Source organism: Rhea pennata, chromosome 3 (assembly GCF_028389875.1).
Source record: "Rhea pennata isolate bPtePen1 chromosome 3, bPtePen1.pri, whole genome shotgun sequence".
In the NCBI taxonomy this organism is placed as follows: Eukaryota; Metazoa; Chordata; class Aves; order Rheiformes; family Rheidae; genus Rhea; species Rhea pennata.
The window spans coordinates 64,131,799-64,260,018 of NC_084665.1; the positions used below are offsets into that span (position 1 = coordinate 64,131,799).

Consider the following 128,220-nt stretch of genomic DNA (forward strand, 5'->3'; position numbering starts at 1 on the left):
AACTGCTGTAGAAGCAGTCCCTATGTTGCACTTACGGACATGATTAATCCTCAGTGGTCCTTCAAAGTCATTACAAACTGCATCAGAGTTCCAGTGTTCTTAAACGGTTTCTGTACACTTCCCAATATAGTGTTAGCAAGAATTAAAACTATATATATACACTGCATACATATATACACACATATACATATGACAACATATATATGAACATACATATATATATATATATATATATATATATATATATATATATATGACAAAAGCTTGATTTTTTTTAATCTATCAACTGTCCAATATGTAGGACATTCCTCTTGGTAACCTCTCCTGTATTATGGAACAGCCTCCCATTTTAAATAGAAGTCAACCCAATTTACAAAATTGGATTGGAAAAAACACTAGAGGACATGTTACAGTGTGGGGAATCATCATGCATAGGCAGTGGAAATGCACTACTAAATGACCTAACTTGCCATTTTCATCTCTAATTCCTCTGATATAATCTCCGTTCCACACAGCAATTATTAGAGAAAGAAATTATTTTCTTGGTTACAAGGAAGCTAAGGGAGGAATAAAGGGGTGAAAAGGAGAAATCAAATTGTGTAGAACTATGACTCCAAAAATAATTCAGAAAAGAAAAATCCTATATGTGTAAGAAGAGGATAAGAGGTTATAGAAGAGACCTGCGGTACAGCATTCTGTTGAAGAAAAAGGTTTGCACTGCTGGAAGAGTGGCAACAAAGTCACTTCTTGTTTCTATTATATTTAAAATGTTTTGTTCTGTTCCATCATTCTTTGCTATTCGTTTTTATATTTACTGTTCCATATACCAATTAAGAATTCTTAGCAGGCCTTCCAAGCAGTAGAAATTTAAATTAGATTACAAAAAGAACCTCAAAAGCAGAGTGAGATTTTAAATGGATCATTGAAACCAACAGCAAAATTTTTTTATCACAGGGGGAGGGGATAATGCTTTTTAAGAGTGCCTTAAAATTAATCCAAAATGAGTATCACTTATTCTCAGTAAGTCAGATTTGGCAGGTCTAGTCTAAGGTTAATGTGAAAGTGAATGTAAAAATTGTTAAAGCTTTTTATTTGCCAAATTGGAAATCCATGAACTGAAAGCTTTGGGAAACCAAGGTGATATCAACAGTACCAGTCACAGAATATGCATAATGCCCCAAGGTATATGCTATTGAGGAAAGAGAATCAGCATATGAGTTGCTGCTTCTCCTCCTTGTGCTACCTAATGAAAAAGGAATCAGGATGTGCATTACTTGAAGGGACCTGCAGCTCTGCCGTGCAGTTGCTCCACGGTGTTTAAACCAGCAAAATAGGTGGTGCAACCTTCCCCTCCCCAGCCACCAGCTGCAAGCTCTGCCTCTTGCCCTGTGCAGGCAGAATGGTCATGTCTTGACCAGAATCGCAGCTGGTCTTGGATATTTAAACCTGATATTTTCTGCTAGCAGAAGCCAATAAGCAGTAAACAAAATAGCCTTCAAAAACTGCAATGTCTGCCGTTTGGGGCACAATGGCCTTGCCTGGAAAAGTGCTTTTTCTGAAGTCTCCCAGGACTGACAAGGCCAGTCTAACCCCATCAATATCAGCAATGCTTAAAGTACAGCTTTAGATGAAGCTCTCTGGCTGCGCGTATTTTAAACACTGCCATTGAGACTTCATAGCTTGACACTGCAGTGCTAAATTTGCTACAGACTGTTTTATCTCCATTAGTACTCTCAAAGTTTCTAACATGAGCTGAGCCCCCACTCCCTACCAGTGCTTAAAAACATGGAGGAGGAAAAAAAAAAAAACTCAAAACCTCAAAATCCCCTTAGAGAAAAAAGTTTGACTGCTAGAATAAAAGGCCCTAATTTTGGAGCAGCCTTCCTCTCCAGTTGCTGTGCTACTTCCAACTCATACTCACAAGTCTGTAATATTTTCTGCCATTATTTTTGATATCAGATGATCATTGGACTTCCATCTTCTTTTTCTAAAGTATTTTTTTTTATTCCTTATACCTACAGAGAAGAATTTGAAAAATGTGATCCACAGGCACCCAGAAAAAAACACCAGCAAAGAGCAAGGATCCTAAAATACCTGTATAAATCTCACCATTTGCCTTAGCCAAGCCAATCAGTTTAGTAGTTCTGACTTTTGAAAGCAAAAGGAGAAAACTGACTGGTGTGGACCACGTGTTTGGCCTGGAAGGCTCAGTCTGCGGGGAGCCTCTCCTGGGGACAAGGCAAAAACAGCTCTACTCCACTAGGGAGAAAGTCATAGCTGCTGACGGACGTGTATCAAAATCAACCCTATAATCCCAGACCAAAAGGCTAAAAGTGAACCCTCAGTCAGTCCCAAATTGGGGTGTGGGTACTTGGGCATGTGCTTGCTGAGAAAGCATAATTTATCAATTTTTTTTAATGCTTTCAAGTGGCTGAGATTGCTACTCACACAGAAGTGATAGCTTTTTGGATGTATTTAGTTTATAAAGTAGCTTGCCTCTGCAGCAGAGCTTCTGTAAAAGGGGCCTGAAGCTCACTTGCCTTTATGGGACACTGAAATAACAACATTCTCAGCAACGAAAGCTTCTGGGTCAACAAACAAGTTTGGAAAAAAGAACCAAAGGTTTCGGTGTTAGATCTCTGCAATTTAAGCAAAAGTGTGAGGTAATAGCAAAACGCAGGATAATGGGGAACCACTGGAACTTGAATTCAAGTCAAAAGGCTTTGGATAAGGATCTGTCACAAAGGGCTGCTAAGGAAAGCTGGTTACCAGCAGGAGAAGAGGTAACATCGTATCAGTTGTGGATTAAAATCCAGTCAAGAGATAGTAGGTAGAAACAGAGTAGAAATAATTGCTCAGTTCCCTTCACAAAATTAAAATAGTGGGGTGCCTCATGGATCAATACAAATGCCAGCAATGTTTAATGTACTTGCAGAGGACCTACTAGAAAGGTTGGCTAATGAGGCAGTGATGTTTCCTGGCTACGTAAGTGTGGCAGGCAAGGCAAGACTGGTGGACTGTGAGGCACCTCAGTCTTGACAAAACTAAGTAATTGAGTAATGCAGTGGCAGAGGGAGTGCAGCGCAGGTAAGTGCAGAGCAATGCACCTCGGGAGGCATGATTTAAGCTACTTGTGTACACAGATGGGCTCGAAGTAATTGGAAGCCTTCAGCAAAAAGATAGAAGCATCAGTGTGGACAGCTTAACGAAGGTGTCCGCTGCAGTGGTCAAAACCATAAAATAAAGCTGTGATAATAAAAAATGGAAGGCAAAGAATGCTGTAATATGATTATGCAATGCGCCAGTAGAAAGTTTCAGTTAACCAACCTTAAAAGGGATGCGGAAGAAAAACCTGCTTAGGGAATAAACTGAACGACCTTGCAGAGCTCAATCCTGCAAAGTGCTGAGTGATCTCCCCTGTTACCAACCACAGGGCATCTTCAGCTCCCAGCACCTTAAAGGAGCAGAACCATCATTTTCAAAGAAAGACTACGAGAAAGTTTATACAATGAAGGATAGCACAGAGAAGGCCATATGACACTCTTACTTATCTTGTTTTTTAATAGCAAGGGAAGAGGTACGGGAAAATATTTCAAAAGGACAGTTTATCTCTGCAATGTATAACAAATTTGTAGAAGCTGTTATTAAGGCAGATAGCTTAGTTTACCACCAAAATGGAGGGAGAATTGGACATATGTAAAAAACAAAGCAGGAAATCCAGTCTTTCAGCTGATGTAAATTGAGTCAGTCCATTAACTGCTGTAATCAGTATAACTGATTATACAAGCCAGGGAGGTATCATTTCATCTGTTATTGTACAAAAGATAAAAATGACAAGAGCCTTCACCTTCCAATGTTCAAGGCTCAGCAAGGTTAAGACAGAAATCCTGCAAACTTATGTCTCCATCAGTGACAATGTAACTGGCTAGTTGCTTTGTATTAGAGGTTTGTCTTCTCACATGTATGGCCACAAGGAAACCCTTCCCAAAGCATAGGATTGTTCAACGTCTGATGCATTACGAGTTCTTTAGAAGACGTCAGTGTTGGCAGTGCTGGTAGGCAGATACTGAACTTACTGTACCAGCAGCTTTCTCTGTGCTATGAATACCTATCTTCAGGCAAAATATGTGTGACTGAATTTCAGATGTCCTGTTAGCTATTTGTTCTTCCTGAAATAAAGTTCCCTTGTGCTGTGCTAACAAAAATTGAACCAGGGATAGCTAGCCATAATAAATGAGCAGTAATGAACCTAATATTGTGGTTAAAAACAGCATTAATCAGAGCTATACACTGAATTTAAGCCAACAGCAGTCACAGAGCTGTTTGTTTTATTCCACAAGCAACATAAATATTCTTGAGGAATCAACTAGCTTTTAGAATTTATACACTTAATATAATGAATAAAATGTTATTAAAACATTATAAACTGAATGGAGTATTATTCTCAAGTATGAAGACTACTAGAATATCTGCAAATGAAAATATTGAGCAGTGGGTATTTTTCAAACTCTTAGAGGATTAAAAGCTATATGTAAATGTTGATTAGTAGTAATAACCCTCCTTCCGCCCTGGCATGGGGTTGTGGGGAGGGGGAAGAGAAGGCAATCTCAGGAGGAAGAGGGGTAGGCCAGCCTCACACTTTGAGGAAGTATTTCACTAAAGTTCTTGAAGACAACTTCAGATAGAGGCAAGATCATTAATACACATTCTTGCTATCACTGCATACCAGAACAAGATATTTTATTCTTTTATGCATAAGTGTATAGTGAGAGGAGTTGTTGGATTTAACATTTGCTGCATAAATGGATGTTTGTTATTGAGGTGTCAGAGAGAGGCTGGAGAAAAGCAAGAGTATGGATGGGGTTATGCAGGGAAGTTGCTACTGAAGAGCATAACTTGCTGTGATGGGTAATATGTTGTTGGGCTACTACTGTTTGCTGGATTAGAAGTTTTATTTCTTGGTGGAGGAAGAGGGGAAGCGGTATGTGGCTGTAGGAAATGGGCTATTCAGAGGAAAATTGCAGTCATCTTATTGGGCAAGAGCTGTGAGGATTGAGAGTTTACAGAAATAATTCATCCTGGGGCAGAAAGGAAGCAAGAGCCTCCAAAAACTCATTGAAGGTGTAATTAGTAAGAGACACTGGGAATGCAGTATTTAGGACATACAGAAAACAGAGAGGGAAGAATTTTGTCCTATTGCTTGGGTGGAAGCGAGTGCTGTAAGGAACCATTGCCAAGAGGTTACTGAGAAAGACTTTTTGTGTGAGATGCAGTGTGCCATGGCAGACCTTGCCACTTGTCACTTTCTACTGACATTGAGGTGGCCAGGTTCCCCCTCATGATCTGAAATAAAAGCAAAAAACTGCTATAGTTTTAAAATTTGTTTTACGTCAAATATCTGTAGTCACAGGAATGATATTCAGATGTCACGCAGTCACCCAGAAAGCTTTCTCCTGGGCATTTTCTAGGAGGAGAGTATCAGTTATTCCATTTTAGAGAAACTGAGGTCTGTCTGAAACTATAGACGAGATTTTCAGAAGGAGAAAGGAATTTGGGTGCCCAAGTCCCACTTTCATTTCAATGGTACAATGGGGAGAGCAGGGAAAAAAGTAAGGGAGGAGAATAAACATCCTGGCTTCTGGCCTGTTGAAGGACAGAACAGCTACTAGGCTGTTAAAGGACATGTTTTCCTTTCTGATTACATATCACCATTTAAATCCATCAGCTTCTCCTTTAAAAAGAAAAGAGTGCATGCTCAGTTCTAGAGTAATTAGGTAATGTTGGTATTGTGCTGTGAAGCTGTAAAGTGCTAATTTATGTAAATGGTAAGTAGTAGTAATATTAGTGTTCAAGTATGGTATCATCAGGTTGATGCACAAGAAAAACAAAGTGTAAAAAATCACGTACAATCTGCTCTGCCTTCCTAAAAATAATTTTAAATTAAGTTAATAATTGAAAAAGAAAAACGATAATTTTGCAGAATTCGCTAAGACATGTCTGATAAGAAGACAAGGTTTATGTTTCCAAATAATGAGCTCCAAAAACTTGAGTTTTAACTAATTTTAGGAAATACAAACTATTTGGAACTATTTGTTTGTTTGTATTTCATTATTTTCCGGGGGCCCATATGACTTACTGTACACATTTCAAAACAAAAATTAAAACATACTGAAATCGAATCTGGTGCTTCTGAATCCTATGGCACACGGAAGAGCCACTTACGCAAGTGGAAACATCACTTGCTGGTGCCAACCAGAATGAAAGGATGAGGGAAAACAAGTAGTAATTCCACACAGAAAGTGTATAGCTAGCTAATCTGGAGAGGAACAGCAGCCAGCCTGGTGCGCAGCAAGCATTCAGGAAGGGAGAAGCATAGATAGGGATCTCCTACACTGAGAATGGCCTGTCTGCACGAGATTAACCCTTGCCACAGAGGACAAAGATAATATATCAATGTCCCAGAGAAAGATGATGCGGAGTAGTGGACTGAGGTGAGACCCAACCTGAAATATAAAACCTCAAAACAAAGGTTTGCAGTAAAAAGGGCTACAGGTGCTCAACTAAAGAAATACAGTGAAAATCTACTGAAAAGATGGGTCATACTGGAGTGATTCCTAGATCCTGCTTACTTGCAAAAGGAAACCAGACTAGAGAAGGTGTGTGTGTGGAAGAAGTTGCCTAAAAGGTCAAACAAGATGAGAGGGTTTATTGCTTATAAATTCTCCTGAACCACAGCATAAGCTTATAGGCCTGTAATGAATGCTGCTGCCAGTACCACATAGTACACACATTATAATTATTTAATTTAGGAGAATAAGATAATCACATTAAAGGAGAAAATGTAACTAAAACTGCAACTGTCTGCTGACAATGTGTGACACATGACCAACAGCACAGCTGCTTGTAACCCTTTATCATCATGGAGAGAATTAAACTACTATCTATTTAAATAAAATTCAAACTGTCAGGGAAGCTGAAGAAGCATTAATGACCACCATGATTATATTAAAGGACTTCTGTTTTATGTACTTTACTGATATTGCACATATTTGTTTGCTGTACACTGCATCCATGTAAATTCCCATGGAAGTCAATATTTTGAACATGATTTAGAAGAATTCTGCTGCATACAATGTCATTAGGTCCAATAAGCGTGTTCCAAGTATATGCTTACCCAAATCTAAACAGAAGCTCAGTTATATAACAGAAACTTAATATAATTAATATTAAATTGCTAATTTTACTGATATTTTTTCCTCTCAGAAATATTGGAATTGCAAAGGGAAAATGCTGACTTAACCAACAGAATAATATAATTACCTTTTAGATTGGATATTAGAAAAAAATCCAGGCCAGACACTCAGTGGACACAGATCATCGTCACACATGGACTATCATGCCTTAAAGATGCAACCACCTGGAAATCTCGTCCCAAATACAGAGCATTGATGGGTTTAAGTTGTGCTAATTTGTAGTACGAAAAATTTGTCATCCCTATTCATACTAAGAAGTATCTCATTTCCTGCATAGCCTCACTGATTTGAATTAGACTATTCATATGCAGATACAAGAGAATGGGGACTGTGTGAAATGATCAGCCTAAAAAGTATGACTGTTTAATCAAATGCATAAGTTTATAAATTTAGGCCCCAATCCAGGGTAATCATAAATCTTTTTATTTTCTTTTTTGGAGCATTCTAATTCATTCTAATAATAAGCTTCAATTATTTGGTGGACTTCAAATAAATTACTTGTCAACTACCAGCTCAATTAATTAAAGAATGTATGCAGTGAACACTTTGGGGGTAATCATCCAGGTCTAATACATACTTAGAAGTATGTAGTCTACTTTCTAATAATTTTTAATTAAATAAAACATTTCATTCTATCTGAAATAAAAAAAAGTCTTTTTTAACCCCAAACAGTATTACTATTACTTGGCTTGGTCACCAAAGTGAACAAAATTATTCATACAGTTTAGCTACTGACAACTTTTCATCTCTGTACAGAATTTGAACCTGGTGTTACTTGATTTACTACAGAAGCTACTACTGCTTTTCTAAAGGCCCATGAGCTTTTCCTTTTGTTATTTCCAGTTCCCACTAATACCCAAAAATGAAGAGCAGCAAAAAGGTCCATGTTGGCATTCTGTATGACAGAATACAAAGAGAGAGTTACTTGAGTAGTGATTTACTTATGTGTTTACTTTATTATAATTAAATCCTCTTGAAACTCAAGAAATAATGCTCTTAATAAGTATTTCCATTTTTACAGAACTATTTTTTTTTCAAAGAAAATACATTGCAATGAAATTGCACTTACGGAAGTATCTGTCAGTTGTGATTATACAGGCTTGAAGCACTGCACTGACAGGGCATAAAAGTAAAAAGATGTAGATTGCAACCCTTCCCAAGACTTTCTCACAGGAAGAAGACAATACAGACAAAAAGTGCAAAGGCACATTCATTATTACCAACATAAATACATTCTATCTTGAGCCATCTAAACAAACAGGAAAAGGTGGGTGGAGAGAGACTAGCACAATTTGCATAGCCCATGTTCCTTAATTTAGAAAACCCCTTTGATGTGTACATCTTTGGCTCCTGGCACACAAACAAGGGATGTAAGTTCATGAAAACCCTGTAACTTATCCCCAAGTGATCAGGAAGTTCATTGCTTTCAGTAGCGCTCTGCTCTTTATAAAGATTTGTTGCTAACAAATACACTGGTAACCACTGTTCTCAGCAGAGTAACCACTTCTAATCAGCAAAGAGATCAATTACCTTGTGAAACGCAGCAAAGAAAAAATGAGTCCCAGGCTGACTAGTGGAGATAGCACATGACCTGTCTGTCTCTAAATTTCCACCTACCCTCCCACACTGACCAACTGTAAGAAACACAGTACAGACTTTCTTTTGCTTGGACATCAATCCGTTAATTCCTTCTAACATATGCCACCACTGAAAAAATCCCTGTTAGGTCATCTCTTTCACACCTGGGCTGCCTAGTTATATGTCAGGCTACTCTCTCTCACTGAACAGTAGCTTTCCCATGTAGAGAAGATCATTGAAACAGGAGGACATGTTGTAAGCCTTGGGAAACACCTGGCTGGTGTCTGGAACCAGCAGAGGGGAGCTGTGACAATTTTAGCAGGCTTGTGCCTGGTGCTGAACTAATTGAACCAACTTGAAGTGAACCTCTCTCTTCTGATTCTATAATCTTGATTTTGATGCTATTCAAACTGAAAAACAAGCAAGGTTATTCTTGGATACTCTGAGGATCACATGGCTAGGCCCATCTCTAACCTTGTGCACACTGTACACTTCCCTTCACCAAAGCATGTAAGAATAATAGGTCTCTCAGGAAAACATGCCAAAAAATTGAACACTCTCCTAGTCAAAATATACATATATATATATATATATATATATATATATATGATTTCATCTTACAGGCCAAAAAAACTGTTCCTCTCAAAAAAGAGAATACCAAGGGGATAAAAAAATGCCTGGAATTAGGGCATAAATAGATTTCTATGCTTCTTAGATGCCCATCTGGAACTTACTTGTCAAGTTCATTGTTTTTCCTAGAGGCAGCAGATGAAACCAGCAGCAGACATCCAGCCTTACTGCTGGTAAAGCAAAGAGTGGGGGACCTCCTGCTCCCCAGTTCTCTCTTCTCTCCCAAGTGCCAGGTGTCCCTGGGAGGGGTTGGATTGAAAGAGGCTGTGAGCAAGTCAAAAGCAAGCATAGCCAGAACATCATGGCTTGCCTTCTAATCAACTTTTCAAGTTTAATCATTTTTATAGAAGGGGCATTTCTTCCAGAATATCATTCTAATATAAATTTTCTCATCAGATAACCCTAGCAGATGTCCTGAACTGAGTTTTCCTGACTACTTTGTGTCAGAGTGGAAGGGAACACATAGGAACTTGCCTCCAGGGTGATATGGGAGAAACAAGTCACAGAGAGTTACAGATTATATTTTCAGAGTTGCCACAAAGGACTCAGAGATCCAAGTCCTCCTGAAATTCATTCCCCTATATATCTAGTTCCTGTGATGTATCTCTAGAACTGCAGCCATTCAACTGACTTTAGCATTTCCAGCAAATACCTGGAAAAACACTATCTTGGATTCTCCTTATTGATTTTCCTTTCTCTTCTGCCACATTCTGTAGATGTTCCAGTCAGGAAGGATGAGCAGAGTAGCCTACAAACTTAATTCCTATATGACACTGAAAATGTTAGCACCCAACTGAGGATCCATCTTTTACTTTCCTTTCCATTGTTTTGTTTGATATTTCTCAGTGATTCTTCCTAGATGGGCACAGCAGTCACATTCTGCTTTCAATAATAGTCAGATTCTTCACTGCGGAGTGACTCGGTGAATGCCTCCACTTTCATCTCTGTCCCTGGCCATCTCCTGTGTTCTCCTGATATGCAGTGCCCCACTTTCTTACTATTTGACTGAAGAATGAATTCAGGTTTACAGAAGACTTTGAAGAATACCAATGAAAAGATTGCTTTAAATTATCGTGGCTCAGATTAGGAATAGCAAACAGATGAGATTCTTAGTTTCCTAGTAGCTCTACAGTGCTGGATTCGTGCTTTGTCCTGTATTCCCTTTGTTGCTTGTCACCAGTCTTCAAGCCGTTTCCTGGAGAGCAACCAATTGATTGTATTCTCATTTTGCTGTAGAATGCTGTGGCCATAAACCATCTAACAATGAAAAGCCTGGCTCATCTTGCACCACTCCATTGAACTTTATCTGGATCACACTGCACCTCCTGATGAAGAAAGGTGCATCCTGCTTACTTCTTTGCATTTGGGCTATAAATACCTGAAGTATTTTGTATGCGTCTGTCATGGAGGCTGCAGCACACCTACTATTTCTTCTGCCAGTCTAATGTCAGTTCTCTGTATCTTAGTTTAGGATGTGGTACGAGCCTCCAGCACCTGAAAATCAAAAATAGGAATGGGCATTTGCAGCACTGTGATATGACGTATGCTTGGCTTTAAAAAAAGGACCTCAAACTTAAGGCAATGGAGAGCAAAAAGGCAAACTAGTCTCACCATGGGTATGTGACATTAAACAAATGACTTGTCATGATATGCAGCTGAGTGATTGCCACATGGAACAGGACCTTCTTATTATTCACTGTTTTGCCCTATGAAAAAATCTCCAGGAAAGTCTTGCTTTTATGACCATCCCAGGACAGATAAGAGGCCTTGCTTCAACAGCACCTCCCAGAAGTGCACTTACTCACACACGTTAGAAGACCAAAATATGACATCATGGTAGGCACCCTACCTAATCCCTGCAAGAAATCCAGCTGCAAAATAAGGTCACTTCTTCAAGGTAATGCTAACACTCGTGACACTTCCCGATCTCCCAACACCCCAGTTCCATCCTCACTGCCCTTTACAGCTGGGCTTTCCGCAGTGCATTTTTCTAGTGCCTTGTATGTCCCCACCCTCTGTTGCCTGCCCGCAAGGCTGTGCTAGGATTGAACCAGCCACATAGGGAATTACCCTCTGCCACACCTTGCTGCACCTGGCAACCCAGCTCAGCCTGCATCAACTCTCCTTCCAGCTGGAGTTAACCCTCCTTTTGATTTCACCTTTGCAATTCTCTGCAGCCACATAAGGGCCTGGCCCATCCCTAGAGAGGGTAAGAGGATGGCCCTATGGACAGCCCTGCTTCTGAGGCCTGTTTGCTCTTGCCCATGCCTCTGCCCAGAAACCTGGTGCACTTTGTGCCCTTGGACAGTTCATGGAGAAGCAGCAGCTCCAGCTCAGCCCGCAGGGCTGCTGCTTTGACCTCAGAAGAGATGCCCAAAGTTCTTTGGTTCCTGGGGGACAGCTTGCCTAGAGCCACCCCCTCCACACTCAAGGGGGCAGTGGTCCTATGCCCCATCTTGGATGCAGAGAGGGGGCAAGCCAGGTGAAGACACCACAAAAAATAGGACACCATCCAGCTCTTCCCTGCAGCTGGCTTCCCCCTGCTTCCCGCTCGGCATTCATGTGCTGCTTCTGCACAGTCGCCCTTCAGAGAGGAGCTGCTGGATTTGAAGCAAGAAGTGCATTTTGCAAGCACGGGAGTGCTGATCTCGGGGGATTTGGTGCGCCCTTGTCCCTGCTGGGGCAGTGCAAGGCAAGTCATCGCCGCCGTACTGCGAGGCGGGGAACTGCCTGTAGCAAATAGGTGATAGGGGACGTGCCCAGCTGGGAGCAGTGCGCTTACAAAGCACGTACCCATGCTCTGCATTTTTTTTCTTTGCCCTTTCAAAAAAAAAAAAAAAAAAAAAGAGTAATAATACGAACAAAGCCCACCAAAACGACGGAGGCTCAACACTCGCCTTCCCACGAGGGACCGCCTGTAAATCGTGGGACAAACCCGGGGTGAGGGGAAAGTGTGCCGGTGCCCCCTTCTCCTCCACCTCCCGCATGCGGGGCACCGGCGGCGGCGCCCGTGTCTGTGGGAAAAGGTGGATCTCGGATGCCGCCACCGGGAGAGGGGCTGGCCCCGGAGATGCCCACGCGGGTCCAGGGGGGAGCCCACGCCGGCAGGGTCGGGCACCTGCGGCCGTGGCGCCGCCAGACGGGCGCGGGAGGACGTGCCTCGCCGTGCCGGGGACAGCGCTGCCGGAGCGCCGAGCCCCACGCGCGTCCGCGGCGGGCGGCTCCGCGCCGCGTCTTGCAGCGGCGCAGCGCCCCCGGCGTGGTAGCTGGGGGGAATGATCGGAGCCGGTCGACGAGCGAGAGCGGAGACGGCAGCTTTGGGCTGCGGGGTGCAGAGGAGCGCTCAGCCGTGAGCAGCCCGGGCGGCGGCGGCACAGCCCGCGAGTGCGGGAGCTGCGCTGCCCGCGCGCCCCCGGCGCGGAGCCCACGGCGCGCAGCGCTGCCGCGGGTGGGCGGCGCGGGCTGCTCCGGGCACGGGCACAAGTGATCAGCGAACACACGCGTGGCTCGGCCAGAAGAAACAGGATTCCTTGGATGCCTTCCAGATCCGCCTGGCTCTTTCTGCGTGTCCCTGCGTGTGTGTGTGCGTGTGTGTGTGTGTGCGCGCGCGCGCACTGTTGGGCTTTTTTTTTTTTGCCTTTTTTTTTTTTTTTTTTTCTCTCTCTTCCCTCGCTTGCTCCAGGTTTTACTTCTGGTTGCCTGTAAGGGTTTTGCTCCTCCCTTCTGAAATCCTATATTAGCTGTGGCCAAAGCTGGGTAAGAAACACAGCTCATTGTTGGCAAGTGCCGATGAGCCTCGCGGAGGAGTGAAAAACAGCTTTGGGTCTGCGGCAGCAATAGCAATAATATAATATCACCATCACGTAAGCACAGAGGAGAGAGCCAGGGAAGCCCTCTCTATGCTGGGTGTCTTTACTGACTGATCTCACCGACACCTTTGAAGCGAAAGAAGAAAAGCAGGGAGGTGAGTGTGGAGGTTCTGTGGCTGATGTTGTGTCCCTTTTGTGTGCAACAGGAAAAATGTGACTGCTTAAATAAATGCAAAAAGGTAGTCTTCAGCTCTGTGACTTAATCTCCTTATCTGTGCAGTTACTATATTAAAAAAAATCTTCGAACTTAATTCCTAAAGTTGCTGACAAGGGCTAGGTGGGATGTATTTGATTCTTTGCTTGTTCTCTGCAAGTTATGAAGAGTGTCTTTTAAAAATGTTCCCTCTCCTGGCAAATCCAGGGGGCTTGGGAGCCTTTTGAATGTGTTGGGGAGGAGGTGGTTGTTGCTGTATGCAACGCTTTCCGCTGATAGGTATGCAGAAGTTGAAGTGGGAAGGCGTGTTGCTCGTTGGTTTTGCAGAGGGGACTGAGATTTTTGTACTGCAGACTTGCCTTTTATTTTTCCCTTTGTACTCTACGGTAGAGTCGTGGTAGGAGGTTTTTTTTTTTTTTTTTTTTTTTTTTTTTTTTTTTTTTTTTTTTCCTTGCCTTTGAAAGAGAGGACGGCGGGACCAGCGAAGTCATTTCTCTCAGGGACAGATACATGCAGCGAGTTCCGAAGAGGGAGATCTGATGTCTGAGGGTGTTGTTTTTTGTTTCTTTTTAATATATTCCCCTGCTAACTTTCTAGGTGGGAAATGGCAGACCACATGATGGCCATGAATCACGGGCGATTCCCTGACGGATCCAGCGGGCTTCACCACCACCCTGCCCATCGGATGGGAATGGGTCCCTTTCCTACCCCCCATCACCACCACCAGCAGCAGCAGCAGCACGCCTTCAACGCCTTGATGGGCGACCATATACATTACGGAGCTGGAAATATGAACGCAAATAGCGGGATCAGACACGCCATGGGGCCCGGGAGCGTGAACGGAGGGCACCCTCCCAGCACCATGCCCCCCGCCGCACGATTTAGCGGCTCCCAGTTCATGGCCCCCCCCGTGGCCAGCCAAGGGGGGCAGCTCACCGCCAGCATGCAGCTCCAGAAGCTGAACAACCAGTATTTCAGCCACCACCCCTACCCTCACAGCCACTACATGCCGGACTTGCACCCGGCGAGCCACCAGCTGACGGGCAGCGGGCAGCATTTCAGGGACTGCAGAGACCCCAAGCACGGCGGCGGCGGCGGGCCGCCCGCCGGCCCCCACGGCCCCGCGGCAATGCTGCCCCCCAATGTCATAGACACTGACTTCATCGACGAGGAGGTCCTCATGTCCTTAGTCATCGAAATGGGCCTGGATCGCATCAAGGAGCTGCCCGAGCTGTGGTTGGGACAGAACGAGTTTGACTTCATGACAGACTTCGTTTGCAAACAGCAGCCCAGCAGGGTGAGCTGCTGATTCACTGAAAACAAACAAAGGACTTTCTATCGGTGTGAATGAAAACATTCCCTTAGACACAGTGTCTCACTTTTCAGTGCTTGAAAAGGTGAGAATCTGGAAAGCAGAGTAAACTATGCGCTTGTATAAATTCTTTTTTAATTGCTGCCACTTTTCTTTCTTTTTTTTTTTTTTTTTTTTTGTAGCTTTGACATTCACCTCCCCTCCCGTAGAAATAATTTCTAGCTAACTCTACCTTTTTATGTTGTCCCCCCTCCTCTCTCTTAATTTCCTCACAGTAACATGCCCATAATTTCCACAGTGCTGAACTGTTAGATATTAATCTTGGCAAATTGCTTGATCTTGTGGATTTTGTAAACGATGATTTCCAATGACTTGAACTGCATTCAAATTCTGAGTGAACAGGGAAAAAACTGCATTAGTTGGTTGCATGAACTTTGAAGGGCAGATACTACTGCACAAATGCTGCCATCTTGCTTAATTTTTAACTATGCATTGCAGTGCAGACTAATTTTTTTTTTTTTTTTTGAATATGCTAAACTGGAAGCTTAACAGATGTGGGCCAAACCTTTCCGGATCAGGAAAAGTAATACTGTTACTTAAAGTCTGCTACCCATTCCCCCTCCCCCATATGTACAGACAATAATATGGTGTGGATGGAATGTTGACTAGTGGCAAACATTTCACAGATTTTTCTTTTAATTATTATTTTGTTTCTGTCTTCAGCATTTTGACACTGTGCTAATATAGTTTATTCAGTACATGAAAAGATACTACTGTGTTGAAAGCTTTTCAGGAAATTTTGACAGTATTTTTGTACAAAACATTTTTTTGAGAAAATATTGTTAATTTATTCTATTTTAATTTGCCAATGTCAATAAAAAGTTAAGAAATGCTTTAGTTTTTCTAGAAGTCATTTACCAGTATTTTTCTTCAAAACTCTCCCCACTGTCCCTGGTAAGTAGAACATCTATGTGTACAACTGTGTCGGTGTTCAAAAAGACATTCCAAAATAGAAAGTACACTGCACCCATATATATGTCATGGTGAACTCAGTAGATGAGCAGGATTTAAACATACTTGCAGCATAAAGCCTCATACGTAACATTGTAATATGCCTGTCAGTGTGGTTTTATGAAAAATAAAGTTGCTAAGATGCAACTTTTTGTGACTTGCCAACATACTTGCTTTAAATGTAGTTGTCCAGAGTTATGATGCATAAAGTATTTATTATATTTATCTATTAAACTTGTAATTTTATAAATCCTCTTTCACTTATATAGTAGACTTTGTTCTTTTGTATGTTTATTATCTCACCTGGAAGAGCTATGTAAAAGACCAGCTGTTGAAGAAATAAGTATTTGTAACTTGGGGAAGGAGGGTGGTGGGTTTTGTCTTGTATCTCTTCCTTCTCATGGTTTACCCAGGAGATTGCTGCATCAGTCCAGATCTGCATCACATCAAAATCAACTACACTTCATTTCCAGTGACTTAGAAGAAGTCAATAACTAACACATATCCCTAAAATATTTCACTGTCAGATATCACTGTCAGATATCTCTAACCTCCTTCTTGCAGATATTACCGCCAACTAAAGCCACTGACACAAATCCATACAGATACTCCCTAAATATTTGAGAGAAAAAATTGCATTATTATAAGGCAATTGATACCTTGTTCATTCACTGCCAACTGTTGCAATCTTCTCTCTCCTCTCAGCCTTTGGCAAAGCTCCCATTTAAGTTATTACTTCAGTAAGGACTGCAGGATCAGGACCCTAATAATACATGTAATCCCACTTAGCCACGCTTCCGAAGTTTAACACAGGACTGACAGTACTGTGCTTTCTTTTTGCTTACTTTTTTCAGCTTTCTGTTCCGCATTTATTAGGAAGAAAAACAGTATGGTGGATGTAGTTAAATTTTAAACCTGGGCATGTAAACAGGGGAGGATATCGCCACACAATGGGAGTGTAAATAGCAGTGTTTTGAATTAAGCTGGGAAATTAAACTGATTACTATTGCTAAAATTGTCCCAGCTGATGATAAAAGTGGTACTTTGCCTTCTTTTCCTTACACAGACATAAAGTAGTCAATTTGTCTTATGAATGTAAAAAATAACACATGTATTGAAATATTAACAAAACTAGAAATAAGGAAGTGTATACACTTCTGGGGATACCTGATGATAAAATGATCTCTGCGGTTGGTAACAGCCCCTTCTTAGGACATTTTCAACACCCAAGAATTTAAACTGTCTTGTTTCAGCCAGTGATTGCTTATGTTTTACAACAGTAAATTTAACATCAAATGGCAGTGAAACATAATTTATCAACTTGCTAATAACTTAAAGAATGTTTAGAATACAGCTGCAGCTTTAAGAGCCATTGCCCAGCTCACCACTGTGTAAATCCTTTGCCCATTTTAAGGGTGTTTGATCAGCACATGTTGCATTGCCCTCTTCTGCTATAGTTTGGGAGGGTGATTTTGCTGATTTTAATCAACTTCCTATAAAACAGACTATCAAACTCTGCGTGTACCAAATTGCATAGATGTTTAAATCCTCCATCATCTCCTAAAACAAAAGGGAATATTCTTCCTTTAACGATAAGCACTTTTGCTTCATAAAGTTGGTTAAACAACAGATTTTTCACAGTTGAGCCACCACTACTTAAGTCTGTCAGCATTAAATCCTTGCATATAAGCTTTTCCAAGAATAGGCAGTTTTCATGGGCATGCTGGTAGAGTCTATTTGTGTACAACTCCTTGTAAGACTCCTAAGAGCCACTGCCTCTGAACAACAGCAGCTACTGAAAGCACTGGCTTTGAGCAGGGCATTGTCAAGGATTTTTATGATTTCTTAAAAGTATACTCCAGGGAAATTTGCAAAACAATCATATTGCCTACATTGTCACTTAATTTCTAATGAAGAGTCATATCCCAGTGGATATCACAACTACGTATTTCCTTATTCATAATATCATCTACCATGCAATATTGGGGTCCTGACCCTCATCTTCCTGAAGTGAACCCCCTGGCAACAGTCTCACTTGCTTCAGCTGAAGCAGTAATAGGCCTTCAAGTCTATCTAGCCTCTGTATTGTTTATAAATATGTTAAAGTAATTTATTATCTGAACTGAGTGATTAGTGAAAAATGCAGAATGACCTACTTTTCCGGCTACTGCCAGATACTCACAAACTACATTGCAGTCTTGTGTCCTATTAAGTTGCTCTTAGTACAGGAAACTTGACCTCTGTACTTTGGCTGTTTTTCAAAAAAACTTCTAACGCGGACCATGAGGTCTGCTCTTCTTTAAGCCACGTCCATAAATAGCCGCGCAGCTTTATTTGGCAGGCAGATCAGCGCTAAGCCGCCGCGCAAAACACGCGCGCAGGGAGATAGGTGCTGCCCGGGACACTCGCCCGGCGGCTCCGTGTGGGGGGAAAACCCACGGGTGGGAACATCCCACAGGGGAGAGGGGCGGTGGCCCCGCACCCTTCCCCCTGCGCGGGCCTGCACCGCGGCCCCGCGGCCGCCGCTCGGGCCGCGCCGCCGGCTCCGCGGGCACCTGCGCGGCGCGGCGCCACGGCGCCCCCGTGTGGCGCCTCCGCGCGCCGCTACCGCCGCCGCCCGCCCGCTCCCCGCGCCCGCCGCGGGGTGCGTGCGGCTGCTGCGGGCCCGCCGCGCCTGCCCAAGGGTCTCGTGAGGGTTTGGGGGAGCGGACCTCGCGAGAACACTTCTGCTGGTCTCCGGTTTTATTTAAAAAAATGTTATATAAACTGGGATTATCCCCTGCTTATCTTGTTTTGCTAGAGGAATTGGAAAATTCCAACATCTGGATTTGCAAAAGTTCCCTTTTTTTGTTTGTTTCTTTTTTGTTCCTTTTTTTTCCCGGGAGATGTTTTCCACAAGGCAGATCTGTAAGGGAATCTGGATGCTGAAGCCCTGTGGATCATCGGTGGTTGGCCGAGGGCGATGTATGACATATGTCAGTGGATTCACGTCATGATACATAATAAGTCTTCAGGGCATGGTTAGCTTCTCTGGCAACATCTTGCTGCAGGAGCCATCCTGTCTCTGCTGGTCTCCAGCCGCCACTCTCTCCTGGCTGTGCTGCTCAGTGGGAGTTAATGGGTAAGCTGGTACCAAAAGGACCGATACCCCTTTTGCATTAGAAACCTCTGCATATCTGAGGTATGGAGGGGAGGAAAATGATGTTAAAAAATTAGTTCTTATCCATGACCTTACACTGTCTTTTCTGAAGCCTTCATTTCCTCCAATATATTCACTGAGGGACCACCACAGGCAGGAGTAAGAAATGTCTGTGTTACGGATCTAGGCTAACACACACCAACCTTAACCTGATCTATTTCTGTATCATCACTCATAGGGATAGGCATGTGAGCAAGGACTAAGTAACATTGACAAGGGTCATTTAAATGACAAGACAAAGTATTTATTTAGATATTCAGGTAGATATATTTGTCAGATAAGACTCCCTGTGCAATAAAACTTAGATTAGGAATCAAAGGAATTTGGAAGCCAAGGCAGCAGCATTTTCTCCGGTGTTCATGTATTCCGAGTGCATCATTTTGTCAGTACAGAGGAGGTGTTTTACATAGTTCCTGAAAATGTATTTGCACATTTCAATATGGTGCCGTTATTGTGCTCACGCACGAGATAAAGCTGAGTCTCAGTAGCTGTAACAATAGCAAAATACATCAAATGACTGAACAGACGAGACACTGTATGGTCTCTGCTATTCTCTTTGCTTCATTTTAGGAAGACGTTTGCAGCACCAGGCTTTTAATAGAGATGGATCAGGTATTTCAGTCCCAGTCCATCTGCTATGTCTTTCCCCCCTTAAAAAATTAAAGATGGACAATTTGATCACAAGCCTGAAAGAGATTTAAGAAGACAGATATTTACCATATTAAAAATAAGCAAAAGGATTTCCAGATAATCAGACTTTCTAAAATGCTAATCACTTTTCTCATCTTTTCCTTTTACCAGGATGTTTTGTTAACTTTGTCTCTTTGAGCATTCTTTTGGCAATATAGTCCCTATTTTATCATTAATAAATTAAAATTAAAGTAACTTTCAGAACTGTTAAGATCATAAAACTGTGGCTTAAGTTAGGAGTCTGAGTACACAGCATTTTTTCAAAATGGAATCTAAATATTTAACAAATACTTGTCACTATAAGATTCTGAAGGTGCACCTATTTATGTGCAGTTTTGACAAAGAGCCCCAAAATTCCACAATGAAATTTATATTGCAGCCTGCTTAGCTAATATTAGCATTGCACAGGAGAGTGTGAAGTTTATGGATGTCTATAAAAAGTCTTATCTGCTGCTATACAAAAGAAGGTAACACAGAGAACTGCAGCTTGTCCAGATATGTGTTTAAGGGTTTGTTGCTCAAAATCTTCTCTGTTTTTTTTCCAACTTCATTAGCTGGTCTAATAACTGATGTTATCTCTGTCTACAAAGCTTGTACAGTTATATGTCGTCCATCAACTCTGTACAAAGTTTAATATATATACTTGAAGGCAGGAATGAATTCCTGGAATTTTCTGAAGACGGAAAATTAAACCAAGCCTCTGAACACAGTTGCTATGATAGAGAAGTTAAATAGTTATATTTTGTATTACTTCTTATAGGTAGTATGTTGGGTTGCTTATCAGCAGGCTGCATTAAAGCTAGCATGTGATCTGATGAGATGAAAAGCAAGGTACAGACACAGGTATGGAGATGGATATGAAGTATTTCTAAGTGGTAGGCAGATTTGCAGGAAAAAATATTTGCAATCATCACAGGGAGAATTTTAGGGAGAGTTTTAGGGGATAGGTGTGAAAAATAGTCAGACCTAATGCACAAAATATAAGCAAGTGGCCACTTGTGGAATGATGAGGACTACCTTTTGATTTTGCATTTCTGAACGGACATAACATTGTAGGCCAGAGAAATGCAGAAATCAAGAAAATATGACATGTTAACCTTCTTCACAGACTATTATTTACAACATAGAGCTACATTTTCTCTGGCTGAAGTCAGTGGCAAAACTGCCGCTGAATGGAGCAGACCAAGCCTATAATCAGGTATCCCATCGGCTCTGCTCTGGAGGATGAATGGAGGGGGATCCAGGTCCTTGCTGCCACAAGCCAACTAGGGAATGTTCCCATTCTCAGTCAGTCACCATACTAAAAGCTGGTTTAGCCAAAACATGGACTTGAAGTCTTTACTCAGTCCTCCTTATAAAAACCACCTTCTCTCTCTTAAATCCCCTTTAATCCACTATTTCTGTCTCATCTGGCAAGGTTCTTTTTCAGTAGCCAAGAAGCCTCAGAGACCTTGTGTTTTCTCTTGTCCTCACTTGAGTTTAATCAGGATGAAAATAAGCCGTTTCAAGTGTTTTGAGACGGTAGTGTGTTTGCCTTTGGGATGTACACTCAGTCTGCGCGGTGGTGGATTGCAGACATGCCCTAGCATTGTAGGGGAGGGCAACAGCTGATCTATCACAAGGCACCTTGTGCGTGACTTTGCCCTATAAGGACAAGAGCAACCTCTGACGGGCACCTCGCCCCGTCTCCTCGTCCGCTTATACGCACCCGCTGCAGAAGAGCCTGGCGCGCTGTGCTGCAAGCCAGCAGAGCACTTCACATGCCTTCTTCCTCTTTTTCTTACACTTTTGCCTTTTGAGAAGAGATCCTCTGTCCAGACCTTTTAATTCAACATTTTACATTAAAGACAGTAATGCACAGACAGCTACGTGGATTCTGTTAAAGAGCTCTTTGAATTGTGAAACTTACTTGAAGGTGTTGCAATTCAATTTATATATTGAAACAGAGCTGGAGTAATTTAACATGACAGACAAAAACACATACATATGGCTGCAGAAAAGCTGTACTACTTCGAGTTTGTCCACTAGGTGTAGCTGAAACTCTGCATTTCTTATTGATTTGAGAAAAATCTTTAAAAGAGCAGCCTTTAAAATTGATTTATAATATACATTTTAACCAAATGAAAGGTAGTCAGAATGAACAGTGATAGATGTTTATGGACTGAAGCCTTTTCCTAATTTTTTGTGTTTCAAGCATTCCACAATACCATCACAAAAATTAGATTAATGTGCACAGAGGGACTCTTTACACAGTTTCCCAACCTCTAGCCAAGGATTCTTCTTGACTTGGTTTAGTTTACTTGTAAATACCACAAGCAATGAAGTCCTCCCCATAGAAAGTTATTACAAGATTTGAGGGACTGTCTTGGGTTTCTTTTTTCTGTTTTGTTTTATTTTGCCTCCCCCTAACCCCAGCAGTATTGCCAGGGGGTCTATTTAAAAGAGGAAACTGGCTCTACAGAAACCCATCAAATGAAGCACTTCTGAATTCCAGAGCTGAACTCTCCATTATTATTTCAGACTAAGGAAGTAAAGGAGAATATTTTGCCTCTTTGTTTCTCTTTTAGGTCTCTGTAGTTCCTGCTATATGTAACAGCTTTGCCGTAAATGCTGTCCTCATCTCTTGCTGAAGATAAGGGATGTCAAAAAAAAAAAAAAAATGTGTGTAAGGCACATCCAGGAAATGCATTCTCAGATTTTTTGGTTTCTTTTTTGGTTAGCTTTCAAAAGGCACTGATCTTGATTTACAAATTATGAATATTAATAGAAATTAAGATTATTTTGTCTGCTGTGATTTGCCCAGATAACCTTCATCACCAAAATCTAGATTGATGATGCTGCAGGTGAAGTTTTGACCCAGACAACTGCTTGGCTAGTGGTGTCTAAGGCAAAAAAATCAAGGCTTGACTGATAAATTACACAGATTGCTGTACCCTTGGAGATCCCCTTGAAATGCAAGCAGTACTCAGTGCTGAAACAGCATTGCATATTCTAGGTCTAACCCAGTTATTGCAATGTTCCCTCAAGCCACCCCAGTAGTGTCAAAGCGCCTAATAACGTATTATCCATTTTAACAGGACTGTTCATTGCTTAGCCAGCATACACAGATCTTGTAAATCCTTCCTGAGAATTTGGAAAGTCCCTAACTGAAAAAGTTAAAATACCATATGAGCATAGCACTACAGGTGCAGATAACAACCATCCTCTGTAACTCCTAACATTTGGGGTTATGATGATAATTTAACATGGGTCAGGATTCACAGTCACTATGATGACCAGGTGCCAATTCAAGATCCTTGGTAACTTCACTCACAGATAATAACATGTATTTGAGTATATTCTTAATATGGTAGTTGCATCAGGAATGGATTGCAATGTTTCCAGTCCAAGTTTTCCTCGGTCATTAGCATATTGTTATTTATTATTGTCATAATAATTCTAATAATGCTTTAGTGGGACTTTATGATGACCTCTTCCCTCAGCATCAGCTAAAATACCCTGAAAGTATCTTCTTTCCTGGCTTTCTTTTTTTGCATCACTATGGTAGAAAGTGACCTGTAATTACTGAAGAGGAAAGGAATGTAGCTGGAAAGCAGTTAGATATTTTCTGCTAGATTTGATTTTCCTAAAATGTTTATTCCCAAAAATGAAGAGCCTGAAAACTCCAAACTGCTTTTGGTCAGTGGCTTATGCAAGCCTCTTTCATTGTGAGAAGATTGCATGTTACTTTTTAAGGAAACTTAAGTATATGCAGGCTGAGTTCTCTTCACTCATGCATGTTACATCTTAGGGACATGGGTATTTTCCTTTTTGTGTTTATTCTACTTAAATAATGAAGAAATAGTAGTATATTATATTTCATCTTCCAACCAATTCAGACTGCCAGTAAAGCATCCACTATTAGCGGGGCAGGTTTCATACTTTCCTTTAGAAATGCAAGTTGCCAGCTTACACAAAGGCAGTTACTGGATTCATGACTCCTCAGCATTTGTTACCTGAGATGGATTATCATGCCAAAACGTTGCATTTCTCTCTTCTTCTACTTTTTGTTCAAGGTTCAAGATCCACAAAAAATCTAATGACCTATAGGTCTGTAAGAAAGAACAGAACGGCAGAATAGGACTTTGACATTGATAAAGCATTAGAAGGACCCAGCTAGTCAAACATTAGCTGATGACATAAAAGGAAAGAGAGCACAGGTCAGATTTAAAGGAATTGTATGTTCTCTTTGTTTGCTGTTGGTTGACACACAGGAAGTTTCTGGGGGACTCATTGCTCCGTATGCCCTCCAATGACTTTTTCCTTTTTATTTTTGTTTGGCAAATAGGTGAGGAAGAAGGATAAGACTAAGGATCTTTTTCTTTTTCCATGGTGGCTCTGGTTGGTAAAACAGCCTACAACCTTACAGTGACTATCCTGCTACTCTACCAGATGATCTCCCAGTGACTAAAGCTCACAACAAGCACTTTTTCCTCTACTCTGTACAGCCTGTGTAGGCAGAGAGAGAACTTTCAAGTTCCACAATTCATTCTCCAATACAAGGGAAATCCTTCACTTATTTCTGCTAGTCACTGGCAGGCTGCTTATATTGCATAAAAGAGGTCCTAAGGTTGGTGTGAAGCTTACCAGAGTAGAGGGATACTCTGCTGTAGTCTCTTTCCAACAGAAAAACTGTAAAAAAAATAGCTCTGGGTAAATGTCTTTCTTACCCTAAGGATATTCTTCAGTGTAGTGCTAAGGGTGACTGGCAGGTTAGTAAGAAATTTACTGAGCTAAAGATTCACTCTCTCACCCACTACAGCCAATTTTGTCTTTCTCAGTGCTCTGAAATGACTGAGACTTGAAGAAGAGGTGTTGCTAGAACGAGCAGAAAGCTAAATGCATTTATTAACCCCATTTATTAACCACCACCACCCCTTTTTTTTTCAAAATTTGCCTAGCTTTATGGTTTAAGAATTTTAAGAGAGTCTCTTCACTGAAAAACAGAGGCTAATAATATTAAAGAGGGTGAGTGGCTGGTTATTTTGTGTTGTTGTAACACAAAGTGGCCCAACCAGAGAATGGAAGTGTACAGTAAAAGCCTGCAACAGAGAGGTGGCCCTGGCCCTGGAAAACTTACACACTTACTATGTTATAAGGGAAGGAAGGTAGGAGGCCAAATGATAAGAAAAAAAGAAAAGAAAACATACTGAGTAATAATGTATTAATTACTGAAATGACAACATGACAGCCACAGGTTTTTCTTTTCATGGTCCTGTATGAGCTGTCATAATTACAACCCCTCAAATGGCTCTAGGTCCCATAGATTTCCTGTAAATTTCCAAGTTTGGTTTTCCATGGTCATGTTCTGTGGACAGTTCTTTTGAACAGGGAAGAGTATGTCATACTGGCTAACACTTAAGCCCTTAGTCCTATCATTTACCTAACTTAGCCCTCCTACTCTGTGCAAAACAATGCAGTTTTTAGAGTATTTTCAAGCAAACTGACTAGCTGAATCCTCAGAAATTCACAGCCCTTTGCAATAAAGGCTTTCCCCAACAATTCTGTGAGATAGAACTCCCCTTCTCTCTAAGTATGTTTCTATTTCCAGTCCTTGGGTCTAAAGCAAGCATGTCACAGTTAAAAGTAGAAAATAATCTGAACAAGTCTTGTTCCCAGCTGCATTACATTGAGCACTGCCTCAGTTTACCCTTGCAAATAATGAATATGGTGTGCTTTCTAGCTTGTTGCTGCCTGATGTTGAACTTGCTTAATAGATAAGGTTGGATCCTTGCATGCAAGCTACTACACAACTGGAAATCGCTGTTATAAACGTTTTTGCTGCATTTTTAATTCTAAAAGTTTGATGAAATATTTTAACCAGTAAACCATGATTTGTAGTAAAATACATTTTTGGCTTATAAAGTGTAACTAACCATCAAAGAAAAGGGGGAAATAATAAGGGAAACAGTAATTAGTAATGTGTCTTCCAATATTATAGGAATACAAACAATATTACAGATGGTTGCTGATGGTTTCAGAGTACCAGAGTGAAACAGAATTGTTCTCACTGATTCCAAGAGGGATACTAAATAGTTGATTTTTCCCTGCTGCAACAATTTCCCCTACTCAACTGGTTTGGGAGCGTTCAGTCTACATAACTGTTGCAAGTTTATTGAGAAAGTCTGCAATCTAAAGCATAGTCTCTTTTAGAGTGCTGCATTTAGAGGTGAAAAAAACTTTTTAAATTCGTAGCTGTAGAGTTTTGGAGGCGCATCTGAAGACATCCAAGACTACATCTTACATATACATCTGTAAACTCCCATTGAAGTCAATGATCTAAATTCTCATAATAAATATGACTTGCATAAGCTTTTATATAACAAAAATGAATATTTATTATATTCTAAGGAAAGTACTGACATTGGTGTCACCTTTATAATATTGGTCTTTCAATTCAATAAAGTAAGTCAGTCAGTCTGATTTTCTTTTCTTTATTCATCCCTTCACATTTTGGGTTTTATTTTCTTCCTCTGTCTTTACTCATTTCGCTCCCCAGATGTGGCATATTTGAGAAGGTGATTCTGCCTAGACAGCTAGAAAACCCTTAACTACATGTACCCTTAAAGCTGTTTCACAGTTTTGATCTGTTAGTCTGTTAATGCCAATATACTTTTTGCATCCTTTCACATTCTTCATGCAGTGATTCTCTTTCCATGCATATCTTTAAAAGGTCATTGGTGTTTACACCATCAGCAAGTTTAGACATTACACAGTTGTACTGGCTGGGTCTCAATTCATTGTTAGTTCTTCCGGAACTAACATTTCATCAGCCATCCTGCCCTGTAAAAAAAGGTTTTCATTATAACTTAATTCACCATCATTGCGTCTATTATTTTCCCTTTCTTTCTACATATCTTTGTCTTCCAGTACAAATGTCCCTATCATTTACACACTCTGTTCAAATATTATCTCAATGTATGTCATTCCCATTATATCAGTCTCTGTTCTTCTCTCCTATAGCCTTAGATAGGTTAGTCATAATGTTGGTGTTGCTCAGCACCCTCCACCCTCAGCTTACTTATCATTGTCACCAGAATTTAGACCTTGTCGTTTCTAGAGAAAGATGCTTGTTTCCAGTTATGAGGTGCTTTACAACCCATGTACAGCCCATACAGCTGAGAGAGCTGGCTTTCTATTCCTAATTTGCTTTATTCTCTGTTCTGCCCACTCGCAGGTGTTGCTTGTGCAATCAGTGGGAGTTCCACATATGGAGCAGCTGCAGGACTGAGCCTTTAATAGGTCTTTTCCATTTCTAATTTTTACAAGCTGGTTCTAGCAACAATCTAAAAAATGTTGCATGCTGATAATGAAGTCAATGCAAGTGAATATCATTAGTAAATGGAAGGGGCTAGAAAAAGGTGAGAGAAAGAAAAAATAGCTTTATATAAGCAAGTCAGTATACATTATCCTACTGGAATAGCTATTTTTTTTCTCTACAACTCCCCCTTGACCAATGTACCCTTGGCATTTAAATTACTTCCAAATTACATTTGATATGTAATTTACAGCATGATTACATCTGAACTGGGCCCAGAGATTTCCCCTGGCAGGAACACAAAACATCCAGGCTTGACTTGGCCCAACTCTCTTCACATAGTCTATTGATAGAAAGTTGTTCTTAGCTGGAGGGCCATCACTTTTAAATAAAATTGGACTAAAAGAGAAATTATCCTGGGATTCAGCAGCTTTTTGAATTTTCATACTGGATTTTACATTAGCTCATAAGGGTGTAAATCAGCAGTAATGTCACTGAAGCACCAGGTTAACTGAAAACAGGTAATACTGCTCTTTTTCTTCCCAATAAATTACCTATCTGCGTCAGAGAAGGACTGTTTCCAGGCTGCACAGAGATGCATTTAGGTGTGACTGCATGCCTCACCCCCGGGGATTCCTTTACCTTATGTGTGATTTTTCAAATGAAGCTATTCACCAGTTTGCCAAATTCTTCAAATAGCATATAGCATAAAGTATTTATAGAGAGTTTTTCTCCTGGGCAAGCTGAACTGGTGGAAATTGCCTGTAGAAAATTGAAACCCTGATAATTGATTTTGCTTGCTCTTAAGGTATCAAAAGACTTGAATCTTTCCAAGAATAAATCAAAAACTGTTCAGTAGCAAACCATGGGGAATTCCACCAGATTCTTAGAGTGGTTTCCTTGCTAAGATTCAGAAATTATATTCTTACTGATGTAGATTTACAATTAAATTATTTGCTTAAAATAGTTAAGTCTATTATCTATTGGGATTTTCTATGTCAGGTAATCTGACTGTGCTGTTAACTGCCATTTTTTAGCCAGGATCTATGAATTGTAGAAGAGAAAACCTGGCAAACCTTACGTATATGAGAAACCCCTGAGGTCATAAAAAACCCTTGAGGTCTTATTAGAAGGCAAATCATAACCTCCCTACACTGTTGAGACTGATTTAGAACTAGGAAATCTGTAGAAATTTGATGCAGTCTGTAACACCTTGTTTATGTATGCAAATAAATGCAAATATGTTATTTTTCACTTTCTTTTTTGACACAGGACTAAGCAAGAGAGAAATGATTCCTGAGTAGCTCACCATGCAAAATGTCTGATTGGTCCAGATGCTTACAGTATTTCTATAGAAGTAAATTAAACCCAGTGGAGATCAGTCTTGACAAGCTTAGCCACGGGACCTTGCAGGCTCTCCCAACACTTGTTCAGCTATAGCTGCACACAGCAGGCAAACACCACCAGACTCAGCAAGCTTCGGACTTCTAGACCGCTGCTTACATACCACTGTGCTCTTGCATCTTAAGACCTTTTTGAAGGCTATTTCTGGAAAAAAATATTCAGATATGTTATACTTTCATTATATATCTAATACACATAAGTTTATCATGGTATAAGTTAGTGTGGTATATTATAGAAGTGTATTATGGTATAACTATATTATGGTGTGTGTTTAAACAGAATGGACCAATTTTATTTGCAATACAATTAATAGAAGTAGAAATATTACAGCAATTGATTCTGCCTAGCTACAGTATAATTTGAAAGATTTATATCTTTACAAAAATAAATCAAAAACTGTTCAGTAGCAAAACCATGATGAACTCCTCCAGATTCTTAAAGAGGTTTCCTTGCTAGAATCCAAAAATTACTCTCATTGGTGCAAAATTGGCACTGAAATGCCAAGCCATGGGAGTCCCCTGCAGTCAATATTCAGGTGTATGATGTGATTAGGAATGGTTACTTCCAGATTTTCTTGTTCTTCAGGCCTCCTGGAGTAGAGCATCTATCGTTGTCTTCAGAAGGGTGCAGACTGCTCTTCTGGACAAATGCACAAGGCAGGAGACCCTCCATAGATTCTTCACCTCCTGTAAAGAGAGTGGAAACAGGCCAAAGTTGTCTGTGTGGCTTCCAAGAGATATTAGGTTTCTGCAGAAATTAAGCCTTCATTTAGGAGAAAAAAAGAAATGAAGACTTGTAATTGCTCATGGTGACAAAAAAAAGGTCAAAAGCTTTTTAATGGACTTTAACCAAAGCAATATTGTCTGCAGACAGAATTTGCATTTTTGTAAGCCCTTGATAGTCTTAGAGGGAGAAGGTAAACTTGAACTTGTAGGTCTTTCACTTAAACCTTCCCACGACACACACACACACACAAAAATCCCACAGATAATAGTTTCAGTGCCAATGACATTAGCAATGGGGTGGGTGTGGGGAGGCATCAGTAAGTGGGAGCTGAGTGTTGCAGTTGAGGGATGGCCTGGGGGAATAAAGGAAAAGATACATCAAAAAAAAAGACGAAAAAAACAAAAGCTGGAATAGTGATGACTTAATGAGGACCTTGTCCTTCCACATGGTAAGGCTGAATGCATTGAATATCATATAGAGCAAATGATAAATATAGGTAGAAAATTACAGGTTAAATGATTTTTTCCCTCAGGAAACCTGTTTCTTCAGTAGGTTTAGGTTGCTTTTATCCATGTGTAATCCAGAAACAGGTTAGAAGACAAGCAATTCCAATGCAACGTTCCAACTGACTGCACAAAGAAGCTTATATGGTTATGGATCTGTAATCCAGCTCATAGAACCCAGCTGGAAAAGAAATTCCACCTTCTAGCAGGAAACTCTAAAATAGTAGGTCTAACTTTAATCTGGGGAAGATACATTTCTTCTTTTTCCTGAGGATTAGAGAAAGATTTTCTTTCTCTTCCTCTAAAAAGGCACATAAAATGCCCAAAGCATTCCAAAACCAGAAACCTCAACAGCAATGCAGATTTCACAGTCAGCATTTTCAGTAAGCTCACTCCTCTGGTTTAGCTCATCAGGTGTAACCATCCCAGCAGGCAGATTCAGAATATCCAGTGTTTTCAGTATGTGAATTGACCGTACGACAGTTTCAACACATACTCTAAATTTCTCAGTTTCCATTTCCTATCCCATTCTTTAGATGATTGTTTCAATTCACGGGCTTCTCTTGGCCAAAATGAAGCAGATTCCACTTAATTTTCTGTAGCTACACATATATAGTACCTACATAATCAGGAACGCTGATTTTATCTGGCCCTTTCCTTATTGTATCAGAAACTGTTTTCTGTACTTGCATTTTTAGAAACTATTCAGAACATGTAGCTCTGGATTTCTTATGGCTAATTTTTCTAATGATGACCCCAACTAATTTCCTGTTTTCAGTACCCTCTGATGTCCCAAACTTATGACCACTCAGTGTATCATTGCATGCCATCTGAGCTGTGCTAACAGTCTGTGTGCAGGCTGTTAGCTTGTTGCAATGAGGAACGAACACATACAAGTTTCAACCAAAGTGAAAGAAGGTGAAGATGAATGTGCCTTACCTCGTGTTTGCCGAGGAGGGAGAATATCCTTCAGGTATCTACCACAGCTCAGCTGTTGCTTAGCTCCTTGGTAGATCACTTGTGTGTTTTGATCCCCCAAACCCTGGAGCTGATTTTATTTAGAAAGAAAAATCAACAAGGAACAAGAGCAGGAGAATTCTCCAGTCAAAATAGAAGAAGCACAAGGAGCCTGCACAAATACTCTTATCTTCTATTGTATTTTGTTCACTGAATCTGCCATATCACAGACAACCTCAGAGTTTTATCTCCTCTCAAAACATGTCCAGCAAGCTTCTAACCCCTTCCAAAAGATTCTCAGCAAGGTTTCCAACCTTGTAAGCTCCTTCGTTATTCTTAAATCTGTGACTTCTTCAGGAGCACTACTAAGCCACTCTGAGTGTCTAAAGATACGAAGATATGGAGATACGATTTTTCCTTAAGCCCGGATGCCCATGCATCCCCAGATAATATGAGCTGCCTTTTCCAAGTAGACAAATTACTAGAAATCGCAAATTATTAGTAAGAAACCATCCAAAGTCTTTCTGTGTGTGTTCTTTTCCCCACTCATACACTATCTCCACAAATATTGCAGGACTTTTAGTTCTCTCCAGGGAAAGTCTGGGATGCTAGTAATATATAGAGTATTTCTTGAGAGAGTACTCCTTGATGCTGAGGTATCCAGTATTGTTTTCTTTTATATCCCTCATAAATAAATTGCAAAGTGTTTCTGGAACCTCTAGAGCCATGTAACACTGGTGAGCATGAGGGTGTACTCCAAGTCATTATAGTACACACTTTCTTTTCTTCCTATTCCTGTTCTGAGCCTTACTGCCTTTTTTTTTTTTTTTTTTTTTTTTTTTTTTTTTTTTTTTTTTGTGGCAGGCAGCTAAAGTTCCATTTCTTCACTGGCCACCATTTCCAGTGCCTGCCTATCACTTCTCACTCATTTGCATATTTGACATTAAACTCTTCTGTACCTTCTCTCTAGGAAATGCACAGCAGAGGGTCTTTAGGCCATCTAATATCTCAAGAGGAAGATGCTGGTCCCTGAGAAACAGCATACAACTGAGCTACCTGGTGAGTGCTCTGCTGCTTATATAGACAACTTCTGGACAATGTAAGTTGGCACAGTAATATGCAGAAAGTAGGTCAGAGAGGTTATTCTGGCAGCAATGAGAGCATTTATTTGAGGGCTACTGGATTCAGAGTGACAATTACGCCAGCCATCTCTTTAGCACTGCTGTTCAGCGGCAGCAACCAAAGGGCACCATGGTGGCCAGAGGTTGGGGCACTTTCCCCATGAGGACAGGCTGAGGAAAGTGTTCAGCTAGGAGAAGAAATGGTTTCAGGAGCTACTGCTCCTCAGTACATATGAGGAGTTTATCAAGAAGACAGAGCCAGGCAGTCCAAAATGGTGTGAGGTGGGAGGACAAAAGGCCACTGAGAACAGTCAGGTGGGAAAACAGGTTGCCCAGAGAGGTTGTGCAGTCTCTGTCCTTGGAGATTTTCGAGACTATAAAGGCCAAGCCCTTAGCAATCTAGTCTGAGCTCATACTTGACCCTGCTTTGAGCAAGAGGCTGGACTAAAAGCCTCCTGCGGACCCTTCCAGCTCTAATCATCCTGTGAGTCTATGATCACAGATCAATCTGGTTCATAATAAATCCAGCCCAAATCCAGGTTACAAAGAGCAGACACAGCTCAGTACTCACATCCTGGAAAGACATTCAGGGGGTTTTTTTGGTGCAGACAGAAGAATTAAGTGTTTGACCAGTCCATACTCCATACAGACAGATTTCACACAGCACAGTCCATGAAGTCCTTGAAGGATTAAGACGTAACTTTCAAGGATAACAGCTACATAGGGATCCTTCCTTTTTTTTCTTTTTTCTAAGGACCTGAATCTCTAATCGCTCATCCTATCTCTGTCAGAGAAGGGAATAGTCAACATAGCTGGGTCACACTGCCAACTAGCAGGCAGCCTCTCTGCTCACCTATCAGAGCCAGTCTCCTGCAAAGCTTGCATTCAGTCTCTGGAGTGCTTTTCTCCTGCTGTGTCATTCCGTCCTTCCCCCCTCACTTGGTCTTCCCGTTCCTCTTCTCTCGGCAGCAGGATTAAAGTACAAGTGTCCTATTGCTGTTGTGCCCTTGTCTGAGCTTCCTGCCTTTTTTCTCTACTCAGCTCTTCTCCTTGCTCTGGTAAGTCTGACGAACAGCTTCCTTGCTGTCACTGCTTGTTGGCATGGCACATGGCTTTGATCTAAGTGCTTCCCTTTGGGATTGTCAGCCCACGTTTTCTAGGAATAGCCTTAAAAGCCTAAGTACCCTGTGGCATGTGTAAAGAAAACAGACAAGTATTTAAGGCCGTTGGTGAAAGTGAGAAATGCTTCTCTAAAGAGTGATTAAAAACATTTAAGCTGGGTTTGGTAGAGCTTGCCTTTATGCGAGAATAGGGGTCATGGCTGTTTTTCCACAGCAGTAAATAGTTGAGACTCAGATGCCACATAAGACATGAGGCAAGTGGCACCTGAAAGTCTCTGAATCTGGTTTCGTTCCATGTCTGTAAGAAAATGTGCCACGAAGCCTCCAAATCTTTCTTTGTTCTTTTTTTGTACTAGAAAGTTGTGCATGAATTCTAAAGCTATTCAATTGTGGCATGTAATTAATAAAGCTGATTTTATCACTGCTTTCTGAAGTAATATATAGGACACTGTCCAGGCTGTAACAGGGCACATGCATTTTTCTGAAGCGTAATTGGAGCTCCACTAGCATAGGCCATTCCTGCATTTAACATTTGCTTCTTTGAAGTTTTGCTGTAGTTTGGTCTGGTGTAATGTCAAGGTGATGCTTTAGGTTTTATCAGCATATGCTGCCTGGTCTAATTTTGTGGAACACTTTGTTTTAGAGAATTTGAGTGTGTGTGTATGTGAATTTTGAGCATAAAGTGCTAAATACCATTACCCAGTTTAGAAGTGCTTAAAATAACTTCTGGCTGCAGAGCAGGTGCCATGTGTCTTTCTGCTGGATACATGCGGAGGCAAGAACTAAATATAGACAAGTTTGTAAACCCTCTAGAAGTTCAAGCTGCAAGAAAGGAAGGATAAAGAAATTCTTTTGAGAAGGAAGGGGAAGCTTTCTCTTTTTTTAACAAAAAAAAAAGATAAACAAAACTGCGATAATATACAAAACTGAGCTAAGAAGAGACCATTTTATTCTGTGCTTTGTTCATGCTGAGACAGTGTCTCCCGTGACGGCAGCAGAGTGTCCATTCTTGCAGCGTGAGAGGCTGGCTGACATGGCGTGCTGCATGCATGACTTTTCCAGCAGCAGAGGAATGGCTGTGGCAGCTCTGCTAAATCAGGCTCTGACTCTTGCTGCCTGACCTTTCGCTTTAGAAGTACTGACTGACTTCAAAGCACAGCAAATGCAAAGTGTCTGTAAACATGAAATGTTAAGGGTTATGATCAGAGTCAAACAAATTTAACATGTTACCGGACCCTACTTAGCAGCACACTTTTTCTCTGACTGCAGCTTTGGCTACACCATGTGCTTAGCCCATTTCGGTGTCTTCTGGCCCCTTTGACTGATCCACTCACTGCTGTTGCCCTGAGCATCACTCTGACTGCGAGATGGCATGGCCAGGCAGTACTCCTGCAGAAAGGCATCACCCTCCAAGGGGTGTCCATCAATTCCCATTAGAGACTGGATTTTGCCTGTATCCCAAGGTGCTCCACTGCTCTCCTGATTTAAGCCAGGTATTTTAACTGCGATAGGAAGTGAATGGAGAGGCCGCACTCCCCCAGCCGGCACTGGCCCATTGTGGGGAGGCAGGAGCACCTTCTTGCTGTCAGAGGTGTTTCCCACCTCTGGCGAGTGGGAGAGAGGAGCATTTCTCTAGACAGGCCCTGTCTTGTCTGGGCTGCGGCAGCCAGAGCTGAAGCACATTTAATAGCAACTCCCAAACCACCTTTCTGCAGTGACTTGCAGTTCTGTCCCCACTGCACGTTAGAGTCCAGCATAGTAGCCTGGTTTGTTCTAACTAACTTTCTTGGTGACAGGGCAGGATTAGAGTTTCAAAATTCTGCTGGGAATCAAGGTAGAACACACACCAGGGATCTGGGCTTGAAATTCAGTCTACCTCTGTTTTAAGTAGAGAGGGCTGAAACTCAAAAGACTATAGCTGATGTAGGAACAACACATTGCCATAGGATTAACTCTATTTTCCAATGAAAATGAAACTTTATTAACCATCTGGAGTGAATATCTATAGGAAACAACTACAACTGTCTGGGATCAAGCTTCCATCCAAGAAACAGGGCCAAGAAAGATACTGATCTGAGGGCCATGGAGCAGATCAGGATTTGTGAGCACAGTAGGAACACAGTAGACAAGATCCAGGACTCAAGCACAATCAGCTAACAGATCATTCGCCTGCCTCACTGCATAAAATAGACTAAGGCCCCGCTGGACGCTTAGGATCCTGGAGACAACAGTAATTGTAGCAGGAGTCACAGAAGTCAAGAGGCAGATGGTGGAAATTGAGCTCGTCATCCTCCTCTCAGTCTGTTGGAAGTCCAGGAACTAAGGAATTCCCCTGCTATGCCCAGTCACCTAATTTTTAGAGAATACTGTGTCTAAGACAGTATTTAATGTAAGTACTTTGGGGCTTGCTGAGTTTAGCACCATAAGCTTTTTATGGCCTGATAAGGAAGAATTCCTAACATACATCAAGGTTAAACAGGCTGGAGCAAAAGGAGGACTAGGGCCAATTGCAATAAAATTTTCCAATATCAAAGGCTGTAAATGAGTTGTTTTTAGCAGACAATGGCTGCTCTGTCTACCTAAATATAAATCCTGTTACATCATGAAAGCTGTTACACAAAACAAGATGCAGAAGCCTTAACAGACATTGTGTTTATGCTGAAAGCAGTAGTCAGATCTCTGACTGAAATTTAGACTAAAAGTGAATAGAGTAAAATATTAAAATATTTGCTTGTCTGTGTAATACTTCAGCATGATCCAAGCTGTTAGCATCCTTGAATTAAAGGTTCATCACTTTGGATATTTTCTGTGGCTCACCTCTGCTTACTACTCCAGATCATTGGCCTAAACATCAGCAGGTGTAAATTGCCCTGGTTTCAGAGGCTAATTATGAACTCCTATGAATTCCTTTCCAGTCAGGAATTATATAGATTATACTAGAAAATATTTCCTCATAGGCCATCTTTTAGACAAATTGTGTCCTTGATTCAAAACATCTAGTTCCTCTTTAATTCACCAATGTGTTCCATTTATTGCTGAGAAACACAGTTTGTATACGAATCAATAGCCACCGCTGATTTAGAGCTTACTGTATTTTGTGTTTGCAGCTGCAGACTTAGTGAGTCACTAAGTGAAAATTTTAACCAGCCTGTGCCGATACATGAGTGTTACCACTAGGACTTGGAAAGGAAGTCAAGGCAAAGTGTCTGAGTGCAGCAAGGGCCAGCTGCTCTGCAAGGGACGGGCAGCTGAAAACCAACCATGATAACACAGGCAGCAGGACCAGGGGCCTCACTAACAAGGAGGGAGGATGTGGAGCAACAAGTTGGGGTCAGATGGGGTCTGCAGATGGTTATCAGGGTCAGGCACAACCCGGCAATCACCCAGCACATCCACAGCAATGAAGGCAAGCTGGGAAGCCAAACTGGTGGGTCCAGCTCAGGGCCAGAGTCAAGGAGGTCCAAGACTGTGGTCAGACGTCACTACTACCAGCTGTGATGGACGGGGCCAATGGTGAAGCTGAAAAGCAGCTCCAAGGGAAAGGAGGGGCAGGCCCTTGCTTCTAACTTTCTTCACAACAGCTCTTAGTAGTGACGGTGCTGGCCTTGGACTCTGCCAGCTAAACTCCCTCGCTTAACCAGCTGAACTCCTAGGAGCCGGAGGCGCTTCAGATTCTGGCAGCAAGAACCATGTCAACTTGTCCCTTGTTAAAAATATGATGGGGAGATAGGCAGAAGGGAAATTCATATATGTAAATAGAGCATTTATTGATCCCATTTGCCTTCTGTGATGAATATATTACAAAAATAACTATTTATTAGGGATATATTTTATGAAACTTTTGTTCTGAAATGGACACTGAGTTTGTCTAGACAAGAACCAGTGATCTTGGCTTTTCTACTTGATTGATAACTAATTGCCAATTAGCTCGAATTAATGAATACAATTGTAAATACTAGTCTGAGCATGTCAGAAATAAACACACATTTTGTGGAGCTTCTGGTTTGGCATTTACAATAATGACACTGAATTTGAATTAATTGGCAATCAATTAACTCTAGTTAAACCAAGATCACAAGCTGTAGCTTAACATTCATGCTAACTGGAATTATTTACCTAAATTAGACGTTGGGTTTAATTTTTCAATAGAAATTAAACTCACTATGACATTAAATCATACTGATAGAATTCTCACTTTGCAGTAGTATAGTGACTATGCCAAAAGCAGGAAATAAAGAATCAAATCCATCTGCCAGCGTCCATGAGACAAGCTCCAACTACCCGCACAAGCCATTAACGTTGGTGAGTTTTACCTATGGAAAGACTGCAGGGGTGTGGTTTTGTGGCTAACATCTTGCAGGCAACAGGCACCTCCTGAGCCACACTCAAAGTTTTTAACTATGGGCCCACGATTAATAGCTGATAGAGATGATAAAACACAGATGTCTGATTATCTCATCAGTAGGCACACCCAGATAGCTAGACAATGAAATTTTGAGATATATTGCCTTAGTAATGGCCATCACTGCAATTCCAAACATCACTTTGACTGCTAAGAGTTTAATAGTATACATGAGTCACATATTGCAATAAATTTCATCTCTCTCATCATACACTGCCTTCGGCCAAGTGAGTTTATGATTTTGAAAACTGCAGCCATTTAGATGCCATAGAAAATATACATTACTCTCGACTGAACAGGGAACAAAATGTTACTCTGTTAGCTCCTTGTTTTCAAAGCAAGTTGTCTTTTCAAAGGTAAGAAAGCAAGCACCTTACAAACTGGAACAGAAGCGACAGAGCTCTTTATTCCTCATCAGATACCTGACTGGCACGATTGTAAATTATATACTTCAAGGGATAAACAAAAATCAGACAGAGAAAGAAAGGGCTCATGGCTATAAATAGTATCAAGTCTGTAGTCAAGCAGCAGTGTGGACTGGTTCCAGTAACAAGACAGATGCATACGCTGCTCCTCTGCTCTACGGCTGGAGGGCAATGCGGTGGTAAAGGCAGCTCAGCCTGCACTCTGAGTACCTCCTTCTCTAAACTGAGTTTTCAAACTGCTCACGGTCAAAGATGCTGCCCCTGCTGCTAGCAGGACTTGGCCTCTGCGAAGCGAGTGCTTGGGAAGCTCTCACCAGCTTGCTCCTCGCTGTGTCTTGGGGCAGTTACAGCAGCTTCAGGATAACTTGGGCATATCCAAGGGTCTTGATCTGCCTGACTGAGCATAGTTCTTCAAAAGGACAGGAAAATGCAAACTTCTCACTGCAAGCTGGTAACAAGTTATGTGAAATTCACACTGGAAAATACCACAAAATATCAAACATGTTACACCTGGTGGGTTTTACAATGCCATGATTTATTCTGTAGTTTGTATTTTGCCAAACAAGCTGTCAGTAGCATGCTTTAAGTACAAGAGAAGGGCGGTTTACAGTTGTTTATCTTATTGTAAACTGTTCTGTGCTGTTACTGTGACAGTACCAAGCCAGGTCATTGATCAAGCACCATGCTGGGCTGTTCACAAGCATGGTACAATTTTTAATTCACTGATTTTGATTCGAATACTCCTTTTTGATGATTATTGATTCAAAATGTGCCAATAGGTGAGAAACAGCAAATGAAAATGATGCAAATGTAAAGTGAAGCTGCCCATGTCAATAGCCAGCATCCTAGCTAAACAAACTGAGAAAAGTAAACGTGGCAAATAGTGTGTTCAGAGAGAGAAATGGTATGAAAGTCTGGTGTCATTTTGCGTATCACTGGCAACAAGAAAAAGAGCTTTGGTTTTTAAATATTGGTTTTGTGAAGGCTTTTCCTCTTGAAAGGTATGAAGTTTGCTTTTCTCCCTGAAGATTAATCACCTTAGTTGTTCATTTAAGTGTGACATATTCATCTAGCCAGAGCCAAGGGGTTAGCTGTTCTCCTTAAATTCCCCACAAAAGCACTCATGTGCTAGACAAGCTTTGTGAATGGTTACATGACCAATTTCATGTGTTTAAATTAACCCTACATTTATTTGCTGTTAGGTATTACACCAAGCATGGAGAATGACCGATCTTGTGATCACTGCTCCGAGCAGCAGCTTCTTGCTCCTACAGACAGCACGTCTGCCTCTCCCGAGCAGAACGGCCTCGAGGAGCCAAGCAGGGAGAAACCAGCCTCCAGGTCCCAGCTACCCGCTCCATCTCCCGAGGGCCAACCGACTGCCCAGCCCAAAACGACAGTCTGTGACATCTCGGAGGAGCTGAGTCGGCAGCTAGAGGACATTATTAAAACTTACGGATCCGCTGCTAGTCTGATGGAGAAGGAAAGCGCAGCTAAAGGAACTGACAAGCCTGAGAAGGGAGAATCAGCTGGTAACGAGGATGCAGAATACGAAGATGCAAACGAGGAGAGTGAGAAAGAAAGGACAGCTCCTGGAGATGCTTCAAGAGCAAAAGAGCCCGGTGGCAGTAAGGAGCAAAAGCTGGAGAAGAAAATCCTGAAAGGACTAGGCAAGTACTTATGTAGCAGCCCTGCAGCCCTTCTGTGAGTCATTGCTTAGAACAGAAACAAAACCACCCTGGTCTTTGCTGTTTCCCATGTTAAACTTCTCATGGAAAACAGGAATTTCCTAGATACCAATGAAAAGCATCATAATTGTTACAACTTTTCTCTAATAATTTTTTTAGTACTTACCCCCAAAATACATGCAGACTATATCAGATACTAGTCTTTTTTAAAAGATGAAAGCTTAGGATTGTATTATGTCACATAATTCTTATATTATACTGGGCCACGGTATAATATAACTGTATATAGTTAGCCAAAGCTGTTAGCCAAAGTCTGACAAGGAAGTTTCTTCTTAGACTAAGGAAAATCTGTTATCTTGTTTATGAGTGAATATATTTTTTCTACCCTGCCTCCTCAAGTATGACTTTTTACCAGTCATAACTGAGCTAATGGTGCTACTATGTGAAATGGCCAAGAGCGAAGCTATAGAATAAAGTTTCCCTTATGCCTAGGTTATTTTTCATGCAGGAAACCTCTGGATTTGTCACAGCCCATATGCTTGTTCTTTCTGAGCATAGAAACTGGTCCCCTTGGCCACAGCAGGACTCCATTAATTGAGCTAGAAAGAAGTCTTTACGAGTTTTCATAAAGTTTGTCCTTTCTGCTTGACAGCCACTAGAGAGCAATATCGTTACATCCCAGTCTAGCTACGTGTAATTTATTTACCTTCTTACCCTTAACTCCCACCAATCTTCAAGCATGTCATTTGCATGAGAACTCAAATCCAATAGCAAACTACACCTGCAGAAAAGCCATCGCAGGGCGTTCTTACAGGCAATGGACTAATCGTAGGACATAGCAGTATTTTTCCAAGTTCCTTGAATGTCCAGCAGAAAGAAAATTCCTCAGTTTCAGTTGGCTAGGCTTTGATGCGGTTATTGGTGCTTCTCCGAGGTAAGTGAAAACACTACCAAAGCATGGTTCTCCAGCTGTACTTGCAACAAGTTTGCACTCATGGAGTTTGTTTTAACTGTCTTCAATTTTTTTTATTGGTGGTGAAGGGAGAACTTAATCTGAGATAGGGTATTTTCTCTGGAAGCAGTACGCCTGGAATGCACTAGAAAGAAGAAAGCAAATTGGCCCTCACCGCCCTTTGGGAAAGAGGGCTATCTGGAAAAGCACAGTCAAGCTCATTTCACCACAGCTATCTTTATCTCCAGGGATGCCAGGAACCTTTTGAAGTCCAAGAACAAGTAGTGTTCAAGCTCCAGTTTGTACTCAGGACTGAAATACCAAAAATATCAACCTAGAAGCAGGACAACAGTGGCTACACAATGATTTAGCTATGCATGTCAAGATAGCTATCTGACTGTTAATGTATTGTCTGTGTATCTAGAATCTTTTCACCAAGTCAGGGAACTGATTTACACCACTATCATTTATCCCAGACCTGGTTAGTAATACCCATTGCTATCTGACTGTTTCTACCCTCATCATAGTCTCTGTACCTCACTTCTTCTTTATAGGGGTTGAGCAGCACAGAAGCTGAGTACAGCAGCTTTAGTTTGCACCTGCAAAGAGATTGGGCTTTTGAGTCTTCTGGATCTAGGCTCTCCTGTCATATGCATCACCTGCATGACCCAGTCATGTTACAAAAATGTTAAATGAAAAGCAGATAATGCGGGACAAAGTCAATGTTTTTCAGTGGCATTAGGTGTCTATGTGCCATTAGCACCTTTAAGAAACCACCCTCATAGTTAGAAGATAGCACATAACTGTGTTCTGGAACAGAAGAAAATTCAAGCACATTTTTTTTCTGGTGGGGAGAAAGACACCAAAAATCTATAGTAACACCAGCTAAAAACTGCCTCTACCATTAAGTGTCTGCTTCTCTTTTTAAGGGAAGGAAGCCACCCTACTGATGCAAAGCTTAAACAAGCTGAATACACCAGAGGAGAAGCTGGACCTGTTATTTAAGAAGTATGCTGAGTTGGTTAGTATAGCGTCGGTTCTTTTCTGGGCAAACTGTCTGTACGTGAAGGTATAAGAAACATATGCTGTGCAACACAGTCAAACTTCATTTAGTAGTAGAGTCTGTCCTGTAAAGAGCATCCCCAAATAATTCTGACTGTTAAATAACAAATTATGGATGAGAAGAACATAAAAGTAAAAAGTAAGGAAGATACAGGCTTGACTTTGGATTAAATCTGGAAGGGGGATTTGGAAAGTTGATGAGGCAATATATATCTGTAGTTCAAGCTAAACCTAAGTAAATACTTCTGGGATAATGGAGCGTAACTGAGGGCAAGGATTCATCAATCAGTTCAGAGACTACAGCGATAATAAAAAAGCTCTTTATTAAATCTATTTATTCACCATTATTCTTAATATATTTTTCATAAGATTCGTAATATATTTTTCATAAGTTTATATATGTCTTTAATACTCTGAGTACAATTTCATTTTTCAAGGAGCAGGATATTTTACTCTAACCCTCTAAATATCTCTCCCTTCTTCAAGAGCCATGCGTTTCCTGTCATACAAACTGCTTTCATAAACAGATTATCCGTGATTATTTTACACAAATTTTTCATTGCTTGTATCCCCAGTACATTCACTGGTGTTCATATAAACCCAGTTCTTGATGTAAAAGGTATTGCAACAGGTCAATAACCTTTCAAACAGTGATTATTTAAGTAAGATACTGGGTTAGGTAAGCTAAATAAGATATATACAGAAAGCCTTTTCTCTATGAACATCTTTTCAAAAGAGCACGATTCTCCTTTTCCTTGCATCATATATCGTTCTCAACAGCAAAACCAATCAGGTAATGCAAATTTTTCAATAATGTTTCATGTTACGCACGTATACATTATTTCATAAAATTAAGCAGTAGAGAATTGGATCCTATTATTGCAATCTAAGATCTCACATGCTCCCAGCAAAGATGGAACTCCCGATCATCCATACCTTGTTCATCCTGGCCCACACACTGACTCTTATCTGGGATAAATCCACTGACTCAGAAGCTGTTGAGACCTCAAAGGGAGGTGGCTTCAGACTTTTCCTCTGCAGGCAATGGGGATGCAACAACCTTGAGTCTTATAGCACAGCATTCAAGCCAACACTCAGGCACAGTTAGCATGTATAGACAGCTAATAAAGACAGGACAGATGCAGCCTTTTGGTAGCATTTTCTAAAGTACAACACTCAAGAATGCCAGCAAACCCCAAATCTGTACTTATGTCATTCATCCTTCCTGACTCTGAACACTGTAGCCATGCCCCTGCTTAAAACAACTGTTACTCTTCAGAAAAAACATATTGGAAGAAAAATGCTGTAGAGGTAAGAATTACTATAATATCATCAAAACTTTGATACAGCTGGAGAAGACAGCAGGTCAAGCCTGTGCTTTAAATTATTCTCAAGTAGAGAGGAAAACAATAGAAATTAATAACAGGTAATTTGTAAATGCGTCTACCTCAGGCTTTTGTAGATCCTTCACTGCTTGCTCCCTTAAGCAGGTTAGGAAAAGTGGAGCTATGAAAGGGTTTTACACTATCACGCCAACACAGAGAGGGAGATGGGTGGAATATCAGCTTTCAGAAATTAGTTTGACACTCCACAGCTGTTAAGGATTGCTGGCACTCTTACCTTTTCCTTCTGCAAATTTTAAATAACTTTGTGTTTGAGTCTGTTGATTTAAAATACATATCAGTAATTTAATGAGAAGAAAAATAATACCAGGTTTAGTATAAAGTGCTGGGTAGCAGAAAATCAGAAAATAGAGAACTGAGACTAATCATGAGAGAAACCAAAACATAGTGAAATGAACAGTCAAAGCCCCTATAACCATAATATTATCCCTATAGCCATGCCAGCCACCTGACTCCCCTTCTCTATTCTTTCCACACTCTTTTAAGATGGGATATTTTCAGATCAAGGAATTTCTTCTAAGTAGTTAAAGGGCTATATGGCCATAATATGTACAAATCTTGCAAATGAAAAGACTGTAGTATTTTGGCAGTTTGTGGAGTACTGAAAAATACATGAGCAGAACATTGCCTTTATAATTGTTTTTATGCACAGATGTGTCCATGTCTCATCATAATACTAAATTCAACTTTCTTTTTCTTTGTGTAAAAAACTTTAATTTTATAAATTGATCTCTAGCAATTTGTACTTTATCCCATGCTTAAAGGGACTTCATGCCCACAGATTAACTGAAGTAGGACTTCTTCTTTTATAATGTACTCTCTGCTGCATTCAAGCATCGTCAGAGTAGGGTGTAAAACATACTGGCCATACTGCCAGTAAGCCATGCAGGAAAAAGAAACCCTGAAAGAAGAACCCTGGGCTTTCTGCTTTGTCAATCAGTGTAATGTCACTAAAATAAATCAGTTAATAAATATAACTAAAAGCTTGTTGGAAAATGCTTACACTGCTCGCTCGGTGTGGCTAAGGGGCGTAGTGTGATTAATAGCTTGTCAGCAGTTAACTGCAACAGTTGCCGCTCTGCCTGCACCCGCTTGTCCATCCCAGTTGCACACTTCAGGCCACTTTTTGCTTTTGCTGAGTCTTTCTTCCAGCCAGATCAGCTCCCTGCTCTGGCTGACCATGTGTCTACATGGGTACTTGTTCTTGCACAGCTCAGGGGAAGGTACAGCAATGTCCTTGGCTGAGACGGGTGCTGGCAATGGCTTCAGCCAGATTAAATAGTAGCACTGTTAGCTGTGGCTTCAGCGACTACCTCTGAATAGGGTCCTGTGCAAAGCCCAGACTTTGTGATCACCCAGTCACCCACCTATCTGCTATTTAACTGTTAGCCCATGCCCCGACACCGTCTATAGCAATGAGCACACTAGAAAACGCCTGGGAAGGCATCAGGGAACAGCATGGGCTGTATTCCCTAGTAGTGTGAATGAGGCTATGCCCTATGGGGAGAGGGGAGGAAGAGAGTTTAGGCATTTGCACACAAGCTGTGCCATGCTTCTCACCATCGGAGGACATCTGATTCACTAATACTCATGTAGCCAGATTGACTGGGGTTAGTAAAGCAGACTGTGCTTTATTTTAGCTTTTTGCCTACAAACACTTCCTGCATAATTCCTTGTGACTGATTTAGTTTTAAAGGCCCTGAGGGTCTTGCAAGTTCTAGGCACAAGAACTCTTTGGTAATAAATCAATGTGAATATTGTCATTGTCTGCAATAGTATCAAGACAAAACATTTTTTTCCTAAATTTAGGGCTTCTTTCTCTCAATCAGCCTGCAAAAATAAGGATTCCTTCTATTTGTAGCTAATTTTAGCTTCATTTAGTTTCATTAATTATTTTTCATAATTTACCCTTGGGGACCATTTTGTCATTCCTGTTTACCAATGAATTCCTTTTTCCAGTGCCAAAGTAACATCATATCTTAGACATTCCTGGGACCTTTCAAATACAAGTTTCCAGGGCAAATTATTTTTAAGGAAAAAAAAAAGTAAAATATGCTTGGAAGACTTTTCATATCATGATTAAGACCTATTTCATTCTCAGCCCGCTCTCTCAAGCACAGCTTGAGTGAATCATCTAAAATTTGGACAAAGTATTATCTGTTAAGCACAGGCTGTGCATGCTAAATGTGAAGTAAAAAGAACCTTTTTTGTGTTCTTAAAAGGGAAGGGGAAGGGGCCAAAATCAAGCTTATAAAGGAAAACAAATCTCAGCCTTAATTACAGAGAGGCTATTTTTTCCCTACAATACTAGAAAAATGGTTGCAGCTAGTGCAGCTTGATTAGATGCAAAAGCGCCTATTCTATCTACCAGGGTAAAACCACACAACAATACGCGTGCTGAAAGTTGAGCACAAACCGCGAATGTACTTCAAGCTGGTGATTGCATTGCTTTGTAATATGACTAGCTATGATTTGATTCATAATACACAGAGCTTTGTACAGTAGGCATAAATTACAGAACATCTGCAGAAAACAGATCATCGAGCAGAGAAAGTGTAAAACATTATTCCTGATGACCGTCTTCTTGTCTGAGCTGTGCATCATTTACCTGCACTCACAAACTTTCCCAGTCATACTGTAGGCATTAATTAATACTAATGACACTGTATTATTATATGATGTGATGCTAATAATATTATTATTAGGGTCTGCATACTGCAACCATCAATAACTAGAATATATCTGGTCTTTAGAAATGTTTTACAATGTATATGTATGCCTGTAATACAGAGGGGAGGCCTACTTTGGGTTGGAATGAAAGAAGAAACTTTTAAAAGCTTCAGAGGGGAAAAGCCTTATGAATGTTTCTATTCGTGTGTTCATTTGCAGTGCACCAGATTTTTCAAAATAGCCGATAATGGGCATGGGTCAGAAGAAATGACCAGTCTGTTTGGGCCTGCTATTAGCAATTCTGTTGCTCACCCTCTATATCCCCCCACACAAATACCCACACCCTGCCATCTCTTCAGGGAACTGGGGCTATGCAGCCAGAGAAATAACAAGTTCCCAAGTAGACTTCATGGCCCAACCATATTTTCTTCAGAAATTTCACAAAGTCAAAGAGCCTGAAAGACTGTTAATTCATGTAACCAACCCCCAGTGATGACAAGGCCCTTCAGAAACACAACTGCAAGCCCCATATGCTTCCCAGGGCAAAAGAAGCTGGGTGAAGACACGGTGCCCACACATCTTTTGGGGGAGGACAGCCCTTTTCAGAAGAGCATTCTGCCTCTGATGGCAGAAAAGTGCTTGGAAAGACTATATTCCTGGTCTCCAGTGCCTTTTTTGTTGTTGCTGATGTTTTCAACAGCTTCCCAGGTATTAGGAAGTTTGGGGAACTGAGTTATGTTACGGTCTGCAGAAATCTCACTGCATAAAGCTCTACCTTGTGCTCCAGCTCTAAACATTAAAACAAAAATAAGAACAAACTGGTGTCCTTCAAAATAAATTCCGATCTCACAAGTTGAAGAAGAAAAGGCTGAAATGAGATAACAAGAGTATTAAAAATGACCTTCACCTACTCTCACTATATCATGCATGGGACTCTCAGTCCAAGTCACTAACCTCTTTTCCATTAGTGCTAATAAATACAAAACATTTCTTAAGAGATCAATAAAGTGTGAAACTTTCCTGAAACCAGAGAGCTCGTTTTCTTTTCTTTCATTTTCTGCCTTGTTTTGTTTTTAATCTCTAGCTCGAAGAACATCGTGCTGAGCAGAAGCAGCTCAAGTACCTACAGAAGAGACAGGCACAGATCATCAAAGAGAAGGACCAGCTGCAGAGCGAGCACAGCCGAGCCATCCTCGCCCGCAGCAAGCTCGAGAGCCTGTGCCGGGAGCTCCAGAGACACAACAAAACCCTCAAGGTTAGTAGTGGCCCTCTCGAGGTGCCCAGCAGTCTGAGGGAAGGTATTCGCACTTCACCATGTTGCTTGAATATCAAAAGGCACATTCACATCTGCACATACATTATATAATTAGGTATAGTATTCAGGCTTCAGTCTGGTCTTCAGGCCTGTTTACATCAAGGCCCCTTTATTCCTTCTTTGGAAATATCCAAGCACTTTTGAATGCTGAGTTCACCTGCATTAGCTGTAAGTCCTTCCTATGCTATCAGGGAGTTTAGTGCAAAGAAATCAGTGGTACTAACAGACCAACTCAGGAGAATTTGCTTTGGCAAGTTCCCATCTCCTTTCTGCCAGGAATTACTACCATGTGTCAGGTTTGGCTGTGAGAAGTACGCAGTCCAGCTCAAGCCTGTCTTCATCCACAGTTTAAGCTAAGGTGTAGGACTGAAAACCAGGGAGGCTGGGGCACAAGCACAGGCTCCCTTGTGCTGGCTGCTGTGGGCATCTCGAACTGGGGCAGAGTGGTGGAGCAGACAGCTGGGGAAATTCATTTTTTAAGATGTAGCAGCTAGATTTTCCAGAACTTATCTTTTCAGATCTCTGAGACTGTACATGTGAATACATGCGCATGGCCAGAATAAAATATGAACACATGAAAATAAAATATAAACAAAATATGAGAAAATCTAGTGTTTTGCTATAATGGACTCACAGGAGGCTGGTGGGTATTTTCATATAATTTGAGCACTTGAGCATTTGCTAATGATCTGTGAGGGTTAATCAGTTAAGATATTTGCCTCAAGACATCAAGCCTCAAGACTGGAATGTTGCTGACACAGTCAACAGAAGTTTTCTAGATTACGAGTATCAGTTTGAAAAGGAAATTTTCAGGAGTGTCAAAGGGCTGGGATCTATACCATGTCTGACGATTCCTTGGTGCATCATGCCATTTAAAAGTTAAATTTATAATATGATTATGCGTTTCAAAAAGTTTTAGGTTCGAGAAATATATTTCTGGTATGATCTTCGCTTTCTGAGTACAAGTTAATGAGGCTATTCCTATTATTATACAAAAAGCATCCAATTTCATCTATTCAAAATCCTTCTTTATGAGGATACAGCTATGTACAGAATTACATGCATGAGTTCTCAGAAGCAAGAATGTCACCTAATTTAACCTCCATTAACTATAATAGATTTTCTTCCATTTCCACCAGCTCAGGAGCTGGTCTTCAGAGTCTAGCTCTAAATTTCCTTGTATGCTACCAAAAATGTAGCTGTGAGAGGGAATAGACGTGTCTAAACACAGATTATGCACTACTACAACAAAGGTAGTATAGCAGACACTTAGGAGAGCAAATCTCTGTGTGACGAGTTATAGTAGCTCCAAACTGATTGTGTCCATTGAATTTTTGCCTGATGCAAATTGAGCTATATTTCAGTATTGATCCACACTGATTTACTGGACCATCTTTGGGCAAAAGTTCTCAGCAGAAATACAAATGCATTATAAAGTGATTTAAGAGCTCAGTGCTTCACATGCACTTGACTGAAATTTTTAAAGAGAAAAAAAATCATATGCCCTAAACTAAATCTGTAGAAACAAGAAGAAAAACTACTTATACTGAAAGAGAAAAGATTTGGAACAGGTATCACTGAATTCCAGGAGAGCTGGCTAACATTCATACATCACTTCCTCCAAGCTCAAGAGCAGTGCATCCCTGTGAGTAAGAGGTGCAGCAAAAGGGGCAGGAAACCTGCATGGGTGAGCAAGGAGTTCTTGGCCAAATTCAGACAGAAGAAGAAAATACACAGACTGTGGAAGAGGGGACAGGCTACTTGGGAGAATTACAGGAACGCAGTCAGAGCATGTAGAGATGCGGCGAGGAAGGCAAAGGCTCAGCTGGAATTGAGTCTGGCAAGGGACGTTGAGGACAACAGGAAGGGCTTCTTCAGATACATCAGCAGCAAGACGAGGACTAGGGAAAATGTGGGCCCACAATGAATGGGGTGGGGGCCCTGGTGACAAGGGATACAGAGAAGGCAGAATTACTGGATGCCTTCTTTGCTTCAGTCTTCACTGCTAAGGGCAGCCCTCATGAATCCTGCAGCCTGGACGTGGGGGAGAAAGTCTGGAGAAGGGAAGACTTCTTTCTGGTTGAGGAGGATAGGATTAGAGACCTTCTGGGCAGGCTAGACTTCCACAAATCCATGGGCCCGGATGGGATGCACCCACGGGTACTGAGGGAGCTGGCGGATGTTGTTGCCAAGCTGCTCTCCATCGTCTTTGAAAGGTCATGGAGAACTGGAGAGGTGCCTGAGGACTGGAAGAAAGCCAGTGTCACTCCAGTCTTCAAAAAGGGCAAGAAGGAGGACCCAGGCAACTATAGGCCAGTCAGCCTCACCTCCATCCCTGGAAAGGGGATGGAACAGCTCATTCTGTGTGTCATCTCCAGACATATATGGAGGATAAGAAGGTGATCAGGAATAGCCAGCATGGATTCACCAAGGGGAAATCCTGCTAAACCAACCTGATGGCCTTCTATGATGGAATGACTGGCTGGGTAGATGAGGGCAGTGGAGGTTGCGTACCTTGACTTCAGCAAGGCTTTTGACACTGTCTCCCATAACATCCTCCTAGGCAAGCTCAGGAAGTGTGGGTTAGACGAGTGGCCAGTGAGGTGGATTGAGAACTGGCTGAAAGGCAGAGCTCAGAGGGTCGTCATCAGTGGCATGCAGTCCAACTGGAGGCCTGTGGCTGGTGGTGTCCCCCAGGGCTCAGTGCTGAGTCCCATCCTGTTTAACTTCTTCATCAGTGACCTGGATGATGGACAGAGTGCCTCCTCAGCAAGTTTGCTGATGATACCAAGCTGGGAGGAGTGGCTGAGACACCTGAGGGCTGTGCTGCCATTCAGAGAGACCTGGACAGGCTGGAGAGTTGGCAGAGAGGAACCTCATGAGGTTCAACAAGGGCAAGTGCAGGGTCCTGCACCTAGGGAAAAATAACCCTAGGCACCAGTACAAGCTGGGGGCTGACCTTCTGGAGAGCAGCTCTGCAGAGAAGGACCTAGGAGTGCTGGTGGATGACAGATTGACCATGAGCCAGCAATGTGCCCTTGTGGCTAGGAAGGCCAATGGTCTCCTGGGGTGCATTAGGAAGAGTGTTGCCAGCAGGTGGAGGGAGGTGATCCTGCCCCTCTCCTCAGCCCTGGTGAGGTCTCATCTCGAGTCCTGTGTCCAGTTCTGGGCTCCCCAGTACAAGAGAGACATGGAGCTACTGGAGAGAGTCCAGCGTAGGGCTACAAAGATGATCCGAGGGCTGGAGCATCTGCCCTATGAGGAAAGGCTGCGAGAGCTGGGCCTCTTCAGCCTGGGGAGGAGAAGACTGAGGGTGGATCTTATCAGTGTGTACAAGTACCTGAAGGGAGGGTGTCAGGGGCACAGGGACAAACTCTTTTCAGTTGTCCTGTGTGACAGGACAAGAGGCAATGGGCAGAAATTGAAGCACAGGAAGTTCCGCCTGACCGTGAGGGGGAATTTCTTCCCTGTGAGAGTGACAGAGCACTGGACCAGGTTGCCCAGAGAGGTTGTGGAGTCTCCTTCTCTGGAGATCTTCAAGGCCCGCCTGGATGCAACCCTGTCTACCATGCTCTAGGTGACTGTGCTGAGCAGGGGGGGTTGGACTAGATGATCTCCAGAGATCCCTTCCAACCTTACTGATTCTATGATTCTATGAATGCCTTGCACCATCTCCCAGCAATCATATACTTATTAATCTCACTATTAGGGAGCATTATTTTTCCTTGTCTTTGCATATAGGTAGTTCATTATGCATTTCATCTTTACATTTAGGCAAGTCTTTTTGCAACATCTTTCCATTTGTCAGACTGTTTTACTTTGTGACTAGGTCACCTAAATAAATCTCTTCTATCAGTTTCAGATTCAGCTCTGTTTTTCCCCCTTTGCTACACCAGATGAGCAGATAAAAGACAGTTATGCTCTTAAGCTGGGTACTGCATACCAGGAAAGAAACCTGAATTGATCTTTTAATAGGAAGAAATGTTTAAATTTTGGCCACTTCTTTCTTAGAAGCTGGAGACCTTATAAGAAATGCAGAATGTTAGCCTTTCTCTGGTTCTTTTGCTTTCAGAATAAGAAAGCAAAGTTAATGAGAAAGTAAGACAAAATATATTTGCAAAATGAATAAGGATTAAATTAATAAACAAAGACATTAGACATCTTTTTCCAATTTTGTCTGTCTAACAATTGTACCACAGTTTTTAGAATATTTGCCTTTAAGCTTCAGCTCCCAGGGATCTGCGAATCTTCAAAATCTCATCTTCTTTTTATTTAAATAAGTGTAATTTTCTTCTGCTTATGAGTGTACTGGGAGGCCCCGAAACAGTAGAATTCACATGTGTTATTTTTAAAATCTCATGCTTAAGTCATTTTTATTTTGTTTTTGGCAGGAAAGAGAAGCTGACTCGTAATTCTTTAGCACTTGGGATTAGCACTTTTACAAAGTGTGGAAAATAAAAACTATAGGAGATTGTATCATTTCACTAGCAAAGGTGACAAATCTCCTTTGACTTGCCATGTGGTACATTATATGCACATCACGTCATGTAAATGTCATCTTCACTCACCTAATTCGTGGAATTCCCATTAACTGGAGATCGGTGCAGCCAAGTGCTGATGAATATGCAATGCAGAGCTGCACTGAAAATCCACAGCACAGATCAGAGAAGAAAATTTCTGGTTGATATTGGATGCTGGCCTCCAAATTTTGCTTACTTACAGTCCAGCCATTCAGATTATTTCCTTGTGGTTATACTTCACAGCAGAAAACAGATGTTTAATTCTCCCTCCAAGAAAAGCAGAATAAAAGACCTTGAAATAACAGAATGTATTCCCACTGCAATACAGAATAACTGCTAATACCAATAGCAACTCATTTCTCTATATTGTGTTCATGTTTTGCCAATTATCTGACAGTTTGGTGGCTACTTTTAGTATCATGTAGTGGCATGACTATCTCAGTCCCTTGCCCTTCCTGTTACCAGGCATTAAGCAATAAAACACTTTTATACAAATGCTGCAAGAATAAATAGCTTTGATTATAGGCTCAGCTCCAAATTGCAGAACTGAGGCTCAGACAGTGCTGCCTGGGACTAGTGAGCGTGGGTCACTGAAAATGTAGAGTTTTCACTCATATTATCTCTGCAGATATGACTTCAGCAGACTAACAATCTTCGTGATTTGCTTCAGAGAGAGATCAGGACCAGAGATAATCCTGCTCTTCTATTTGCAAATTATTTTACATTCCAGTGAGAAATCCCAAACTGTAAAATATCCTTGTCATAATTTTGCAAGGTTTTATTCAATGGATTTTTACATGTTAGCAGTGAAACTCAGGAGAATGATATCAGTATCACAGTATCATATGACAGTGTACCTTTAACATGAGAGAAATAAAGCACAAAGAGATTAAGAAAAGGCAGAAGAAAAGAGGAAAGGGAACAACAGCTTATGGTTGGATTTTATTCTTCCACAACTGGAAATCTAAAGAGAATTCTAGTGCTTTTTTTTCCTCACTGAAGCTGAATGCTTAATTTAGAACTATTAACAGAATAAGCACAGGCTGAGGCAGTTAACAAGGCCAAGTATGGTCTGCATAGTAAGAATTCATCATGATGATGCTGAGATAAAACCTTCTAAAACACCCTCTGCTCTGCCCCAGCACAACACAGCAGCTAGGAACTCTGAATTCTGCGCATTTACCTCAGGAGTAACAGCAGTAACAAAAAAGAGAAGTCAGTCTTCAATCTTCCAGTCTATGGAAAGACTTAAGGATATTGCTTTACAGAATAGGGTCTTGAAACAGGAAGGATTAAGGGACCTATTGGAAAGAAGGGCATCCTCTCAGGTTACTTGACAAATATAATGAAATATTTAGGCTGCAGAGTGAGAATAAAAAAAAAATGGGAAGGTGATTTGGGAGTCTGTCAGACTGTATCTTAGCATATGCAAATAGCACTCTGCAAGTTTAATTGCAGGGATCCCACCAGCCTCCATGGCTCCAGCGCAGGTACAGTCTCAACCACAGTAAAACCTCAGATTTAAAGCAACACCTCCAAAGACCGGTCACTTGATGCTATTATCAGTAACACCTAGAAACCTTTGAGACTGAAAGCATACTGGCAACTACATGAGAGAGTATTCAACAGTGCAGTTAGATGGGCAACAGCATCATCTCAGTCATCTCCACTACATGGGCAGAGAAAAAGGCACAGACAGTTGCTCTCCTTGGCCCAGTGCAGAGGCAACGAGTGCAGGCCCCTGCGCGGTGCTGTAGCCCCACAGCTGCCTTTCTTCTCAGCCAGCTCCTCTTACCCATACCCACCCTTAAGTCATAACTGTGATTGCAAGGAGTTAAAAAATTGCTACTTTTTTGAGAGACTCTGAGGAGCTCTCAGGCATTCCCAAGCTGCCCCAGGCAAATATTCTCTGGCTTTTCCTCCCAAGGAGAAAAAGAAGACTCTACCCTGACACAAAATGCTCTGCAGCACTCAGCATCTTTAACCATGTGCTTTCTCTCTTGGTGCTTTGTGTAATTATTCCTCCTCTGAAAAAAAGATAAGCAGGAAATAAGGTTCTGTGTGTTAACACATGCTTTTATTTATTTATTTTATGATTGCTACTCTCAGGATATCATTTCACCTTGTAACAAAACTGTTTGGTGTTTTCTGTTGGATTTATTGCTCCAATTAGTTTTAAATCACAGCAGTTTCATAGTTGTATAGCACTGTTCGGTGCACTGAAACAGTGATGTGTTTTTGAGGAAGGATGTTTTGAAGCTGTGGAGTAGGACTCCAAACATGCAAGTTCAACTTCCTACTCTGTCTTTGACTCCTTGAAGTGAAAGAGCCAGGCCACTCCTCTGCCTGTGCAAGGCCATACAATGGAGAACAAAAAGAAATGAGCTGGTTTTTAAACAGTGTATTTGCTAGAAAATGGAGTCCTGTCTAGATCAAAATTATCTAAGAATTCAAGTTGAATTTGGCAAAGTTTCAAATAGAAATAAAAAGGAGCAATTTTTTTTGGTAAACATTCTCTTTCAAAAGACAAATGTTTCATTTCGGTAATGTTAAAGCAGTTCATGTAAGACATCTTTTAAGTAACACTTTAAATTCTATTTTGGAACAGTATTTTTGTTTCAAAACTGCTCTAGAAAGAGACAAACAAAAGTATCAGAAACAGAATGTGGCTTAATTTCTGGTCAAGCAACATATTTCAGGTTAATTCAAAATTATTCTTAACATTTTTTTGGCAAAAACTTGAAGAGTTTCTCTTTCACCATGATAAAAGATGTGCGTTCAGTTTTCCCAGGTATTGAACCAGAAAACGCCAAATCATTTGCCCAGCTCCAGCTGTAATGCTTTCTTCCTCTTAAGCATGCAAGTCCTTCTGGGCTCATACTTTACTTCGCTATATTTGCGAATACGCACACATGTTTTTCTGCATATGCAGAGCACCACAGGGTTTCATAGTGATTTCTGTGCCTTCCTGTATTATTAGCACAAATAGCTCCAAGCGCTTTCTTCATGTCATCTGTGACATTGTCATCTCTATCACTTCCAGTTCAGCAAAAGGACAAATGTCCTCTACTTCAAACAGCAGTTGTTCAGGATCAGTCTTGTGTTTTGCATGCTAACTAGAAACTGTCTCATTTAGTATTCATATTACTTCAAAAGTAGAACCTGAATCAACACCTTTTATGTGACACTTGTGAAATAAATTATGCTTTATTAGAGTCAGCTAAGGCTTCATTCAAATATTTTTATAGAAAATATCCATACGCAGTGTTATCAGAGATTTTTATTTAAACTACTGTGATAGATGAAGCCTTGTTAGAGTATGCCACGTACATGCTGTAGAGTGTTTTCTCAACCTCGTTCCAACATGATTTGTAACTACAGGAGCTATGGTACTAATGTTGTATATAATACTTATAGTCTCTCCAGAAAGAGAGACTGCCCTGGAAACAACAGAGTAGGAAATAAAAATAGTCCATGTTTCTTGATCAAAAGCTATGAATCCAGATTCCTGCTTCATTCTGTTTTCTATTACAAAATCCAAACTAGAATTTCACCAACTGATAAAAGTAACTCATCAATCTTTCTCCAGGCAGAAATCTGACCCTCTGTCATGACTCTTCAAGAAATGGCCTATAGTTTTTCCTTGATTCCACCACCTATTAAATTAGCCCAAATCTTAGTGCCAGTTAGAAAATAGTAGGGAAGAAAAACTGAGGAATTGGGAGAGGTTCTATAGAAAGTAACGAATTTCTCTTAAAAAATTTGAAATCCCAAAGATCATAAATTTGTTATGTGGATGTCAACAGAAGGCATTTTTAAAGGGTGAATTTTCAATTCAGTCAACAAGAGTTTTGATAAAAAGCCTTTGCCTACTTCAGCTAAATATCTTCTCCTAAAGCAAAAATCTGCTGCAGTATGAGGGGTCCAGACATGCAGGAATGTCCTCTTTTCCAAGTTTGCTTTGATCTGAGAACTCTGCTCTACATCTCTCTTTATAAATGCAAATTCTCTGTTCCCTAATTTCTTCAAGATTACTGTGTAATTTGTTCTGAAAGTTTACAATCATACCTACTGCTGGAGTACATGAAAGAAAGAAAATCTCCAAAGAGGAAAACAGACATGTTTCATCCTCCAAAGGGAGCCCTTACAGTACTCTGAAACCGTATCTTTTTGGAACTGCTTATTACGCGTCTTATATTCCTGTGCTCTCCACAACTTTAACAACAGGAAGAAACGATTCAACGAGCACGGGAGGAAGACGAGAAGAGGAAAGAAATAACTAATCATTTCCAGGGCACGCTTAGCGAAATCCAGGCTCAGATCGAGCAGCAAAGCGAAAGGAACATGAAGCTGTGCCAAGAAAACACGGAGCTGGCGGAGAAACTGAAGAGCATCATTGATCAGTACGAGCTCAGGGAAGAGGTGAGAGCAACACGCGGCCGCCCCGAAGAGGCAGAGAGGGAAGGCAAACGCGGGCAGAGCGGGACCTGGCCGGCAGGCGACGGCTTCGCCAGCGCCGGGGAGCGGGGCTGCGGCCGGGCTCAGGCCACTCGCTGCCCCTGTCCCCTGCCCCTGTCCCTCACGGCCCTTTCCCAACCCCGGAGCCGCAGCTGGGCGGTGCAGAGGGGGACCCCAGCGCAGACGCGGGGGGGCTCTGGGACGGAGGGGGAGAGCGGATGCAAATGCTTCGACCCTGCCCCAGAGGCAGGAGATGAGTAACAAGGATCTGGGAGGCCCTGTGCATCTGAATAGTTGGGATTTTTTTTTTTTTTTTTTTCAGGCCCAATGTTCACTATAAAATCTAGCAGATGACAGATAGATAGAAGATTATTCTTTCTGTAAACATTAGAGCTGGTCAGAAAATTTTAACGTGCAAAAACCTCCAGTAAACCTCCAAACTACCAGATTTTTTTTTGTTTTGATTTAGTGACAAACCCTAGCAAATATCACAGTGGGTCTTTTTGCTGTTTATAAATACCTTTATTGTGAGTCTCAGTGCAACCAGACAACATTATCATACTGAATAAAACATAAGTAATCTGTCCTTACAGTCTGGAATGCCTGATACACACATTTCCAAATCTGTTACATCATGTATGAAATCTTATGCTGAAGGACGGGAATGTATATTCCCGTCTTGTGGTTTCTATCAGAAGAAAAGGCTAAAGCGAGGGGATGTGCTCATAATATTCACTCCTATGAATTTTATCCAAATGCAGCAAAAGTGAGGAGAGCTATCAGCAAGATTCACTTCAAGGAGGTCACTGTGGAGCCAGACACTTCACAGGGCAAAAGAGACTCCCAGTTCATCAGGCCTGATGTCCCGCTCATCACCAGTCACATAATTCCACTCCAGGCCTCCGTTATATGTGTAAAGCCAGAGCAAATGGGATGAACTGGGCATATATTTACAGAGAGGACGGTATGAGCCATGCACATACTCCCCAGTGCTCCAGATGCAGGCCCAGTATGTGTTTTCACACATTTACCTGCACGGTGGCTTAGGTCTGCTGGCCACTTAAAAGCCTCCAAAAAATGTGTGTCCTGCAACGTTGGTTAGTTGGTACGTCAGATCAGATTAAACTAAATTATACCAATGATGCTACTGGTCTCAACATTGGCAATGGTGCTGTGGGTGGGTTTTTTTGCTATTGTAAGTCAAAATAAGTAACATAAACAGGTTTCCTTTCCTGTGCAAATTCTGGAACAGTTAGTTCTTACTAACACTGCAGTTTTTTAGAAGATACAATAGGTTGGGAGTCTTACTGTTTTGCAGTACTTTTGTCTTACGAGTGTTCCAGTAGACAGCTGTACATGTATGAGCATGAAAGCCTGTGTACATAGTTGAAACTGCACATTCAGCAGAACTTATTTTCTTGCAGCACCTTGATAAAATATTTAAGCACAGAGAACTTCAGCAGAAACTGGTGGATGCCAAGTTGGAGCAGTCTCAGGAAATGATGAAGGAAGCAGAGGAGCGACACCAGAAGGAGAAGGAATATGTACCTACCTTTCTAATCTGTCTGGCTGTAGTCTAACAACAGGCCAAAATCACCCCTGCATGCTATTTCACTAATATATTGGTTCTTCAGGTCCAAGCTGTGATACAACAGCAGGGAAGCAAAAGAAGTTTTTATTGTTGCTGTCAATGCTCACTGTAAAGGAGCATCCTCTGAAAGGCTGCTTTCATTAGCATTTACAGTTTTTAAAGCAAACTGCAGGCTACTCTAGCTTACTTGCCATTTTTATATGGCTAATTCACCAGCATGCTCAGTCAGATGATGCCACTAGTTTTCAAACTCCAATGATACTTGATTCTCCATCTCTTCATATGATAAATGAACACATTTAAGCAATGAGAGAGGAGAACAAGACCCTGTTATTCAAATGAGCACCAGCAGCCTTCAGGAGGCTGACAACAGTTATCTGCCCAGGCTCGGAGCCTCCCCAGATGTCCCACCATGGAGCCGATTTTGCCAGAAGAGGAGGCTACACAAGCTGCTCACCTTCTCTTTTGCAAATGTTACCCTCCCCTTGTTGACCTGTCAATGACTGTTTGACGCAGAAACTGCTTGGGTTAGTTAAGCAGTTTAATTTGCTATTCCAGCCTACCTGAAGGGAAAAGGATTGCAAAGCAACTTGGGGAGGAGGCTGTAGTGAATCACCCAGTGTTTGCTGGGTGTAGGAAATTGAGCTTGCAGAACCAGCAGGCCCCAAAGAATATGAGCTGTGGGGCTGTCTCTGTTGCCTGTGACTGCCACTATCTCTAACTAACCCTCCTCTGTATATTTTAGGCGGAACTGATATACGGTTTTGTTCTTTTCATTTCTTATAATGTAGTGAAAGTCATCATCATCTAACTTCGGGAGTGGGAAATTTTCTGTGGCTGTGCTATATATATGATTAGGATCTGTGAAATAACAGGTTCAAAAACAAGCTAAAAAGCCATAAAGTAGTGCATGCATAATATGCATTATGTTCAAATACTTTTTATGCATTGTATCCAAGCTAATGTTCAAAAACTCTGCCTTTGAGGTAGTTTGGTAATGTATTACTGACATTACCTCAGAGCAAGGTAGATTTAGCCAAAGAAGTTAAGTGACTGGCCAAAAGCCATGCAATGAGTCAGTATCAAAGCAGGATTAGCAAGTCATGATTCACCTCTGGTAGCCCAGCACCCAGAGAACTAGCCTACACTTGTCTCCCACCTGAATCCTGTTGCTGAGCTCTTAATTCCATCCATCCAACTACTCTATGTATGCATGTGTATATACATATATATATATACGAAATTGAGGTGTTTTTGACAGTCCTCTTGTGTTTGTTATCTACCACACCCTCATACAGTTGTATCTCTTTTCAGTTCAGCAATGTGCAAAGGCAGCACTTTGCAACATTTCAGCACCCTGGCATTTATAGGAAAGGTCTTCAGCACTGCATAACAGTTCTTCCCATACCACTTTTTACATCCTTGTACATGACTTTGCTGCAGGATTTTTCAAATATTTTTAAAAGAAATTTTTGTATTCTTTTATCTATTTGATTACACCTTGAAGGCTCACTTTGATGTCTTCCTATGTAATTCTTCCATGTAGGAATCTTTGTTCCTATAAAAATTCTTTACCTTGTTCAGGGAGAAATACCTCTCCTGCAGCCTTCATATGTCACAGCTTAATGAGCTGTGGTCAGATAGGGCATCTCAGTGCTGGCACTATTCACTCTATGCAGCCAAGAATGTGATTCTCTAGACAAGGAGCAGTGGTTCATACTGTATTGCCTTCCCCAAGGACCAGTCTGACCTAAGGACATGATTTCACCATCATCCTCCAACTGATCAGCATTACTTGGACTTCCTCAACTTATAATACATTTCTAACACTCATAACACAAACTTCTATGTGCAGTTAATTGCAGTTTAGAGCCCTTGTGGCTTTCAAGTACATGACTGGAAGGTATCAATCAGATGTCTATGTAACTGGAATTTGCAAACTCTGATAGCAAAAAGCCTTATTTTCACTAACTCCCTAGATCTATGCCATTAAATGAAAGTGTATATTCTTTGGGGCTGGCTCTTCCAGTCCTGAGCATGATGTGACTAGGCTTCCAGCAGCTATCATAGCTCTAATAATATAGTCTAACATCACCACACTTAACTGCAATGGTGTTTTGCAAACACCACATGTAATATTTATCCATTTCTTTATACTTCAGCCTCCTTGTTACCACTTCATAGACTATTAATAAATGTATCAGTTCTCCTGATTCAGTTTCTCCCAGCCTGGTGTTTGCAGATGACCTCAGGCTGCATAACAGCACATGCTAATTTGAGCAAGCCTCTGTGTGTCTTCCTTCCATTACAGGAAGGTTATTTAACTCTTGGATTTTAACTGGCTACAGAAGTTATGTGGGTCAGTAGGAAAGAAGAAGGATTTCATTAACAAGGAAGAGAAGTAATTTTTCTTTCATTTCTCTGTCCATATTGCAGCTATCATATTGTGGCAGAAGACATGGGGCAGGGGGTAAGGGAGACAACAAACAGGGATGACCTCTTCACTATCCCAGACACAGGCGATAACTCTAGTAGAAATTTGAGCAATAAAGATCAAAACCTATTCCAGTCTTTGGAATTAACAGCTGGCCTAGAGACTGTCTCTGAAGGTTTTCAGAGTCTTTTCATTAAATCATTAAACCAAGACACACAGTTATTCTCCCCAAAACAAACAAACTGATATCAAAGAAAGGTAAAACTTAAAAAACAGACTTCATCCAAACTTAACAAAAAATTAAAGGACTTGTGTGTGTGTAAAACATACCCTCTCCCAAAAAAGAAACTCAAAAACTGAAGTTCATTTTATCTAGAACTACTCATTCCATCTCTTTTTACTGGATATGACACACTGACACCATCTATTTGAAATTTTGAGATTTTAGTCAACAAGATCTAAACTCAAAAATTCAACTCCTATCTTCACTGAAGATAAACATCAAATTAAAATATCAAAATAAATATGAAGTGACAAGTAAAAAATAGGCAGAATGTAGTGTTTCTTCATACAGTGCATAGTTCAGCTGTAAAGCACTCTTGCCCAGGAAACTGTAGATGCTAAAAATTTAATGGGTTTCAGTCAAAAGTCCAAATAGATGGAAGAAATATTTTTGTAGAGATAAAATACATGTAGGCAACAAGTCTAATTCAGATAGTCTCTGTGCTGCAGATAGGACAGGCAAAGAATTCACTATATCTCAGTTGTTCACTCAGTATTTTTAGGTACACCTTCAGTGCTTTTGTGCTGTCAGGTGGTATTCAAGTAGTTTTCCTGTGTAACACATTCTAATAAAATGAATAGGATGAAGATTTTTACAGGGGATAAAATACACTTTCTGTGTGCAGTTTTACTCACCTTTCACTCCCCATACAAGAGTGAGATCTGTTGACTTATATGTTAGACTAAGTTTTACTCTCGATATATTTTTCAGAGTTCCTCTGTGCTATTTTAAGTGGTACAATTTATTCCCACAGAAGAGAGACTTACGGTAAACTGAATTGTTTATATCTCATTTCTCAAACTATCATTAACAATTTTTTTCTAAAATAGTTTTCCCCTCATCAGTGAAAGTAATGCTTAATAAATGTTTGGTAGGTGAACCAAACTCTTTCTTTGACACTTCAGTAAGTATTTCCTGCTTTTAGATGAAACCAGTTGGTAGGATGTTACTGTGCACTTTGGAAGCGCTGATTCAGAACTGCAATCTTAAGCATTTTTTTCCATCAAGAAAAGTGTCTGTACAACTCATTCCTACAACTCACTCTACCTCAACTGATTCTCCAATGTGCAGCTGACACATCAAATATCATTTTACTAAAGACCTTGAACTAGGGATAACATCTTTCCAGGCACAGCCAGGGATTAAACTGCAGTCAGGTTCTTCCTGGGCTGCCCTTTGATCCAAGTGAGGCATTTGTCACACTGAGGTGGGATTCTCTGCTGATGGCATGTTAATGCAATAAAGCCCTAAGATAAGACACCAGCACTAGTTCCCCTTCTAAAAGCTCACAGGTTTTCTTGACACACTTTTGGCTATAACCATTTCAGTATACTGAAATCAAGTCCTGATTGATTGTTAATGCAAAAGTGAGTTTGCCGTTTACCCAAGAGAAGGAATTTGGCCTGAGCTATGCTGGCAAAGGCATTTTAATTGGTCTCTAGAAGCCTGATGAAGATACAGTTAAATACTGTAGATTTTAGAGCACAATATACTGGACATTTTATCCCAAGTAGGTTTTGAATTCCTATTCAAATATACCTTTTCTAGCCATTCTTCCAGATAACGCTAAATATTCTGTCTTGTGTAACTCCTCTTGCTGCACTCATGTGAGAGTTAGACCACCCGTTATCGAGATAGGCAGTGACAGAAGCATGTGTAATTGGAGGATGAGGATTTACAACTGACAAGTCAGGGATTTAACAATTTTCTCTCTGTTGCCTGAAACACAGCTCCTGAACCAAGCTGCAGAGTGGAAGCTCCAGGCCAAAATGTTAAAGGAACAAGAGACTATCCTACAGGCACAGGTGATGTAGGAGAGTGGATTGCATGGTGTGCCTTTGTTTGCCCATTTTTAACCCATGAGACATGTCCAGGTAAAGTATCCAAACTGCTTTCTGTATTTTGCTTTTAACCCCATTCTACATCACACAGACTACAGTAAAAGAAGCAGGTTATTTTCAAGCCAATCATAAGGTAATGCCCCACATTGCAGATCATGCTGTGAAGTTTATGAGTGTTTACAGTACTAAACCACACACCGACGTGGGTGCCTGGGCTAGATTATTCACCGTAACATTTCTACAGGCAGATTTAGAATCCAGCAAAGCACTGAAATATATACATAACTTGAAACACATTTGCCAAACTAGAGTGAAAAAGCTCGTGCTTTTTCTAAACTGGGGTTTGAAGGCAGAATTTTCGTTAGCTTCAGCAGGAATTTGCCTTCTGAGGGCTGATACAAACAGCCCTCTAGGATTTCAGTATTTAGTCAAGGTTTGAAACATTCAGTAAAACAAAATGACATCCCAAAACTACATTAAAAGTCAGGCTGGAGTGAAAGGCAGTAAAGACCAAGAAATAAGCAGCAGATACGAAACTACACATTGAGTGGCGACATAGTAATGAACCTTGAATATGAGTGAGAAAATAAGGTGTTATGCCAGACTTCCATATCAAAGAGACAGTATTGGTTGATTTTCCTGAATTTACAGAAACAGTCATGGAGATTTATCTTTTAAATGTCATGGTGAATGGTCACCCTTCAGCAGAGCTTCCGGAGCAGTCAGTCCTTCAGCCCCCTATGCAGCCACTTAGCTCCTCACCTGTCAGCCAGGCCCCTTCCCACACCGCATCCCCTTCCTACCGATGGCTAATGGGGCATCTTACTGGGGTGCTGTCCCAGCTCTGCCCTTGCAGATGGGCTAATTCCTGCCTGCTGAGCAATCAAGTAAGTTTAGTGTTAAACTGACTCTCTGGAAATACAGTAAAAGGGGTTTGGTTCTTCAGGTGTTTTTTCAAAGGCTGAGATAAGCAAGTAGCACACCGAAGAATATCGCATAAATGGCTGCTGACACCAGTTTGACAGGTTCAGCAATCAAACCTCAAAGGCATCCAGCTGAGTCAGTCCCAACTGCAAACCTGCTCCCAATTTTCTCAGAGTGGTTTTAATTAAACTTTTATGTTCACCTAGAAAGAGTTTTGTATGCAGGCAAACCTCTGTAGCCAGTTTAATAAAACTGAAAGTATTGATAAAACCCAGAATATATTAAACATACATTTGAAATGGCAAAATTGTTTTTGAAAAAATTCAGTTGAACAAGTCTGCAAAAGCATTGATAATACATGTGCCCCTCGCAGCCTTGCTTAAATGAAAATGAAGGTATTTACTTGCTGAAATGAAACACATACTTAGATATTCTGCTCAAGTCTGAGAGCTCTGTCACTTGCACAGCAGCCTCCATTTGGAATTACTAAGAATTATTGTTATTATTTCCAGTACAGCAGCACTGAGGGGCCTCCCTCATGCATCAGATGTCACTGTGCAAGGTGCTATGCAAACGCAAAACAAAAATGGTGCCCTTGATACCAAGAGCATAAAACAACCTGTAGATATTAATGGAGGACAGAGTGCATGAAAATTTTGAGAGGATATTGGTCAACACAACAAGGCAAAGCCATAGCACAGTCCTCACCGCATTTTATAGCAAGTGAGATACCACTCCATTTTAGAGGAGATGGTGAACATCCTATGCTTCCTTGAACTGAAAGGAACCAGAGGGCATTAGCTTCTTGCCTGCCAGTGTCTTTGGATGGCACAGGGAGCCTGACATGGCTGAATCCGGCTCTCCAAGAGGTTACAGGGATTTGGCACCAGCTCATGGATTACACCCAAACTGCGGTGGTGTTTCCCAAGATGACACAAACCGTCCCCGGGTGCACTGCTTACGCTGACTCTTGGAGCTTTGTGTTTTGAAACAAAGCAAGGAGATAAAAGTTAGCTGAGACCTTTAGTTTTTGGTAGTCAGCATAATATAAGTGCTTGAATATCACAACTGAAAAGAGTGCAAACTGTTGCAGGGGGGTCCCCACTGTAATGCCAGCCTGGAGGTCGCCTTCACAGCATGGCAACGTTAAAATGAAGCCTTCCACTTAAATTCTTACTAGCCCAGCAGCACTCCTCGTGCTCGCTCATGAAGGAAACTGCAAGGACGACAGAGCGTGGCTAAGTGGTCCTCATCTCCCTAACGGAGGAACACAAATACATGCTCACAGTGGGAGACAGCTCCCACAGTCTCTTCCCAGCCACTATAAAAACAGTCACTCGTTTATTATACAAATTTAAATTGCAGAAGCTATTCTTCGTACAATAGTAGTGCCTAGGGCCCCAGCTGAGATCAGACCTTGTCATGCTCAAACCTGAAAGGTTTTTAATCTAATGAAAGAATACGCGAAAGTTGGGAGGGAAAAGCAGAAGCAGGGAATTAGGGTGACTTTTTAAGACTGTGGTTCTAGGTTAGGAGCCCCCGTTTGCTGATTGCCCCCCTGCTTCCTCACCCCCTTGTTAGGGCCGTCAGGCACTTACACTCCAGAGAGCTCAATTTGTATCTGCGTCCTGCTTACGCTGTGGCACTTGGGCTGCTAAAATAAATCCTTCTGAATTTATGTTTATGCATATGTCACAGTTCTGGCCACAGCACAGTATAAATATACGCCTGCAAGTTTTAAGTCAGCTGGCTCCAATACTGGCAACAGAGAGCTCTGCACAGGTTAACCTCCCATGTGTTTACCCAGCGCAGCGGGGAAGGGCTGCCGCCGGTGGTGTACTCCCCACCACTGCAGCCACACGGCCACAGACACCTAAGCTAGTTTAAACATAGCTCAGGCAGGTTTACACTGCAATTACCGCAATGGCGTACTCTAAAGGGCATCCTAACAACTAACCAGAATCACCGTCATATTGTATCTAATTTCAAAATCAGAATTAAACCCACACCATTATTAGCAACATTTTCTAAATCTTCTTTTTCTCACTAACTGAATAAAAGTGTCAGAGGGCAGTATATGTTGGCTGACACCAAATAAAGTAAAAGCTTCTAGTTAATCATTTAGTCAGCTCCCTGTAGGTATGGGAAAGGGCAGCCAGCCTCTAACCAAATGTTTGGGTTCTGCAGGCTGCTTTTGAACCTCCCATTGCTCCACGACCACCCTGCTTCTGCCAGTGTACATTATACTCATCGCTCAGTTTCTAATGAGGGTTGTCAGGCTGGACAGATGAGCTGTCTGATCATCTGGACATGTCAGGGGACATTGTCCATTGGAATCTGATTCTCTGGAATCAGAATGAAGTGTTGGAATCTGATCCAGTCTTCTTTCTAGAAGGGCACATAACTGTATTTCTTTAGCACCTGATATGCTTTTTGGCACTATAAAAATGATTTCCCACACAGTAAAATAGGAAAAGTGAAAACTGAGAGAATCCTGCAGAACAATTAAGCTAAGATCTTACTCCAAGTCATAATAGTCTTAAATTCTGGCATGTTGCAACATACCTGTTTTCTACTCTGCTTCGTGAAGTGCAGTGGAATGGGTATAGGAGGCTGCCAGGCTCCCTCTGCCTCTGCTGGCCCTGCCTGCAGCTTTGGGCCGCATGCGCACTACAAAACAGAGCTGACAAGATGCCCTCTCGAGTCACTCGGTGGCATAGTGGGCATAGTTCAGAAATGCAGCTCTTAGGCAGCCCTGCAGCCACGTGAAGCATGGAGCAGGTGCTTGCTCAGTGATGTGGTTGCCCTGTGGCTCAGATAAGGCAGGAAGGAAGCAGCTACAGCCCCTTTGCTTGCTCATCAAGCGCTGCCTAATGCCCCTCCTGGTCACAAAGCCGAGCCATGGAGCAGGGATTAGAAAGGAGGTGAGAGAGGAAATTGTGCCCACAGTGTGATGAAGGGATGCCTGGCTTACTGCATACTCAAGAAATCTGGCAGATAGCCAAGTAGCTAGGCTATATCAAGCTCCTTGCCTAAAGCCTGCCAGAGCTTGAACCTTCCAGCTTAGAGTACAGATATGTCCACTCAGCAAAGCAAAGCCGACTTCAAGCTTAGGCACTGGACCTCCCTGATTCTTACCGTAAATTGATCCAGCTGCCTGGACCTGCACAGCATCAGTAGTCAGATGAGCTCAGGCTCGTCCCTGCTCAGTCTTCGGCAGTCCAGTGCATCCATGGAGACAGCTCAGTTGCCTCACGCATTAGAGTTTTCCATTCTACAGGTTCTCCTAATAGTCCTTACCTTTAGTTGTCAGCCACAGTTGAACACAGAAAAATATACAGGGCTTGGGAGAAAAGCAAGGGAGTAGAAATCTTTTCAGGTTTTGCTGCCCTCCTCTTGAAAAATCTCCACAGAGTTACTTAGGGGAATGATTTCAGAAGTCTCCACTTCTGGGGAATTCTTTCACTTCTGGACACCTCACGTAAGTCACCAAAAGTGCAACATTCACAAAAAATTGTGTGTCATAATTACCGATAGTTTTAAAATCTGTGAAGAAAGACTTGAGTCTTTCTACTTTTCCTCGATTTATCTTTCTGTAACAGACAAATCATAATAGTTTGCAGCCTTATAAAGATGCAGAGAGTTTCAGTTCCCTGATGTCTATGTTTCATGACATCTTCTATAAAAATAAAGTAGCATCATTCAGTTTGCCCTCCTGGAGACTGAAATTATTTGGCGTTTTTTTTTTTTTTTTTTTTTTTTTTTAACATAGATCACTCTCTACTCTGAAAGGTTTGAAGAATTTCAGAAAACATTGACCAAAAGCAATGAAGTGTTTGCCAGTTTCAAACAGGAGATGGAGAAAGTGAGTAAAAGTCCATTTTTGAACTCTGTGCTTGATCCTCTCCTTTCAGATTCTGACATTTCTAGATGTGGGAACATGTCTGCCCATTTTGGAGAACATCAAACTCAATAATGTCCAAATAAGATGTGGGGCACACTCAGGCATGTCAAAATATTAACATCTTATTTTGACATTTTGCATACATTTCTGATCTCTGTTGTCAAAGGATAATGTACACAGAATGTAGCAAGAGATGCACAAACTGCTCCTCCAAGAAAGTTTGGGGCCACCTCTTCCGCTGATGCAGTGAACCTCTGCTGAATGACAGCAGTTTAGCTTGTAGCACTGCAAGATGAACATTTCACTCTCCCCTTCAGCTAAAATGAAAATGGCATGAAAGCATAAGCATTTTACCTAAAATCTAATCTGATGGTTAGGTACAAACCCATCAGAGATACTGAAGGGGGTGTCTGGAGTTGCAGTTGTCAGCCCAGGTGGATCAGAGTCCCCAGAGACTCTCCTGGATGATCCATGCCAGTATCGAAAGGTTGACACTACATGTCTTCCCGCTGCAGTTGGAGGGCAGAGCTGATGCCCACCAACACCACTGCTGGCATCACAAGGCTTGGGGCTATGATGCAAGTTGAGCCCAAGGCTCGAGTCATCAGAAGATCTCCTGTTCTAGAGACTCCTTCCTTAGAGGGATGCAACTCTACTTCTCAAAACCCCCAAGGCAGGGTGTGATGCCCAATTAATGCTGTACACAAATCAACATAAACCATTAAGCCCAGCTGCTTTTCTCCTTGCAGCTAGTATGCTTATTTATTGTAGGCAATTGGAGTCAAAGAACAAATGCATCCACATATGGCCCTCACTTTCAGGTAAATAATTTTCTGCTTTAGTACCAGGACCCAAAATCCTGATGCAGGATGTTGCAGCCAACCTCTAATGATCTTCAGTGAGAGTTTGGCCAGCAAAATATCAAAGGGGAAGATGCTGCTATTTAGCTAGTGAGATCTGTTGAAAGTAGCACAGAGATGACTAATCCAAAGGAAAGTTCCTTGACAATGGCAGCTCAGAAAATGTAAATCCTTCTTTAACTTCACAGTAATCAACACTCTGGTCTGGTAAAGAGACAACAAAATAATGCCATCTTTTATTTGCCTTTTATTTTCGCAATACTTTGTACTCTGGATATTGGTATTCTTTTTACCACATAATCAATTGATCCTACTTTAGGAATTTAGAATAGAGGCTGAAAGTTGTATGGTAGAGATTTAGAACTAAATCTATCTCTTAACATAAATTACTACTCAGCATAGTCTTTACAGTTGCTGGTAGTGGAATTACAAGTACAACCAAAAACGTAAGTAAACAGGATGCCTTGATTTCATCTGCTGTATAGAATTAGTGCTGTGAATCAGCTTTTCTTACTGCTTCTATAGATGACAAAGAAAATGAAGAAGCTGGAAAAGGATACTGCTACATGGAAATCCAGATTTGAGAACTGTAACAGAGCATTACTGGACATGATTGAAGAGGCGAGTAGCCTTTTTTTTCTCATGATGCATCTCTTCTGCTACATAATGCTTTTAATGGGAGATAAGATGAGCTGAAACTGCCAAAAATCACTGAAGAGTTTGTTCTTTAGTTTAGGGGTCCTTTTTCAATCTATCTTGATAATGAGATGTCCTCAAAGAAAACAATAAAAACCACAATCACAATCAACTGCTGGGACTTTTAGACTGTATATAGAGACATTCAATACGTCCACAAGAAACTGAATTATGTAACACTGAATTATAAATGCTTTAATGCTCTTATGCTGAAGTAAGTTGACATTAGTCCACTTAATGCTACTTTCTTTCTGCATAAGAGCATCCACCCAGGGAATTAATGTGCTCCAGCTAATGAACTTTAAATTCACATCTTTCGTTAACTTTCTGTGTAGACAAACTCTAAGAACCAAAAGGAATGTACTATGGCTCATAATAGTTTTAAATGTGCCGTCACAGAGGCATTGCAGAGGAAATTAGTAAGCATTTTGGAACTCATTCAAATAAGGTAAGAGGCTACGTGAAGTTTCACTCCAAACTTACACTGAACTTGGACCACATCTTTCTGGCTAGCTTTGTAGCACTGAGCTACTGTTATTTCTCTAGACATCTGTATTTCTTGATTTCTCACTGGGTGTAGAAGCAATTTGTGCTTCAATTTAGGCTGTTGTCACAAAACCTAGAAACAAAATAAACCAAAAGTATGATACGGCCTCTTTACTCATAATTCCAGCCCAGTTCCACCAGAAGTCTTGATAAGTTTTTGAGCGATTTCCTGTACAAACATCTAGTACATGCTTGCATCTCTACAGATCATTGACAAGTATTCCTGCATATACTTCTGAGTAAAATTGGTCTGAGTCTGTATGGAGAATGCTAATAAACTATGGTAACAGGAGTGAATTTCCTCTTGAAACTTCAGTACTTAAGATCATAATTATTTTAGAGTGCTTTGTGAAAGCGCGACCTTGCAGAGCTCTGTGAGGGCTGCCTATGTCTGAAATTGTTTCCTAATTGCCAGTTCCATCACTGAATTGCATGTGCATGAACTCAGTCTATGCCTTTATCAAATGTCTTTGACCACAGAAAGCCATGAGGTCCAAGGAATATGAGTGCTTCGTGTTGAAAATCCAGAGGCTAGAGAACCTTTGCAGAGCTCTGCAGGAAGAGAGGAATGAATTGTACAAAAAAATAAAACAAGCCCAGTTCCCTGATGAGACGAATGAAAATGACATCTCAGAAGAAGACACTGATACGAGCCCCTCCTCCCCTGAGAAGGCTAGTAATGAGCTGCCCACTAATGATGAGAACATGCTGAAGGATCTAGCTGAAGCTTTCAGGGTGTCCCATAGTGCAGAGAAGTCCCTCCCAAGTGAGAACAGCACTGCAGAGACCTGTGACACTCAAACATGTGATGCTCTTTCTCTCATGGCACCAGAGGTCGCCTCTCATCTCACCCCATGGTCAGAGGCCAGGAGCTGTTCTGAGCAGCCCAGCACAAGCGCACCAACACCTGCTGAACATGTGCCAGTGCCTGCTGGGAGCACACCAGTACCAACTGAAAACATGACAACGCCCACCGAAAACATGCCAAAGCCCACCGAAAGCATGCCCACGCTCCCAGAAAGAGTGCCAACACCCATAGAAAGTGCACCTATACCACCCAAGAGTGTGCCAGTATCCACCGAGAATATGCCAAAGCCCACTGAAAACATGCCAGCAACACCCAAAAGCATGCCAATACTCACTCAAAACAGGCCCGCTCCCCCTGGCGATATGCCAATGTCCACAAAAAGTGTACCAAAAGCTGCAGAATATGTGGAAGATCCAGTGGAGCAGCCTGTTCAAGGTCAGTCCACAGAGCAAGCAGGCGATACAGACATGGAAGCAGTAGACTGAAGTCACTGGTATGTTCAAGCTCGTCTTCTACAAATCACAGCTCTATTTTGTCCCCAAATCTGAAATCATATATATATATATATATATATATATATATATATATATATAAAAGTAAAAAGTGAGTGCTGAAACACTCATACATATCCGTAGACATAAGCAATGCACTTCTCTTTGCTACCACTATCCAGAAATAATGAGTCTGCAAATTTTGGTAATCTCATCTGCTCGAAGCGTAGTATTTTTTGTTAATGACAGGAAAATATAACAAAATGACAAGGTCTTTTTTTTCCCCAAGCATAATGAGTTACCTTATTCAACAAAATAATTTTAAGCTATTGAAGATTCATGTTCCAAAAATCATTGCAATTCACACACATATTTTTAAAATCTCTAAATTAATTGTATCAATTTGATATGATGCTGCACAGAAGATGCCCAACTTGGACACCCAGCAATTTTAATAAATTAGATGAAAGGAATCTGTGGTCACAAAGTAAAATAATGAAACCCTCTACATGGTCAGACATATGCAAGGAGAGGTGCAGAAAAAAAAGGTGTATTTTTGTAAAAATAAACTGCCACTCGACGTTGTGTGAATTGAACACCCACACACTCTTAGCCTTACCTTGAACTGTGTCTTCTGGTTAGTGCTCTAAAAGTGGTTTAGTTTTCAACAGAACCACAGGGGAAGAAAGAATAATTTTCCTAGCTTCCTCACAAAAGGACTGAAAATAACGAAAATTCCCAAAATGAAGGCAATTCCCAAAGCAAGGGTCACAACCCTCCTTCTGCATCTAACAGAAATCTACTAGCTTATCATATCATTTGGAGTCATGAGCTCAACAGAGGGGCTCATATCTATTTCCAGCCCACAAATGAGCTCAGAAGTTGGAATTTCAGAAGTTAGGTACAGATCCTGATGTAGGCCAAGAGCAGAAGGCAGGGGGCAAGCTACACCAGAAGGAATCCCAGAAGACAGCCCTGAGACTGTGCTTTAATACAGCGTAATCTCTCCCAGTCGCAGCCATATGAACCTCTGTCCACTGAAACTTTCCTCTGGCCTTGCTGCACGTGTTGATGAACCTCGGGACAGGGGGGCACGCTTGTTACCCCGTTTGTTGGAGTGGAAGAGAAGCAAATAGGTACCGGTAAAGCAGGAATCCCTCTTACAGACACCTTTAGGGACCAGCTACATTCTTGTCCACTCTCACATCTAACCAGCTCTTCTCATTTGCCTGCCAACACACCATTGCTTAATATTTAAGCCACCTTATAAAAACTGTCAAGCCAGAAACAGGCTGATTCTGGCATGAAGAGCAAAGATGAAGAAGGAAGGGAATAAGACAGCTGAATGGTCTCAAGCAATAACAGTAAGAAAGCTTTGGGGGAGAAGGTTAATAAATCCTGTTGAGCCATTTCCTGTTTCTTATCCCCTTCCTCTAAATTCAGTCTAACCCTTTTGGATTCTGATCTGAAGAGCATAAGAATCTGAGAAGGCTGATTAAATGAGACATCCAGATGCTGGAAAAGGAAACGTTACAATCAGACAAACCCATGTATATAGACAAATCCCCCAAAGCCCCTGAAGAGCTCTAGAAAATAACTCATTCAAACTGAAGTTGAAACACAGATGATCTGGGAGAAAGCATGCCATTTTTGGGTGACTGTGGTCACAGAGTCCTTGTTGCAGGCCACCCTCCAAAACTGAGTTTTAACTTTTTGCTTATTACCAATGCGCATTCTGGCTGATTTTCTCTGTGTCTGCACTGCTTGGCCCATCCTTTTGGAAAGCTAACCATTCAAATACACAGAGTACAATCTGAAACAGTTAGTTGTTTTGATATGGGCTTTTTAGTAGCTATTATGGCTACAGTTTTCCAATGCCTTATCTTAGACACTAAAACTGATGGGATTTGTTTCATGTCTCTAATTACCTGAGAGTGGATCATTCAAGACTTAGTTATCCTAAGATCTTTTATCAGTAATGGAGAAGAATAGACATCTTTTGAGGACAAGTCATTTGATGGTAAAACTGGCATCTAAGATAGAGGAAATGATTTACTCTCTGAAGATGTTATTTCTCTCTACTGATTCCAGAGCCAGACTAATACAAATAGCTTAGATTTAAAATGAAAACTCTTAGATGTCTAAATTAGGCAAGATTAATTCTGTCAAACATTCATATTTAAGGCACTAAGCAAACAGTCATCTCTGAAAATCAAGCCACTTTTGTGCCTAGCATTAAAAATGTAAACCCATAACTAATCTTTTACTAAGATAAAAAACTATACTCATTTGATTTACTTTCTTTAGTTTCCATTGATTCAAATCTAGTTTCCACTACAAGTTTTGTTTGTTGTTAGAGTGTCTTTTTTAAATTAATGTAATTTATATACCCATTAAATGTTTTCTTTTCTTGGTCTTGTTTCTGTTACCATTTTAGTTTTTGCTTGTGTATAACCAACTTCCTTTTCTTTAAGTAGCCCTTAGCATACCCTTAATTAATGTACTTTCTCATACATTCAAATATTCAAATACGTAGTAACAATAATCTAGTATGTTCTGACTGTAAAGACAAGCACTCAGACACTGAAAAATACCGTGGTTCAGGATGTCCTTGCAGCTCTCTTGGTTCCCTTTTGCACAGTCATTATGGTCACGACTATAGCGGCAATTGTTGCCTCAAACCTTCCCACTTCAGAAAGTAAGGAGGTAAGAGTCCTACCAAATTCTCCTATATAATCATGATCGATTTTTACAGATGATCCCTTATAAATAATTACACAACTGTCTGGGAAAATCACTCCCACTCTATACCTCCTTCCTCATTTTGGCCCCTTAATTCTTGCAGCTGACTGCAAACCTATTACTGCATGAGTTTTTACCCAGGTATCTGTTGCTTCTGTTCTCCCAAACTATTTACCTATCTGCATATTATCACAGAATAATGAGTCTGCAAATGATTCAGAAATGATGAGTCTCCTCCTCCTCAATACACACATACAACCTCACATGCATAGGAGAGAGAATCTCCCTGCTTTTAGCTCCAGCACGTGGCTTCACACGAGGAATGCAGGAGACAGGAGAAGAAATTAGAAGGAAAATCCTGGCTGATCCCAAGATGGGTGGCCCTATCTGGTACCCAGTACAAAAGCTGCTTCTGTATTGTCCTCATGAAAAGCCTTTGGAATTGCAATCTGTACATCAGCATTACTGCACCTCCCTCAGTTACTTCTGCACTCTAAACACAGTTACCCCAAAACACTTCAGTGATCATTCAAAGGAAGTAGTAGATATGTGCGTCCTCCTCACTGTTCATCCTTGTCATCCTTCTCCTACTGATATTGCCAGTCTTTCTTACCAAAGAACCAAAATATTTCCCCTTGCCTCATCTCTGACCTTTATTACCTCAAAAATTTAACAGCTCCCCTACTGAACATGTAAAACACAACATTTTTCAACATAATTTAGCCAAGTGTGAGGGGATTTTCATGATGACAGCTAAAATTATATCCATAATGCTGATATGATCCTCTCACCTAATTTCTGATCCCTGTGGCAGACCACAGTACTGATCAATCTTCTTCATGAGAGAGTAATAAGAAACATTTTAGCTCAGCAAAAACAATTTTTCTGTGTTCTCAGAAACAATTGATCTGTGTTAACTTCACTTTTCTCCCCAAAATGAAATGAAGTAGAAACAGGCATGGAAATATTCAATCCAGATGACAGAACTTCAGCAATACGAGAAGTGACTCAAAACATGGACCAAGCTGGGAGGAGTGGGTGATACACCTGAGGGCTGTGCTGCCATTCAGAGAGACCTGGACAGGCTGGAGAGTTGGCAGAGAGGAACCTCATGAGGTTCAACAAGGGCAAGTGCAGGGTCCTGCACCTAGGGAAAAATAACCCCAGGCACCAGTACAAGCTGGGGGCTGACCTTCTGGAGAGCAGCTCTGCAGAGAAGAACCTAGGAGTGCTGGTGGATGACAGATTGACCATGAGCCAGCAATGTGCCCTTGTGGCCAAGAAGGCCAATGGTCTCCTGGGGTGCATTAGGAAGCATGTTGCCTGCAGGTCGAGGGAGGTGATCCTGCCCCTCTCCTCAGCCTTGGAGAGGCCTCATCTGGAGTAGTGTGCCCAGTTCTGGGCTCCCCAGTACAAGAGAGACATGGAGCTACTGGAGAGAGTCCAGTAGGGCTTCGTAGGGCTACGAAGATGATCAGAGGGCTGGAGCATCTGCCCTATGAGGAACGGCTGCGAGAGCTGGGCCTCTTCAGCCTGGGGAAGAGAAGCCTGAGGGGGGATCTTATCAATGTGTACAAGTACCTGAAGGGAGGGTGTCAAGGGCACAGGGACAAACTCTTTTCAGTTGTCCTGTGTGACAGGACAAGAGGCAATGGGCAGAAATTGAAGCCCAGGAAGTTCCGCCTGACCGTGAGGGGGAATTTCTTCCCTGTGAGAGTGACGGAGCACTGGACCAGGTTGCCCAGAGAGGTTGTGGAGTCTCCTTCTCTGGAGATCTTCAAGGCCCGCCTGGATGCAGCCCTGTCTAACATGCTCTAGGTGGCTGTGCTGAGCAGGGGGGGTTGGACTAGATGATCTCCAGAGGTCCCTTCCAACCTTACCAATTCTATGATTCTATGATATAATAAAATATGGTGCAACTTTTATTATAAGCCTCACTATTGATGTCATCTTTAAAATTAACTGTATGAACCAGTCTCTGGATTCACGCTGCAGCTCTCTCTCTGCAATGAGCAGCACTGCATGGGCACACATCAGTACTGAATTTAGACTTTTCTGTTTACTTTTAAAGGAAATTATAACAGCACTCTTTGCTCTCTTAGGCCTCCAAACTACCTCTGTGTTGTCATTCATACTAACTTTCAACTATGACCTTTGCTTAGCCAAGAGGCAAACATAAGGAATGGAAATAAACTGATCCTAACTGCCCCTGAGTCATTATGCCCAGCTGAGGCACCGTAAGTCAGCAAGAGCCAGCTGGATAATGAAAGAGGGAGAAGGACGGGAAAGGGTAGACATGGAGAATGGGCATTTGCTGCACCAGTTAATTCTCTTTCCTTTAATCTTCTGCACGAACAGGGTTCACTATTGTGCCATGCCATTTTTCTACTTAAAAAAGACTTACCACATCCCTATCAAAGATTCAGGAGGCAACAATGGTAGTGGTGATGGCAGGACAGTCCTGGGTTGGGCCAGTGTTCAAACCCCACAGAAATCCAGAAATGTCAACATTAGCAGTGCCCATTGCCTCGAGGCTTCCTGTGACTGACAGTTTAGATAACCCCACAGCCCCAGCTGCTCATCATGCCTGACCCAACATAGGGAGTCAAACGGCAATCGCTCATGGATGCAGATGACAACCAAGCCATTGGTCAACCGCCCCTTCACAAGCACAACAAAAACTGGCAGAGCCTCTTAAGCCACTGCCTTGTGAGAGGGGTGGCAGAAAAAGATGCCAGATGTATGCCATTTGTGAGCTGTTTTGCTTCTATGTCAGCAAGAAAGCTTCTACATTCCTTCATATCTTTGGAGAAGGTCTAAAAGAAAAGGTGTATGAAGAACCAAAAGAGGCAATAATCTGGAAATAAGTGCTGAGCACCATCTCTTACAATATCTGCATCATGTATGCATAGATAAGAGTCTAAAGTGAATGTTCTATATAATATTTATTGCCCTACTCAAGGGAGCCACATAATTTCAGCATGCCCTGCGAGAGCAAGTGAAGCAATGCAGCCATGGCGAGGGCAGTCCTGGATTTACCCTGCAGGTGTCAGGAAGGCATGCACATACACCCATTCGTGTTGCTTAATGAGGCATATGCTCTGTGTCGCATAACGAGAGAACAGCTACACCACTCTCCCACCCAGTCACAGCCGCATGTGGGCCTGACCAGAAGACTCAGGAAAGCTTTATGTTTCCCTGTACTTGATTCCTGGCTTTTTTTTTTTTTTCTTTCATGCATCTCTGATTTGAGGTGACTTGCTCTGTTTATCCCATTTTAAATATTTTTTATGCTTGAAAGAAAAGGAGGAGGAGGAAGATGCTTAACTTCAAGTCTGTCTCTGATAAAGTTATTAAGATTCAGTTTTGAGATGCAGCTGAAACACCTGCAATCCACCCTGAAAGCAAGCTAACCTTAGCAAAACATGCTATGCTAAGCACGAAAGAAGACACTGAAGTTGGGCCAAGACATCCCACCTTGTGGCCACAAGCTGTAAGACATACAAGAGATGAAGAAAATACCCTATATTCACTGATTTTGCTAACACATCTCAATTTTAAATCCAAGCAAATACATTCTGAATTAGTAAAATATTCCTTTTTCTGAGAAATACGTCTTCAGGAAGCTCTATTATTTGAATGAATCATTTCATATAGTGATGATCACAATATATCACAGAGACTGCCTTTCAACTCAAAAGATCCCAAAATGCTCGATAAGCTGAAAGCATGCAGGAATCATTTCACTTTGGGCTGAAGGGCCACCCGCTCTGGGTTGTAAAGCAGCAGCAAAACTGCTGCTGTAGTACTGCTACAAAACTACTAGCAGTAGTACAGAAAGCTGGGGCAGAGGCTTTCCTTAGATATAAACCTTCAGAGCACAATCCAACCACTAATTGTCTCATAATAGAAACTTTTTCAACGACTAGTTTATTCCCTAATTGCCTTTTTTTTTTTTTTTTTTTTTTGTATCTTGCCCTGATAACTCTGGTACTGTCATCAGCAGAAAAAAAAGGTCCAGCTCTTTGCAGGTGTAAATCAGAGCAGCCCCTTTGGAGTCAGTTGAGGTGCTCACATTAACATCAAATGAGAATCCAATCCAAGGTACTGAATTACCAGACCATTAGCAAGTCCTCTGTTTCTGTGAAGTGAGTATTTTACCCAGCTGATATTTCAGGGACTCTGAGAGAGAGAGTAGGCATTTACTCAGTTAGAATCTGGCCAACACATAGCATTTAATAAACCTACTTTTGGGGAAAGTGCCAAAAAAGCAATCTTTATTGACCACAAGTGGCCATGGCTTCAGCTTTGCAGCTCATCCAAACATCAAGTACTCTAGTGTTCCAGATAACATCCTTTCCCCAAAAAGGATCAAAGACAGAAAACCATTTCCTGAACTATTGCACTCACTTCCTGCAGCTCTTCGCTCTTTCTCAGGCTTTCCCTATCCAGTGACTAGTCTAAACCTATTCTGCTTACTGCAGCTTGCTGAATACATCATGTTAAAAATAGAACAAAATCTGATTAGTTTCAGGTTTCATTTCATGCAAGATTTAGGTCAGGCCTGACAATATAATTTGAGCTGTTGCAACAGCTCACTGTCACTGTAACAGGAAAGTCTTCTCGTCTCCCCAGCTTACAGCTCTGCAGACCATTCCTTCTCTTGCACTGGCTCTGGTGCTTGTCAGACTCACTGATGAACTGATTTAGCTCACTAAGCCAACAGAAAAATAATCCAGCTAAGGAAAAGTGAATTATTTTCGAGCACGTTTGAGCACTGACAAATAAAGTGGGAATATTCTTTCTGTCAGCTCTAAGCTACCAGGTCAGTTCAGCTATATCAAAATTCTGCTCACATACTACTTTATCTCAAAAGTTTCTAAGTTTGATCTTCCTATCTGCCACAGGTGAAGACAGCATACTGGACCAGAAGCAAATGGTGTGACCAGCAGAGCAGATTTATGTTCTTAAAGACTAGCTAGAACTGAAGAAGTCCTCCTCCCTCCTTATGCTGTGCATCCCAGCCTCATCTCCTATTTTGGTGCTCTCACCCACCCATCTGACCCAGCTGTGGGTAGGTTTGGGGATTAATCTGTCAGAAGAAGAACATTGCAAAAAAGTGAACTAATTTTTGTTCATGTAGGTCCCAATACTGGTTTACAATGTGGCTGGCATGCTAATGTTTCATTCGGTGTGGGAGCTGAGAAGAGCCAAAGTCTTTTCATAGGCCATGAAAGGCTATGAAGAGCTCTGGCAGATCACTCTTCTTTCACATTACCTTCAGTATGCAAAGCTCAGCAGTTTTCTTGGCCAAAAAAGCTACCTCACAGCCAAGGCTGCATCTTCGGCTGCCTTTGCAGCCATAGGGAAAAGATGTCCTACAACACAGCCTGGGCTGGTTATGACAAAGACTATACACTAGGCTCCAAGGGACTGAGGTAAGGCCTCCTGAGATCCCACCACACTTGCATGTTCAGTGAATCATGCCATGGACACAGGGCTGGGCACTGCATCACGGGGGTAAAATGGCTGGGGGAGCCAGCTTGTGCAACTCAGGCATACAGAGCAAGCCAGACCTCACACAGCTGTTGACAGTTCAAATGAACCTTTCAAAATCCCTTCCAGCTTTATCATTTTGTGATTTACCACGTGTCAGGAACATTGAAGTTGAGTGTTATAATGCTCAGTCCCCTTTTCAAACGATTCCTGTGGAGGGTGTTGTCAGAAAAAAGAAAGCAATAGCTTTTATAAAATCAGCACTTGCTGAGAATTGTCAGTTTTCTGGAATTCTGCTTTTCTCTGTTTAGGTGATCACTATGCTCTAAGGTAACCAAATACCAGAAAGCTTCAGCCTACAAACTGTGAGTTGGTTTGGTTTCTGAAAATCAAACTCACAAGCTAAACACCTCCAGTGTCACAGCAATTATGCACACAAAAAAATCTTAAATTTAAGTCTCAAGGGGATAGTCAAGATGTGCTAGTCATCAACTTAACCAGCTACCTCTTTGCTGATGCTTCCACCAGTTTCCATGGAATTAAAAACACAATGCCAGCTTTAGCGGTAGCATGACTTACCCTACTCTCAGTTCAAGGCATCACTCCCACCAGGCGCTGAGCCCACTGCCCTCTTGGTTGTGATGCTGCAGCTGTGCAACTGCATTGAGTGCCAGGTCACTCAAATGATTCAGGCCAAAAATACTCCCCACCAAGAAGGGCTATTTTAAACTCAGATCATTTCAGTAATTCAATTGATTTCTTACAGTAGCATCTCATGAAACTATTGCTAAATTCTCGTCAAAATAAGTGCTAATCAAATTTTCATCAGTACTTTGCTCTTAAATGAATCTATATAGTAAAGAGATAAATACATATAGCTGAGTGATGTGAATCCATTCATTTTATTTGGATGTTAGCTCTAGAGCATAATGCTATTCAAAATTAATGCTAGCGTTTCCATTATCTTTTTAGCAGAAATGCCCACTACTCATGGACTGAAAACAAAATTTGAAGAGTAAAAGTTATACTTTAAATCTTAATTTGATTCTCTACTCATAAGATAAAGAATCTACAGCATACAATATACTGTGATAATGACCAGCTCTGCCATTTGGAACTCTGTATCATGCCTTTTGCTGACAAAAAAGTAAAAGCAATCATTTTTGATACAGACACCATGGGTTCTCAAACATGAGAACATGGTTCAGCAGCAAAGTGATTGCTCAAACTTTAAGGATTATTTTTATCTTCCTAGTCATTCTGGCAGATTCTAACTGGCAAATTTCCTCAGTAATGTGAATGTACTGAGTAACTTTATTTGCTTATTAGACTGCAAAAGGTTATTACAACAATGTCTGTAGACCACAATATCCCAGAATCCATCTTTCCCTGACATCAAATGCTGAATGTAATTGAAAGAAAATTAGACATTTGCTTCAAAGAAAGGAAAGAAAGGTATGGTCCGTGCAATTTTTATTGGAAGCAGCCTTTTCTTCTAATTGGTAATGCAGCCTTAACTCCTGAAATTCAGGGTCACATCTGGATTACATCAGAAGGAGACAAATTTTGGATTTAAGTTTGTGCTGTTTGATTGCTAGATCATTGCACAAAGCTACACTTTTGACTTGTGCTATTCCAAACACCTAGAAAGTCTGTTCAGAATAGTGTGACAATAGAAGCAGCAACATGAAGTAGGGTCAGAGGTGTACTTGCCACTACAAGCAACACCTTAGTCACAGCTCCCTGCATGTGCCTAAGTCCTCTTCACCTATCATCTCCAGAATCATTAAATCCATCTGCATCATTTTAAAATCCGGATGAAAATAACCTGAATTTATAAGTATTGTATACTACATCATGGTAAGTTCAGCTGGCTGCCCAAAAAGGAGATTAAATATCTCCTTCCATAAAAGATCATATTGACCTTGCGCATGCAGAATAGTTTCTGCCATTAACCAAACTCTTGATGGAATATAGCTTCATCCACAGTTAACTGTGAATTAACATATCCCATTTTAACATCTTAATAATATATTAATGTAACATATGTATATGTTATACTATGTCTATAAAATATCCAAAATAAAATATCCAGCTTCCTAGGCAGCAGTAGCAGCAGAAAGTACAACTTGAACATTGTTCCTTCACTTAGTGCTCTTCTTCCCCAGGGAGGAGCTGGGATCCTTGCGATGCCCTGGTAATTCCCATGTCATCATTGGTACACAGCAGTGGCAGAGAGATGGTATGAACACTAGGCTGTGCATCTGCAACATCTGCAACCTTTGTGTTATAATCTCTGCTCTTGGGACTTTATGCCTTGCACAAAACAATTCTCTTTCTGCCTTAATTTCCTGCATGGAAATTGAAACACTGAATTTGGTTGCTGGTTATTTTGAGTGCTAGCTTGCATATGAACATTTACTTCTCTGTAGGATTACCCACTTTGATCTAATTTAAAACACCATAAAAATGAGAAGTAAAAAACAGTTTATGTTGGTAAGGACCTCTAAGTAAGTTTGCACAATTTTGAAGGTTGCACAGTATTTGTACTGTCAGTTTTGAGTATTTCCAAAGACAGAGATTGCAAAGCATTTCTCGGTACTTGTTCCCCTGTTTGAGTACAGAATCACAGAATGGTTGAGGTTGGAAGGGACCTCTGGAGATCATCTAGTCCAAACCCTCTGCTCAAGCACATTGGACAAGATCGCGTCCAGGCAGGTTTTGAATACCTCCACAGGAGACTCTACAACCTCTCTGGGTAACCTGTTCCAGTGCTCTGTCACTCTCACATACACATGCTCTCATATGTGTACCTTCACAGTGAAGAATTTTTTCTTTTGTCTAACGAGACGAAACCTTCTAACCGTCTAACCTTCTTTGGTGCAGCCTGTGTCCATGGTCTCTCTCCCTGCCACATGCACCACTGTCTTCTCCATAGCATCCCATTGTTAGATGAAGACAACAGTTTGTTCCCCCCAAGTCTTCCCATCTCCAGGCTGATCTCATGGCAAGGGAGCCCAGAAACTGGGCCGAACTGCAGGAGCGAGCCGTCGCCTCCTGCTCCAGCTGCTGCTACCCAAGAGGAGCACTACTGCTCCTCATTCATCCACCCCTGCTCTTCACTGTGTCTTGCCATGAACTCCATCACAGCTTAAATTCCCACTGACTTTGCCAACATAACTGCTCATTTCCTAATCAAGCTGATGAAAGTGCATCCAGTGACTTTAGATTTAGTTATGAAATATTCAAACTCAAACCATTTTGACCTGACTTTAATCAGTGGGTGATTACATGGGGAGTTGTGCCACAGTAGAGTAGAGGAGCAATCTTTGGCAAATAGGTGGGTGGGTCTGGATCAGCTGGGAATGCAAACCAATCACCCCAGCTGCAGCTGAAACAGGGTTTGTGGCACACAGTCACTTATCCAGCCTCTAACTCTCATAAACTCAAGTTCTTACACTAGATAAAGTTCTTCTTCCAAGGATTTGACAAATCCATCCATGTCCTTAGCAGAGTAGTAATTGTTAACAATAACATTTATACAGGCATAGGAACTCATCCACATGTTCTGTTCCTATTTTCCAGACAAAATGTTACAAAGATTAACAAAAAGGCAGCACCACTGAGAACTTGGTTAAAGCACATGCATACATGTTGAATATAACAAGAGGAGGGGCGAAAGCAAAAGACTTTTCTAATTCCCAAAGGTTAAGACACTATCAGGCTTGTAAAGACTGTCTGTCTTGTCACACGAGCCTATCACAGAAAAGCCACTGTAGGAAATGCATCCTATACAGCATGTCTCAGGGCTACTCCAATCAGCAAAGTCTAAACAATAAATGTGGGACAACTGTTCTGAAGTCAGTTGGCTATACAGTTTTGTTTTAAAATCTTCTATTGAAGTAACTCTGGTAAAATTCACAGCACATTATTACCCTGATGATCAGCAATTAACTTAACTAATACTTAACTACCAAGTGCGGTAGGCACTTGTGAGGTGCCTACCACTTGGTCCCAAAAGCCAGAGGCAAGGTAAGACGCTATGGGTAAGTTAATGTGCTTTGTAACGTTGCTCTACGGGCTGTAGGAGCCTCTCTGAAGTACCTTCCACTGTGCCAATGCAGTACGTAGCCAGTGCAGTCACAGCAACTTAGGGTAGTGCAGAGGAAAGTCAGGCTTCCTCTGAGTCTCTTCCTACCACACTACAGATTTTCAGAAGTGCAATGCAGATGTTTTTGTGTCTTGCTCCTGTTTTTCCACTTCCCAGTGGATGCAGTTAAACCAGTGCAAGTTCTCACACGGACATTTATCATGAGAGATCACTCTGTCAAAACAACTGTAAGAAAATGAAAGTTTGTAGATTTACATATTACTTTTTCTGGCGATTACACACTTTTAAATTTGGCCCACTTTCTCTGCCTTGGCTCATAAATCTAAGTTTCCACTAATAAACAGCTATGAGCAGAAGGGAAAGAACATGAATAACACTTTGGTCTGGAAAGTCCAGCTGTTTAAGGTATAGGTGTGTTTGCACAGACTTGGCAGCAGTGAGGTGTGCCAGACAACAGAGCAGGCATGCTCACACGTCCTGGGAGGAGAACAGGGCTGGGCTAGCCAGCACTCCTCCCTTGCCAGGACATTTTCGTCTGAGCACACCAAAATCCGCATAAATAATAAACTTCAGTAACACTGCAACAACACAACCATGCTAGAGTTGGAGATCAGCAGAGTACAGTCATGTTCCTGAGCAAAATCTGAATAAAACGCAACAACTTCACTCCCCTCTTGAGCATGGAGCTGTGCCTAATACTACATGTGTTGACTCATAAGGAATCTAACTACAGTAACAGGAAAGATAGATCAAATTAAGTCCTTTGTACTTGACAACAGTGTTCCACCCAAGCCAAATTTCATTTTGCAAGTAAATTATTAATCAAACGCTTTGATTGAACCTCTCCCTGTCTTGACTGAAATCCTAATTCCATCTTTCCCCCAGTCTGTTAAATGATGACACGTCTCCCTCTAATCATTTGCCCTTGTACATGATCCAGAAGCGGAAGGGAAATGTTAGTTCTCTTATCACCTCTTTTGTTCTGCATGTCTTATCTAAATGTCCTCATTTCACTTTCTGAATCAGATTTCTGATTCTTTTCTTGCTCTGAAGGTAATTTATGAAGCTAATTCCTCATTATAAGAATATTATAATTCTTATTAATGAATAAGAATTCCTTGTTAATAAGAAATCCCTCAAACGTGATTAGACTAAGCTATACAGTGCTTAGTCTCAATACCATCTGCATTCTGAACTTCTGACGTACATGCACTCAGTTGAAGCACTAGTACAAATTCCCTTATTTTCTGCTGGAAAGCAGCTCTGTGGAGAAGGATCTAGGAGTCTTGGTGGATAACAAGGTGACCATGAGCCAGCATTGGCCCAAGAAGACCCAGGTATCCTGGGCTGCATTAGGAAGAGCATTGCCAGCAGGTCAAGGGAGGTGATCCTGCCCCTCTACACAGCCCTGGTGAGGCTGCATTTGGAGGACAGTGTCCAGCGCTGGACTCTGCAATACGAGAGACACATGGAGCTCCTGCAGCAAGTTGAGCAAAGGGCTACTCAGATGATGAAGGGCCTGGAGCAGGTCTCCTACGATGAGAGGCTGCGAGAGCTGGGCCTGTTCAGCCTGGAGAAGAGAAGGCAGAAGGGGGATCTTATCACCGTGCATAAGTATCTGAAGGAAGGGTATAAAGAGGATGGGGCCCGACTCTTCTCAGGGATCCCCAGCGACAGGATGAGAGGCAATGGGCACAAACTGAAACACAGGAAATTGTTTGAACTTGAGGAAAAACTTCTTTATTGTGAGGGTGACTGAGCACCAGTACAGGTTCCCCAGAGAGGCTGTGGAGTCTCCAACCTTGCAGATATTCAAAAGCTGCCTGCTTGAGCAGGGGGGTTGGACTAGATGAGCTCCAGAGGTCCCTTCCAACCTCAGATGTTCTGTGATTCTGTGAAATGGCCCTTGCTAGGCACTTGACTTGTACACTGAACAAATCTTGCTGTTGCACTGACCTAAACAGTGAATTCCAGCTTGTGCAGTATTTTGCTCTTAACCATTAGATTCTCATGTCCTTCATCAATGTATGCCAAGGTCTTCAGCTGCTATCTTTCTGCCATCTGCTCAGCCAGTTAATCTACCACTAACTACACAGAATGGCAAGATTACCCAATGGTGAGGAAAGGCTCCCACATAGTTCAATATATTCTTTGGCAGAAAGTTGAGATTAAAAGCAAGCTAAACTCAATTACTATTTGGGTAACTAGACTATCCTGGTTACAGAGCTTGTAACCATAGCAATCATTTAAACAAAGCTTTAAAGAAAAAACTCTTGTTATTAAAATATTGATCCTTGACTCTGATTCAGTTTCTTGATCTTCCCATTGTGTGAGGTCTCAGAAGCACTGTCTGCCTGCAGGTTGTATGGTGACACAAGAAAGGAAGCTTAGACCCGCTGAAAATCCTCAACTAAGGTTTGTGTGTCTCTCGCTAACAGAATTATGCTTTCTAAACATTCAAATACAAAAGTATCAGGCTGTCATTTGGGGCTTCTGAGGTTTGTGAACACCATACAATTAACTTGCTAGCAGTGACGTTTCTTAGAGTAAGTCTCAAGCAATTAAATTGAGCCTGCTACTTAATCACATTCCAAACAAGGTATTAGTTAGGTTGGAGCCCAACTCACTTAAAAGCTCAGACATTGATACAAAAGAAAGACTGAATTATTTGGCAATTCTATATTACTGTTCAAGTTTGCTTGATTTTATGGCCAGATTTACCTTCTATCTCCAAAGACTCTATTTCACAGTTCTTGTATTAGTAAGAGTCATGCAGGCATTACACAAAGGGCAGTGCTGATTTGTCATGTTTTAACTCTGTCTGGATAACTGGCAAGATTTTTATTTTGAAAAGATCCTGCTGGAGAATATTTGGGGTTTGGGGTTTTTTTGTTGTTTTTTTTTTTTTTTTGTTTGTTTGTTTTTTTTTTTGTTTGTTTGTTTTTTTTCTGAGCTGCTTGTTAAATGAGTATGTAGCCAGGAAAATGGGACACAGAAGCAATAAGATGGATGTAATCTGCACACGTTTTTCTCACAAGAAACCAAATGCAGTGCATGTTAAACAAAAGGGAGTAGTGTCAGGTTTACATTATGTAAGGGAGTCAGATATAAACTCTTGAATATATAGCACTCCAAGCAGGTCCAATAGAAAAATGAAACCTTTTTGTTCATGAAGAGGAAGGAACAAATTTCTTCTTGAAAATGTAACACAGTTTGAGAGCTACTCCTGAATGCCACTGCAGCTGATATAGCCTTGCAAGTTTTAACTCACGTGAGCACTGGCTGTCTCTCTGGATTAATGAGCTATACCAGCAGCTGTAATTTCTCTACATGTCCCATTGATCTTAGTTGGACATCACTGAAAGCAGAGAATACGTAGCAAACCCCAATGACTAATGCATGTATTTAAGGCCAAAAAATACTAATGTATCAAGTCAATGACAAAATGCAGCAGCTGCAGCCTTAACAGGAAACCAGGTTTCATTTTTTATGGCCAGATTTTACTAGCATCAGAACGAAGAGAAGTTGTTTCACAGAATACTGTCAGAATGCAAATCAAACGCGAATATAGCTGTGTGAAACCTGGACATGTATTTCTAGGTACACTCGCCCACATACATATGCAGCCAGAATAGTTCATTCCTCTCCTCTGACACAAACAGGGATGCCTCCAGCAGGAACATGAGCCCAGGCATGCTTCTAATTCAATTTGCCTTGTGCCACCCCCATTTAACTGCACACTGTATCATGTAATAGCTTGAAAAGCTTTTCTTCTGTGATTCTCTTTCCTCCATATTCTCTCAATGCTATTCAGTTTCCTTTAGCAACACAGCAATTACCACACCAAATCAAACCTTAAGTTCTGCAGTTTAGTACTCAGCAATAGACACCTCCCAAAAAAGTGGTAAAGACTGCAGTAAGCAAGCTATGGGAACAGGCTCCCTTTCATATTAGTGCTCATCTGGTTTTCCCACCTAGACATTGGCTTAAGCTTTAAATCATGACCTAAGACCCCTTTAACAAAATATAAATGACATAAAATGGAACCATAGCATTCACCTGTGATTACTTGATTTTTGTGACTCATTCATATTTCTACCTCATAAATAAATCTTTACTTCTTATTTTAAGAAGCAGCTATCCAGAGTGATTTTCACAATTATCACAATATACAGCTCTTCAACTTAAAGGTTTCCCAGCCACCATATCTGCTTCCAAAATTAAATACAAATAGCTTCTGTCAGCTCTTTAAAGTGTTTTTCCAACCTCCAAATCCCAATCCACTCCTTTGAGCTATGTCCCTCTTTCATTCATGGTAGTATTTGCTTTACCTTTTGCAAATCTGTACTACTTTGAACATTTACATCCTTCCTGAACTTCTCTGCAGCAATATTCAAAAGCTGAAAACTCTTGCTGTAAGTTTAGGTAGAAAGGTTTGCTAAAACACGTGATTAGATGACTAGTCAAATTGCAGAAAACCTTACCCAGGAAGCAAAAATTCGAGGCTCCCTCCCCTGCAACAGGGCTTCAGAGATGAAGTGTTCAGTCATAAAAGGGGGGAACCCTTTTGTCTAGCACTACTGCATTGCATTTTCCTACACAGATTCCATTCTGATATTTCTCAGGCACCAGAGGGCATGTTTCCATTAACAGATTGAAGTCAAAGATTTGCCATTCTGTCCCCTGTTTATCCCTCCTGGTTCCTGAGCCTGCCCAAAACACAACTCTTACACAGCACACTATCCTGCAGCAAGAGCATTTCCAACATCAACCCATAGAACCAGACCCCTGTTTTGCAAGGGGACATGCCGCACACGCCACACGCACGCTTTTAGTATAGCAGTCTTCAAAATGATTACATCAAAGCTTCATTTTAAATGACACTGAAAAACTGATTTCACCACGTCCTTTAATAGTGAAGATGAATAGATCTAGCCTTTCTGTAAAGAGCAGGTGTAAGAAACAAGCTAATAGACGGTGGGGGGAAGAAGAACTCACATTATTAGCTGTCTGGTATTTATTACTTTTTAATACAGAGAAGTCACAACAAAATATTTTCTAACAACACACGCAAATGATATCATAACCAATTATTTTAATTTCATCAACATTCATTTGGTATGTACATATTCTTCCTTCTGCAAAAGTGCAATCCAAAAATGTCTCAACAAGAAACCTTTATGGACAAGAATATTTTTGAGGGGTTTTCTTAACAGTGGCCTTCAACAACATGTTTTTCCTTGGTTACCTGGTACGACAAAATGAAGAGTACATGAAAATAAAGAAACTGAGTTGGATGCCTTCCTCACAGACATATTCCCTATTTTCCCATCTAAACTTATTTATGAATATAGTCCTCACTACTGAACAAATTAATGCAAATAGACTACAGAATAGTCTACAGGACTATAGAGCATTGTAGTTTTTAATGACGCATTAGATAGAACAAGAAATTCAGCCTTCTCACCTCGACAGATGTCAAATTACATATCAGCATTTAAAAGATGTCCATTGTGTTAGTTATGGTTATCAAAATTTACTTTTAAATGTCCTACTGATGGATGAATTCATTTACACATCCAAAATGTTAAGTCTATCTAAATGCAAGCCTCTCCTATGGAAAACATATTAAACTACTGGAAATAAAAGCATCTGCACATGCAACTCCTATTACTATCACCAGGAGTATCGTGCATTTAAGAAGAGTAGAATGAACCTCCAAATCCAGAGGACTGTACTCTGTTTTACAAAACATGTTTCAGGCACAATTTAATCTGACCACAGGCCAGACTAAAAAGAACACACAGCATAAGACAAATGAAAGGTAATGAAGAGCAAACTTTAGCAAAACAAAGCAAGCAGCTCCTTATCTAGACAAAACATTTCCCTTTTGATACATTTAAAAGCCCATGATTATTTCCAGTGCTCATTAAGATGCATAGAAAACAAACTGCAGTCTAGTTTAACCTCTTATATTAAGGAGCTACAAGGCCCAAAGGAGTTAACTCTGCCTTTGTACTTATAAAGAGCCCAGCTGAAACTACTATGGCCAAAGAAAGGGCCTGACTACTTGACTGGCATCATATGGATGTTACAAAAAATACTGCATTTTGCAGTAACTTGAGACCAATTGTCAGTATCAGCAAGAAATCGAGAAAGTGTTCTCTACAAATTAGGGACAATTTGCTTTAGAGGGAAAGTTCAAAAGAATCTTTCTGTAATTCAGAAAGATGGATGGCTTCCATCATGGATCATTTTTACTGTACTACATGTGCTGCTAGCTTCCAGCTCAGAAATGTTTTGCAAGAAGATAGGCATTTCTTCAAGCATTAGCTACGGCTCAATAGCAGAATTAAAAGAAAAAGTTAATTGAGAACTGGATTTTTTTCTTGTGTAGATTTGTACATAAAAACTTCTCATCACTGTTAGGAATTTAAACCTGCTTTTTCCCCCACTCTCCTAGTCTGCTTCTTGGTTTTGAATTGAAGATTCTGTACAATCTTTCATATGCTTGTGCTTTTAAAAACTGGACAAATTCCTTTTTTCCACTTCCACTCATTCTCGATTGTCATATATACACACATGGAGAGGCATCTAAGTACTTAAACAACAGAATTATAACTAAGCTATAGTTAAAAAAAAGGGGGGGGCAAATGAACAAGTATTTAGGAGAATTCCAGATTTCAATCTCAATTCTCCACCACCATGTACACTGCATGGTGATAACTGTCCATGTCAAATGTGGGGAAAAAAAAGGTATAGTATGCTGTTATCCATGTAAGATACTAAGATATGTGGGAATTGATACCCTAGACTCAAGGCATGAGTGACTAGCACTCAAATTAAAATATCAGTTATATACATTTCCTTTTATTATTCTCATTACAAGAGTTTCATTTTGCTATGTGATTTAATACCACTGCAATAGTCCTTTGTGTATCTACCATTTGTATATCTGAACTGGCTCTCATGGTACTGGCAGGCAATGCAGCTCTAGACTTTGTTAACTATTTGAACTCCATGAGATTTTTGGAATGTACCACAGAACTTGACGGACACATCTTCCCTGCAGAATTAATTCAAATTATTAACTGATTGTTCTCCGTAAGGAAGGTCTACACTGCACAGCTAACCAGATTTTCTCTGCTAGCCACCTCTTCCTCCAGTCCAGGTACGTGTGGGCTAGCTGTCCCTCCTACAGACCAGCGCTGCTTCTGCTGTCCCTGGGGTTGGAATAACTTAGTTTGCAGTAGCCCTACTAGAACAGTGTTAGAAGTTCTTCCGGTAACTTACCTTAAAGGGAAACAGGTTTTCCCACAACTGTTACAAGCAGTAGGGAACCAAAAAGACTGCACAAAAAAGCAACCAAAAAGCTTGCACAAAAAGCCACGGATATGCTGTAGACATAAAAACAAGTACAGAAACAGTGAGGACAGAACAAGCGGAGTGCTAGCAGTGTGGGCTATCACAGTCAGCAGCTGCTAACATCGTCGTTCAGACCAGGAGTGCATCACCAGTGCAACTGTATGAGATAGACAGTCCAGTCCTATCCACATGTCAAAATTACTGACTTGAGTTGGCTGGCTTATACGGACATTACCACTCAAGTTAACAGTAACTGATCTGTGCCATATAAGCCCTCTGTGCAGCGTATTATTTGAAGAGTGGCTAATGCTAAAAGGATCTAATTCTGCAGTAAAGACAGCCAGGAAATAAAACTGTAAACTTGGCATTTTTAATGCACACAGAAACATGGATATTCAGTTCAAGCTTTATGTGCAGATTTTCTTAACAGAAAGCATAACACTCAATTCAGCACGTGCAAGACCTTTTGGCTTGCGATTTTTTTGTATTCTTTCCCAGGGTGTGCAGAGGCCATTTTCAAAACCATAATTTCAACATATCTTAAGATTCAAGATTCTAATTTGGGAAAAAACATAATTTGTTTTAAAATAGCGTCTCACAACTTAAAAAGAAACAAAAAACAATCCCACCTCTTGAAAAGTAATAAAAACTGTACCTCCTGAGTGGACAGTCACTTCATAAATATATTGTGGAGTAAAGAAAAAAAAATCAAAATCTCAAACGACTTGAGAAGCCAAGTAAAAGACAAATGACCTATTTTAAAACTTTTGTTTAGGGAAGTAAGAAATTGGAGCCAAGAAACAATATTGTCAGAGTCTACAGGGCCAACCTCTGATACAAATGCACTGTCTAATGCACAGTTTTTTATATGGAGCACATAGGCATGTAGAAAGCAATTACACTAAATTTGCTTTTTTAAATAGTCTATAAGTTTTTAAATCTTGGACTTACATAATTTTGAAAGATAAAGGTGCAACAATTCATTGTTTTAAAAATCAATGCCAAGTTTCATACTAAGTACCTCTCAGGTCTTACAGCTCTGACGGTCCAGATCCCACTTTACGGTTCTCTTTACAAACCAGTCACACCAGTCTGCAGTAGGAAGCAAGTCTCAGCCCCAGCAGACACACATGAACACATTCCCATTCAGTTCAACCTGTTCCTCTCACATATCACAATAAAGTCTTAAAATATCTGTGAAGAAATACCTTTAAATAAAGCATTTTAACATCTCCAGCTTGTTTTGGTATAAACAGTTGACCTGACTGCTATAATCACAACACTGGTGGAAGCAGTACTATTGCCGTATGATCCGTCAGTGAGGGTAACGCGCATCAAACACACATGGCAGGAAGACGCTATGCCAAAAAATTCATTTCAAGATTGCATCTTCTGGCATAGATTTACATTCACTTGTCACAGTATCTTAGTTTACCCTATCTTGGGAAACCTAAAAGAAAGCCTGCTAAGATGACTAGCAGTTTAGGGCCATTCCTGCTCCCATTAGAACCAATGTTAAAGACTCAATGAATTCAACAGTAACAGGATGATTTCTTTCCAAGGATTTCCCATTTCCACCAAGCTAGAGGGACATCACCCTACAAAATTAACTGCTTTCCAACTGGACGTATTTTTCTGTCCTGTATGTCTCCCCACGCCTTTGCTATAAACTGTATTACAACAATACAAAAAATAAAACCAAATCGTTTTTAGCTGAAGTTTACCCCACACTTGGGATATATTCAAAGGCCATCAAATTGGCTTGCCTCCAGCCTTCACAGGGATCTTGTCAGGAGGATCCTGGTTTTAACAACATGTATATATACACATTAATATATACACAGACAAAGAAGCTGCTCTTTCAGTTAGAAAAGAAATTAATTTCATCACAGAATGAATCCTATAAAAAGATATGTAATAAAGTTGAAATACCCATAAAATAGCTAATACTAAAGCAAAGCTTTCGTCAATAAGCCTCCAGAACTTTAAACGAAGAGAATGGCTTCACAAAGTGGTAGTCTAGATTTCCACAGTGCGGACACTGTTGGACGTTGCTGTATTCAGAGAAATACTGCATGCCAATCCGTACATCTATTACTGGCTTCCCACAGTGTTTACAGTTCAGTCGAGCCTGTAAAAAAGTAAAAAATACTTTTGAAATAACAAATTATGCTTCCATTTCTCACCACAGAAAAAGAGAGTGTCACAATGTCACACACACAGACCCTACCTCTAGCCCTGTAATAAATTAAATCAGGAGATTGGCAGTACTGCGATCTGCTGTGGAGGGTGTTACTTACCCAGCTGGTAACTTACTCACAGGCTTACTCTCCATTAAAACAATGTTTCACAGAGCCTCCCTGGAAGCTTTTTGCAAGGTTGGTGGAAATCAGTAGGTATTTGGCTATGCTGACGTTAAACTTTTCTCAAGTAACTCTTTTAAGCAACGCCTCTTCAAAAGTGCTTTAAGTCCCAGGGTTTGGATATCCAGTTTTAAGATTAACTTTCCAAAATAATTTAGAAATCTAATTTAACTAAACATTTGACACACTGCATGCTTTTCAGCTCAGTTCAGAGGAGGAAGACTGCGGAACCTTGCCAGAGACAGCAAAATGTTTGTTTTTCCCTTTGCAGCGAGCCAGTAGGTTTGGTAAAGCACAGCTACACACAGCTTTCTGTAAAAGAGGCCATGTAGCAGGGTACTTCAACTGGACAGAGCACATCCCAGTGACCTGTTTTGGCCATGATGAACTCCTGCTATTTTTGCTAGGCAACATTTGAAGACAATTAGCTAGATTTTAGCACCAAGTCCACTAATTAAGTTTTTATAAGCTAATAACTTTCTAGTAAGTACTCTAAAAAGTATACAGTCTGAGAATCATTATATATCATACTTCAGTAGAAATCCTAAGAATATGAAATAACACCTAGTATACTTCCAAATTCCGGAGCTAAGTTATATCCAGTCATGACTGGCAGGAGGTACAGAATTACAAAGTTTATAAGTTCATATGATTGTTTGACGCTGATTAATCTCTAAATCAATTCCTCAAGTTCTTAGCATAAATAGTGCTGTCTCAGTAAACCATAAATGAAGCCCTGAAGCAAAGAGAAATTTTACATTTGTGTCATGCAATTCCTGCAATGCAGCTGTTTCATTTTATGTTTGAACATGATTTGTCTGCACAATACTTAAGCATTTTAATCTTTTGGTTTAAAAAATGTAGAGCTTGCTCTATTTTATCAGCATGGCATGGTATTGTATCACTTTAAGTATTTATTTAAATATTTACAATACATATGAGGCTATATAAACTAAACAGCATTTAAAGCATACAAACTATTCTGCAAAATCCAACCAAAACAAGACCACCACTAACTGGGCAGATATAAGAAACAATTAAAGGGTAAAGGTAAGGACAGACAGAGATTTGGACAGTAGTAATAAACAAACAAGATCTAGTCTCAAAAAGGCATCTGGCTGCAGAAAACCGGGGCATTTGATGTAAAGGAAGTAAAACGCAGTGTGAAAGCACAGCAGGCAGCTTACAATATTCAAGAGAAGCAGCAGAGATTTGAGACCGTAAGGGAGTTCAAGAGCAAAGACAACAAATGAGCAGCCAGGGTCTGAGTTGGACAGCACCCTGACCTCACAGTCAAACATGTTAATGAAAGCTTCAGCTCTTCCATGAAAAGAACAAAACAATTTTCTATGGCAACACTCATTCAATGAATTGTCTTGTGCAAAAGCAAGAGGAGGGAAGAAACTACGAAAGCACTATCACTGTTAAGACAACACTCACAAATAAACCAATCAAAAAATCCTCAGCCATCTGCCTTGCTTGAGCAGCAGAAATTCTACAAAATACAGATGCAGATTTGCATGGTTTTCTTGAAAAAGTGGTGTTCTCCCCTTGCTACTGTTCAGTACATCTGCTAGCTGCTAGCAACCTTCCTGACAGTGGCTGTAGTTCAATTACTGTACATGCATGTTTGTGAAGTACAATTAAATATTTTGAAATAAGGTATGAAATCACTCAAAACAGAAATTAGCAAGGCAATTCGGAGATAAATTATATAGCATAGTTTAATGTCATCCCTCTGTATGCACAAAATCATCTGTAACAATCATGATGAAACAAAAATACGCATTATCCAGTAATCAGAGTCACTAAACATAATGATTTTGTATTCAGTTCTATTATTTACCATGTACTGTCACACTGTCCACTAATCATATTATTAAGGTTCTCGTACAATGAGACCTTAATTCTTGTTTTGTATATTCAAAAGAAGTGATTCAGATTTAAATTTCCTGGCTTTTACAAAGCTAGTAAGTCAGCCTCAGTGTTGTACCTTTTAAAGTTCCTATTTTAGGAAAAATTGTCATCTCAAGATGCACAATATTTGGAGGTAACATTTCTATCTGAAGTTATAACTGCTATTAGTTGTCATTTTACCCAGTAACACCAAGTCTGTTTCTCTTGTGAACAATACATTTTGGTAAGTATGTTAAATTTAAAATTAAATCGCATTTTGCATTTTGACAAGAGTATCTTTTAGATTGCTCTTGCACTGCTGTAACTACAAGGGCAGTAGACTGTCTTCTTTTTAAGGCTTACTCAGAACTAAGATTACTGGTACTTAGCAATAGTAGAAAATGAAGAGATTGCAGAGCTTTATAGAAAGCACGCACAATATCATGGAGTGATCACACTTCGAATGAACGAATCCACATTTGTGGGGCACCTAACCCAGCAGTTAACAAAACCTATGTATCTGAAGGCCACAGTCCACTCTTGAACAGCCAGAACAGACCGTTGACCCATTCCCACAATAGTGGCACCTTGGCGCTTTTTCCATAGATATTTACCATCGTTTGCTTCTACAACAAAACACCCCTTGGCCGATCATCTGGAAAACTCTCTTGGATGCTGACTCTGGATGCTGATGCCTCAGGCATGTGTCTACTCTGGAATAGCCTGAGGCTCTGGATTTTCCTCAGCTAAAGTATAAATTAGGCAACCATTACATGAAAACTAAGCTTATTCAGGCTATGGATAGAGTACCATCATCACAGTCACAGCAAAGGCTAAGGAGAAAATGTAATTTCCAAGTGCAGGCTCTTTTAGGCTTTCCATTCCTATGGCTTTTTTGCTGCAAGTATCTCATGATAGAACACAATTTGAGCAACTAAGAGAGGCCTGAATGCATATAACAGCTGCTAGAAGTGTGCATTTGTCATTAAAACACTACTAGAATTACTTGTGATGCCAAAGATATTTGGCAGTGATCATCCCAAGCACTGCTAGGTTTAATTGTGAGTACATTTGAAGAAACTTTATTTTAAAAACTGCATATTAACCACTGGCTATTATATTCATTTTTGTCCAACCATAAGTCTTTGTGCTTCGTAAGTTAAAACTCAGGGACAGTGATTCAGTTCACTGCTTGAACTGCAATGGAGTGCATCTATAGGCATAGGCTGAACAAGAAGCAGGAAGGAAGGGAAAGAATAGAAACACAAACCTTTGCTTTATTTACTATTAGTTTGAATTTCATCTTATGAATCTTATTTATGTACAATACTAACCTGACAACAGGGAGATGCTGCCAGAATATCATAGGTATACATAGTTCCCAGCTGATGCCAGCTTCCATCCCATCGGGACTTGCACTTAATGCAGATAATTTTGTGAACCCCTTCTAAGCAGTCTACACAAACAGCATAGAGATGCATAAGCCTTCCTGTGGACAGGAAACACATTTCTTAAGGAAACTGTAACAGAAGATTAAAACAGACATTTCGTGCAATGTGTTATTTGCCCGTCAGTGTGAAACAAATCACGCCTTATTAATAACTTTTTTTAAAAGGCTGAATGATAAAATGAATAAACGTTTCTCTGTAGAAAATATATATGGCTTGACTGAAGCTATTTTCCATGGATGAAAAACTCAGGAATTACAGATCAGCCTCCCCCCTCCCATTTGCTAGTAGACCTTGGCAAAGTATTTTATAAAAGGAGTTGGTTACGCTATATGATCAGTTGTCAGGTTAAGCTATACAACCTGACTATAACTCTGCTGTTCTTCCAACTACAAGATTGCCCCCTACCTTCATCCCCCCCGACAAAAGACGTGGAGAAGTGCTGAAGCTTATTAGCAAGCTGGGTACAGATTCATGTAACAATTTGCCAAAATCTTCCAGGAAGGAGGGAAACAAGGACCTAATATTCCTCACAGAAGAAAGTAAGAGATAAAAGAGCAATCTTCTTTCATGTAATTTTTCCTGACCACTCATTTACAGTGAGTATATTTTAGAACATTAGGTATGTACATATGCACTTTTGTGTATATATAAAATGTTATATATACACATATTTTAACATGCCATACAAGAATATGGATTTATTGAACTCTATCATGAACTTAGGTTCTATATGCAAGATGACTTCCAAAAGATGAGTTATACTGACTTCCATAAAAATCAAGCAGTTCAGACTTCAAAATTAAATATTTTGTCTATATAACTTAACAATGTAAAATCCAAATTTCACACAAAACAAAAGGCCATAAACAAATTACAAAGATTTGACATCTAGATTAGGCCTGACTTGTAGCAATTGAGTTGATTTGCAGTTTAGTAGTTGGCTATCAAATGTGTGCTTACATGGAGAGCTAACTTTATAATGTACCGTATTTTGCACTGCTATACCAGACAAAATTAAGAAGTAATGCAGTTACAAATCAGCTACAAAATAGGACTGTATATTATAAATGTTTATTTTGGATTGCAATTTGTGCTCTTGAACATTAAAATGTTAGACACATCATAATTTGTTATTTCAAGAACATACACATCTTGTAGCTTTTCTGGACATAAGGGAATAAAATACTAACAATTTAACAAATTATGATTAGATTACACTGGATATTTTAACACTAACTGGCCTGTTTTTCAAATTTTTTAAAGCCAAATATTTGAGAAAAATTAGAAGAAAAACAAGATTCTTCCTGAAGTATATATACAAAATAAACTTGCAACTATTAACTGGTAAAATTGAGTTATTCCACATTAAGGTGTTCAGCTCTGGAAAATGTGATATGATGAGACTGAAGTGCAAATATATTAAGCTCTGTTTCTTAAGCGAACACTTGAGATTGGAAATTTTCAAAAAACTGCACTGCACAAAAGCTTTTTGTTGGTGTATCAAAATAAATATTTTTTCTCATCTGAAGTTATACATTGCTCTTGCTCCCTTGCAGTGAGGGAATGCATATACATTCCCTCACTGCTTAATTCTGAGTTTCCTTGTTGTATAGCAAACCAAACACCTGGTATCTTAAACACGCCTGAAACAAAATAAAGGTTATTTTCTTTACTAAGAGAAAACAGCATCTGGAATGGCACCTTGCAGCTTAATTTCATTTCAAAACATACTTCTGATAATAAAACATTTTACTCAGGTCAAGGAGCTAAGAATTCTAACAATTAATTATTCACAACATTTTGTCTGAGCAAGCTTGCAGATATATCTTCCAATGGGTAAGAAGCAATTAATTAAAAAAAAAAAACAAAACTGCAGTTTCATTCTTAGTGCTAAAAGTTAACAAGTGATAGTTTCACTATTATTAAAGCAACTATTAGTACCGATAAAATCACAAGCACGTTGTGCATGCCTCCCAGCAAAATCGAGTAAGTATTGTTATCTCACATATATATATCGTTTATCCTGCAGACTTTTTAGCTCATATGTTTTTTGCCTATCGCCTCTTCTCTTTAAAGTATATTAGGTAAGACAGAAACAATACTGTTAGCATGAATACAGTTTAGTGACTTAGGGCACAGCGATTTAAGGAGGAAAAAAATACAAAGTTTGGTAAACAAAGAAATGTTACATAACATGTATTATGACCATGCATGCAATATAACAAATTTTATTGAAAGGAAGAAAAGCTAATATGTCAAAATACCTGTTGTTTATGCCTTCCCATTACGCTTTTTAACATACAACTGTATGTTTTTGTAAATCAAACTACTAATATTCTGACGTATTTTAGCCACATGAGCTGCAAACAGACTGCAGGACAGATGTGTTTTGCAGTATACCACAGTGCTCTTGTGCCTTGATCATTTGGTCTGGGAAAAAAACTTCCAGAAAGAGCTGCAGCTCATCCCAGACCACAACTGTTTGTTTCTCCAGAAGAAAAATAGTACATGTCTTGATCTCAACCCAGCATGCAGCAGAAACATGATCAGGGTGCACTCTGAACAGGCAGGAATTTGGAAACAAGTCTAGATCCCCCCACTATACTGTTGCTACTTCATCCCACCATAACAAACATTTACTTTTAATACATCCAACCGGTCCAGACCATAAGAATAGTCTTTGTTAGGCTTGTATTAATACAGGCCAGACTATTGCCATATAAAAAAAATACTGTTCACACTAAAACAAAACTGATATTCACTGGTCTAACAAAAGATGAGATGCATGACTGGCTTGTGGTACAAACAGAACTTTCATCCATGCTGCAGTACAGCATGCTTAAATTTTAAAGGATGATGTATGTCTTGGATTAAAACTCACAACATATAAATCAGTACACATACACTGCACAACAGAGTGGCAGAAAAAGCTTCCTAAGGTCTATCTACAACCCAGATGAGACATCCCTTAGTTGTAAGACTAAACACAAGGCATGCATCTTTCTACACAGCATTTGCTTTTTATAATTCCTTCCTAAGCATTTCAGTCTAATCTGGATGATAATTTGGATGTGACATCAGGCTTCACAAAATCGCTTAGTAAACGCAGAATCAGGATGCTAATATAAAATGGGGTGGGAGGGGAGCACAAAGAGCAGTTCCATTGTCAGTGAGACCTAACATGACTGACAGACAACCTGTACCTTGAAGGTGACAGGGAACATCATATTCAATTTCATCGTGTCTTGATGGGCTAAGGAATAGCGTTCCATCCACCAGCGGAAACTGTTCAAAGACTGGCAGTGCCCTGTGGCATAGCGCACAGTTTACAACGTTCCTGTGGCTGGCACTAAGAGCAGCAAGAATAAACTTCCGAAGGTCCTCCCCTTGACCCACTTGGGCATCATCTTCCATCCGCACATGGAAAGTATTCAATTTATGCCTGGGTATATGAGTAAGAAGCTCAGATAGATCAAGCCTTCTCAAAAACTGCACGGGGGCATCAAAGTGTCCTGATCGATGTGCTTGCAAACCAGCTGCCCCATAATCAAAATGCGCATTCCTGAACATGCCCCCACCAGCCATGTTCTTCTTATGAGGTTCCAGGTGGACAGCATTCTTTAAAAATTCTCCTAAGTATCGTGAAGAACGTGGGCCACTGAAATGAGTGGGGGCAAGAATAGAGTACCCAGTTGGTGGGGACTGGCCAGGAGAGACACACGGAGAACGAATGGCATAGCCCCCACTAATGACACCCTTCTCTTGGGAGTTCTGTCTGTCCATTGAATGCCTTCGCTGGATATCATGACTTAAGCCTTTCTGTGGCTTGTTGGCTGGCCTGCCCTTTTTGGCTTCTTCTGCTGGCTCTGCCGTAGACCTTCCTGTGCTCTTCTCCAACACTGATTTCTTCTTCTTGTCATCCTGCATTCGTTTCACTTGGTACCAGTCAGTGTCTTTCTTTAAATGACCCTGCCCACAGCGACAGGAACAAAAGCGAAAAGCGAGATCATATCCCTTCTTTGTCCACATGTTTTGACGACACTGCTTTTCATTCCAACTCCTTGCTCTGCCAATGCAGTTAAACTGGACAAGAATGCTGCTTTCCCATTCATAAAAGCATTGAAGGTGCATCCAGGTGCTGTAAGGACAATGCTCATTGTTGCATATAACCTTCTGGTAGTCATCCTTCTCAAGGTCAACGGGCCTTCCAAAGCTACAGATCAGTGGAGTAGCACAAGGGGCTTCTGTGGAACATAAAACCGATACATTAATAACTTAAAACTATTTTGTAGCTTGCTAATTGCAATGCTTGTTTAAAGGCTGTGTTAAATACAAATGCAAGCTCTTACTCATGACCTGTATTATCAAAGTGCCCACAAGTACCAGCTCTCAGTCAGAATAAAAAATAGTCTTTGCTAAAAAAAGTTAAGTACATTAAAGGAAATACAGAAATGATAGAAGAAGGAAACAAAACTATGCAGTCAGTTTGATAGTCAAAATACCTTAGCAGCATTAACCATCCTCAAGGATCTGCAGATACCATTGCAAAAGCAAGTGTTAAGAAGTAAGGTGGAAGCTTGGCAGATATTTCTGAAGGGTTGCTTTGAAGCCTGAGGGGCAACATGGGGAGAATACACAGAGCTGCTTGTTTGAAAAACAAGTAGGCAATACAGGCTGGCTTTGCGAGCATTAGGAGAGGCAGGAACTGATCTTTTCTTTGCAACTGAACAAGAGACAATAGGCAGTAGAGCAACAGGAAGCAGAGGACTTTGAAAAGAAAGACAAATAGCTTATGTTTTTTTGCACAGAAAGGAGGACCTTCATTACACTGTTCAGGTAAATAAGGAATATAACACCATTACTGACATACTTGATAGCTAAATTTCACAAACCAAGCAGTTCTGCAACTCAGGTAAGTTAAAAAAACAAATGCCACCTAGTCTTTTATCACCAAAGCAGCAGCCGTCTCTATATTCTTGAGCAAAGACAGTCTATTTCAATTCCCTCCGTGTAACAATATCATCTACATAAAAATGTCCTGCATTTATGATCAATGACATTTTCCCCTCCCTCACTTAAATACCACAGAAAACATACTACTCCAATTTCTGCCTGCACAATTGCAGCCAGAACAGAACAGAAAAGACAGCAAATTTTCATCTGGAGTTTCTACTGCTTCTGAACAGAGTCTAATCATGAAGCCTAAGATGCTTGGTCAAACATTACAAATATGACTTCTGATTTCTTTCTCTGTATTTCTGACTTCCTACTTCCTCCATTTCCCAGAAGAAAAAAATGTTCCAATAGGAGCTGGCAGGCTGCCTTTTTTTTTTTCCCCTCTGTTGTTACTGCATTCAAGTAATAGCACACTTCTTTGGGTTTTTTCCTGGTCAAGTGCTGCCTCATAGAGTGTGTGAAAGAGAGCAAATGGCTCTCTGGAATTCCAGAGTCTCTCAACCACAGCATTCCAGGATTTGCAATAGAGATACACAGAGCCTAATGAAGACAAACTGCAATACACAAAAAAAGATGTTTTTAAGAACACCAGATCTTTGATAAGCTAGTGGTTTTGCCCCTTTTCTTCAACTTCCTGCTAAAAGCTATAAACAAACAAAAACAACCAAGTTAACCTTCAGAAAAGTCAAGATCATGGTAGCTCTGAAGACTTTTTTTATCCAGAATACAGGGGCACAAAGAGTACAAGAGAGTCTTCTCGAGTCATTCAATGGAATTTGCCATATCTTTCATCTACTTGTCTGCCTCTGTTATAAATGCCAGAAATGGCACAGTCGCAAGGAGAACTTCCTGCAATACCTTTCCTTCCGGGACTGGACTATAAACTGCAATAAGCATACATTCCCAAGAACATTCTCTTAAAGCAAAAAAAGCTTATTTAATAAATCTAACTATGGGCTTGTTCATAAACACCAGATATAAAAAGGAAAAGAAGACAAGTCTGGTGACTTGTGGAGAAGATTGGAGAAGATAGCATTAGATGAGAGAAGTATTCCCTCAGGTCTCTTAGAAATATCCTTTAATGTATGTTAGATCTATATTCTTACTAGCTATCTTAGATGTCTGAAAATCTCACTAAGTACGTGCAGTTTCTGAGATGTCTTTGAGAAGCATTAATTTTATTGGCTGTCAATGTCTTATTTTTCTTCCATGTAGCTACAATTCATTAGTGAGTATAATTACACTAAGAGCAAAAGTGAATGGTAACTTACCTGTTCTGACCCAAAATCTGTCAGCTTCCCAAACCCCACAGTTCTCCCATCCATTCTCCCCAGATTATCACTTTGATTGAAGCTGCAGTATGTCACACCAAGTGACTTGGTGCAGAATTTCTTGTCAGTCACTCCTTTATCATATTTAGGGTCTGAAAGTATAGCTTGCAGTTATATCATCTTATGCAATTTATCTCAGAGGAGCCAATTAAATTGAAACCATGAAAAACAAGTCATTACAAGTCAGATGTGGAAAAAGATGTAAGAAGTATTATTATGAGGAGTTCTCATTTATGCATTTCCTGTATTTATATATTTTGATACATGTTCCTTTCCACAACTGTCATGATGCAGAAAGAAAGAACATAGCATAAGTCCAGTTATGCTCATCCCATGTCCTGGAGTGTAAGTGTTCTAACAGTTGTATGTATAATTACAACTGACAGCCCAGAAAGTTAATAGACAGGTCTAGAGATCTCCCACTTTAGAATAAGGACTTTACACTTGTTCATCCATACTGGTATAGTTAATTGACTAAAAAAAGAAAAATATTTCCTTGACTAGCTTTTGAATATAGTCTTGTTTCTGGGGTGCAAAAAATAAACAACCTGTAAATCCCTGAAACATATACTGCCTCTTCTTTGAACAAAAAAATTAGATTAATAAGTGGCTGAAATATAGAAAAAAAAGTAGCCAATGTTTTCCATAGAATGCTTCTGTAATTATTTGTTTATAATCATGTTCTGCATGCCTAGAGAATATTTTAAAGATGACTTTGAACAAATTTCTTTTTCCCTTTTCACAGTTTCATCAACAGAAGGACTATAAATGTGACATTCCCTTGCTTTTCCTCAACAACTTACTTATGCAAAGCTTAATCTAAAGAACTTCCCAAAAAATATAACAATGAGCAAAGAAAAAACTTCAAATTTTGGACAGTAATGTCTTTATTGACATTTAAGTCAATCAGATGGTAACAAAAGTTTTCAGACATTTCCTCATCTGATCTTCTATCTCTTGGCATAAATTGGCTGGTCACGATGATTATGTAACCATCACAGCAAAAGCACAAATGAAACAGCTGGAAGAAAATAATTCAGCAAGTAAGAACATCCCTACACAAAAAGGCCCCACTGAATTGTAACCTAGTGGCACTGAGGTTATTCTAAAAAACAACATTACTAACAGGAAAAGCTGTTCCTTACTAACCTCTCCTGGGAATTCACCTGAAATTTCACTATTGTCAGTGCAGCAGCACAGGAAATAATCGAAATCTATATAACAGGTCTCTCTATCATGTGACCCAGCTGTGCTCTAACCACATGGTTAGATGTCCTGCCAGTCAAGGCACCTGCATGTTTTTCTTGTTGTTTCACTGATAAAAATTTGCTATTATGAAGCCTGCGATTTTGAGAAAGCCTTGACAAAAAACCTGCAGTATTTCCACAACAAAATCTGAAGAGCCAAATGCAGCTAATGAAAGTTGTTTCACTATTGCGCCACACCACTTCTGTAATAACACAGTATTTAAGCATACAGGAAACTCCTCTACCTGAAAAGTGTATAGAAATGATCAAACCAACATTCAGTTCTATCTAATATTCCAAGTCTCATCAGGTCTACCTGTACAAAGCAGACTGTTCAGTACTGAACATCCCTTGCAAACTTCTCTCCATTCATGTCTCCTGCCAAACATAATCATGCCATATGTTCAGAAATAAAAAATAAAGGAGAAACACAAAAGAAAGGAATTTTAGTGAAATTTTTCCCATTCACAGCAACTGACATGTGTTAGGAGCAAAAGAGCCAGCATTCAGGTCACTTAGTACTGGATCCACACCAGCAAATATGAAGACCTCTTCCCCGTCAACGCACGTCCTTGAAAGTACTCTCAGTTATTTAATCATCATTTTATGCATAAGACAAAGCACCTATTACAAAATTACAAAACTTTTTAAAAATTTTTAAAGCCCCTTTATTTCTCAATAATTAGAAATGCTTTTTCAGATTTTTCTTCAAGAAGTCAGAGATTAAATCATCATATGAATGTTTTATGATAAGAGTACAATGACTACTGTTAAGACAGACTGACAGAAGGGGGAGTAAACAGACTTTCATATGTCCCAAACTGCCTATTTACACCTGTAGCCAGAAGCTGGTTTGTCACCTAACTACTACCTGATTCCAGGTAGCTAATGCCTCAACAGATCTCTGGTTTCCAAAGTTATGAAATTAAATTTCATAAAAAATGAAAGATTATCAGGTACTGGAAAAGCAGATGTTCTTCTAGTAGGCCATTCTGAAAGACTGGCTAAAAGACCACAAAAGTAGATCTATTTCACTCTTCAGTTTCAAGATGTTCTTCACACCCTAAGAGTGTAAAACAGGAGCAAAGGTAATTTCATGTCGTAGAATGGCTTCCAAGCATAGACATCCTTGTACTGCCATAGTGGACAGGCTGCCAATTTTAAACTACAGTTACATACTGATTCTTTCAGCAAGTTATGTTTCCACATAAAAAAAAATCAATGTTTTGCCTTATCCACTATAGTAATTTTGCTCAGTATTTCTTTAAAAATAGGTGTGAATGGTGGTTCACAAGTGTACACTAAAACAGAAACAACATAAAATATTCAGAACAAGCACATATTTGAGCAAAGATACGTCGTTCTTTAAATATGATATGTTCCTTCAGAAACATGAACAGGGGCAAAGACTGTAAGGAAGCTGGTTTGGGTGACTGTTTTTTTCTCAGTTTTTCTGTCCAGGTTTAAACATCAATGAAAGTCAAGAAACAGAAACAGACAACCGAGATCAATCTCCTTCAACATAAAACACATTAACCTGTTTCTACAGGCAAAAAATGAAATAAAGAGGGTAAATGAAGCCTGCATTTCCCATTTTATGGTACAAATGAAAGCAGTAGAGCAACAGCCATTTGAGGAACTTCTCTCTGATGAAGTAAATGGGAGAGAATATTGTTTACCTCTGTTTACACACCCATCAGAAAACCGAAGATGCAACCAGCAAGCCAAACTTCATGAATCTAAGGCTCCAGTTTCATGACTGCTTTCATTTGCTCTAAGCCATGAATGCTGATGCCTAAAGGAACATTCACTCTTCCCCCCACACTCCCACATTACCACTGTGTAAGTACCAGAGCTTCTGCACTCAGTGCACAGAAACAGAGAATATTCCTGCATTTGTCAGCACAGTTTTCAGCTCACCACACAGACTTACAATCACTAGTAAAGCTCAAGGAAGGTATTAAGAACGTGAGGCTGGGGGCAGAGGAAAGAAGTGTGCCTGCTGTGGGAAGAGGCAGCTCTACTATCATCTTAAAACAACTATGAGATGACAGGAAGTTATTATGCCTCTGCACAAAAAAATGTTCTAAAAACATGTTAAGGTCTTCGCATTGTATCAGCTTCAAGACACTCTCTCGTGGTTTGCTTTTGCTCTACCATCACTCTAGTATCATTTGCAGTATCTATGTCAAGGACACTTTACCTAGGCCAAAAAGGGTACCTGTGGGACACTGACTCTGCAAATTAAGTATTTTCCGATCTGTCTACCATGACTTTCCCATGAACAATATTCTCTTCATAATGCTACACAGCCAGAAATTATTCACTCTGCAACCTCAAACCAGAGCTGACTCACTCTGAGAAAGGCTACTCCCTACCAACTATTTGCATGAATCTTCAGAATTTCCTCTACCATTATCAGAGCTTTATTTTAACTATAGTCATACAATATTACCATACTAATACTGTCACACAACTGTAAGGAAAATCAAACAACAGCAACAAAGAGATAGACTAAAAGTAATTGCCCAGTGCATTTGCTTTGGTAAATCTTGGAATACAATCTAGCATTCAAAAGATTAACAAGAAGTGACAAGATTATATTGCCATATAAAGTACAGGCTTAACTAGTAAAATAGTACAAGTAATACATCAATACAGAAATGATCACAAACCTCAAGAATCTGAATGTAGCAAGAACAGCACAATGGGAAAAAAAAAGGTTCACACGTGGATCCCAAAGACAGGCTTGGATGTTCAGTACAACAACAACAACAAAAAAAACAGTGAACATTAGGAGGTCTTTCAAAACAGTTTGGCTCATTGCTTATAGTGGTATCATTCACTCATAATGACTGATGTTTCCCCAAACTGCTTAAACAATCTTTGCAGACTGATCAAGCTGACTTTCTAGTCATTCTCTAAGAGGGAAGGGAAGACACAGGACAGCAGCACTTGATAAGCTACTGAACATGTAGGCCTTCTCTGTCACAAGACTCCCTACTACATTCTTGAAAAGAAAAGCTAATGCTTGCAGTCTATCTACACTGAGCAAGAGAGCAACACAGCTCAGGCTGAAGTGACACTCAGTACAAAGACAGCTTACCGATCAGTAAGACAGTTACCAATCCTAACCAATAACCTTTCATTTAATATTTGTCATCAAAACACAAGAGAGCAACTCAATCACCAGCTTTGGCTTTTGTTTAAGATGTACAGCATAGAAGAAATCTTGCCCCAGCTTGTGCTCTATATCCTCAGTCCAACCAAAAATATCTCCAGTTCACCATATCAAAGAGAAGAGGCCAGAGTCTCTACCTTCACCAGCACCAGAATAACTAACGTCAACTTTCTCCTGATACACACACATGAATTTGGGAGTTAGCTTAATTAGCTAACCTCTAATGCATCTGTCCTAGCAACTTTTCAACTCATGCTGGGAATAAAGGGATAAATGTGGCAAGGTAAGAGAAGCAGTAGATGCCCTAATAGCAAATACAGATGTAAGCATAGTGTAATGGATTTGCCTAGAATCTATCCAGATTTTTGCACCAGAATTTGTCTGAAAGCACAAAAAAAAGCTTACTGAGAAGAGAGGGAAAAAAAGGAAAGATTAAATCAAGTGATATCTGCACGTCTTTCAGTTTCAAGTCTAGGGAAGTTTGTATCATCAGTCAGCACTTTCCAAGCTTCAATATAACAACATTTTTATTTCCCATGCTAAAGGCTAAACAAGCTGGTAGAAGCTCAGTGGGAATTAGGAGATGCCACACCTTAGCTGCAGTACTTAGCCTCTCTGAAAGACAGCAGCTCCTGAGTTTGGAGCTGTCAGGTTTGACGGACATCTCTCTCAAGATGCTGTGTTGGCTCCCAGACCTGCTTGTGCGCTGCCTTTGGCATCTGTGCTGTAGAGAGAGATCTCAACTGTACACTGCTCCCAAAATGGATATCTGCAGCACAGAAGCAGAGACGGAGAATGTCAGGCACACTCAGTAGCCAGCCTCTAATTGAAGCTACCTCCTCTCCCAGCAGGCATTTAAGACAGGAACAACAGTAATACCCCTCCCAAAAACCCTGGAAGGAGGCCTGAAGAACACTACCATTGCAGGAGGGAAAAAAAAAAAAAAAAAAAAGAGAGAGAAAGAGATAAAGGTTAAAGTGAAATATCTCAAGATAATTGACACAAAAGTCAACTGGGAAATGCCAGTGCTCTACTCAAAATTCTGCAAGCTTTCAAAAGGGAATTATCTACTCTAGTGACCAGATTAGTACTTCAAGAGGCCTGCTTGAAATTATTTGAAATTCTATGAAAACTGTTTAAAAGAAAGCCCACGCCTTACTAATACCGTTGCAGTTCAGATACCTCGAAGGTTAGCTGGATTACTTTTCCCTGAGCTAGATGCAAAGTTTACCATTATCTTTTGTTTTCACTTGTACTGGAGGAATAAAATCAAACAAGCAAGGGTGTCTGTCCATCATCATGGCATCTTAATATCAAAGGATGTGTCCATAGCTAAGGCAGTAAGAAAACTTATAAATGTGTCCAAGGACTAGCAACTAGTAGTTTCTAGTAATTTTGTCACTACTTTTTAGATCACTGGAAGGAAAATATAGTATGAGTAGAAGCAAAGAAAAGCAATCAATTTCAAAACAGTACTTTCTCATTCAAAACCTAACAAATATAGGGCCTAATCCTTACTCACGTAAATGCTACAGTTAAAACATATGTCTAATCACATGAGCATAGAATGCAGTCAGGTCACTGATAACCATTTTGATAGCATATAACTGTTAAAAAAATTAAATGGGTGTGTACTTGCTTGCATGAAAGGATAATATTTATTTTACTCAGCAGTATCATAGATGTGATTCCATTTGCAAAGATTTACAGAATAGGAATTTTACTGGCCACAAAAGCATTTAATTTCATGGTTTTAAAAATTCTTGAAATGTAATATGAAAGTCTTTTCAAAACTGATTTGCATTGACAGAGAAGTTGCATTCAATTGATTTGTGCAGTTAAAAGCAATCAATGGAATTATGAAGCAAAATGGTTTTCCTTTAGGAGCTTAATAGGAATTAGATTTTGATATTCACTGCAAGAGAGCAGAAACTTAAATTCTCAGGCAGTCTCATTGCCATCAATGAGACCCCTCAAGCAAGGTAATAAGAAGATTCCAATACCCAACATCACTAGAGTGTCAAACTGGAATTTGATGTTATATACAGCAGGGAGTGTTTGACAGTTAGTATTAATCCACACTTAGACATTACACCAATTCATGCTCTCTAAGTAAATCTTTTGAATTAAATGTTCTACTGACAAATTCTCCAGTCCTAACTACCTCACTTCCAGAATATAAACTTTTTTTTTGTATGTCTTAATCATTGGCCAGTCACAGCTTTCAATACATTACTCACTGTTGTGCTGACTGATTTCGTTCTTCATACATCTTCATACATACAATATTACTTGAAAGTAAACTAAAATCTTACAAACTTGTGAAACCCAGGTGAAGAGCATGCAAAAGCAGAGCTGCCCATTTTAAAGCCTGGCAACTATGCACAAAAGCTTAGTTTAATTTACGTGGAAAGATGTGCTATATGAGTATTAACATATTAAGGTAGAGTATTTCAAGCTTGACAATTTTTTTTTACTATAAATATTCAATTCACTTTTGTACACAGGTGTGTACTAAGGGTGGCCAACTTGTAGCTCCTGACTAGTTCAGGTGAATCCCAAAGTGGGGATATATTGTGTATCTGTCTCACTGTAGAGTAATAGGAAGGTCCATTGGAAAGTCATCATCTTCTTCAGCCCTTAAAGTACATTCCCCAGAGTTCTCAAAAGGACATCGCTCTGTGTATAGGCCTCATAGCACTTGGCCCACAAAGATTTCTGTGTACAAGAAGGTTAGCTGCTGTGTTACAGAGTATTTCATGTTGTTTTTTTCTTCCTTTGAAAAGTTAATAAATTACCTGTATTTGGATCATTTAAGCTTAAACACCGGTCATTTATTAAAGAAAGGCATGTTTTATCAAGGAAGTTGTTGTATATTCTAATATTCTCACATAGCATGAAGTAAATCTGCTGCAAATCGCTCAGAAGTATCTTGTTTACAAGGAAGGTACGTTGTATTTTCAGTTGTGTCATTCTAGAGTACGGTCCTGACAGGATCTCTCTGAGGAGTTGAGCTACAGCGAGTTACTATCAGTAAGGGTGGCTGAACAAACCCACAAGCACGGCAGGGAGGTGCAGCAGTGACTCAGGCAGCAGAGTCCTGTCAACGTGGGCTCTGCTCACACAACGCTTCAGTTGGCAAGGCAAGAACTCCACCTCTGGGAAACCACATTCCAGTGAGACCTAAAATAACAACCTCAAGCAGCTCTCCCATATGTTTCTTTCTTTTTTTTCTTTTTTCGTTTTTTTTTCCTCAAGGATTCTCACATGTACGATCCTGTATAAATCTCAACTCTGGCAACTTCATTCTGCCTACCTGTCGATTTGCTAGCTCTGTTAATTTTGCAATTTAAGGGCTCCCCTATGATAGATGGGAAAAAATACTGTTTTAAAAGAGATAGCCAACACACCATAAAATGGTGGTTTAAAGAGAGCTATGCTACTTTTTCAATTTAGCTGGCTATAATGAAATCTATGTTAGAGAGTAAAAGCATAAATACAGAGAACAGAAAGCCAGCATCTCCTTTTCTCCCATCTTCTGACGGTACCAATGCCAGGAAGACAAGGGTGGCAAAGGCAAGGCAGCAAAGTGGGAAGATGTTAAGATAATTATCGTTAAGAGGAGGAAGAGGACTTGGGCCTACTGGACAATGAAATCAAGAATGGAAACAAGAAAAAGAAATGGATAGAAAAATAATTTTAGGGCTGGAAACAACTGTATGTGGAGACTGGAATGAGAAGCGTATACCTTAAAAAGGTAGACTGGCTGGAGTTAGCTAGGTAAAAAGGTCTAAGTTTAGGAAGATAGAAATGGGGAATTAATTTGTCACTCAAAACTCCTAAACCTGAAGACTCCTGTCTACAGATCTGCCTCTTCTGCTGCTTTGGGCAAAGTATCCATGAAATCTGCTGCCTCCTCATGCTTATTTATGCCCATACATGATTACAACCAACTATTGCTATTGGGGACTCCATTAAACCACGAGACTGAAGTCATTGAGGTAAATTGACGATAGTTCAGATTTTCCTGCTTGCTTAATAAACTAACCTAGAAAACTATCTAGAAAAATAACAGAGTCCTAGGAATGTAACTCAACCACTCTGAAGCTAGAAAATCCAAGGAATTAGGACATCTGTGACTTCAAAGTTAGTTCCCTTGTGCATGATTATACTGTTAAACTTCTTTCCCCTTCCCATCCCCATTCCCATTCCCATTTCCACAGGTCTTAACCTGTGCCTCATTCAGTGCAAAAAATGGATGAGACACTGGTCAAGAAAAATGAAGCTATCATTTGCAGAATTCCTGCTTTGTTTGATGGAAGCTGGATGTATTTCAGCATAGCTCAACAGTTCCAGAGGATGGAGACTCTAAGCAAATGAGGTAGGAAGGTACAGGAAAAGAAGCAAGGGGGAAAAGAGGAAAGGAACGCATAGTTACAGAAGCTGAATGCTGTCTTGTGGGTATTATCCCAGTATCTGCCAAAAAGATACAGTGCAAGATGGAGAAAAGTCATTCCATCTAGTGACTAGTTATGCCCTCCATCCTCTAGATTCCCATAATCTGGAGCCAGACTTTGAAGTCTGGAGAGTAGCTGACTTCAATTGCAGTTTGAGCTCTGAATATACACAAATTAAAACACCACCAAAAAGCCTAAAAAGAAGCCCCGTTGGGGTAGAGGAAATCAGTCTAGATTTCCTAAACATTGTGCCAAAAACTGGCTGACACTTTAAGGGAAACTGGTGCAGGTATTAAATTTGTCAAAATGTAAAATAGGACAATACCTTTTCACTATAAAGGAGTGCTACAACAGCAGTTCTCTATAATAAGGCACTACTAGTCAAAACAACACAGAAAAGCCCAGAGGAAATTAAAAATTCTGGATACATTATGACATTTGGATAGTGGGCAGAAATAATACATGGACGACATACGGAACTACTGAGACTTAAAAAAAAACAGATCTGAATCACTATCCCTTCCCTGAATGAAGCAGGGTCCTGATGCATGATGCAACTACAAAATTAGACTGTCCTACTGACATCTTGATGCCAAACTAGGGTTTGCACAGACAATCTTAATTTTGGAATTATTCAGTCTGCAGCTTTAATCTTTGCACACGTCCGTTCTGTCAGATGTTAAAGAAAAACAGGTTATGTTATTACCACCACCTACCGCTGTTCCTGGGTAAAGAGAGAGTAGGAGAGAAAATGAAATATGCAAATAAGTCTAGAACAGCATATAATGATGATGCAGGAGAGAAAAGCAAGTCCGAGGAGGGGGGGGACCCACCAGGTGAGCAAGCCTGTGCAGCGCAATGCACAGCATGTAGCTGCTTGGTCCAAAAGCAGTACCATGAAGAGCTTCACTGCACCCAGCACACTTAATCTGCAAGCCAGATAACCTTCCATGAATAATCAAGAGTTGACCGTGTACAGCAAAACTCTGTTAACCTCACAACTCATTGCAACAGCCCACATCCTTGATAAACTGCTTAGTGATCAGTTAACTGAAAGTGCATGGCATCTTACAAACACTTTGAGTCTAGTAATGGGATACTTGCCTGCAAGGCCCAAGCTACACTATAGCTTCACTTCAGATTCATAAATTTTGAAGACATGAGGGATCTATTATCATCATCTAATCATTCCCTTGCAGATGAGACCCTGATTCCCAGATTTGTAGCATTTCATCTCTTGAGACAAAACTACCAAAAGCTTTGGACATATCAGTAAAAATACAATTTACAAAACTTTTAAAGACTTTGATCTCCACTGATCGGAGAGAGACAAGGATGTTTCTGACCACTCCAGCCATACGGAAGCAGGAAGGGAGAGCATCTCAGGTTAGTTCTCAAAACAGCAGCTTCAGCTTCTTAGGAATCTAGCTAGCGTAGAGGAAGGATATGCAAAATACATGAGGCAAACAGTCTCACCATTAAGGACTGAAAACCTGTCCAGCTAGCCAGCTGTATAACTATCAGTGTTCACTGTAGAATTTGTACAAACATTGTTATCCCCATGCAAAAAATAACTATGCAAAAAATGTGCCTTCACTTTCATTTATGCTTGACATAAATTTGGGAATCCTATTTCTCTCCACCTCAAAAAATAAATAAAACCTCAAACTGCAATGTATGAGAGACCACCTGTAAAGCAAATGTCATGTTACATCACAGGACTGCTATCACAGTAAGAAAATTCTCTAACTGCTACTAATATTTCCTTTTTTTGCTCCTTATTCACTCACTTAAAATGAAAAGTCAAAAACAAATAAAATTTTCTGCATTCTCCATGATTCTCCAGAGTAATCAATGCTCTTATAGAAAAACAGTTTGGTAAAGGCCTTGTGAGCTGAAGTGATTCATAATCAATTGGTAACATTTCTAAGGAAAAGGTTCCATTAAATAATATATGGGAATTAGACGTCTTGAAAACTAAAGTAAAATTCTTAGGACCATCACTGAGTAACAGCTGCTAGGCAAAACTATTGCCACGAAGTACAAATCCAGTTGAATTAACTCTCCCACTTTTTCCAAAGCAAAGTGAAAAGCTGAAACCCAAATGGGGAGGGGAAAAAAGTCAAAACTAGCTCACAGTTCTTTGTAAATTTAACTGCAGACTCAAAGATTTATTTTCTCTTTCGTTTAACAAAAATTGTAATAAATTCCTAAACTACATTTAGTTTTAGCCTGAAATATCCTTTTCAAGCAAGTAAAAACTAGTTATCAGCACCCATGAAAGCTAAAGTAAGTTTTTGCAAGGAAAAGGCTTACCAAAATCTCTCTGAACCCCCCAAAAAACACCAAACAACAGTAGCATAGAATCATCGATGAAAACTGACTACCCTCTTAGACATAAATATGACTATTCTTAACATGACCAAAATGAATCTAAACGTAGGACTCCATTTCATTTTTAACTGTGACTGAATACGGTGCAGATTTGGAAACTAAGCTCTGAATTTTTAACTTCCACACCAAGCACCGCCCTGTGCCACCAGTTCAGCACCAAATGCCCCCTCCTACCCGCTGGCCCTTGCGAGGGGTTTACCATAAAGGCTGCTGGCGCAAAATGACCGTGGGAGCTTCAGAGCTGGGGCAACCCGCTGCCCCAAAGGTAGCTCTCCGCTTGGGACAAGCTCTGGTAACACGGGAGAGCGCTACAGCCCCCGCCCCGGGATGCCCCCTGCCTCCCCTCACGGTATCCTGTCGTGGTGGCAGGCAGGTGTACTGGCGAAATACGAAACAAGCCACGGAGTACAGCATACGGGCGCAGTATGGGGCGCGGGATGGGGCCGCGGGCGCTCCTTTCAGCACCACGGCCTTGTACGCGCCGCGGCGCCGCGCAGACGCCTCAAGCTCAGCGCGGGGGCCGCGGCAGCGGCACCGCGGGAGGCTCCGCGGCCGCGGCACGGCTAGCCCGGCGCCGCCGGGGCCGCGGGCGCGGCAGGCCGCGGGCTCGCCGCCGCCTCTGCCCGGCGGGGGCAGGCCGAGGCGCGCAGCCTCCGCCCCGCGGCCTTGCCGCCCGCGGCCGTTGGGCACCGCGCGCGCACACGCACGCGCGCACACGCGCACCCCCGCCGCGGGCGCTCCCCCTCCCGGCCCGCCGCGGGGAGCGCCGCCCCCGCGCCGCCGGGCACCGTGGGCCCCCGCGCCGCCCACACGCCCCCCAGCCGCCGCCCGCGCCACGGCGGGAGGCCGCGGGCCCCGCGCCGCCGCCCCCGGCCGCCGCTCACCGCTCTTGACGTCGCCGGGCGCCGCGCCGCCCGCGGCCGCCGCGCCGCCCGCGCCGCCGCCCGCGCCGCCGCCGCCGCCCGCCGCCGCCGCCCCGGCCCCGCCGCCCGCCGCGGCGCCGCCGCCTGCCGCCGCCGCGGCGCCGCCGCCCGCCGCCGCCCCGTTCTCCTGCTCGTCGCCGCTGCTGTTGGCGCGCTTGTTCTTCTTGCCCTTGCCGCCCTTCTGGTTCGGCATCGCGGGGCCCGGCCGCCGCGCCGGGCGGGCGGGCGGCGGCGGCGGCGGCGGCTGCGGAAGGCGCCGCCGCTACCTCCGGCTCATGGCGGGGCGGCGGCGGCCGCGCTGCGCTGCGCCGCGCCCGCGGTGGGCGGCGGGGCCCGGGGCGGGGGGGGAGCCGGGGGACGGGACGGGACGGGGAGGGCGAGAGGCGTGTCCCGCTCGGGCGGCCGCCGCCGCCCCGCTTCCTGCCGGCGCGGACGCGGGCGCGGGCGGCAGCGGGGAGCGGAGCGCGCTGGCGGGGGCTGGGGCTGAGCTAGGCGAGCGAGCGGGAGGGGCTTATCTCGGCGCAGGGAAAGCCCCGCGCCCCGCCGGCGAGGCGGGGGGCGCCGCCGGGCGCGGGGGGCGCCCCGCGGAGCGCCGAGGGGGCAGCGCCGGCCCGGCCTCGCCGCGGGGTGAGGGTCGGAGCAGCACTCTTCGCGGGGAGAGCGGGAAAATGTCCCCCGAAGGGTGACGGCAATTAATGATGAGGAGGATGAGGAGGACGTTGCAGTCTCATGGCGGGGAGGGGTTAAGGATCCCAGAAGCCGTTGACAGTGATTTTGAAATGCGTTTAGCAACCGCGATGGGCTGCAGTATCCCAAAGGTTCACCTTTGGGATACAAGTTCGATGAAGACTGTCAGACTGCTGCACCACTCTGCCATAGAGCAGACAGTGCCCCCCCCTCCACCCCCACCCCGGAGAGGGGGAGAGCCTTTGCGGAGCGGCGGCAGCGTCCGGCTCCCGCGGGACTCCGGGCACTGCGGAAAATCCGTAACAAATATTCCTGGGATTCCCACACTGAGAGAGGCGAGACACTGCCAGTCAGCTGCGAAGCAGCAGCACTCACGACATGCCTTTGCCTCTCTGATTGAGGAGCGGTGGCTCCCTGCTCCCAAATACTGCCTGCTGGTGTGCTCATGTTGGTACCTACCAATTTATCTAGCTTGAGAATGAAAAATACAACCTGTCGTGGGAAGAGTGTGCCAACTCCTAAGCTGAGCGGTTATTCTGGGCCTGGCAAACTTTTCCCTGTACACAAATTTCCTTTTTTTCCTCCTGACCCAGATCCTGCAGATTAGGTTTCTGTGATTTCGTTCAGGAAGATGCACGGAGACGCACTCCTGAACGTGCCCCCATAGAGCGGCTTGCGGTTAGTGGTCTGTGACTGATCCAGTCCGCGAGGAAAAGAGCTTACAAGAACTGCTTGGGTAACGGGGGTTAAGTCGAAGTGGAAAGGTCAGGAAATCATAGTAAGTGAGGTCTGCTTGATGGGAAGTTGACACATTGTTTAAGTTACCATGGCCAATATTGACTGGCCAAAGAGTTTGCCTGAAAGAGTTCCCTTTTTTTTTTTTCTTGTGAGAAATCAGACAGGCATCCTGGATCATCTTGTACCTGTAGCTTGTGCCTAGTTTTCCAAGATTAGTCACTATAATTTCAAATACTTCTGAAGCAGCTATGACATAAAAAGCTTTTAGTCACATTTGCCTGCAGACATCAACATTTTAAGAGACTTTAAAGAGTTCTGCAGTGTCTTGTGTTGGTGGAAGCCTTCTGAAAAAATTCGCTTTACAGTATCTTGTATTCCCATAGCTAAATGTCATGCCTAGCTTAGTTCACAGCTTCAAAGATTCTGAATTGCCTTTCTGTCTGGAAACTGGAGGAACAGAAAACATGGCCAATTACTGAGAGTGCAAGTTTGGACAAATCCTGATCCCAGTCATCTGAATTGGAAAATTTCCATTTATTTTAATAAGAGCGGACTTCTCCCTTATTTCTTAGGTTTCCAAAACAAATAAATGGTTCTATGCTCACTGTCTAGTAAATGTTCTTGCTTGCAATAACAAGTGATCAGACTTCCAAGGAAGTCCTTCCATGTTCCTATAAAACACTGAAAACCTCACAGAAGCAAAATAAGGGCCCAATTCTCTTACCCAGAGGAGCTGAGGAATTTTAGATTAAATGGTCCAGTTTGATCCAAGAAAGCTTGCTACTTATTGCATATCAACAGAGGAGCCAGAGGAGTAACTGCTTAAATGCTTTATCTGGGTCCAGGAGTGGAACAACTTAAACATCAGTTTCACAATATTTGAACTTCCTGGTTTGCAAGGTCAAATCTTGGCAAAGTCCCATCAGCCTTTATGCCTTGTGCATTTTGTGCAGTTTTCTAGGTGAGACCTTCCTGGTATTAAATCATAGAAATACACCCCTGGTCTATGCAGGGATCAAGTAATTCCCGGCAGTTTCAGTAGTCATAGAGATTTGCTTTATTGTTCCACAGGAAAAAAAGTTCTTCCACGATTGTGCCAAGTACCTGTTGGCTCACACAGAGAAAGTGTCTGCCTCTCAGGTCTTTTTGTTCAGATCTGCTTAGTGAAATAGCGACAAGTTGTATATCAGTATAAAGCACCATTATTAAATGCATATCCAAATGAAAGGCCTTTTGTTAAAATTTCTGAGGAAAGATTTGTAGCAAAGTGGCAAAACTTAGTGAACAGAAGAACTACCACGATTAACAAAGCAGAAGGGCTGAGAGCAGTGGCAGAAAGACTGAAGGGAGCTCTTGGGTAATCACAGCAAGATGAAATTTCTTGTCTGAAGTGCAATGTTTTCTCTAAACTGACTTGGTATAAACAAACTAGGTGTTGTCAAGGATAAGTCTGTGGTCAGTGACAAGCAAAATTATGTCACGGATATATAGCGCCGATAATGGCCTTTGAGTGAGTAGGCTTGTCTAGAAGGCTTCAGAGATTTCTGTGGCCACAAGCCAGTTGTGAGCCAAGATTATGATCTATAACAAGTTTTTGGTAGACGAGTGAGTAGAAGCAGGAGTGCTGGGCAGGAGAAAGTCCAAGGTACAGACTAGTTTTGAGTGTGAAAATCATCTCAACTTTCCCAGTTCTATTATTTATACTGCCTAATTTCCCCTGCCTAGTGACCAATATATACATAGTTAAACTGTTTAATGCTATCGGTTCAGCATCTCAGAGAAAAGCAGCTAACACAGAGACAGCCTGGCAGACTCACACAGACAGACCTTTACTGTAAGACCTTTACTGTGCTTCTTGGGGAGCACAATGCTTGCCTTCGTGTGGGATCCAAGCAGGTTGTTTTATCCAGTGCTCTGGTACAGACTTTTCAAAAAGCACAGTTAATAACATTTTAACTGTATGAAGGAACTACCTGAATATTAGTATGAGCAACTACACTAACAAGTTAGTATTGTAAGGTGGTGTGAAAAGCAACGCGTTTGTGACACACCATTGCTACAATCCCCTGCTGCATGCGCTTTCCTACTAATACCAGTGAGGGTATGAGGATCCCTTCACTGTCAGGGTAGGTGGTGTCACACGGTCCCACCACCAAAGCCCCTCTCATTCTCCAGCCCTGGAACCAAACTGGCTCGGCTCACATCTGAGAGTCCTCATTGCACATCTTCACATGGGGCTTGTCCTTTTTTAACAAGTGTGACTCGTCTGTACCAACTGATACTGCCAATTCTCCACAATCAGACCAAATCAAAAATCCATTATAGCCTTTTTTATCTTTCGTAACAAAAATAAGTGACCCTTTTTCTTAAAGATCATAGATATTGCACAAACAGTAGCTGTGACCATTTCACTCTCAAATGGGTTTTTTTAAAAGCCAGGTAAGAAGTTCCGTTATTTTCACAGATTTTGAAAAACTTAGTTGGATGTCCTTTCACATCCGGATCTTTTCTATTTATCATAGTTTCTCAAGAGTTCCTTTATTGAATAGTTATGATTTCCTCATTTAGTGAACAGAGAAGGAAGATGTTAGCAAAATAAGCCACTGTACATTGTACATTTGTTCTTATAATATGTTATTTCTTTCTGTATACAAACTAAGTGCTAGTAGCTCCCAGAGAGCTAACCTTAGCTTACCTGATTTGCAGATATTCACAAATTGTTCAGTCTCACTGAATTTTGATTTAGAACATAGAAATAACAGTACAGGGTCAGACTAAAGATCCATCTAGCTCAGTACCCTGCCTCTGACAAGGGCAAAAAGCAGCTCAATGGTAAAATTTATAAACACAGATTTAATTCCTTAAAGGAGTAAACAGCTGTGCGACGGGAAAAAAAATGCCTTAACCCAAGCTGCAGTAATCAAAACAGTATCAGATTTGTACATTTCAAAATAGGTGTACATAGAAAGGAACAAGAGACTTTGAGAAAATGCACTGCTACTATTTTCTACAGAGAAGAAAAATCCCCATAAGCAGTATATTTTGGTTTTAAGGGTATTGGCCAGCATTTCGTTCTTGGTATAATCTCATGTGAGGTTATTGAATGAGCTAGGAGCATCAATAACAAGAATAAATGACTATTCCCAGTCCGCATGATGTTACAGGAGCAAACAAGGCTGCCCCAATAGATACAGACTAGATATTTGAAGTCAGGGTCGTATTCTGAAAACAGACTCAGTTGACAAGAAATGGAGTAGATAAAATAGTGCCATTTTTCTTAAATTGCTATCATAGGAAGAAAGCCATATTCCACTCCACGGCTATCACCAAGAGTGAGAGAGTGCTAACAGAAGAGATTGTGAATCATACTGGAATCTTCCTGTCTGAATTATTTAGCACAAATATACTGTATCACAAATAATTTGTGCGGGTAGTTCTGTGGAAGTGTAGCATGATCACCATTTGTGATTTCCATTGGTGCCACAGTGTTACTTCTGCCTTCCATCCCCAGCTACTTAGGCACCTGGGTGACTGCCCGGGAACGTCGGCAGCATAGCTCCCCGGTCCTCGATGGCTTTCACACTCAGCCAGCAGCTGTTGAGGCAAAAGACAAAGTCCATCAGCCTATTCTTTCTTAGAAGTTTTGATTCTATCAGTCACCTATCGTTTTTTAAAGTAGTGTTACGTGAGTCCTTTCAATAAAAGCTGAATTTTCTGAAGCATCTTTCTCTGTCCTTCATGTGGAAGAATGGCAGGCTGTTCTAGTTACAGTTGGTCAGTGAAGCTGGCCAGGGAAAAGTGGTTTAATCACAAAATGTGAGCTCCTCAGAAATAATTTGTGGCAACCTACTGAATTCAGCCTCTTGACAAGACCTAACTATTTTCTAAATCATAGGAACTTCAGTTCCAGAGCTACATATCTGAACTTTTTGCAACTGCTGAGGGAAAATCAGTGGCAGGATTTGTTAGCTGCGCTGCTAGCTTTCAGAACTGGGTAGGTGATGAACTTAAAGGCAATCGCATCAATTTCATATGGCTATTGCTGAGATGGCAGGCAGTGCACAGGTTTTCCAAGGAAGCATCACGTGTCTGGGCAAAATATCCATTTTGCAGGCAATTGCTAAACACAAAATTATCCACAATCTGGAAATTTTTCTAGTTCTCCAAGGGCATTTATTGCAAAGAAGCTGTTAGCAATTTTGGGTCATTTTTTTTAATGCAGTATATAATCCATAAATTGTTACATTTTTTTTGAATAATGGATATTTGTTTTTTTTGCAAAGGCCCCAAGCAATACACAGGCAAGTTTTCTCAGAGTTTGCAGCAAGGTAGAATATCAGCAGTTGTTGAAGGAGAAGCGATGAAGAGCTCTTCATATTGCATTTGTGGTGTTTACTTTCTAAAACTGTACTGAATTTTAAAATATGGGGTGAAGAAGCATACGCCATCCCTGGAATCTGTCTCCTGCTGTGAGGGGGGTGACGTGCGAGGGATTGGTCTCCTGTGATGATCATGTGTAAACTTCTGGCTATGGAGATTTATAACGAGATCCCAAGGGACAGGTTGCGTTATTACTAATCGCTATTACTCATCTGAACAGCAAGATTGTTTTAGACATTTCTGGTAGGCCAACAGCGAAGCAGTGCGGAGCTTTACATGAAAGTAAGAAAAGTGGTGGTGTGTAAGTGCTCAAGTGAGTCTGAGAGCTAACAGTGAAGGACTCAACTCCAGCAAAGCATGAACAGAAAGTTCAGCTTGTGCTTAAATCAGTTCCTGCTGCCTCAGGCCTTATTTCCCAGTATCGCTACCAGGGCAGGCTGCAGCCACCACGTACCTGGGACCAACAGGGCAGCCACAGCTCCATCGCAGGCGCAGGGTTTCTCCAGCCTCCTCAGTACAGCTAAAACACAGATTGATCTGTCTCTCCTCAGCCTCAAGTTAAAACTCTGCACGGTAATAACTGGTGGTTATTATACGTTACAAATCTGAAGACATCACAGATATATATAATGATTGAATATATCTGCCGCTTTGAGTAGCAGGGCAGCCTTAAATTCAGTGTTTGCTGTTCTCCCACCAACCTCTCTCTTACAAGCAGATGGGCCTTATATATAAGTTATGTTTCAGTTGCTTTCAGCTAACAAAAGCAACAATCAAAATCACCGTTGCATCCGCAAAGAATAATGAGGATTAAGGTCTAGTCCAGCGTGCCGGGAGGCTCATTTGCATTCCCTGGTCTGGCTATTCCCCACTTTTCGCCTTTATAAAAGACTCCCCCCGACCCACACACGCTTCCTTCTGTCCTTCCGACAAGACGGCTGAAAAGCTTCCCTTGATGAGGGAGAAAAGGCGACGTTCATCACACCTCTTGTGCGCATCGTGTATTTCTACCACAATTATCGTTTAATTTATGCCTCTGCAGGAAGATACGCCAGCCGCCTCGGCGGTCGCCCCGCTCGGGGCGCGCGGCTGCGAGCCCGCCGGCCAGGTGCGAGGACAAAGGCGCTCTCTTAATTTCCCCGCGCCAGCTGTTCCCCTCGGCACGCGCCCAGCCTGGGCCCCGCGGGCGGGAACCCTGCTACGGCTGCTGCCGCCGCCCCGAGTTTAATTTCGTTTTCAGAGCTAATCCAGACCGCTCGTCCCGAAAGCATGCGTGAGTGTCGAGGGGTGAGTACGTTTTGCAGAGAGGCATATTCCCTGCTTTGAGTCTGTCATACAATAACTTATACGCCTGTAGGAGCTCTTTTGCTCTTTTTTCCTCCGGACTCACGCAAGATGTACGTTAGTATGATTATATAATGAAAAAAGAGTGGTGGTGAATAACCGGCTATTGATGCCTATTGAATTTGGTGTTCCACCATATGGTTCAAATCGCGACTTAAATCACAAGCAATAGCCATCCTACGTCCAGTATCTCATAAAAACAGGCCCAGGCCAAAAAAAGAGTCTGCAGCTCTACAGAAACCTCCCAGCTAGCAGGGAACCCCTTTCCTTGCAGCTGCTTATGAACACAGAGACTGACCTGCTCCAAGCAGCTTATAGGACCTAGGACAACGCTTATTTTGGCTAAAAGCTCATCTGCTACATGTACCTCTGAGCAGGAATAGGAGAAGAGAGGCTGCTGTTGTTAAGGAGTTTGTAATGAATTGATGGCACTGGAAAGAAAGGAAAAGTTGTGCATTAAATGTAACGAGGGCTTTGAAGCCCAGATTGAAGATCCAAGCCTTACTCATTGGGTTTCATGAGCATCAAATCCATGTTTTCCACTTTAAAAATCAAATAAGATTATCTGTTTTTTCAGAAATTTTTTGGTTCTGGTTTCGTGTTCTGCTGTTCACCAGAACATTATCTGTGAGATTTTTAAAAAACTGCTTTGAACAAGACAATTTGCAACAAAGAGGGAGAAATATTTTGCAGCTGTATGAAAGCAATGCAAAAAATGAGAAGTTAAACCAGGAAAATCTTTACTTAGACATAGACTTAGCCTCGATGATGTAATTCACACAGGATTCTTCCAATTAATTGTTTTTAATTTAATTTTCCAATTAACTGGTTTACTTCCAAACCTCTTGCATTAATATTAAATGAAGACAAAACTTACTGTCTTATATTTATGGCAGTTACATTTTAGTTATATCAATGAAGATTTACCTACCCTTCTTTTTCTCCCAACTCCACTATATTATCAGTCATAATTCCCCACTGAAGAATGTACTTCTGCTTCTATGATTTCTGCTTGCTTCCCTCCAGCTGAGGAAGGAATTTGCCACTATTTGACCTTTGTCTCTCTACTAATCTAACCTGAGTCAGTAGATGTCAAAGGTAGCTTAGTTATTTCATATTTTTTCCCCATTTTATCTGCCAATCGTCTGTCATTCTTTATGTGGACTCAGGTGTCTGAGGAATAGTATGGTCTCTTCTATAGGCTAACAAAAAAAGACAAATGGCATGCTTTTAAATACAGTAATAAACCCCTCAAATAAATGAAACTGCAATCTTTGAGAGGTCACTCAGGAATAGATTTAATTCCAATAGACTGTACTAGTGACTCAAAAATATGTACTTAGCCAATTGCACTGTTACTTCATGCTGAGATACAGAGATGGAGACCACTGGCTATTTCTGGTGATTATTGACTTGTGATCCAGATCTGTAGTCTCTTCCCAGCAATTCCACATGTTTACGGTGTGATGCTGAGCAAATAATTTTATCTCTTTAGCTTAAGATCCCCCATCCATAAAATGAGGTCTGTGGTTATCCTTTATGAAATGTCTTGAAATCCATGGATGAAGTTATGCCATATAGCAGAAAAAATGACCAACATTATGGATTTACATGGCAGCCTCTAAGAGCCTCAGAATACTGTCCTGAAATTATACAGAAATAAGAAATATAAGGAATATAAGGAACATAAACAATATAGGAATATAAGGAATGTTCTAGTTAGATAAAGCTGTCTGAAAAGGCTGCCTTTCCAGTTCATGGGCAATTTGCTTTTTTTCTTTTTTTTTAGTTTTTGGCCCAAACCATACGAAACTCAAAAATGACTAATAATTGCTGCAAACTGTAAGGAAGTTCTAGGTGAAAAGAAAAATCAGAAATATCATGGAAGGATATCTTCCAAAACAAATTATATTCCTTAGTGCATCCTGCATTGTAGACAGTGGCTGCCTTAGATGGGGGTATGGAGGAAAAGAGAATTACTCTTGCAGGATGCCTGAAGAGAAACAGATACACCTTGTATATTTAAATTACTGTTCTTTTGCTTTTTTTTTTTTTTTTTTTAATTCTAATCCTTAGCTAAAATTCAGGATTCTGTATTTATGTTAAGAAGGAGAAATTAATAATAAGAGAAGTGGATGTCTTTGACACAACTCCACTTGTTTACAAATAATGTACAAAATCTTTTTTCCTTGAACAAGGCAGCAGTCAACAAGCTGGAGACAGCTTCTCAGAAGGGGGTCTCAAGTGGCAAGCAGCCAGCATTCAACTCAGCAAGCTCCCAGGAGTTTTTCCCAGCACGATCCTCCCAGCGCTTATTCATGCCATAACTTATGCTTGGCTGAACCACCTCTCTCTCAGGTATACTGGTCTCCCTGCATTGCTTTCAGGGCAGCGGGCATTGCACCCTTGAGATCTGGGTCAAAGCCTCTGCCTCTGGAAGCAGCACTGAACTGAAAGAATCTACCTCTAAAAGTTTCAGAGAAAAGTTGAAAAATACTCTCAGTGCAATCTGAGAGCTCAAAAAGGAGAAGATAAATAAACAGAATGCCAAATGTACCTTCTTATCCCCCCAAAAATATCATTGATTTGAAGACCGTTACTTTGGACCGAGCTGCTGTTTTGAACATCTGAAATTGATGATTTTCAAACTCAGACTCTGTTAGCTAATAATTCAGTACGCTTTTGCCACTTAGGCAGGGTGATGTAGGCATGGATGGGGCCGAGTGATGAATAACTTAACACAATGATGCTATACAGATGCCAACAGTATCTCTGCTTTGCGCAGTAGACTACTATCAGCCTTGCCAATTGGTCTCCTTGCCAATCCTGTCACAAGCTGAAAGTCTTACAGCGGTTGCTGTAAGAAGTGGAAATCCCTTTTTTTAACTCCCAAAAGAAGATTTGATCATGTATCACAGGTTGAACACCAGGAAACATTCACACAGTCAGTATAAATAAAAAGTAATTAACTAGTAGTATGTATGTAATTTCCAGCAGCAAAGAATCTGGTACCAGTCTAGAAGGATGAACCAGAAAAAATAGAGAAATCTTTTCATTATCTAATTTGTGATGATTCCTTGATTTCTCCAAGTAAGCTTGTGAATTTAGGGGATAGTTAACAATCTATTATTAGATTAGAAGTAGATAAACAAGATTTTTTCTTTTCTATAATATAGATCTATATACTATATGAAAGAGAAGCCTGGGTTAGAGAACCTGTAAGAATACCATAAGTGCCAGCAATTCTAATCTGTACAGAATTTATGGAGTATTATCCCAGGCACATGATCAAAACAGGACAGAGAGTGAAGGTATGCTGAGTTTTTTGAAACACTGAGAATGGCTGAAGTTTCTTGAAAAACTGCACTTTTTTCTTTTTCCCCTCATCTCTGATGAGTGGGAGTGCTCCTGTCAGGTACTGAGTTTAAATTTAGATTGCAATGTAACTATAATGTACTATATTATAAAAGTCAAATAGATGTAAGGTCCAGGTCAGTAAATCCTCTGCAGTGAAACAGAAAAAAAAATGAAGTTACAGAATGAAGACCAGTTAAAGGGAGTGTATGCATGGATGGCCTGTAGGGATTTCTCATTAACTGCTTGGTTGATTTATATTGTTGTCATCACAATCTTTCTGTAATATGCTTTATTATATTCAAAGAATATTGTTACAATTAGATTGAAATTTGTCTTCATGAGAGGTGTTACCCATGCTGAAGGACAAGCATGATACTCCTGGACAGCCTGAAATACAATTTGCCACCTCACACGGCCAGCTCAGGTTCACTATACAGTGAACCTCACCACTACGCACAAGGCCAGCCCAAGAATTTGGGGAAAGGTTCACAAGGTGATTTCAAAACACCCATATCTGCACTAAGCCTTCAGTTAAAAAGCAAACAACTACCTTCGTGTGGGACTGAGGAAGGGAAAATCCGGGCGCCTCCCTGCCTGGAGCTGCCTGGTTCAAGGAGGATTGAAACCAGCTGCTTTCGCTGGGGTTCGTGCTCACACTGCCAGCAGCAGCCAGGAGGAGGCATGCCCAGAGGGATGTGTGCATGCGTTCCAATTAATCGCAGTTTTCATGTAAGACTATAAAAACAAAGACCAATTAATCATCATTTCACTTTGTCAAGAAGGTAAATATTATTATCCTCATCTTACATACAGGAAACACGAGTCATAAAACTACCAGAGAAAGAGCTGGGGCCAGTGCCAGGATGGGGAAACAGGAATCTAAACTCTCAAATTGCTAACTTTCACCCTGCTTCTCTCAAACAACAAAACTGATTTCCTGTGGAGGCAGGAGCTCAGGCCTTGAGCCAGCTCCTCCATAGCGGAGGAAGGTAGCAGACAACCTGGCCTGACATCCCACAGACTGTCCTGGTGAGCATGGCCCTGAAGAATCAAACTCTTTGCTGGGAGCATGTTGCACTTTGTAGCTTTTGGCTTTTTGTTTTTTTGTTTGTTACAAGCGTTGAGAGGAGCTAGGGGTTTGCAGACCAAGGCCATGTGGATGCTCTGCAGAGGTTTCTAGATAGAACAGCTCTTCTCTCTGTCTGTGGGAGTCTCCATTTGACTATTCAAGCCACCCCTTTTAGCCCTGCAGCCCCCACAGAGTAGGGGCTTGCGGTGGCTTCTGTAAAACTAACGTCCCAGGCACCAAAAACTCAGCAACAAGCTTTGAAGACCAGCTAATGTTTCATTTCCATTTTATTTTCAACATTTTGCATATGTGCATACAAATATAGCTACAGACTAGAAGCTTTGCAGTAAGAAATAAAACCCAGAAACAGCCTTTCCTTAAACTCAGAGGCATCACAGTAGGTGCTTCACTGGTCCCATGGTGACTCTATCTCTTCCAAAGGGAAGGCAGACCAATAAAAACTTCTTATTCCTATTATTATAAACCAATTTATCCTACACATGTATCTAGCTGTACTCATTGCTCGTAGGCCCTCCAGACTGACTGTCTTGAAATAGGCAAGCAGGTTTTTTCTGCTTACAGCACTTCCCTCTTGTAACAGAACAAAGAAAGAAAACATATAAAAAGGGAAATAAAAATAAACAGTAAACCTAGCAGAAACAACAAGATACTCGGCCAAACCCTGTTCTCTGGGGGAGATGAAAATTGATTTATCCTACTAACACATCAGTAATTCTCTGTGCTACAAAAGAGCTATCAGGTTTAGCTCATTTTCTCCCTTGGGTTCAGTGCTCAGCCTGCTAGCCTCATACTCAGAGGAGGATCCTTTAATCAAAAAAGCTTAGCTCTTTAAACTGAGCATCATATGTAGCTGATATCACATCCCCTCCCCCGTTTGATTGACTGTAGTGATTAGATGATTTAGCCTCAGTTTGATGGGATAAGGCAGACACAGATTTTGGCACTTGTATTTGGAGAAGACCAGTATCAAGGAGTAGGTCTGTGTGAATATTACTAGTTCAAAGGCAACACTCTACTGAGCCAGTGTCAAGAGACTAGCCTCAAGGAAGTCATTGACTGGGAGACTCTGGGAGAAAAGAAAAAAGAAAAGAAAAGAAAAAAGAAAAAAGAAAAAGAAAAGAAAAGAAAAGAAAAGAAAAGAAAAGAAAAGAGAAGAGAAGAGAAGAGAAGAGAAGAGAAGAGAAGAGAAGAGAAGAGAAGAGAAAAGAAAAGAAAAGAAAAGAAAAGAAAAGAAAAGAAAAGAAAGGAAAAGAAAGGAAAGGAAAAGAAAGGAAAAGAAAAAAGAAGAGAAGAGAAGAGAAGAGAAGAAAAAAGAAAAGAAAAGAAAAGAAAAGAAAAGAAAAGAAACGAAACGAAACGAAAAGAAAAGAAAAGAAAAGAAAAGAAAAGAAAAGAAAAGAAAAGAAAAGAAAAGAAAAGAAAAAAAGAAAAGAAAAAAGAAAAGAAAAGAAAAGAAAAAAGAAAAGGATTCAGAGGTTGACATTACTGTCTCAGTAGCAGTAACCAAAGGTCACCCTAAGAGGAGTTCTGAGGTTACACATATCACTGGATATTCCAGCTATATGGGAAAACAAATGTGGGATGGAGCAAGGGCACATGAGGAAGAGACAAGGATTTGAGCGCAGCTCAGGGAGTCCATCTCCAGACAGACTCAGCACAAGCGAAAAGGGTGTTCACGTGCACAAGGATGGAGTGGACAGACTTTGTGTTGCAGCTGCCAATCTGAAGGAGGAAAGAAAGGACCTTGTCACTTCCATGGGTTTCAGTTGGTTAAGGAAGGCAACTAGTTTTGCCCTTTTCTTTCTAGAAGATAAAAGCACACTCTGTCCTGTTTAAAAGGAAAAAAAAAAAAAGAAGAAGAAAAAAAAGCTAAACAGGATTATGTCCACACTAGACAATTCTTATCCCACCTGTGCAAATACCTTTGTAGCCGTTGGCAACAAATCTCAAAGGTCCAGCTGCTTCCAACCAACACACCAAGACCTGCTGATTCAATCTTCTATGCTCTTACTTTATGGCCCCTCATTTTACCAGATCATAGAAAGGCAGGAGGAGGGAGAAATCCATGGGATTTACTTTAATCCCTGAATGCAGCTTTGGATCTGCTTTGTATGGTGTCTGATCCACCCTCCTTGTCTGTATAAACAATACCCCATGCAGAACAGGCAATTCTACACTGCTCATGGAGAAGAAAAAGGAGAGAAAAAAGGATAGCGAGAAGCAGGGACAGTATATAGTCCAGCTAAGCATAATATAATAGAGGCAGTGTTTGCATTTATGCCAAAACATTTCCACCAATGTTCTTGGCTTTTTTTTTTTTTTTTTTTTTTTTACTAAAACTTGCCTGTAATTTTACAGATTCTAACATGTTTAGCTGTAGGATAGAGCAAAAGCTTGGGACATACCTTTTCAGTACAAAATAATACATATTGTGGTATGAACCTGGCTTTCTTCATGCCTAGGATTTAAATGTAAATCTCTGTCAAACATGAGAGTTTTTAAGAGTGTTAATCATATAGCATTTTTTACAGTGCATGAAGTGATTTTAAGCCATTGGGGAGCATTAATACCTTGCAGGGAGAGTTCCAGGTCAGATTGCAGCACTGCTAAAAC

At 41.1% G+C, this 128,220-nt stretch overlaps 3 protein-coding genes across 5 annotated transcripts; 2 read left to right on the forward strand and 1 right to left on the reverse strand.

The window, feature by feature from the left end:
• The first annotated feature begins 13,208 nt into the window (after nt 1–13,208).
• On the forward strand, nt 13,209–16,071 carry CITED2 (Cbp/p300 interacting transactivator with Glu/Asp rich carboxy-terminal domain 2). The gene is made up of 2 exons (XM_062573751.1): nt 13,209–13,425; nt 14,082–16,071. Exon 2 carries the CDS (start codon nt 14,089–14,091, stop codon nt 14,791–14,793), a length of 705 nt encoding a protein of 234 aa, XP_062429735.1. The 5' UTR covers nt 13,209–13,425; nt 14,082–14,088; the 3' UTR covers nt 14,794–16,071.
• Nucleotides 16,072–32,548: 16,477 nt separating this feature from the next.
• Nucleotides 32,549–72,513, forward strand: TXLNB (taxilin beta). Of its 2 annotated transcripts, none has more exons than XM_062572462.1 (10): nt 32,549–32,762; nt 38,855–39,322; nt 41,222–41,313; nt 46,512–46,682; nt 55,490–55,684; nt 57,145–57,264; nt 61,759–61,833; nt 66,566–66,658; nt 68,083–68,178; nt 69,280–72,513. In XM_062572462.1, the coding sequence occupies exons 2-10, from the start codon at nt 38,869–38,871 to the stop codon at nt 70,090–70,092; spliced, it is 2,109 nt and encodes a 702-aa protein (XP_062428446.1). In that variant the 5' UTR covers nt 32,549–32,762; nt 38,855–38,868; the 3' UTR covers nt 70,093–72,513. The 2 variants fall into 2 exon arrangements, with proteins under 2 accessions (XP_062428446.1, XP_062428447.1); XM_062572463.1 differs by lacking the exon at nt 32,549–32,762 and adding an exon at nt 37,085–37,127.
• HECA (hdc homolog, cell cycle regulator) lies at nt 67,746–114,237 on the reverse strand. 2 transcript variants are annotated; one of them, XR_009957937.1, is made up of 6 exons: nt 113,973–114,237; nt 98,726–99,766; nt 95,406–95,560; nt 91,745–91,943; nt 69,942–70,151; nt 67,746–69,351 (listed from the first exon to the last, which is right to left on the reverse strand). XR_009957937.1 is itself a non-coding variant. In XM_062572465.1 (4 exons), the coding sequence occupies exons 1-4, from the start codon at nt 114,202–114,204 to the stop codon at nt 91,779–91,781; spliced, it is 1,593 nt and encodes a 530-aa protein (XP_062428449.1). In that variant the 5' UTR covers nt 114,205–114,237; the 3' UTR covers nt 87,340–91,778. The 2 variants fall into 2 exon arrangements, 1 of the variants encoding a protein (XP_062428449.1); XM_062572465.1 differs by lacking the exons at nt 67,746–69,351; nt 69,942–70,151 and having other exon boundaries at nt 87,340–91,943.
• Nucleotides 114,238–128,220: the final 13,983 nt, after the last annotated feature.

Excerpts from the sequence above, each read along its gene's own strand:
- CITED2 (XM_062573751.1), top strand. The coding sequence starts at position 14,089 with ATGGCAGACCACATGATGGCCATGAATCACGGGCGATTCCCTGACGGA.
- TXLNB (XM_062572462.1), top strand. The coding sequence starts at position 38,869 with ATGGAGAATGACCGATCTTGTGATCACTGCTCCGAGCAGCAGCTTCTT. Across the intron at positions 41,314-46,511 it reads TTAAGAAGTATGCTGAGTTG|CTCGAAGAACATCGTGCTGA; the intron begins GTTAGTATAGCG and ends TTTAATCTCTAG. Across the intron at positions 66,659-68,082 it reads TCAAACAGGAGATGGAGAAA|ATGACAAAGAAAATGAAGAA; the intron begins GTGAGTAAAAGT and ends CTGCTTCTATAG.
- HECA (XM_062572465.1), bottom strand. The coding sequence starts at position 114,204 with ATGCCGAACCAGAAGGGCGGCAAGGGCAAGAAGAACAAGCGCGCCAAC. Across the intron at positions 95,561-98,725 it reads TGTTCCCTGTCACCTTCAAG|GAAGGCTTATGCATCTCTAT; the intron begins GTACAGGTTGTC and ends TCCTGTCCACAG. Across the intron at positions 91,944-95,405 it reads CAGCATCTCCCTGTTGTCAG|GCTCGACTGAACTGTAAACA; the intron begins GTTAGTATTGTA and ends ACTTTTTTACAG.